The sequence below is a fragment of the Kogia breviceps genome, chromosome 10, assembly GCF_026419965.1.
Source record: "Kogia breviceps isolate mKogBre1 chromosome 10, mKogBre1 haplotype 1, whole genome shotgun sequence".
NCBI lineage: Eukaryota > Metazoa > Chordata > Mammalia > Artiodactyla > Physeteridae > Kogia > Kogia breviceps.
Genome location: NC_081319.1, coordinates 18,427,080 through 18,571,258, shown reverse-complemented (window position 1 = coordinate 18,571,258; position 144,179 = coordinate 18,427,080). Strand labels below are relative to the sequence as shown.

General features: G+C 45.3%; 1 protein-coding gene across 1 annotated transcript; it reads right to left on the bottom strand.

Annotated features, from left to right (window-relative positions):
• Positions 1-47,531: 47,531 nt before the first annotated feature.
• Positions 47,532-120,655, bottom strand: RYBP (RING1 and YY1 binding protein). The gene is made up of 5 exons (XM_059077930.2): positions 120,483-120,655; positions 119,613-119,738; positions 48,769-48,945; positions 48,576-48,674; positions 47,532-48,129 (listed from the first exon to the last, which is right to left on the bottom strand). Exons 1-5 carry the CDS (start codon positions 120,512-120,514, stop codon positions 47,877-47,879), a joined length of 687 nt encoding a protein of 228 aa, XP_058933913.1. The 5' UTR covers positions 120,515-120,655; the 3' UTR covers positions 47,532-47,876.
• Between the last annotated feature and the right edge of the window lie 23,524 nt (positions 120,656-144,179).

Sequence of the window (144,179 nt, the reverse complement as noted above, 5' to 3'; positions counted from 1 at the left end):
GTTATAAACCAATGTTACCTCAATAAAAGATAAATTAAAAAAAAAAACCCACCCCTAGGCCCTCAAGGGACAGACTGCTTCAGAACTGCGCTGATGGGACCAGGACATCACTAGGTCATCAAGCTCCCGCAGGGGATTTTGATTTGCAGGTAGGTTGGAGAACCAGGACGCTGACCTCTCTCTTCTACAGAAGACCTGCACTTTGACCCAAACTTACCCAGGGACTTGCGTTATTCGATAGCTGGCTTGTGTGTCTCTTTGTCTCATCGAAGCAAAACAAAGTTCTGGCAAGGAAGCACCACGAAGAATCCCTCACGGGTCCCTGCAAGCCAAGTGCTGACTCTCCTTTCCACACTCAGTCAAGACGCTGGGCCGGGAGGTCGGTGGACACACAGGGGGTCATTTGTCTCTGTCTCTCTCCTCCTCCCCTCGGCCCTTCCTGCTCAGCAGCGGCCGTCCCTCGGATCCCCCAGGAGCTGGCCTCTGCCCTGTCCACATGGCGCTCTCGGTGGGGACTCCTCAAAGCGCATCCAGAGGGCCTGCCCTGCCCTCCAGGCAGCCTGCCCCTGACACGGGTGAGGCAGAGGGCCCACCCCCACCCCCCTGGGCTGGCGTGAGCACAGCCAGCCTGCCCCTGTCCGGCCACTCCCAGCCCCTGAAGCCGCCCCAGGGCCTCCTCTGCTGTCAGCCCATCCTCGGAGGAGGCCTGCAGGGAAGAGAAATGTGCGGACTGCTGCAGAAAACGCTCTCCCAAGTGGCCCTGGAAGCATCTCTCACTCCACAGGTCTTCTCCCCGTGAAATCCTGCCCCTGCACCATCAAGGTGGAGGTGGCATCCGTCTCCCTGACTTTTGTTTCTGTCTCCACCAATAAGTACATCGGCAGTGACTCAGAGGCTAGATCATAAAGGTGATTCAGCTTCCTCCTGGTTCTCCGTCTTGGGACCCTTGTTCTGAGCGCCAGTCGCCCCTCGATGAGGAAGCAGGGGGCCCTCGAGAGGCCACGTGCAGCTGTTCTGGCTGGCCGTCCCGGCCCAGGCCTCAGCTGACAGCCGGACCGACCGTAGACGTGTGGATGAAAGAACCTCAGGAGAATGCCAGCCCCGGCCGCCACTGACTGGATAGCAGGAGAGACCCGCGGGAGGACTGCTGCGCCGACCTCACCGGCCCCGGAGCCATGAGAGGCAATAACGGTGAGACGACCGTTGAGACTTCCCTGGCGGTCCAGTGGTTAGGACTCCGTGCTTCCACCACATGGGCCACAGGTTCGATCCCTGGTCAGGGAACTAAGATTCCACATGCTGTGCCGTGCATCCAAAAAAGAGAGAGAGAGAGAGAGAGAGAGAGAGAGAGAGGTGACTGTTGTTTCACACTATGCAGTTTAGGTAGCCTTTTACAGCAACAGAAAACTGAGACACTGGTGCCGAAAGCAGGCTCAAGGCCTTGCGGTAGGGAATTCTGGGGTCGCCAGGACCCAGAGGCTGGTCTAGAAGAGAGGATGTGAGCTCTGGGTGGGCTGACCCCTCGGCCCAGCAAACCCTCCTCTTCTTCACGGGCGGGGGGACAGCGGAAGGTGAGCCTCTGAAGTGTGGAGCCAGCGGGGGCCCTGATTGTCTGGATCGAAGGGTGCCACTGTCCCCAGGCATCCAGCCCGAAAGTGGCCCAGGGGTGGCCATCCAGACCGTGGGTCTGGAGCTGAATTCTCAGTCCTGCCCCCTGCGTGGAGGAAGCAGAGGGCAGGGCAGACTAACTGGGCTCTGCGGCGGGATCAGGGGGATTGCCCGAAGCCATGTTTGACTTGGCTCCCCCCTGCGCTTTTTGAAGAGAAGGAAGGTGCTGCCAACATTTAAAAATTGGAAGACTTCAAATAAAAACCTGTAGACGTATAAATATGTATTTTCCCCCTGATCCTAGAAACAAGCATGCCAAGATTTTCCTCTAGAAAATCAGGCACGCTGGCCCCTACGGGTCCACATTTGTTTGTGGCAACAACTAGCTAGAGCTGAGGATTCGACAGGGGTTTCCTCTCCACTGTGCTCCAGACCCCACCACTCCCAGCTGCCGTACGCTCACCAGGCTTCGCTCATTAACCTTCCCGTTCCCTGTAGACACTGAGCCTTAGAATCGCCAAGGCTCGTATGCTCAGCTGGCCACCCAGGCCCACCACCTACTAGCTGCGTGACCTTGGACAAGCTACTTACTTTTCTCTGCCTCTGTCTTCTAGCTTGCAAAACTATGACACGCCTGCCTTGAAGAACCGGGGTGAGAACTAAAATTGAAATGCATGGGAAAGACTTATCCCAGCATCGGACATATAGTAAGAACTTTATAAATAACTGCTATTCTGATCACTATAGTTATTGCTGTTATTTGAGGCCTTGGACCTAGTTCCCTGTCCACCATCTCCCCATGGCTCCCGCTCAGCCCCCACAAATAGTCCCCAACACCGCCCTCTGCAATTGCATCCGCTGGGCCTAGGAGAGCCATGGGGACGGGAAGCAGCCGTGAGCTTCAGCCTTGCCTTCAGAAGTAAATATCAGTGTTGACCCAGCCTGGAGGTGCTGGATGCAGGAGCCCAGACAGCACGTCTGCCAGAAGCTACCAGGCACAGGGACCACCCCTCATCCCCAGCCCCAGCCTGCAGCGCTCCGTGTGGCTTACAGGAGATGAGGGCTGGGGAGAACTCAGCTGGCAACATGTGCCCTCACCCGGGGTCAACCCCACCAGGCCTGGGGGCTCTGACTGCAGGGGAGCAAGAGTTGATGCTGGGGTGCAGGACTCTGACTTCGACATCGATCACCCCCAAGTAGGCAGTGGACGAGCAAAGGCTGCTTCCCTCGAGAGGGGCAAGTCCAGGAGGAGGGAGGCAACCGGCTTCTGCAACTGAAGCTGAGTGATCAGCTTTCCTTCAGCTGCCACGATCTGGTTATTTTAGGCAAAAGCTAGCAAACCAAAAACCATGGGCTTTGGATCAGACTGCCGACTGAAACCAGAGCCCCGCCCTGGCTACTTAAAGCTGTGGAGTGTGGGCAGGGAGGATTATTGTCATACCCGGGACTTTAAGAGGCTCAGGGACTAAGGTCCAGCTGTGTTCTCCTGGCTTCCCATCATTGGCTTGACCTCAGTACGTTTCCCGAGGAGCAGGCCATCTGGGGGTACGGTAGTTACAAGGGCGGGTGGCCTTGGCGTCACTCAGGGCTGGGTTTGCATCCCGGCTCTGCTGTGCAGCCGCGTGATCTCGGGCAAGGTTGTTAACTTCTCTGGCGGTCAGTTTACGCATCTGTCAAATGGTGAGAGTGGAACCTACTGCATGGAGCTCTTCTGAGGATGAACGAGATACTCTCCTCTCCCACAGCAGAGGGATGAGTATATCTGGCCTGGAGGTGAGTGCTGTGCTACCGACTGGGCAGGGCTTCCTGCCTGGCACCTCCTAAGTCGCTGGCCAGCCTGTGGACCATCAGCCCCGTGCTCACATTGATTTGATCTGCGGCTGCCTTCTCCCCATCATAGCGGCTGCATCACATATGTACAAGGGAATATGAGGCAGCAGTTGGAAAAGGAACAAGACCTTCCTCCATGACCTGCTGTGGAAAGATGGAGCAGCCGCCCTCCGGATGGGCCGGTGGACAACCGGGATGGTTGAGGGGTAGGGTTTTCTCGGCTCATCTATTCCTCCCCTGTTTGTGGGCAGGCACTGCAGGTCGATGCCCAGACGCCCATACCCTCGGCTGGGCACGGAGACCCTGACGGCTGCAACCCCCTACGCGAAGCCACCGCCGCCCCCTGCCCCCCGGCCTTCTCGCTCCCCGCCCCAACTCCAGCTACAGCATCCAAGACAAATAACCATGGACACGCGAAGTCCCTGCCGGGGGGGGGAAAAACTCCCTCTCCACTCCATTCGCTACCGAGCCAGGTGAGCGCTCCAAGTCGACAGAGTTATCAGCTCTGAGCTAACAGTGAGAGATGGACGGAGAGGTGAGTGGGGACAGCCCGCAAACACATCTATCTCCCAGCTCCGAGATTCCATCTGGGCTTGCCCCCAGCAAAAGATGACGTCTCTGCGGAAGTGTCCATAGGCCCTTGTGGTGGAGTCAGTTTTCTTCCCCTTGGCCTTTGCTGAGCACCTGACGGAGGGAGGGGGAGAAGCCCTGGCAGCGGACCCCTGGCTACAGCCCTGATCATCTTCCTCCCCAAGGAAGCTTTCCTTTGATCCTGTCCAAGAGGCCGCTGGAGGACCAGGGGGATAAAAAGAGTCTGAAAAATGCAGTTCTTTTGTGAAAACATTGGCTGTCTGGGGGGCTGAATGGGAAACAGTCAACTTCAATCCAATGGGAAATTCTTCTTTCCCCAGGCTTTCTATCTGATGAGTTTGCTCAGCCGATCTTGAGGCCCCAGCAGCCCTCTAGGGATTGAAACTGCTTGTGCAGGGGCTGCGGCTCCTGCTGGGAAAAGGCTCCCAAGCTGATAAAACTGCAAGGCTCTCAGTTCATGATCTGTGGCCTCGGACAGGCCAGGTGGTGCCCAAAGACAGCACGGCCGTGAGGGCTGTTGACCCCTGGAGCTGTCTCTCTGAGTTGAGGGGAAGCCAGCGCCAAGGGCTCCCCCGTCTCTGGTGGGTTCCCAGGATGAGCTGCTAAGTGACTTCACAGCTCGAAGCCTGGACAGCCCCATCCATCAGATGGGAGGGGGGACACCTGCTCTGGCCAAGTGGGTGTCCACCTAAAGATAACTGTTCACGTGTTGTGGTGTGTAGTGTTCGGGGAGGCTGGACACCTGGAAGTAGCGCACTGGATCAAACATGAAACAGGCTGACAGACGGTCAAAGCCCTCACAGTTTTCACTCCTGGGTCAGGCAACTTCTACTGGGTAACATTACCCGGCAGTTTCAGCTGCACAAAAACAAAGCATTTATTTTTCAGCTCACTTACCTGCAGTTCAGCAGGGGCTGGGCTGCTCCGGGCCACGTCTCCCATCTCCTTGTTCTGGTAGCTCCCTGGGGAATGTCCCTCTTCTGGTGATGGCAGACGGACAAGAGGGAGGATAGGAAGCATCTGAGGCCTCTGAAGGCTTAGGGCACCATCACCCCTGCCCTCGCTCCACTGGGCAAAGAGAGGCCTGTGGCCAAGCCGGGCGTCAACAGGACGGGGAGGCATCCTCCTGTCACAAAGTTCAGAGTAAGGGAGGAGTGAACACATGCTGAACAGGGATCTGGTCTATACAAATCTGCCTGTCACGTGTGTGTGTCAGCCTATGCTCACACTTCTGCACAAAGAGGTGCACACGAGAGCATTTGCTGCAACACAGGTTGTGTTAGTGACGCCTAGAGAAACAAAAGTATCCATCAACAAGGAGTGATTAAATAAACTATACCACATGGATATGGCGGAATACTATGCAGCAGTTCAAAAGGAATGGGGCCTAACTCCATGAAGAGATAGGGCAAGATGACTTAAGACATGGTAAGTGAGAAAAGCAAGTCACAGAAAAACATATTTACTATGATCCCTTTGGGGGAAAAACACCCCACCTATGTGTCTGTGTGCGTGTGTCTGTGTGTGTGTCTGTAACTGTGTGTGTCTGTGTGCATGTCTCTGTGTGTGTCCGCGTGTGTCTGTGTGTGTGTCTTGTGTGTCTATGTGTGTGTTTCTGTGTATGTGATCTGTGTGCATCTGTGTGCATGTGTCTGTGTGCATGTCTCTGTGTGTGTCCGCGTGTGTCTGTGTGTGTGTCTTGTGTGTCTATGTGTGTGTTTCTGTGTATGTGATCTGTGTGTGTCTGTGTGCATGTGTCTGTGTGTCTATGTGTGCATGTGTCTCTGTGTGTGTCTGTGTCTGTGTGTGTATGTGTCTGTGTGTGTATGTCTGTGTCTGTGTTTTGTGTGTCTGTGTGTGTTTCTGTGTGTGTGGTCTGTGTGCATGTGTCTGTGTATCTGTGTGTGCATGTGTCTGTGTGTGTCCGTGTATGTCTGTGTGTGTGTCTATGTGTGTTTCTGTGGTCTGTGTGCGTCTGTGTGCATGTGTCTGTGTGTGTCTGCGTGTGTCTGTGTGTGTGTCTTGTGTGTCTATGTGTGTGTTTCTGTGTATGTGGTCTGTGTGCGTCTGTGTGCATGTGTCTGTGTGTGTATGTGTCTGTGTGTGTTTCTGTGTGTGTCTGTGTGTATCTGTGCATGCATGTATGTGTTGCCCAGGAAGGCCATGGGCAATTTTACCTGTGGGGAAAACCTTCTGAATTACTTTAATCTTTTACACAGGGAATGTGTTCATATATTATATACAAAGTTCTTTTTTTTCTATTAGAATACCAGAAGAAAAAATTAGAAAATACCACTGTTAGGGGCTTACGACCTCCTTAGGTGCAAATGTTTTAGAACCTCGGGTATGCGAGGACCCTGCCAACACAGAGCCACCCACTCTGCCCGGCCACACACACTTCTGTCCCACAAAGTCCCTCTGGAAGACAAACTGACATGAGAGATCAGGAAAGAAAACTAAAAGTGGCTTTTTTATTATGAGCTGGGCTGGTGCCCAGGCAGGCAGAGCCCTTGGCCGGGAAGCCGAACTGGAGCATAGGCGCGGGCCCACGACCTCCATAGGCTTCTCTGCGGAGCCTCAGCCTCACGTCCTGCTGTCTGCTGGGCGGATAAGACCCGGATGTCAGAGATGCTCCTGGGAAACGGAAAACAGAGAGGCTAGGGTAGGCACGTGGGCCCCAGGGGGGCAGGCCAGCCTCTGCTTGGCTATCCAGCCCCGTGAGGAGGGAACCAGAGCAGAGGAGAACAGACTCTTGTCTTTATAACCATGCCAGTTTCTTGCAAATCTCAAGACCTGCACTGTCCACTCAGACAGCTGCTAACCCCATGAGGCCACTTACATTTAAATTAAATTAACTAAACGACCCCGCTGCCCAGCTACACTCAACCCGCCTCACGTGCTCAGTAGCCACGTGTGGCCCGTGGGTACCGTACTGGGCGCCCCAGATGGAGAGCACTGCCATCGATGTGGAGAGTTCTAGCGGGCGGTGCCGCTTCAGGCTCTCACAGTAACTCCCAGTGGAGGGACCGCGGTGTCCGGCCGAGGCTGCCCTCGGTACGGGAGCGCGCGGGCGGGAGCCACAGACCTGACTCTTCCGCTGTGAACGTGGTTCACACTTAATTTCAAAATGTGTGTGGTGTTCAGTATCCCGGGAGGCCTCTGAAGGATGTCAACAGTTCAGCCATCCTTCACGGGCGCCGGGGACACTGGCCTCACCCTGGCTGCTTTGTCCCGGCCCCATTCTCCTCCAGGGGCCGCCCTGGTCTGCAGCAAAGACACAGCCACCTGTCTCCCCTTGGTTGCCCCTTGCAAGGAGGGCGGAAACCTGTCGGTACAAGAAGGCGAAATCAGGCTTCTGCCCTCACCATTCCACAGAGCTGCTCTGTGAGACTCTCCTGTGATGCCCTGAAGGCCAGGTTGCTGTTCTAAGCCTCTTGGCCCTCGCCTGATGTTCAGCACTTCAACCCACTGCTGGCTGAGTGTCTCAACCTCCCGTGCCTCCAGCCAGACAGCACCCCCTGTGACCCCACCCCGCAGGTTCTGCCCCAGGCCCTTTCCCTCGTGATGTCAGCTGATGGCCCATGGGCGGAATCTGGCTCACAGACATGCGTTATTTGGCCCATGCAGCACTTTTGCAAAGCTTGAATAAACTATCTCAAAACAACAATCAATTTCACATGAAAATCCAGATTTCCGGCTTCCAGCAACAAACCAGAAGCTCTTACAAGCCCAGACCTGTCTTCCCACCTGGCAGTGAGCCAGTGGACGCCGAGAGAGGCTCCAACTTCTTCCAGCAGGGATACGGGCACTTGCGTTTGCTACAGGCCCCAGAACTCCCTCATGGGACCCGCCTGGTTCCTGGGGGCCTCTGTCCTCACTGTTCTCTCTTTGTTCTCACAGTCCGATCGCTCGGGGCTCCACCCTCCTGGGGTTCCCAGGATTCTTCCTTGCCGGCCTTTCCACTACACCCCGTCCTCACTTCTGTCACTGACCTAGACCTCACTCGGACACCCCAGCAGCACCTCCACCTTGTCCCACAGCAACACAGCATCTTCCTCTCCTTCCACGGCCAGCTCCTCCCGCTGCGTCTCCAGGGATGGGAGGCTCCCCGCATGGACCAGAACACTAGGAGCCATCCTCTCTCTCCCCACCCCCCACCAGATTCCACAGCCCTCACCTCTGTCCTCACCTGGAATAGCTCAATAGTTTCCTACCTGGGCCCCCTGATAATCACAGCCAACAGCCATTCATTCATCACTTGGCAAGTATTTATTGAGCACCTACTGTGTGCCAGGCACTCTCCCAGGGGGCAGTGACCAAAACAGACAAAGATCCCTGTCCTCACGTGCTCACATACTGGTGGACAGAGACGCAGAAAACAAGGTGAATGAGGAAAAAAAAGACATCGGTGTGTTTCGTGGTGACGGGTGCTATGGAGAAGAATGAAACGGGGTCGGACAGTAGAGAAGGGGACTGCCATTTTATGTGCTTTTTGGTTTTTTGTGGTTGTTTTTGGCCGTGTGGCCCATGAGATCTTCGTTCCCCGACCAGGGATCAAAGCTGAGCCCCCTGCAGTGGAAGCGCGGAGCCCTAACCACTGGACCGCCAGGGAAGCCCCAGGGGCTGTCCTTTTCAATAGGTGCTGAGGAGAGCCCACCAAAAGAAGGTGACATTTGAGCCATGGCCTGAAAGAGATGAAGAAGTGAACCACGTGGACGTCGGCAGGCAAAGCACTTCGGGCACAGGGAACAGCAGAAGCCGAGAAGCAGCCCGGGATGTGCTGGCTCGTTCTAGGAAGAGCAAGGAGCTCCTGTGATTGCAGTAGGTACACTGGGCCTGGCGGGCATCTCATGACATGCGTCGGGGAGGAATGTAATGACGAGGGAGTCGCAGATCACGTAGCACCGTGCAGGCCATTGAAAGGACTTGTTTATGCTGACGGAAATGGGCTGTTCCCAGAAAGTCCGGGGCAGAGGTGAAAGATCTGACTCAGGTTTTAGCAGGATTTCTCTGGCTGTTTTGTTGAGAAGAGACTGAAGGGACCAGGATGGGGAGGAGGGAGAAGGAATGACTTTCTGCATCCAAAGGAAGTAGCACCAGATGGATCTGCAGACATGTTAGGTGGGTGATGTGAGAGGAATAGAGCATATGGCGGCTTCAAGGCAGCCCGACTTCCTTAATGAAGGTTCAAGGCTTCCGAGGCACAGGTCTCAAGAAAGACAGAGCCGGGAGGAGGCTGTTCTGCCATCATCATCTAATCTCAGAGGCCACATCGGCCATCTCTATCTCATTCTACTCTTCAGAATCAAGTTGCTAATGCCAGCTCATATTTGAGGGAAAGAGAATCAGACTTCATCTCTTGAAGGGAGCATCAGAGAATTTTCAGGCATGTTTTAAAACCATTTTAGCGCTTTCCTGGTGGCGCCGTGGTTAAGAATCCGCCTGCCAATGCAGGGGACACAGGTTCGAGCCCTGGTCCGGGAAGATCCCACATGCCATGGAGCAACTAGGCCCGTGGAGCCACAACTACTGAGCCTGCGCTCTGGAGCCCGCGAGCCACAACTACTGAAGGCCGTGGGCTTAGAGCCCGTGCTCCGCAACAAGAGGAGCCACCGCAATGAGAAGCCCGCGCACCGCAACGCAGGGTAGCCCCCGCCCGCCGCAACTAGAGGAAGCCCGCTCGCAGCGGCGGAGACCCAACGCAGCCAAAAAAAAAGAAGAAAGTTAATAAAACCACTCTAACAACTTCTGTCGCTCAATTTCCGCATCTGTAAAGTGGAGAAGATGATGATGATACTAGTCAACCTCAAAGAGCTACGGCAAAGATGAAATGAGATATTTCAGGTGAAGCATTTATACAAGGTCCCATACATAGCAAGTACTTTTTTTAAAAAAAAAACACATGGCTAATCATTTCATTCAGATCAAAACCAAGTAACTTTCAAGCCAACAACCGGCCTTCTCCTAGATTTTTCAGGCACCCACCTAGGTTTTGGTTAAGATGTTCTGAGTTCTTTGCAGGTGACTGTCAGCCCTGGAAGGACCCTGGCACCTGCCTGGGCCGGGGAGCTGGGCCCTCCAGGTCCTGCTGTACACCTGGCAGATCGAGGTTAATTCACTTCTGGCTTGTTAGTGAATTCAGCTGCCGAGCCTAGGTGCCAGGCTTCCAGCCAAGCTCCCCCGCTCTCCCTCAAGGAACCGTGTCAGAAAGGGAAAAATAATTAGTCATTAAAACAAGTGCTTCAGGAACATGACAAACGTCAAGACCCAGTCTCCCAGCTGGGTGACATACTGACATTTAAAACAGTTCCACAGCCCCCTCTCGACACACGATGCATCACCCACCTGGCTTCCCAAGTCATAGCGGGTGGCCCAGAGAAACCTCAGGCCGCCCTGCTGGCTGCAGACTCCACGTGCCCTGGGGTTCCGTACATAACTCACCCTTTGTCATCTACCTGACAGAAGTGGCGTCACACACAGGGTGCCCATGCTAACAAGGCCAAAGTCGTGGACCTGTCTCCCACCCACCCAGCTGCTTATCTAATCATACACCCACCAACCCACCCACCCATTTCTCCATCTATTCACCCATCCATCCAACTATACACCAACCTACCCATCCATCCATCCACCCATCCATCCACTCAGCCACCTATACGCCCACCCATCCATCCAGGTACTCACCCACCCGCCCATCTCGTCATCTATTCACCCAACCACCAACCTACCCAACCAGCCATTCTACCATCCAATCACCCATCCATTCACCTACAGCCCAACCCACTCCAGCCATCTACCAGCCAAGCCATTTATTCACCCAGCCAGGCAAGAGACACTTAATGAGCGCCGACTGGCTATTCATGTATTCATTAATATATCCAGCAAGCATTTATTAGTAGCTACCATCAATTCATTCATTCAACCAACACGTCTAGAGAACTTAACTCTCTCATTGATTTATTCCAGCAATGAGCACCTACTCTTTATGCATTCACTGAAGAGTGATCAGGCAACAACCATTTATTCATTCACTCAGCAAACCTTTAAGTCACCATTATTCAGTCAGTCAGCCAGCTAGCAAGCATTAATTGAGCACTTACTAATGCCAGACCCTGTTCCAGGCACTTGCGATGCTGTGAGGTAGGACAAAGTCCATGCCTTTAAGCAATAAACATTCTAAGCCAGCGGACAGACCCATCAAAAGATAGCTATTCTACAAGGCTGCCAGTACATTGATAAAGACACACACAGAGTGTGGGAAGGCTCCAAGAAGGTGTACAAAATCCAGTGCGGAACCTTTAGGGGAGGCTTCCAGGGGAGTCAGGTGAGCTGCGACTTACCTGCGGGCTTGAAATTCAGACCACCTTAAATCCCAGCTGTTCGCTAACTCTGTGACTTGGGGTTCTGACTTCCCATCTGAGTGTCAGTTTTCTTATCACAGAACTGAGTTAGTGACAGTGGACAGAACGTAAATAGTAACGGTGCCCACCACATAGCACTGGGAAGAGGGAGGCCTATATGGTTATTGATCAGGAAGCAGTCATTCTTACTACCTACACTTAACACGTGGGCAGCAGTTAGCCACTGCTGACTGGTGGAAGTGGGATGGAGGCGAGGCAGCAGGACCCAGATCCAGACCAGAAAGCCTCATCGACGGCGGGGCCAGGGCACTGGGTACTAACAGTGATGTAGGGTTGCTACAAGAGGTGATGAGAACAGAGAAGGAAGGGAAGGAGCGACTGGGGAAAATATGGGCCACAGCATTTAGGGCAGTGGTTCTCCAAGTCTGCTTCCTGGAGCACAGTGCCTGCATCTTGTGGGAATGAACTAGAAATGCGAATTCTTGATTCCAACCCCACACCAGAGCTTCGATGACAAACTCTGGGGCAGGGACCAGCATCCAGGTCCTGGATTCACAAACCCTCCAGGTGACTGTGATGCACTCAAGTTTGGGAGTCTTGAGACTGGTCTAGTGGACTGGGAGTTATGCCGGGAGGGGGAGGGGTGGAGGTGGGGGGAGTCCAGCAAGGTTTCCATGGGAGAACGTCTGTCCACAGGTTTACGCTCATTACCAAACAACAGAACACCTTTAGTTGCAAGCTGTATACAGGAGAACAAGGGGTAGAAAGTGCAGATAACAGAAAAAAAACGAAAACAAAAAAGCAAAACATCTTTCCTGCTGGCAAAGCAATTCCCTGCCTGCTCCCAGGTGAAAGGAAGGGGTCAGAGGGTCCACGTCTGGGGAAGCTCTTGCCTGGGGGTCCCCCTACTCCTGAAGGCAAGGGGCGGCTTCCGGCTCGGACCCGAGGGCACCAGGCTATGGACCTGCCCGCTGCAGGGGCTCTGCCTCCCCCGTGCCCTCACGCTCTCCTGTCACACGCGGGGATGTCACAGGAAACAATGTGCTTTTGCTAGCACCCTGGCTGCGTTGGCGGCGGCCTGGCGTCAGGCGTCACAATGACTCTCATTTCCTAGGAAACAGGGAGTCGCACTTGTACCTTTGCTGGGAGCCTCCGCATTTGGAGCTGTCACGTGACTCGGGGAGCTATTTTTAGCCTCCCCCAGCCCTGTGTTGTAGGAAGAATGATTTGATGAAAATACTAAACTCATTAAAAGCCTGGGGGTTGGGGATGGGAGGAGGGGCTGCCGGAGCAGAGAAACTGCAACCTCCAAGCTTCTGGTCCAGGCTGAGCAGCACAGGGGGAAGGACACCTGGGCGCTGGCATTTCCTTGGCATCTGTGCCCTGGGAAGGTGGGTGGGGGGAGGGACGATTAACTCTAGTACCTGGTACTGCTGCTATGAACTGTGGACCAAGCACCGGGCTCAACACTTTACCTGCATCATACTATTTCTACCTCACAATACTCCTAGAAAATAAGAGCTAACAACATCCCATTTTGCCGACGAGGAAACTGAGGTTCAGAGGGGTTAAAGAAGTTACTCAGGGTCATTAACTAGGAAGCTGGGAATTCAGGATTCGAACGCAGGCCACCCGCCCCTAGAGCTTGCCCTGTACTCATCCTCCCACAGAGAAGCCCATCGGTTCAAAGCAGGGGTACAGAGCCAATGACCTTATGGGTGTGTGACCCAAGTGGTCACACAGGTCCTGCACTTAGAAGGGCCATGCATTCAGTTTAATGCTGTGCTGCTGCCATCTTGAAATCCTCCATCGTTTTGTAACCAGGGGCCCCATATCTTCAGTTTGCAAATTATGGAGTCCAGCAAATTATGTAACCAGTCCCGCTGGAGAAGTCTCCTGCCCTCTTTGCAAATTCCTCTGAGCTGCATGCTAGACTAGTTCATCACTTGGTTTTTCCTCCTGTTCAGAATATAGCAAGACTTGCTTTTAATTGCATTTGTGGAGAAGATCCATATTGTAGAGTCACCCCTCAGACATGGGTTCAAGCCCAAACTCTGCCACTTATTAGCTGTGTGCTCCCCCAGGAAACTGCTTCTCCTTTCTGAGCCTCAGTTTCCTCATGTATAAAACAAAGACAATAATAGTCCCTACTTCATTTCATTGCTGCATGGATAAAATATGATTTTTTTTTTTTTTTTTTTTTTTTGCGGTACATGGGCCTCTCACCACTGCAGCCTCTCCCATTGCGGAGCACAGGCTCTGGACCCTAAAATATGATTTTTTGTGGTAAGCATTCAGCATGTTGCCGAGCACGTAGTAGAGACTCAGTCAAGGCTAGTTTTTGTGAGTAAAACAGCAAGCATTGGGGCTTCCCTGGTGGTACAGTGGTTAAGAATCCATCTGCCAGGGCTTCCCTGGTGGCGCAGTGGTTGAGAATCCGCCTGCCGATGCAGGGGACACGGTTTCGTGCCCCGGTCCGGGAAGATCCCACATGCTGCGGAGCAACTAAGCCCGTGAGCCATGGCCGCTGGGCCTGCGCGTCCGGAGCCTGTGCTCCGCAACGGGAGAGGCCACAACAGTGAGAGGCCCGCATACCGCAAAAAAAAAAAAAAAGAATCCATCTGCCAAGCCAAGGCAGGGGACACGGGTTCCATCCCTGGTCTGGGAAGATCCCACATGCCGCGGAGCAACTAAGCCCATGCACCACAACTACTGAGCCTGCGCTCTAGAGCCCACGAGCCATGACTACTGAGCTTGTGCACCACAACTACTGAAGCCTGCATACCTAGAGCTCGTGCTCCACAACAAGGGAAGCCACCGCAATGAGAAGCCTGCGCACCGCAAAAGAGTGTAGCCCCCGCTCACCACAACTAGAGAAAGCCAGCACGCAGCAACAAAGACCCAACGTAGCCAAAAACTAAATAAAATTAATTAAAAAAAAAAAAAAACTATTCTATTAGGGCTTCCCTGGTGGCGCACTGGCTTAGAATCCGCCTGCCATTGCACGGGACATGGGTTTAAGCCCTGGTCCGGGAAGATCCCACATGCCGCAGAGCGTCTAAGCTGCCCGTGTGTCACAACTACTGAGCCTGTGCTCTAGAGCCCGCGAGCCACAACTACTGAGCCCATGTGCCACAACTACTGAAGCCTGTGTGCCTAGAGACTGTGCTCCACAACAAGAGAAGCCACCGCAATGAGAAGCCTGCGCACCGCAACAAAGAGTAGCCCCCACTCGCCACCGCAACTAGAGAAAGCCCACGCGCAGCAACAAAGACCCAACGCAGCCAAAAATAAAATAAATTTTTTTAAAAGGCCCAATGCCTTCTTTAAAAAGAAAAACTGATATTTAAAAAAAACAAAACAAAACTACTCTATTAATTAAAAAAAAAAAAAGACAGCAAGCATCTTTGTAGCTCCATCTCCACTGCACCAGCAGGAACCCTCCTACCCTTCCCTGTTTGCCCTGGGCGTGGTGAGTTTTCCAAGGTGAGTTTCACACAGTCTTATGAATCTGCTGCCTCCAGAATTTGCCACGGACACCCTCTCCTCTGCAGCTCCTCCTCCATCAACCTTCATTGCTTAGAGTCTCGGGAGGGGGTCTTCAATCATGTCCCCATTGCCAAGATGGCCAATAGCATATGTACCTCTCTGGATCCTCAAAGGCTCAAATCCTCCAAGAATACACCCCTAGAAGCCTCGGTTCCAGGCTGCAGTGGGGGACACTCTTCAGCCCACTGCATCATTTACCAAACGCATGCAGATCTAGTGCCATGCTCACGTTAGCCCTGTGGGGTAGAGGTGAAGAACCGGCCCCGTTTTACAGATGCAGAAGGATGAGCCTATAGAAGAAAATAACTTGTCCAAGGTCACGACCAGAAGGTAGCTCAGCCAGCATTAGAATCCAAGCCTGACATCAGGTGCAGTGCCAAGGTCAGGCGCCACCCTGTGCTAAGCAGACAGCTTGTCTCCTCACCCCCCAGAGAAGGGTCACCTCAGTTTCTGCTTGTAGCCCCTTCCTCCAAAGGGCCCAGAGCCACATGTGGGGCTGCAGGGAGGGGCTGGGGAGCGCAAACAACAGGCCAGTGGTTCGTGCCCAACCTCCAGACACCCGTGCAGGAAACCTCCCTGTTCCTTTAGCCAAAGATGTTTTAAATGCTCTCGTCCAAACCGGCTCCTCCCAGACCTGTCCACCAATTTCCCAGCCGGCCCCAAAACTGCCGAGTCTCCGGTGGGATGGCCTGGCTCAGAGGCTATGGTGAGAAAACGCCGGAGAAGATGCCAGCAGGAGGAAGGCGCGCTCAGACAGACACCCGTCGTTCTGTGGGGACATTCAGAGTGTAAGGGAGGGCGGAAGACCAGACGGTGACCAGGTAGAGAATCATGTGTTGCCGGGAGCCCTAGGAGCCCAAAGTGCACCCGTAAGTGCTTCACCTACAGCCCTGCTCTGACACCCCAAGGCTTCCCAGGCAAACACCTGGGCTCCCTGTCCACCGGAGCCCCTGGCCCCTGGAGTGAGCCTGGCCGTGCAGAGTTTATGCCGTTAACGTCCCCACGAGCAGCCTCAAGCAAAACAGTCGGGAGGTGGGGATCGACTACCCAGCTTTCTCACACCTCAGGAGGGACAATTCTCCCCGGGGACCCAATGGCACTGAGTCCCAGTGGCCCACAGCGGTGATCTGTTCATTAACGTACCCTGTCGAGGCCGCTTCCCTTCCCTGTCTCGTTTCTCCACACCCCTGCCTGAGTTTTCTGGGGTCCTCCCCAACCTTTGCGTCAGAGTCTGCTTCGGAAAGGACCCAGCCTAAGACAGAAAACATTCGTTCATTCATTCGTGTATGTCACAGGTCCTCCTTGCATTTCTGCCCGTGTATGGCCATAAACAGTGATTTCGAGGAGCCCCTCTGCGGGCCCCGCCTCTTACACTAGTTCCGTTTCAGGTGCCTGGGAGGCAATGGATACGAATAAAAGTAGACAACTTTACGGAGGGTGTCGCGTGTGCCGGCGGCGGCCCTGAGCAAAGACCTCCACGTGCACCGTCTCCTTCCCTACCCACAGTGAAGCATCCATTCTCAGACTCTTTCTTCAGACAGGGAACTGAACCCTCGGGGAGGTGAAGTGTTTTCCCAAGGGGACACGACAAGTAAGTGGCACCAGCGAGGTCTATGGGAATCCTGAGCCTGTGGAAGCTTCAACTGGCCACCAAGCTACACTCTTAGAAGCCAGACACCATGCTGTGAGGAAGACCAAGCAGCCCCGTGGAGAGAGTCACGTGAGAAACCAAGGTCCCTGGCTCACAGCCCTGGCTGAACTCCCAGCCAGCATCCACTTGCTGGGTACACGAATGAGTCACCTTAACTCCAGTGTCAGTCAAGCCGCTCCAGCATTTGTCACATGGAACTGAGAAAAGCTCTCCCCACCGAGCCCTGCCCAAACTGCAGATTTGTGAGAAAAACGTAGGGTAGTTGTTGCTTTAAGCCCCTCAGCTTGGGAGTGCTTTGTTTGCTGCAGTAGATAACTGACTCAGAGAGGTAAAGGGACTTGCCCAAGGTCACAAAGCTGGTCAGTGGAATAAAACCTTGAACCAAAGTCCCCAGCATCCCGGAGCAATGCTTTTCCCTTTCGCAACCCTCGTGTAACACATGGGAAAAACAAGGTTCAGAGAAATTAAGTAACACACCCAAGGTCACGGAGTAATTTTAGGGGTTGAACTGTCTTCCCCAAAAGATACCTTGAAATCCTAAGCCCCAGTACTTCAGAATATGTACAACCTTAATTAGAAATAGGCTTTTTACAGAGGTGATTAAGCTGAGGTCATTAAGGTGAGCTCTAATTCAATATGACTGTTGTCCTTATAAAAACAGGACATTTGGACACAGAGAGACCACACAGAAAGAAGCCAATGCAAAGGCACTGGGAGAAGGGCATTTACAAGGCAAGGAATGCTCGAGGCTCCCGCAAGCTAGGGGAGAGGCATGGAACGGCTTCTCCCTCACAGCCCTCAGAAGAACCAACTCTGCTGATGCCTTGATTTTGGACTTCAAGCATCCAGAATTATGTGACAATAAATTTCACTTGTTTGAATCACCCAGCTTACGGTACTTTGTTACAGCAGCCCTAGGCAACTAATACAGCTAGTAAGTGGGAGTCTAACCCAGCTGTGCCTGAACTCCTAACAGTTATAAACTACTGCCTCTCCCCTGAAGCATTCTGGGAAGGTTTCTTGGAGGAAGTGACGTCTTAGTCCTGAGGGATGCATAGGAGTTGGCTAAGAGCTAGTGGGAGGGAAGAGTGTTCTCTATAGATGGGGTAGCTTGGGGGTGCCAGGAGACCTGTTCCAAGGACTGAAGAAGTTCTAGTGGCTGGAATAGGCTGCATGTGACAAGGACACAGGCTGGAGCAGTGCCCAGGGGCGGGATGAGGATGGCCTTTGTGAATCCGGCAGGCAGGCCATTTGGATGTCATCCCGAGGGCAGTGGGGAGCCCTCTGCCTTTTTCTGCTGCCTTGTCACCGCAGCAGGATTCCTCTAAGAGCATTTCACACTGTGGCCTGGCCCTCCTCCTTGGAACCTGGAAGGGAGGGAAATGGTGGGTTTGCACTTAGCAGGGGAGGAACTGTCTTTGCAAAGCCCCCTCCTCTTGGAATTAAGGGCTTCTGTTGCTGCCTTCCACCCTGCAGGCCCTTCAAAAAGTCTCATCACTGCCAAGCGTGAATCCAAATAAAGGCCTCCACAGAGCTGCTGTGGCGAAGGGGGGCCAACGTTGCTGGAAGGCCATCAGAGGGTCCCTTAAAGAAATCTCTCCTACAGGGCAGCCCCATCTCAGGAGGCACTGGGTGGGATCCTAGGCCCTTATGGCTAATGGGAAAGTTTATAGATTACGACACAACCCTCACCCCCTGCAAAGCTGGGGCCTGTAAAGAGTTGCTGTTAAGATTCCTGTTGTCCTGACCAAGGCTCACGTGAGGCGGACATTTGCGTGCCAGAAGCCTTTCTCCTACCACCTCCCGCACACCCAGAAGACAGCTTCTCTGTGTCTCCCAGTCTTTGCCTACATTCCTTTCATATCCAAATTCCTCAGCCAAACCAGAGTTTCTGAAGTGTCCCTTGGGCTGCCATGTCCCCCTTCCCAGTCTCCCGAAGGCCTTCTGTTCACCCACCCCAGGTCAGCAAATCTTGTCAGCGAACATCCTACAGGGTAACTAGGAGATGGAGGAGAAGCTGGGGGTGGGGTGGGTGGGAGGGAGGGGTCACTGGGATAAAGAAGCACCCAGCCCCTCTGCAAAGACCCCTAGCTCTCTCTTCTAAGAAAAGCTTGAGTTGTCTTTAAACCGGGAGACTGTCCAAGTGGAGGCTGTCGGGAGAGCCTAGACGGCTGGGTGGTGGTCCTGGCGGGAACCTGGCTGAACGGTGCTCCCACGTGGGCCCGCTGGCCACATCCCCTGAGGGACACAGGGGCTGCCTCCCACACCTACACCCAGACAGGGGGCAAGGCTCCGCGGAGATCAAGGGCGTGCAAAACAGGGACTTGGGAGCAGAGAGAAGGAAGGGGGTGGGGAGACGTTTTAACTGAGACCTCTGTTTATGTATGTTTGTTTTGTCTCTGCTGCCAGGGAAGGGCCAGAAGGAAGGAGGGCTGTTTGTGCTGGTTCACAGTGGCTCCAGCAGGGAGCCAGGCCCTTCGGGGTGACTGCAGGGCTTGGAGCCAGCCTCTGGCTGCGGTGAAATCTAGAAGAGGAGGCTGGGCTCCCCTGAGGGAAGAGAGGGGAACACTGCCTAGGAAGGGGAGGGAATGTGAAAGTGCTCTGGGCACCCCCAGGGTGGTGGGCGGGGCTGGAGTGAGCAGATGAGGGCCTCTCCGTGGGATCCCTAAGGACACTGATCCCCCAGACCTGATACCAACAAATGCCAGACCCGAGTGTGGCTTAGAAGGAACAGCCCTGGGAGACTTCAAAGGATGGGCTGGACTTGGCGATGAGGCGGCCCTCCCTATCGTGCAGACAAACCCTGCAGGAAAGACGCTGGGAAGGCTCCATGGGGACCGAGACAGACGAGATGCCTCCTGTCCCACCAGCACCACGCAGCCTGGGGCTTGGAGTCGGGGTTAGGTTATCTTACAGAACATGCAGACATGAGGGCGGCTCCTGCAAACCTGAATTCAAGGGAGGAGGAGGGAAGGAAGGAAGGAAGGAAGGAAAGAAGGAAGGAAGGGGGTGCGGGGAGCAAGAAGAAGCCAACAGGCAGACAAAAAGAGACAGACTGAAGGAGGGGCGAGAGGAGGCTTTAACTGACAGACCCCCTGGCAATGAGATAGAGGGTCTCCAGAGGGAGAGAGACCCCGGAAAGGAGGGGAAGAGATGGTGCAGGGGAGAGAGGAGGAGGGCTGAGTGTGGAGGAGGAAAGAGAGAAGGTGGGGAGAGCTGAGAGGCAGGGAAAGGAGACGTGGATGGCAGGGCAGCTGAGTAAGGACAGTCCCAGGCCCCAGAGCTCCCGGGCAAGCACTCCACAGTCCCCTCACCGTGCCTGGGGCAGGGCTGGCGGCTGGGCCTGAGGACTCACCCCCCGGACGCCCCCAGCGCCAGGACTGGTTTACACGGTGGGAGTGGAGACTGAAACCCCAGTCCACGCTCGGGTCCCCCCGGGGGCTGCACTTTCCAATCCGCACAGAGCCAGCCACTGGCCCAGGCCCGGGCCACGGAACCCAGGCCGAGACAACCAAAGACTTTTTCGGATTCACAGAAAAGTCATCCTGAAGTCAAAGAGCAGCCCGATTTTGCATCCTATCAGCCCGAACATAGGCATACACACTGTACTGCAAGGTCAGCTGGGGAATGTCACCTCGATCCCAGGGGGTCATGTGCCCACCTACTACTTGGAGGTTCAGTTTCTAAAAAAGGAAGAACAAATATTGAAGGACATCCGCAGAGAGCGAAGCCCCGGGGAGTGGGAGCCGGAAAGGGGTGCCAGGAAGAAAGGGAGGCGGGGAGGAGAGACCAGAATGAAAGGCTGTGGGGCAAGGCCTGGGGTGCGCATGTGGCTTTCAGTACAGGGGGAGGCGTCCCCCGGGGCTTAGGAGTCAGACATTCCTGGCTCTGCTGCTCACCACTGTGGCTTGGGGCCAATTACTCCAGCTCATAGAAACTCAGTGTCTTCTTCTGTGCAATGGGCACAGCAAAAGCACGGCCTTCCTGGGGTTACTTTGCGAGTAAAATGTTGACAGCCCATTCAGCGGCGCCGGGCACACAGGAAGCCCTCGGCGACTGGAACTGATGACGGTGCCCGCTGTGTGGTGTGTGGAGCCAGGCTGAGAAGGACCATGGGAAGAATCTTCTAGGAGCCCCTTTGGCCTGGGCCGCCGGTTGGCCTGCTTGGAAAACGCGAGTCCCAAGCCAGCAGGGACCTAATCCCTTTCCCTGTTTTCTTAATTTCATCCCCACCCAGACCCTAGAAGGTAGTATCTGAGTCTCCGAAAACCAACTACTGTGCCCAGTGCGGTCACAAGCCAGTAAGTGGGCGAGCCCAGGTGCTACAAGGGGTCCAGGGCCGCCCTGCCAGGAGCAGGCTCCACTACAGCAGGAACTACAGCCTCAGCGCTCCTCCCCTCAGGCTGAGAAATCCTGGCTGACGCCCCAGCTGGACCGGAGCCAGCGTTTGCCCAGTAATGAGCACGGCTGCCTGGCTCCAGGGAAAGCCTGGGGCCAGCAAAGGCATTCAGGGGAGCGGGACACCACCCTCCCGGGCTTCTCCCTGTCATATCCCTCTCCTCCAGGGGAGCTGGGAGGGGGCGGCGCTGCAGCAGGAGAAGCTGCATTCTGCCCCGATGCTCATGCCACGAGTGGGTCTCCTAAGGGCATCGCCGGGCAGCAGAATCCACGAGAGCAGAAAGTGAGGGGCAGGGCGCAGAGGGGGCCTGAGTGTCCTCCGGAGAGAGGGGCGCATGCCTCTGTGTGTGTGTGTGTGTGTGTGTGTGTGTGTGTGTGTGTGTGTAGGGGAGGTGAGGGGTACTATGTCAAGGACAGGATCTGAAAATGGGAGAGGGGTGGGCGTTGATCTGGGCAGATCAGGCGGGAGGTGAGGACGGAGGAGGGAGTAGCGAACAAGAGGTGGGGAGGGGCACGAGGAAAAGGAGGGCGCCAGGCATTTCAGGGGCGTCTCCTGCTCCCACTGTTCTCCGCCTCCTTCCTCTGGGAAGAGCACCGGGGTGACCCCTGCTCTGAGAAAAACCCCCAAGAGCATACAGGTGGTGTGGGTAGAAACACGTCCTAGGGTCTCCTGCCCCTTCCCGGTGGCCTTCAGCATCTCTGGCTGACAAGTGGGTTCCACTGGGGTCCAAAGTCAGCTTATTTGCCCCTCCCCCCCCTCCCCCTTCCTGACAAATCAGGAACAAAGGCTGATTTGGGACCATTATTTCTGGACACTGTTGAAGGGGGTTAAGCCATGCTTTGGGTTCGATTTAGGATTTCTCTCCAATTTGCTAGTGATTCATCTGGTTCTGTAAGAAGCCGGCCTGCGCCTTGGTGTGGACAAGGTTAAGGGACGGACTGACCGACGGTGGCCGGGACGGACCTGGCCTCAGACTGTCGGAGCCTGCAACAAACTACAACGGACTGGGCTGCCCGAAACGGGGCTGACGGATGGAGCCTGACTGGCCGAGGGACGGGTTGGCCAGCACACTGACTCACGGACTTCGTGACTGACGGATTCCTAACAACGGGCCTGGGGGTGGGTAGTTGACTGGTTGTTTGCCTGATTCAGACTGAACGGATAATCGGGAACTTACCGGGACTTGCTTTTTTGACGGCCTGAGCCCTGTGGCTGACTAATTCAGCGTGGCTGCTGGCCGATTCAGACTAACTAGGTAACTGGGTGACTAGGACCCCCTACCCAGCAGCCTAGACGGGCGATCTTGCCGGAAGGGCTCTGGCTGGGGGAGGGGCTGTCTCTTTCGGACTGACTAGACGCCTGGATGTCTGCCTGCGACCCCGGGGCCTCGGCTGGCGCTCCTGCTTGCACCCCCCTGACTCTTATGAGACCGACCGACTGGCTGGCTGGTGTCTCCCGGTGGCTGGAACTGGCCTGGCCATGGACGATGGCTGCCGGTGACTCACTGTTCAATGGACGGAAACTGCCCAACTGACGGGGCTGGCTGAGGGGACTGACTCCCTGCCTCAGTCACTGAAAACTGACCGTCCAGCCGCCTCGACGGCCGTGGGCTGCCCAAGACGGACCGCACAGACGGATGCCCGCCTGCCTGGACGGCTGTACAGCTGAGTCTGGCCGTGAGACAGCGTCCTACCAGCTGCCTGACGGGAACGTGCTCGCCGGCCGACGGACTTCGATGGGCTGTTGGAAGACAGAGGATGAGGTGACGCAGGTGATCGGCGGGCTGCTGGAGGTGGCCTGAGCGGCCCGGCCTCGACTGACTGACTGGCTGACAGATGGAGACTGACTGGTTGGCAGGAGGCCCGCTGACCACGGCTGTGGCCCACGTGTCTGCCCGGGCAGCCCTGACTGTATAGAAAGCAGTGACTGGGCTTCCCTGGTGGCGCAGCGGTTTGGAGTCCGCCTGCCGATGCAGGGGACGCGGGTTCGTGCCCCGGTCCGGGAAGATCCCACGTGCCGCGGAGCGGCTGGGCCCGTGAGCCGTGGCCGCTGAGCCTGCGCAGGCGGAGAGGCCCGCGTACCGCAAAAACAAAAACACAAAAAACCCAAAGCAGAAAGCAGTGACTGGCTGGCCGACTGAGACTGGCTGGGCCGACAGCGGTGACTGGGTGTAGCCGAGTCCGTCTGTGACTCACTGCCCGCCGGGTGGACGCTGGCCAGGCGCCCGGCTGAGCACAGCTCTAAGTGGAGTCGTGAGGGGCCCTGCCTCACTGTGCGGCCCTGGCTGTGCGTCGGAGGCTGTGACACACAGACCGCCTGCAGACACAGTCCCTACTTGTCCCAGAACTGTCAGGGGCCCTACAGGGAGCCGGCCCAGCCCAGGGGACCCGGCAGCTTCTGTGGAACAGCAGGAGGAGGAGGCAGGAGCCGCCAGAGGGAGAAGAGAACAGGCCCTGCCCAGGGCCGGGCCCAGGTGGAAAGTTCTCCGCGTTACTTACCCTCCTCACAGGGGCTGGGCCACAGGCACACGTGCTCTGAGCTGTGTTTCTGGCTCGAGTCTTACAGCTCCTTTATTGGGGGCAGGGGAACTGGGGGGAACCTGTAAAAATGTTGAGCCAATAACCCACACAGAGGACGCCAATTATAGGAGCTCACTGCGGGGAGGGGAAGGAGGAAAGCCAGGTGGGCACCCGGGCTGCTGGTTATAGGGCTTGGATGGGGGCCAAACCCAGCCCTAGAAAACGCAGGCCTCGTAGCCCAGGGCTGGGGAAAGCTTAGCAAAGAGCCTCTGTTACTGCTGCTGCCATTTTACAGCTGAGGAAACAGAGGCCCACAGGGCCCGGGGCCAGGGAAACGGTGAACCCCAGGCCCCTCTCCGTCTCCCGCAAGGCACTGGATGGCAGGTTTTCAGGGGCAAAGTTCATGACCTTGGCCAAGGCACTCTACCTTCCTGAGCCTCAGCTTCCTCATCTGTTAGACAGGTTATTTCTAGTCAGAGGCCGTTTGGTAGACCCGAGCTCGGGCTCACAGAGGCCTCTGCTACTTACTGAATATGTGGTTTCCTCACCCACCAAGGGAATAATATCAATCATGGCTCTTACTCCATACGCTTGTCATGAGAGAAAAGAAAAAACAGAATCCAGATGAAGACTGCAGCTCAGGGCCCGGCACCCAGTAAACAACCGAGAAATGTGCGCTTTCAGGATTATGCACGTTCCTATCACAGAAGAGGTGCTGGGATGAGTGAAGATCTTTGAAGGGAAGCCGGGAAGCTCAGCCCCAAAGCGCTGGGAGCAGCCCCGCAGCCTGGCGACAGACCCTTGACTGAGGCCAGCCAGGCCCTCGCTGGCGGCCCCGAGATGCCCCCTGGGCCCCCAAAGAATCCAACAGACTCTCTGTGGACACCACTTGCTGCTGACACTGCAGCCACTGGGCCCGGCCCCCGAGGGACAGGGAGGTTAAAAACAGGAGGAAATTCTCAGGGGTTCCCCTGGGAAGAGCCAAGGGCCCGGGGGTTTTGAGTAGCCGTGGTAGGGCAGGGGCTTCTTCCAGAAAGGCCCAGGGTCTCAGGTCCTCCAGGGCCAGGAGAAAAGGCCAGGCTCGCCTCGGAGCCAGGGCAGACCGAGGGGTGGGACTTCGCCAGGAGGCTGAGCGCCGGGGTGTGACCTCAGAAACATCCACTCCGCCCCCCCCCCCCCCCCCCCCCCGCATGCTGCTGCCCTGTTCTCAAAGTGCTGCCCACGCGGCCTCATTGGATCTTCAGAGCCACCTGTAGCTGCGCATTCCAACAAACCAGGATGAAACGGCCTCAAGGTCACAGCCAAGGAACTGAAGTTCCCCTCCTGACTCTTTCCTTCCTCATTCATTTCTTCCTGAGGCTTAAGACCTCAGACTCGGGAGCTGGGCAGACCTGCATGTGAATTCGGCAGCTTAGCCAGTTACTAGACCTGTGACCTTGGGCCAGCGACTTCTCCCCTGAGTCTCAATTTTCCCATCTTAAAATGGGGGTGCCTATAGCAACAATCTCACCGAGTCATGGAGAGGACTGGACAAAATGCTCCATCAATGCTTTACAAATCTAAGGCTGAGGGAGCTGAGAGTCTGTCCCTTCTCCCCCACGCCAGCTTCCTCGTCTGCAAAATGGGCTTAACCTCACCCTGCAGGTCACTGCGATGAGTGAGCGGTCACTTAGCACAGTGGCTACCACCTTGCACAGCTCCAGAAGGTGCTATTCGCAGCCTACTTGATCAGCCGCGGCCTCTGCGGCTCTTCACAGCGACCCTGACGGCACGCTACAAAGGCTGTTCGTCTTCCCCTTAGAGGGGAAAGCAAAGAAGGAAATAAGCCTTTAAATACCAAGGGCGTGCTAAGGGCTAACTTAAGGAGGGTGAAAATGCCTCCACTTAACGGAGGAGGGAATGAGGAAGGACTAGAGGGGTCACAGACATGTAGGGCTAACCCAAGGCACAGGCTATGCCAGCTGGGGGGTGGGGGGGGGGCTCCGGCAGAGGGAAAGCCCCGTGAAAGGCCTGGAGGCCGGAGAGAGCAGGACATCTGGGTCCACCCGGACCAGCTAGTGGATCCGGAGCTGGAGTCCCAGGGGGACGGGGCAGGAAAAGAGGCCCTAGGTCTGTGGCTGGGGAGGGATACGGGTAGAGTAAAGGACCTCACTCCTGGTCCCCAGGTACACCAGGGGAGGGATCTTTTCGACAGTAGCCGGGTCAACAGGCAATCTCTGAGCAGCTCTCCTGCCTGGGGAGGGGCTGCTGGGTTCCCCGCACCCCCAGTTCTACGGCCCCTCAGGCAGGGGCTATCACTGTTCCATTTGGCCAAAGAAGAAAGGAGCTACTTCTTAGATTCATTTCCTCCGGATGCTGTTAGAAATTGCCACAAACGTGATAGCTTAAAACAACACAAATGTATTCTCTTACAGTTCTGGAGGTCTGAGGTCGAAAGAAAATCAAGGTGTCAGCAGGACGGAGCTCCTTCTGAAATCTTCAGTGGAGAAATGGGTTCTTTGTCTCTTCTCGTTTCTAGAGGCCAGCTACCTTGCCCAGTTTGTGGCCCTTCCTTTGCTCCCGGGAACCTCTTGCTTCCCTTTTCACGCTGCCTTCTATCCCTCCAATCTCCTGCCTCCCTCTTAACGACGGCCCTCCTGATTAACACTGGACTCACCTGGGGAATCTCCCATCTCAAAATCATTAAGTTAATCACATTTGAAAGTCTCCCGTGACCTCAGGGCCTCCGCACTTGTTTTTCTTTCATTGCTTGGCGTGCTTTTCCCCCAGATAGTCGTTTGGCTCATTCCTGCACCCCCTTCAAGTGCTCAAATGAAATGCCACACCCACATCCTGGTACTCCTTATTCCTCTACCCTGCCTTACTTTTCTCCATTCCACTCATCACCAACGGGTGTATTAGAAATTCACGTATTTGTTTCTTGTCTCCTCCAACAAGAACGTAAACTGCACAAAGAATGGGATTTTGTCTGCCCTGTTCACTGCTCTATCCTCAACACCTACAATAACAAATAAACAAAGGGGGCACCTGAAGTTCAGAGGTAAAGTGACTTGCCCAAGATCACACAGCTACTAAGGGGCATAGCTAGGGATCTGAACCTAGGTGGGTCTGGCTCCCATACCTTCCCGGTTTGGCTCAAGGATAGCTCTCAGCCTCTTAAAATTCACTTACGTAGACGCCAGGCCATCAGGCCCTGCCCTCTGCCTTCTCCTGGTTGATGACGGGGTAATTGTGGGCTGCTGGGTGATTCAACCTAGGAAATAACCAGAGGAATAAAAGTAGTTTCTGTTGGCCCAGGGCATTAGATTTCACAACAGACTGAGGGTGCCGTGAGATCAAGGAGCATGCCTGTTTCACGCGGCACAGTGCAATCAGCGCCAGACAATGCCCGCAACATTGCTGCTGCTCCAGCCGTCTTTGTTGTGGAATGAATGGCTCTCACTTGATTGCATAGAGAAGACGTGCTCTATATCTAAGTACCTACGTGTCCATGTACCTATCTATCATCTATCTATCTATCGCTCTAATCATCCGTCATCTCTCTCTCTCTCTCTCTCTCTCTCTGGGTTTGGGGACCACCCATTTTTCTGCCCTGACGTCCTGGCCACATTCCTTGTCTCTCTGCATATCCTTCTCGCCTCTGCCTCTCTGAGTTTCACGACAGGGTCCCCCCCAGCAGTACCCCAGGAGGAGCCCCGCCCTCCCCTGAAGGACCTGCTCTCCAATGTCAGTGCCCATGGTAATGACCCCCAACAACAAGGGGAAACATGGTGGAAAAGGCCCCACAGGAGCCTCCCTGTCTCTCCTGAACCGTTCCCCCAGATCGGCCAGAAGGAGAGGGTAAAGGGGCTCTCCGAGACTCTCCCAAACACTTTTCTCTCTCACCTCCCCCTTCCCCGGCCAGGATTTTCAAGAAAAACAGACCCTTACCTTTCTCCGTCATTTCTTTCCAACCAAGCTACCAGAAAGAGAAGTCTAGAAATCTCCCATGATGAGATAGGGGGGGAAAAGGCACGGGAAGGTATAAACAAGGATTATGTAATTAAACCCCATCTGCAGCCCAGAGGGGCAGCGTAGTGGCACCTGTGGCTACAAAGATATCTCCCCAAAGGGGGAAGAGAATGCAGGAGCTGGCCATGGCAGGTGAGTGACACCACGCTGAGGAAAAGGGAGAAAAACATGCAGAAGGAATGTCGTCCCCACTGAAGAAGAGGCTCGAATCTATGGCACCGCCAGGTTCATGCAATTCCATACTCAAGCATTTCTATCAGCCACTGAAGCACCACGAGGACCAGCAGGTGGTTAACGCTACTGACCACATGCTTTCAAGCCTTTGCTTTACACATTCAACCACCCTGGTTCCATGCGGCAAGACAGCAGCCGCTGGTGTGTGGCCACCGTGTGTCCAGCTCCAACCACGAGTCCAGGCTCTGTGCTCAGCCCTTTCTCTCCATTAATACTCAGCTATTTCACAAATGTTTCTTTGAGGTAAGATGTGCCCATTCTACAGATGAGACAACTAAGGCTCGGGGAGGTTAAGTCACTTACTCAGAGCCACAGTGCTCTTCTCGTTTCCACGCTGGTCCCCCTGCAACAAGAATCAGCAAACCACTGCCTGCAGGCCAGGCCAGCTGTTGCCTGTTTTTTTAAATAAGTTGATTATTTATTTATTTATTTTTGGCTGTGTTGGGTCTTCATTGCTGCGCGCGGGCGTTCTCTAGTTGCGGCGAGTGGGGGCTACTCTTGATTGCAGTGTGCGGGCTTCTCATTGCAGTGGCTTCTCTTGCTGCAGAGCACAGGCTCTAGGCGAATGGGCTTCAGTTGTTGTGGCTCGCAGGCTCAGTAGTTGTGGCTCACGGGCTCCAGAGCGCAGCCTCAGCAGCTGTGGCGCACGGGCTTAGTTGACCCGCGGCACGTGGGATCTTCCCGGACCAGGGCTCGAACCCGTGTCCCCTGCATTGGCAGGCAGATTCTTAACCACTGCACCACCAGAGAAGCCCTGCTGCCCCGTTTCTATCAAGTTTTATTGGAACACAGCCACACCTGGTTGCTTACAAGTTGCTTCTGGCTGCTTTTGTGCTATACGACAGCAGAGCTGATAAGTCACGACAGAGATTTGATGACCCCCAAAATCCAAAATATTTACTCTCTGGAGTAAATAACCATTCTCTTTACAGAGAAAGGTTACCACCCCCTGCCCTTTTATCTATTCTCTGCCCATTCCCCAGAGGGATCCTTCAGAAAGCTCACTCATCACGACACAACCTGTTTAAAATCTTTTGAATAAAATCTGAATTTCCTCCCACAGGCCACAGGCCCAGCAGGATTTGGCTCCTACTAACCTCCTCCCCTCTCACCCCCACAGGTTACATTCCAACCTACTGGACAGTTTTCCGTTTATCTAATGTGCCGGGCTCTTGCTAATCTCAGGACATTTGCACGTGCTGTGCCCTTGTCTGGAATGCTCTTTCCCAGCGTTAAGTCTTAGTTGAAATTCCATTTCCTCTGAAAGGCCGCCCCTCTAGTTACGCTCCGTCCCCACACTCAGTCTGTTTCCTGGCTAGCAGTGATAAAAGTTCGTCATCGTTTTATCTCCAGGTTCCCTTTTACTCTCTTTTGTGCCGGCTGCCAGCCCCGCGAGAGCTGCACTGTCTCTGTGTGGTTCGGTGTTCTCTCTCCACTGCCTGGCACCTAGTAGGTGATCTACGAATGTTTTCTGAGTGACAGCAGCACAGACATGTTAGCGTCCAGGCCTGTGGGACTCCCGAGCCACGTTCCTCACTCAGATGCTCCCATCCTTTCTTCCTTCCCACAAGCATTCAGAAAGCCATATTCGCAAACGTCTGCAGAGGGACTAGGCGACTCCAGAGAGGTGAATGAGCAGATCCGTGCCCTCAGTGAAGTCCCCGGGGACTAAATCCTCCCCCAGCCCAACTCCCTTCCTCCTCCTTCAGAACGGCTGGCCAGGGAAGAGGGGCCCCAAGACCGTCACCCCTGAGAGGCTCTGGGACACAGCTGGGCTTCCCTGGAGAAGGTGACACTGCAGGACTGCAGCGGGTGCTCAACAGGGTCCAGACCCCAGGTGTCACAGGTGGAACAGTGGCCACCAAAAAGAGAGAGGTCCCAGTCCTAACCCCCCGGAACCTTGGGGGAAACGGTGTCTGCAGACGTAAGGAAGGATCTCAAGATGGGATCACCCCAGATTACCAGGGTAGGTCCTAAATCCCACGGCAAGTATCCTTTTCAGAGACAGCAGAGAGGAAAACGCACACACAGAGGAGAAGGCCACGTGAAGACAGAGGCCCAGATGGCAGTGCCGCAGCCACATGCCCCAGATCGGCTGGAGCCGCCAGAAGCTGAAAGAGGTGAGGCAGGAGCCGCCCCTGAACCTTCAAAGGGAGTGTGGCCCTGCCTACAGCTGGATTTCAGATATCCAGCCCCCAGAACTGTGAGAAAATACATTTCGGTAGCTGTAAGCCAGCCAGGTTGCGGTTAATTGGTCAAGACAGCCACAGGAAACTAACACGCCTGGGAGAGGCAGGCTCACTTGTTGCTTCAGCCCACAAAGCATCACAGAGTATTTTGCTAGAAGGGACATGGGGTCTGAGTCATCCGGCATTGCCTGACTCCAGGCACCAGTCTCCACCTGACCGCCGTTTCCACCTCCACACACACGCTGCCCCTCTGCAAACTGACCTAAGATCGTCCTACTCAAATGGATTTCCAGAGAGAGCTTGAGCTCTGAGTGGCCATGTATTCTCTCTACCCTGTTATTCCCTGATTCAGCCAGCAAAACGTTCATGAAGCGCTGACTATGTCTTGGGCGGTCTTCGAGGCTCTGGAGACACAGTACGGACGAAGCGGACGGGCACCGCTCTCCTGTCGAACTGGCTTTCTCCTGTGGGAGGGGCCGGTGGGGATCATTACCCAAATAAATACAAAGCTGCTAAAATCAAAAACCTTCACTGGGGCTTCCCTGGTGGCGCAGTGGTTGGGAGTCCGCCTGCCGATGCAGGGGACACGGGTTCGTGCCCTGGTCCGGGAGGATCCCACATGCCGCGGAGCAACTGGGCCCGTGAGCCATGGCTGCTGGGCCTGCGCGTCCAGAGCCTGTGCTCCGCAGCGGGAGAGGCCACAACAGTGAGAGGCCCGCGTACCGCAAAAAAAAAAAAACCTTCACTGGCGTGTGCCCTAAAATTGTCAGTGACCCCTGCGTGGGGACGTGCTGACAAAGCCCCACACCTTCCCTCTCGGGGAAGGAGCTGAGGGTGGGGAGCAGGGCGGTGATGGAGAACAGGGTCCGGATTCTGGGTGTGCGCCTCCTGGCTCTAGAAGAGCCGTGAGAGCCTCTATCTTCCCTCCACCGAAGCAGGACTTCCCTGGCTCCCTAGTTCCCCGTCTCTAAGAGCCTGTGGTTCTGGAGCGGGAGAGGCCTCCCCCCAGGCACAGAGCCAGGGCCGGTCTGTGGGGCTGGGACAGCAGAATTTCCAAGACGCTGAGCCCTCTGGGCCAGGAGGACGGACCTGGAGGACGGGCGAGAGGAAGGTTCTCGGAGAGAGGGTGCAGCTGCCAGAGCTCAGAGCCCATGCCAACCCCATCCTGCCACAGGCGACAGGAAGGGCTGTCGTGTGACTTGCGGGATCTGCGGACAAACAAACCGTGAGGCTGGACGCTGGCCCAGGGAGGACAGGAAGCCTACTTCTGGATCCTCTGGTTTTAATAACATCGACCATTCACTGAGTACCCACAACTTGCCCAACCTAGACAACCTGTTTTACATAGATTAGCGGCGCAACGATCATCAAACTGAGCGTTACTATTCCCATTTTACAGATGAGGAGGCTGAGGCTCAGCAAGGCCACACAGCTCTCAGGGGCAAGGCTAGGATCTGAACCCAAGGCTGGTCTGGGCCATCTCACTCTACCACATTCAGCTCTGGTTCTGAACCAGTAAGGTGTTTGCAGTTGCAAGGGACAATGGTCCAATTCAAAATGGCTTAAGCCCGCTTCCATTCCCCAGAAGAATTTATTGTAGAGTTTAGGGCTTTCAGGCACAGCTGGATCCAGATGCTCAAACAATGTTCTTGCAATTCTGTCTCATCCTTTGGCCTTCTTTTCCTCGGTGTTAGCTTCACCTTACAGTACCAGAGGTATGAAGATGACCACCCAAGCCGTCAGTCTTCTACTCTGCTTCACGGAATCTCTGGAAACATGACACTCTGTTCTAATAGTTCTAGCACAAGTCCTGAGCATCAGTTTCATTGACCCAGCTTGGGTCACATGACCAGGCCAGAACCAATCATTTGTTAAGGGGATGCAGTATTCCCACTGGCCAGAAATGGATCAGGTGTCCACCCCTGATGTTGGCAGGTGAGGACAGTATCCCTACCCCCAAATCACAGACACTCAGAATGAGGCAAGTGACTCACCAAAGGGAAGTCAAGAACCACTTACTAGCAGAATGGATTCTTGGCAAGTAGAACCAACAGACACCCACCATAGCCTCTCTGTTTCCTTCTTCAGTCTTTGGTAAATTTCCTTTGGGAAATAAATCTCCAGCCTTATCTTCATAGAAAGAAGAGGCAAAGCCATTGCCCACTGCAGCAAGGCAAGATGGCCTTGGTGTCAGTGGCCTTTGAATGGCAGATGGGATTGGTAGAAGAAGTGCCTTGTCCATCTCCCCACACTGATGGCGTGTGTGGCCATTTGACTGTCTTTGGTCAGCACAGTGTAAGTGCGTGTGTGCGGGTAGAGGTTTTAAATGTGTTTGCTTCATTTCACTTGGTCTTCTGTGCTTCTGCCATTTACCATGAGACATCCTCTGGGTAACCACTTATTCCAGAACAAAGAAACACCTGGAACATACCTGATCGTAGACCCAAAGCCTAAAGCAGAGCTACCCCCGAAGGCCACAGACCCAAGAGCAAAACCCATGTGTGGCTATTGCTGTAAGCTCCTAAGATTTGAAGGGAGTTGTTCATCATGCAGCATTATCATAGCAAAATCTGAGCATCACACTTTGAAAGTTTAGGAGGTTTTATGTTGAGGGAGACCACTATTCTTTGAAGTCAACTGTTTTTCAGGGCCTTAGTACTCTGAGCTGTAGCCAGTCTGTATTCTGCCAAGATGCCCTGGGAACCCAGAAAGGCACAGCCACCAGATTTTAACACAACATCATATTTCAAGTGGCACAAAGGCCAGGAAGAGTTTCCGCATCTTTTTTGGAGCCCTGCAGCTGCCCTACTCTCCCTTCAGAGTCTCTGCATGACCTTGGACAAGTCATTTGCCCTCTCTTAGCCTTAACCGTCTAATCTGTAAAAGGGAATAAGACTAATCCTTAGCTTTGCAGGGGAGCTGATCAAGAGGATATATATAAAACACAGTTCCTGGTGCACTGAAATAGCTCAATAAATGTTAGCTTTCTATTTACTTTATTTTACAATTACAACAGGAGTAAAGATGCGTTTGAGTGTTGAGTCTGCTCCTCTGAGCCTTGGGAAGATCATGCAATAAGCATGTCTGTGCCCCTAACAAGAAGCCCCCTGTGCCTGAACCTGGCAGAAGAAGAATCTAGAACATGACAAGGCAGGTTTTTCTCTTTTTGTTTTAGTTCCTTGAAATCACACAATCTATTTATTTTGATCATTCATCACACAAATAAAAATAAAACAAATACTCGAGAACAGCGACAGCATTTGCTGCAACTCTGATTCATGAGAAAGAACCACGGCAGGAGGAGTCACAATTCCTTTAAGTGGGAAAACACTGAACTCCCACGCTTCCTTTCCATCGGACACTTCCCGTGAGGTGGGATTTTCATGCCAACTGACAGACCAGCCTTGGTCCAGCCCTCTTCAGGCTCTGCCTTTGGGGGCCTCCTGTCCCCAGCCCTGCAGTGTGAGCCTTGGGATGAAGGTGGTGAAGCGGTGGTCGCTGAGCAGGGGCTGGTTCAGGGCTTGCCGGGTGCCAGGCGCCGTATTACACGCTCGGTGGGCAGGCTCGCTTTCTTCTCGCCACATCCTGCCGGGCTGCTGCACAGTTTATCCCAGATGAGGAAACTGAGACTCAGAGATTTTAAGTCATGTGCCCACATCCCACAGAAAGCCAGCGGCAGTTCCAGGACTTGAACTCAGCCCTGATTCCGAAGCGTAGGCCCCAAATCCCTATTTTAGGCTGCACTGCCTGGTCCTGGGTGTATGGTCCTGGTCCTCTTTGGGGAGGGATGTATCCAACGCTGCAGCTCCTCCAAGCCCCTGGCTGGCCGCATCCAGGAAGGGCATCCTCCAAGCTACAGCCTTGTGCCCTCACAGCAAAATCCCCACCCTGGGCTTCTGGGGCAGTCGGCCTTCTCCACTGCAAAGAGCCCTGGAATAAGGGGCTGCATACCTGCTTCCCATTCTCAGAACGACCTCTTCCCGGCTGTGTCGCTCAGGCACTCACTAATCTCCCCGAGCCTCAGTTTCCCCATCTGTAAAAGTTTCCCCATCACACACTTGGCTCAGTGGTTTCCAAACTGTTTCAGGCAAGGACAGCACGAGTGAACGAGCACGCAGACCCCCCCACATGAAAAACCGATGAAAGAGCAGCTGTTGCAGACAATAGAGGCCTGGGTCTTGGCGCCCCTCAGTCTCCAGGCGAGCTGTCTGAGCTTGACTTTCCCAGCTCAGCTCTGTGGCCCCATGAAGCTCTGCCATTCTGTCTTTCTCAGATCCTGACACAGCCCCCCCCCCCCCAAGAAAGATTTTTCTTACCAGATGTGTTCATCAAGACAGTTTTGCAAGTGACACAAACAATTCAAACCAAGCTGAGCAAAAAGAGAAACGTAGGGGGCAGGGTCCCTAGAACTCCTCTTTGGCTTTCTTAAATTTGGCCTGCTCTTGCTTAAAGGCTTCTTGGCTTTCCACAGTCCCAGGGAAATTATGAGTGCCTTCCTTTAGCCTGTAATTCCCTGAGCGACCTGGTCCCTGGTTTTCACTCCAACAACCTCATTTTGAGGCTTCCTCTCCCTCCTCCGGGCCTTTGCACATGCTGTGCCCACCAAGAACTTCCCCAGGTTCTTCCCTCATTCTCACCATGCAGGCTTCAGCTCAAATATCACCTCTTCAGAGAGGCCTTTCCTGTCCACTCCAACTGAGGTAGCCCCTAAGCCCTCCCATCACCTTGCCTGGCTGCATTTCCTTATCACAGTCTGGAAGGACCTTATTATCTATGTGCTCCCATGCTTGTTGTCTAGCTTCCCATTAGAATGTCCACGGGATAAGGCTCTGCATTGTTTACTGCGGTATCCCTGACACCCAGCACTGTTCTTGCCGTGGACAAACACTCCATAAATAGCTGTGGAATGAACGAGCACACGGTTGACAATAACTTCATGCTTTACCGAGTCTAGACTCCCCTGCCTGAAATGTAACATCTCACCACCAACCAGGCCCTCTTGCTTCTCTCAGAGGGAAGCCCCACCCCCACCCCACGCCGCCGGCTCTGCAAGCCAGTCCCTCCAGGGCTCCTCCCTCCCACGCCCACCCATCCATCCCCACGTCCTGCCAACTCTACCCCTCACCTCTCAAAGCCGACCGCCTCTCCCTGTCTCTACCACCACCCTCCAGGCCCAGCTCCCGTCTCTCTCCTTGGGGCGCCTGCTGCAGCTTGCCAGGACCTCTCCTGGAATCTCTTCTTGCCCCAGTCCAACCTGTTCCCCTCAGCACAACCTTGATTCTGTCAACCTCTGCTGGAAAACTACTAATAGCATCACCCGGGACACGAGGAGGAAGCTCAGCTGCCTTCCCGCAGGGCCACAGGCTCCACAGGCCTGCCCTGTGAGCCCACCTGTGCCTTCCTGCCCGGTTCTTTCTGCTCCAGCCCCAGGTTCCCTGGGACCCACAGCTGAGCAGAGCACTCACCAGTGCTGCTTCACACACTTCTCCTGGGGCTACTGGATCAAGTCCGCCCTCCTCGAAGCTCATCGGGGCAGGTACCTTACCTGGCTTTCCAGGCTCAGCCCAGCCCCATTTCTGGCCTTAGGGCTGCTTAATAAATATCGGTAAATGCATGGATGAATCAATGCGGTTGAGTACGTACTATGTGTCAGACATGAAGCGAAACATGTAAATATGTTATTTCATGTTCTCAGCAATTTTTTTTGGTCAGGCCACATGGCTTGTGGGATCTTAGCTCCCCGACCAGGGATCGAACCCAGGCCCTGGCTGTGAAAGCGCCAAGTCCTAACCGGTGGACTGCCAGGGAATTCCCTCAGCCATCTTTCAAAGTAAGCACCGTTACATTTGATTAAACACATGAATGAATGAATGAATGAACGAATGAACTTCTAAATGAGGGCAGGGGCACAAAACCCAAAAGCGTACAGAAGCCAGGAGGGAATGTACTTGGTGAGAGGCACCCAGTAAGAGGCACCAGTGGAGAGACAGGGCCACGGCAAAAGAAGCACCATGGCATCCTTAGGAGTTGAACTGTGTCCGCTCAAAATTCATGTGTTAAATTGTACCCCCAGGACCTCAGAATGTGACCTTATTAGGAGACAGAGTCCTTGCAGATGATGAAGTTAAAATGAAGTTGTTAGGGTGGTCCTAACCCAGTATGACTGGTGTCTTTATGAAAAGGGGAAATTTGGACACAGAGGGACTGAAACGCATTGAGGGAAGATGATACCAAGAGACACTGGGAGAAGATGGCCACCTGCAAGGCAAGGAGACAGGCCGGGAACAGGCCTTTCCCTCACAGACCTTGGAGGAAACACTGTCAGTACCTTGACCTTGGTTCGGCAACCCCGAGGAACTGTGAGATTTCTGTTGTTAATCCACCCGGTCTGGGGTACTTTATTACGGCAGCCCTAGCAAGCTAATACAGCGAGAATGGCATCCACAGGCAACAACACTTTTCAACTCCTGGAGGCCAAACAAGACTTGTCCGGAGGCAGCACTCTGCACGGGAGGGCACAGGGGGCAACTCCTACAGCCTGTTGGGTCCCCAGAGCACACTGTCCCCAGGGAATCGGCTCCGGGGTGGGGGGTGGGGGTGGGGAAAATGAGGTCAAATGGATCAAATGGGAGTTCAATTATGGCTTGGAGACAAGTCCGCGAGGTCACAGATTAAATGAGCGCAGACACTGGCACCGGGGCCCGCAGGCTCCAGGAGCTGTGCAGACGCTCCCACAGAGGGCCAGGCCGGGCCCAACACGTTTGTCAAGGACAGGAGAAAATCCGAATTAAAGGGAAGAGATAGACTGGATCAGAGATATGCCTCTCGACCAGTACCCCCAGCATACGGTAATCAATACACTATAAAGCACATCGGAACTTCTGTTTACAAGTATCTGTTAATTATTAAAATTGAACCTATTTTTTCTCCCCTCCATTTAGTTGAGAAATCTCACGTTACACAGAAAGGTTAATTACAAACCGACTTCCAAGAACCCTTTGTTGGAAGCTTCTGTTTCATTTTCTCCAAGATGAATCCTTGAACTCCACATTTGGGAATGCAGACGCAGGCCAGCTTACTGAAATCGTTTCCTCATTCTAGCAGCCCCCAGCTGTAGCCAACCTCTCGGAGGGCCTGATGCAGCTGGGATTAACCAGAAACCACTTCAAACCCCGCCCCCTCCCCACACACCAAACAGTCTAAAATGTGGTTTCGTTGCTTTTTGCATTGAGACTGAAGACCACCATGTTATCCTGGTTGCAAAAGGAAGAGGGTCTCCAGTTCTGGGACCACAGTGAGAGACATACAATATCCCAGTGGCTACGTCAATTAGGTCTGTTTGCTCCTGGCCTTGGGCAAGGTAAGTGGCCTGTTGCTTGGCGGGTAATGCATACCACATGGCATTCCTCAGCCTCGAGGAAGCCGGAGAGGCCTCATTTTCCTAGCGAGAATTGGAGCGGGCAGTAGGGAGCAGGCCCCCAGCGCCAGGGCTCAGCCCTTCCCCACCATTAGCTGCGCCAGTGAGCTTCCCTGCTCACCACGACCCCTTTGCAGCCTTCCCAAATTCACTTCTCTCCAGCCGTGCCTGGAAATCTCCTTGTAGCAGGTGGGGGCGTCCCAGCCACCGCCTAGACCCTCTGCCTGGCCAGTATTGAGCCTCATCAGGTTGAGGAAGCTGTCATCTTCTCCTAGTTGGTTGAGTGTTTTCATCATGAAGGTAAAAGTTAGTTTTAAAAAGAGACCTTGAGGCTTTCGCATGAAGATGGAGCACTGTACACACACACATCATTTTGTTCCCTCTTGGCGTACCATCTAAACTAGAGTCGAGGTTTTGGTCAGCGTTTGGGGGCGGGGGGTGTTTTTTGTTTGTTTGGCTGGTTTTTTGTTTTGTTTCAGCAAAAAAACAAAAACAAAAATCCGAAAAACAAAACAAACAAAGTCTGGGAGAATGAAGAGGAGACAACAATAAGAAAAGATTTTAAGCTGGGGAATAGATGGGTAGGTGGCCACTGCCTTAAGAAAGCCAAATCTTAAGCCAAGTTGCAAAAACCACCAGTCAACCAAATCTTTCCAAAGGTCAGGAATTTGTTCCTCATGTAATTCTAGAAGTCGAGGTGAAGGGTAGGGCTGACTGAATAAGGAGAACTGGTTAAAGCTTTATAAAGAAGTGGATGGTTTCCCAGATGGGCTCGCTGGGCCCACCTCTCACTCCTGGAGGCAGGGTGCCCGCTCCTCCCCGACTCCACCCTAGAATGAAGGTTTATTCCCCCAAGAAGGTGAAGCAGACGATACATGGCTTTACCTGATGAGGACTGAGGCCCCAGACTGTTCCCGGTCAGTCTTTACTTCCACACAGGAATTCGGAAGGGTCTGCGACTCCTGAGGTGGGCAGACCTAACGACATTTACATTCAGCGTTTCCCAAAAAACAGCGCCAACCCATCCCTCAACAGATAACAAGCTCTGCTCTAGGCTTGGAGTCTCAGCCTTTCAGCCCGCCCCCTCTTCAATAGGAGACACCTGAGGAAAGCCTTTAACAGGGCGTAAAACAAGGACCTTAACAACAGAGACGACTTCTGGGAAAAAAAAGCTTTCAATCGTCATTGATTTTCTAAGAGAGATGAGAGAATATACTACAGGCATGAAATAAGAAGAGGATGTGACAAAAAGAAAATATACAGAGAAAAGCAACAACAACAAAAGGCTCTTGGAAATCAGAAACATGACAGAAGAAATGAGCTTAATAGAAGAACTGGAAGTCAAAGATGAGGTGTACTAGTTTCTGGGAGCTGCTGTAATAAAGTGCCACAAACTGGGTGGCTTAAAGCAACATAAACATATTGTCTCACAGTTCTGGAGGCTGGAAGTCCAAAATAAAGACGTTGGCGAGGGTTGGGTCTTTCTGAGGACTGTCAAGGGAGAGTCTGTGTCTTGCCTTTCTCCTCGCCTCTGCTGGTTTGCTGGCAACCTTTGGCATTTCTTGGCTTGTAAAAGCATCACTCCAATCTCTGCCTTCATTTCCACGTGGCATTCTCCCTATGTGCATGTCTGTCTCTATGTCCAAATTTCCCCTTTTATAAAGACACCTGTCATATTGGATTATGGCATATCCTACTGACCTCATTTTAACCCAATCCTCTGCAAAGACCCTATTTCCAGATAAGGCCACATTCACAGACACGGGGGTTAGGACATCCACATCTTTTGTGTGGACATAATTCAACCCATAGCATGAGGATGTTTCTAAGAAAAACAAAAACATAAAAACACAAAAGAGAAATCACAAAATTTTTCTCACCTCTTGTTATCCTTACTGTGTAGCTTCCAACCTTAAGGTGACCTCATAGGCTGAGATGACCGAGGTGCAGCTATCACATTCAAGTTCCAAGCTGAAAGCTTGAGGAATCAGGCAAAGCTCAAGGATGTTTGCCTCCCTTTCATCATTCAAGGACATTAAGGGTCTGTACTGCCTAACTGGGAGATGTTATTCTTCTTTTTTTTTTTTTTTTCTTGCGGTACGCGGGCCTCTCACCGTTGTGGCCTCTCCCGTCGCGGAGCACAGGCTCCGGATGCACAGGCCCAGCGGCCATGGCTCACGGGCCCAGCCTCTCCGCAGCATGTGGGATCCTCCCGGACCGGGGCACGAACCCACGTCCCCCGCATCGGCAGGCGGACGCTCAACCACTGCGCCACCAGGGAAGCCCGGATGTTATTGTTCTTATATTCACTTATGGTACTTCTGATCAGACAGGCCTGGGCTCAGGCTGGCTGTGTCCTTTGTGACACTGAGTGAGGGTTGTCAAGATGTAAGGACAGTTCTGTTTGTGTACGGTCCACAGCAGTGGTTTAGTGGGAGGCCAGAATCAGACTGTCATTTCCAGGGTGGGCTGACATCTGACAAATAAAGAGAAAAGCAGCTAAGCCATCTAAACAAAACTCAGGAAATAAAATGTTAAGTCTTTCAACATGACGGCGGGAGGCTGGCCACCATCCCGGCTCCTCCCACAGGGCCTGCTGCTTCTTGGGATGCAAGCTCCCGGCAGGACTGGTGGCCCTGGAGTGGAAGAGCCTGTTCTCCAGGAGAATTGTAAGGCGAAGCCAGAACCTTCCTTGTGGGGAGGAGTTGGGAAGGGGGGGAGGGTATCGGCTAGCCGCTGTCCTGGAACTGTGTCCTTTACCACGAAACAGCAGCAGAGTCAACGCTGGGCTTTGTGAGGGGGGATGACTTCATAGCGGGAGAGACCGGCTAAGAACAGAGGGAAGTTACGGGCCGGCTTTCACGTGGTTGAGTGCCAGGCTTTTTAGAGGCACTCAGGCAGGCGGCTGTGTGAGAGAAGGCCAACTGCCAGAGACTAGAAAACGCCCGTAGCAAGGCCTTGGAGCCCACGCCTCGTCATATATATTTACCGCCTTCTCCATGGCTAGGCTCTGTGCGGTTGGGAGCAGGAGAATAGCAGCCTTCCTCAAACTTTTCAGCAGAAGCACCCGTCAAGGCAGCAGAGTATACGGAGAATGTGAAATTTCCTTGAGGTCCTGCGTTTTACTGTGAAAATTCACGCTGAAGTAGTATGTCACCGCCCCACCCCCCTCACCCCCGGCTTCCGGCTTCCGGAATTGGTCTTGTGAATTTCACGCCTCCTGCGTGCCAGGCGGCCTGCCCCCGCCCCTCACTCCCCTCCAGCAGCACCAGCGTTTCCCAAGCGGCGGTGCCCGGGAGGCGGGGGGGGGGGGGGCGGGGCGCGAGGCGGGGGGCCCGGCTCAGGGGGAGCGGAGCCCACGCGGGGCCCGCCAGCCCAGCACACCTCCCTCCGGTGGCAGCCGACTCTCTTAAGCAAAATCTTCAGATGTCTGGGTCGCCGGGCGGTGGGGATTTTCGCAGGCACTGAAGTGGATGGTCCCCGTCGAGAGGCTGCCAGCATCTCACCTGCTGTCAGGAAGAAAGGCTTCTGGTGTCCAGGGAGTCAAGAACGACTCACTTAAGCAGGAGTGTGACTAAGATGAGAGAGGATTCAAGAGCACGGCTGACAGCCGGAGCAGACTGTTACATCCTCCCTGGTTAAGTGACGGTGGACAAACCCACAGGGAGGGGAGCCGGCACCCCGCCAAGGCCACGATGCTGGCACACAGATGTTCCAGGAGGATTTCCCCATCTGCAATTACAGCGCCAGAACCTTCCCTCTTCTGTGGTGGGAGTTCCGGTTTACAGCTCTCAATGGTCCTATCTCTGCAACTAATTGGTACCTGAAGGTGAGACAAGCGATCCCCTTGCAAAGCCACTGTGGTTCCAAATGTGGCCTCCATGGTGGTAAGTGGCAGACAGAGAGAAAGACAGACAGACAGATAGCTAAAGGAAATTTTTAAAAACAAGATAAGACAATCACAAACCAAAACAAACCCTTCTCATTCATTCCTGGTGTTAACATCAGTGAAGCGTTAGAATGAACGTTCTCGGGAAAAGTTTTGCTCTCCATTATTAGAAACATGGCAAAATACAAGCAACGACTGGGCCACTGGCCCATGGCCCCTTGGAGCAGAGAACAGGGTTGGAGAAGTTTACTTCAGAGGTGAGGAAAACGAGCCTGAGGAAGCTGACTTGCCCAAGGTCACCCAGTCAGGTGGAGGTGGGAGTCTCACCCACTTCTGGCTCCAAAGGTGTATCCTGTTGTTTCCAGGAATCGCACCCGTTTGGTGTTCTGCCCTGTCATCTGAGAGTCCCCGAGTTGGCAGAACCGGTGTGACAGCCTGGGCAGGTCCCGGTCCAGCCTACATGGTGGGGGCCGCTGGCCTGGCACTCAAAGCGACAGTGCTCAACATCGGCCTCCTCCTCTGGTCCCGTTGTGAACAGTGTTAAGAGTTGGTGTCGAGTATTTTGTTCTCTTCTTTCCTGACTCCTTCAAGCCTCTGAGCTGCCTTCTGCTTGGAATCCATATGGCTCCAGCCAAGTGCTCCACAACTGAACAGTTGATTCAAAACTGCCTTGTATGGGCTTCCCTGGTGGCGCAGTGGTTGGGAGTCCGCCTGCCGATGCAGGGGACACGGGTTCGTGCCCCGGTCCGGGAGGATCCCACGTGCTGCGGAGCGGCTGGGCCCGTGAGCCGTGGCCGCTGAGCCTGCGCGTCCGGAGCCTGTGCTCCGCGGCGGGAGAGGCCACAACAGTGAGAGAGGCCCGGGTACCGTAAAAAAACAAACAAACAAACAAAAATCTGCCTTGTAGGGTTCCCCAGTTGCTGTGGGTAAGGATGCCTGGAGAGCTGTGTTGAGGTTTCAGAGGCTGAACTCAGCTGAAAAACAGTACTGTGATCAATCTGTGATGCCTGGCACAAGCTCGAGGTGGGCAGAACAGGGTGGGTGGTTCAAGTCCAAAGCACCTGCAGGAACGGGCCAACTTCAGCCCGTGCCCTTGTCTCCACACACACTCTGCCCTATTCGCTGTTTTACAGAACCACGGTGGATGTGTAACCGGGCACTGGATGCCTTACAGCTGACTTCCGCCCCAGCCTTGCGGTTTATGCCTGGAGAGAAGGCAGGTTGACCAGGCAGAACACAACAGCTGGATGCCTACTTTCACTCTAGGGTCTGCCCAGACCTGAGCCCCCTCCCTTCAATCTCTCCAGACATGGCCTACGATCTTTTCTAGAAAAATCAGAGCCTTCCCTGCAGTATTCAGTGGTTCATTTCCACTGCGCTTACAGAGCCCAGGCTGCCGGGATGAAGACTGTCCTTTCCTGACAAACGTCATTAAGGGGCAGCCAGATTAGAACCTGGCTTCTCTTGATCATTAACAAACAGGACCTTGATCAAGAGTTCTTAAGCCTAACACAATGGCTCTGAAGCTTTCCTTGCTATGATGTTAAAATTTCAGAGGAGCTCTTCAGAACTGCTGGGAGGTCAAGGATGAAACACATGCAGGGCCTCCCTGACAGCCCTCTTCTCCTCGCTGCCCTTGTTTCCACGTTACAGGACAAGGCAAGCAGAGCACGGCCTGGTCACTTCCCGGCTGAAAACATCATCCTACCCTTGACCAAGATTAATTCAGCAAGAGCTTCTTACCTCGACGGTGTCACACCCTGGCCACGATATTCCTCAGCAGGGGTCTGGACATGTGGTATCAAGGCTGGGGTTTAGCTAAAGAATGAGGGAAGCAGCCTCCACCTCCCTTCTCATCTTCACAACCGGAAGGAATCCACTCTTCCTAAAAGACATTCTTGCACTTTCACTGTAGGGTCCAGCACCTTGCTGTCCACCTCCATCGGGTGTGGGAAGCAGCCTCCGTTCGCCTCAAAACGTGGTGCCAGTGCCACTGGCAGCGGGGACCCTCAAAAAGGACTCCTCGGGTATCAAGGAAAGCTGACGGGTCGGGGTACAGCCCATCACTTTATCTGAGAGCCCTGGGAAACATCAGAGACCCTGCTTGCTCCCTGCTCTTCAATCCTTCCAGATCCTTTCCAAGACTCCCGAGGAGCCAGGAGCAAAGACAAAAAAGAATGAAGTTTGCTAAGTTTTCTTTTACCAGGACAAACCCATTTTCCAATTACAGTCCTGCACCATTTATACTCTCCTCCTCTCCGTGCTAGTTCAAGTGCAGACTCAGGCCAAAGACCAGTAATCACAGATGACTCTTATGAGTGCTGTTAAGTGACTTCCACGGTCTTTGGAAGTGACTGTCTCAGCAGCAGTCTCCCTAGCCCGGGGCAATAAGCCGGCTTTGTTTGTGGGGCTTTTAGGTTTGACACTGCATTTCCTTTACATCAGAGTCACAATTTACCTAGCTGCAGTTGGCCAGAAACGGGATGCCTTCTGAGGGTTTTCAGTCATGCACTGAATTAATCATCGTTACCCATCACCTCCACTTCCTTCCTTAAATCACTGCAACCTACCTCAAAGGATGCATTTACAGACACTAGCTCGCTTTCTTCCAAAGTTCGGCCATTCTTTGGTTCCATTATATTTTCTGCTGCAGCTCTGAGCCGTGCACTGAGACACCCAAATCAACTTCAGCATCTGATAAACTCAAGTTCTTGGCCTCCTGTTCTACGGGGAATATTACACAAGTGAAAAATCTGAGTACAAAAAGTTAACTGTTTTCCTACGGGCTAAAGTCTACACGGACAAAAATAAAGATTTCAATGTAAATTTTACTATTTTATTTGTGAAAAAACTACAAGCAGAATTCATAAATAGACATTTCTATTTAAAGCAGGAAAACGATAAAGTGGCTTCTAATAACATAGTCGTGCACATGCCAGTAACAGGAATATATTAACATCTTTTATTTGCTAGACAAAGAGCAGTGTCCAATATAAATTTCCCCCAAACATTTAAGACCTGTGAATTTCTGACCAGTTCACAAAACCACCGACACTTTAGCATGAAGAAAAAAAAAACAAACCTAACAGACTGTCAGCTCTAAAGACGTTACAGAGCAGGAACTTCCAAAAGCGTTATACAAGCTGTCTTTCTGGGCAAATGAAAAATATAGCTCGTATAATACATTAACAAAAATTCACAAGGTTAAGATTATGTTTTGACGTACTTAACAAGCATTCTCTATTTGTCTCCAACGAACAAAGCTAAGGAAATAATGTAACCATCTTTACACAGTAAATTAAGGTTACAGGTCATACACAAGAACAGAACTGCTTGCGCGTTAAAAACTGTTCAGCTCCATTGTCATACTCTACATGTTGGCTCTTAAACCATTTTCGGTTACATACAAGCAAAGGTTATTATATATTCAGCAATTAATAAATTTTCAATAATTTAAGATACGGTAGCTTAAAAAAGTAGACTGAGAATGGTCTTGATAAGGCAGGTGAAACATCTTAGTGGAATTAAACTCACAGAAGCTTCTGCCAATGTTTTGAACATCCAGATTGAAACTGTAAGATTTTGACTAAAATTTTTTGTGGGCGTCAAGATGTCTTTACCTTATGATTACTGTTATTTTTTGAACTGCATGACTCAAGCAGAGCAGGTCAGATAAGCTCTGTGCGCGTGCACGCACGAGGGTGAAGGATTGTGTGGTAGTAAAACAAAGGGAAACTTGCAAGCGTAACACTGTGCTTTTGTTTGTTTTGTTTTTATAACCTGCTTACTGTGCCGCTGAATACCAAGTATTTCTGGTCCTCTTTTAATATGTATCTTTATCATCTACACTAGTGTTTTGACACACTGCCTACTAATCGTAGGGCAAACTGCAAATGCAGAGAGTTACAGGAATTCCATTTCCAGAATACATGCCTGAGGGATGTCATCAATTTCCGAAATTAAAAGCCTAAAGTACCTACCGCCTCACTACCGGAACAGAATGCACAACAGCAGCTAAAGGATGGGCCCAAGAACTTCTGATTGCCGAGAGCAGCCCCACCCACCGTGCGCTGCAGTTTCTACCAAAATGGCCATTTCTTCCTCTCACCTGTTCTAAAGCAATCCTCCCTTCCTTCACCCCTCCCCGTTCTTTAATTTATTCTTTAATTTATCACGGAGGCAAAACTGAAAAACCAAGACATTGGCGATGAATCAATTAGCAGCCTCTGAGTAGCTGGTGAACCAGCTTTTCCCACTAATCTCGGGGTCCAATCACTTTACATGAAACTAATTTTGAAAAAGTACACAGTGTTTCTGAACAAAGTGCAAACCAACACTTACTGGTTCCAAAAGCAGTGCAACCCACATGAGTTTGGTGACGTTTAAATTTTTTTAAAAAGTTAATTAAAAAACTTAGCAATTCCTTACACCTCTGGAAAATAAATATGGCTGACTAATTCACCCTCCCTGAGACCCTTAATAAAAGGAATATTAAAACTTTAGAAGGAATGTCTTTGCAATACCCCACTAATATTAAAATGTGGATTTAAAATTCATAGTCAAATCACTATGTATTCTATATCCTGATGCTTATAGAAAGCATCTGATTTCCTTTGGTTCATTAATAAATACTTTAAAAATGTATTTAAAAAGGTAAGTATAGCTTGCATCCCAGATGCAAGTAGTATTTTAAAAAGAGGGGGAACATTGTCCATGCATTTGAGAATAGGACCACAGCAACAAATGGCACTGCTTTATCATCTATACCTTTGAGAACAGAATTTAAATGATGGTACATAAGTGACTAAGGAATAGTTTTAATGTAAATGTGAAAGGAGCCTTCCTGTTGGCTACTCAAATCAAGCTGTTAATTTTTCTGTTTACTTGTTGCCTCCACAGACAGAAGTTATTTCTATTCTTAAGCAAACCAGGTTTTTCACACCAAAATGTGGTGTTTCATTACTCATCTGCTGCCCTGCCGGAAGTACCGTCAAATAAAGGAAGGTGACATCAAGTTCCCACGCTTGAAATGACTCCCAAGTCTATGAACTCTGCGGATATGAATGTAATAAGAGTCAAAGAGAAGACAGACCCTAAATCTAAACAAAGCAAAACAGAACATCTTTAAAAGGAGGAAGGGTGGATTCATATTAGAGGTCTTATTTTTTTCTCCCCCTTCTTTGGTTTGTTTTTGCAAGACAGTTTTAAAAAGAGAGTGAAAAGAATCTTTTTTAAACGAGAGTTTACTCAAGCTATCTTTATGCTGAGGAAGAAAAGGATCACAGGCCCGCAGGAAGTAGGAGCTTTCCCTGCAACTCTGGCTGCCACCACTTCAACCATGTATTCACCACTGCGTTCCTTCCCACAGCAGGGAATTGAGACGAGTCTCCCAACACTGAAAAGCTCCATGTGGGGACTGGATGTACTCGTTGATAACCTTTGTTCAGTAAAACAACAAGACTAGATTTTAAGAAAGAAAAAGAATTCTCACAACTGAATGGGTAGGGTTAAGGGAAACGAGGGGAAGTGAGGCAAACAAAGTTCCATTGAACAAAACGCCACATGCAAAGTGGAGACAGGGATTTGCTTCTTGTATGGACCAAAAATACAGGTTACACACTTTGAATCCTAAAACTAAGAGACAATTTATCAATTTACCTCAGACATGAGTAGAGGTCTGGAAAATGGATGGAATTCGAGTTACAGAATACCATATTTTCATGAATGCTTATGTAAGAACAGCAATGTTAACATGTAACCGTAATTTACACGAATACTTGGCATTCTGGAGCTAGTTTCGTTACTTTTGACTGATCAAAGCCCTCCCAACTAAACCACTTGTGATTTGTCAGTTATTCCATCGCAAATGCAGGCTATCTGGAGCAGTCTTTAATTTGAGATCACATTGTTTAAAAAATATATATTTTTCTATCGTCCAGTACTCTTTAGACAGATGAGAGAGTCAAGTTCCCACGTGGGTTGGAACATACTTCACGTAAGACTGATTTTAACTTAATTTCAGCACTTTCATAGAAGGGACTGTCCCAGATCTGTAACTGTTCAATGTTGTATTCACTTCACAGTGTATCAAGCACCAGCGTTGCCATGGATTGGTTTCAAATAACCCTTTATATATAATTTTATATTTATATATATATAGTTATATCAAAACTGATAGTACATAGTATAACTGGAAGAAAGAACTAAACTTAAAAGGATATGCTGAAAGGATGGAGTCTGTGAACACAATAAATAAAAGCTCCCTCCCCATCCCACCCCACTCCCCCCCAACAAAACAAAAACAAAAACCAGTTGTAATGTACATGGAAAATTGTGCACAGCAGATTTTTTTTTATATAAAAAGTAGATTCAGGAGCACATCCAATTATAAATGATTGTTAGGAAAATCATATAAAACAATGGAATACATAAAAGTGTCAAGAGTAATCGTCAGGGTGCGAAATTCCTTGGGGGCCAGATGCCCATGGCAAGCAGAAATTATCCTGGCAGCATCACTAAGAGGTCGATGTCCACAGAAGATTCTCCAGGGGTGCAAGCGGCATGGGCAGGTGGAGGATGTGAATTTCATACCCTGATTCATAGTTTTCACAACTCCATATGTGCAATTTCAGAAAGATTCATCATTTACTGCAGACATGTCGCCCTTTGGCGTGGAGGAACGGGAGGAACCCTTGTCTGTGCTCTCCGACCCCGAGCTGCTCTGGTTCTGCTGTTCTGACCCTGCACTGGAGGTCACTGTGGATGAGGAGGTCGAGGAGGAGCGAGTCTTTTCCTTAAAGTCTGTAATAATGACGGTGACGTTGCCCACAGTTACTGCCAACTGCTGTGCAGTGCTCCTGTCCACATTTTTCAGCCGGGGCCTGAAAGCAACACCACAGGGGAAGAACCCGTGAAATCGGCTACGGATGCAAAGGACTTCTGGCCCAACATCACCCCGCCACACACACAGACTGCATGTGTCGCTGTGGCAATGAATCTAAAACACCAGCACGGATAACAGCGCTTACTACCAAATCTGCCGTCTAAGCATAGCAAGAAACGAAACCGCCATCCGTTAGCCAAGCTTCGGACCACTGCAAAATTATGATCAATTTATCTTTCTCCTGTTTTGGACTCAGTGATATAAAAGCAGCTCATATCTATGTGCATGTATTTTGCAAGTTAACAGTCCCCCCCGCCACCAGCTCTTCACCCCACCTCTTCTAAGCCTACAAACCCACAGGCACAAAACCACCCCTGACTCTTGATTATGAGCAGGTGAATGAATGAGGGCAGCGACGTGGTATTTCACTCTAGTTTCAAATACCTTGAGGTGTGATTCGTTTCACTGGTCTTTGTTGTAGCATTTGCAGACTGTATACTGTTCGCTTCGCTAGGAGGATCTTTCAGAATATCAGACTTTGGTCTAAATGGGGAGACAGAAAAAGAGGCATTTAAAAGACATCTCTGATTCACCTGCAAAATAATATAGTACTGTACTGAGTTACCCAAGGACTTACTTTGTTTTCTTGTTGGTATTTTTCTTGGTAACACTAGGACTAATCTCTTTATCTTTCTCGGGTTTCTCTTTGTCTTGCTTTTCAACCTTCTCCTTCTTCTCCTTTTTAGGGGGCGGCGGAGTGGCATACTGTTGGGCCACTTGCTGGGCCACCAGCTGAGAATTGATCCGAGGTTTTCTAAAACAGTCAAGAAAAGATGCCTCATTATTTGCTTTTTAACTGTTTCTTTAATTGTAAAATTTTGGTCTCATAATTTTACGTATTTTATTACTGGTATCCGGCAACTCAAAGTAAATTATATGGTGTTTATTATTTCCAGATAGTATGGTTAAGTCCATAAACCTTTTCCTCTTTCAAATCCACTCTCCGTACGATCTGCCTTTAATGACATAAACACACGCGCTCACACAAACATACGCATCCCTGTGCAGTCAAGACTTTCAGCCAACAAAACATGACGCTGCTTCTGAGAGTGCTGAGAACACAACTTCTTTTGAGCTGTCAAGATTATACTGACTGGCAGCTTTCAAATACTCCTGCTGCAGAGGGTTAGGTTAATCTCATTTTATTAAATGGACACTAGTAATCCCTTGAAAAGAGAATGAAATTAGAAGTGTGACATTCACTCCTCAATCTAATTATTCCGACTTGGTCTGCTCCCCTGCTGCTCTGTGACTGGCACAGACAACACGAATCGAGCAATAAAAGGTAACTGCGGTTCATACGAGCTTCCAAGGGGGTGAAGACAAAGTCACTATAACAAAATCTTAGACAAGTGATACATTCATTGGGCCATCAACCATTATGTCTGCACCAGTCTCCAACTGACACTGGCTCTTAGCACTATTGTTTACAAATTCTAAATGGTGCCAAACGCTTCTCACAACGCATGACCATTCGAACTCAAATGGTAAAGGGAGAAAAGAAAACCTAGGCACTATTTCTATACAATATTAATTTTCAAAGACATTAGCATCTAGATCAACATTTACAATATAATAAATTCTCCAATTACAAGGTAGAAAACACATATCTAAGCGGGTCATTAATGAGGTGAAGCAACCACTTGCCATGATGTAATGATCCCCTTCAGACCCTACATCCCCCTCTGTTCCCAACGATGGAGGCACTGGCCAGAGAAAAATAACTGGACAGACAAGGTCGGCCTCATCAATGAGAGAAGAGAGCCAGTGGTGGAAGAACGGAAATGGAAAAAAATTAAAAAAAAAAAAAGCCTACGAAAAACAAAAGCTTCTTTCTTAAATAATTCCACCATTTTTTGTTGTTGTTGTTTCAAGAAAACAAACAAAAAGAGTTGCTAGGTACAGGACACGCTGGCTCCTAAGTTAAGCACAGTTACTGAAGCACCTCTTGGGAGGAGGTGTGATGTGGCGAAGAAGAAATACAGGACTAGGAGGGGACAGACACCTACTCCTTGACTTCATCAAGGCCAGCCTGCTAGGGGAAGTCACTGGGTTTGTTCTGAGTGTCTCAGTGCTGGTTCCACAATAGTGTGGCTTTGCAGAAAACACACCAACAAAGGAGCAATCCCAGAGCAAGTTTCCTATCGGTCTCCAGCAAACACAGGCCTTGGTTAGGCCTTGGTTACGGCGGCATAGGATGAAGCCCACAACGGGTACGGTCACCTCAGGCTGGACCACAAGCGGCCTCACAGGCCACTAAGCAAGGGATTCAAAGATGTGAAGTGCCCCGAGACAAAGGGAGGAAAGTACTTAATACTCTAAACCCCCGCCCCTCAAGTGAAAGGTGAAAGGTAACATTCTTTTTTCTCAGGTTCTAACAAAGGCAGCAGCAGCCATTCTAACACATTCTACTCTTTCAAAGAGGAAGTGTATCTGTTAATACTTACAGAGAAGATAATCACCACTACAAACTATTTCACAAGTACTCACAGGGGACACAAACAGACCAGCTGTCTACAGGGATTACCAAGCGGTTTAAATCAGAGTTTAAACAAACTGTCATATACTAACCAATACTCAGGTGTCAAAATGAAATAACTCAGCCAAGTGAAAACGAACTAACTAACTAAATAAAACTTTATGAAAAACTACACCTTGAGACTTTCAGTTAAGCCAGTATGTGTACTTCACTGCATGGAAGTCTGACAAGGGAGGACACCTGGACACCAGTCCAAGATCTCCTGCAACAGCGAGAAGAATCAGTGGCACGTGGCACACCAGGCGCTTGCCCAGAGAAACCACCCCAGCCCCATCACCAGGCCCGCCCGAGTTCAGGGGGCCTGTCTCACTCCAGCACGTCCCACAGAGTTCTATGGTGCCAGTCGGCACGCGCCCCGTAACTGCCAACCAGATGTACGCTCCCAAATGGCATGACCGGGTCTAATCATCCTTCTCACGATGGCGTTCAGCACAGCACCAGGTACCCAATAAAGTTACCTACTGGATGAATAAAGAACAAACGAAAACTTCAGAGAAAGACCAAGTAGGATAAGGACTGAGAAAAGGGCCCAAGCTTTGGTGATCAAGAAGTCAGCTGCTGACTTTCAGGAGAGCAAGCCACACGCCATCAGGGCTACAAAGAGCAAGGAACTACAGGATGTCAGAGGAATAATGCAGGGGCGGCCAACAGGACCCCGTTGAGAACTGTGGTGCTGAGGTAACGGACAGCCCTGCCACTGCAGAAAGGGGTCAGCAGGGTTTGAGGAGATTTCCTTGGGAACGGGAGGCTTAAATCATGTTGTACACTGAAGAGGGAGAAGAGAAAGACTGAAGGCAGGCAGAAGAGAGGGGTTAGCCATGGGGCAAAGGAGAGAAAAAGAATACAATCAAGAAAAGCGCTGGGATTGGGACTGACATGTATACACTGATGTGTAAAAAACTGATGACTAATAAGAACCTGCTGTATAAAAAAATAAATACTTTTTTTTTTTTTTTAAAGCAAAGCACTTGGAAAGGAACAGAGACACTTACTTTTTTCTGAGATGGGAGGGATGACAGGTACTGGGGGCTTATTGGCAGAACATGGCAGGGAGAGATCAGAGGAGAGATCCTGAAACGATGGACATGAGAAGTGGCGCCTGGGTTGGTGAGCAGCTGGCGCCAGCAGCAGAGCAGAGAGCTAGGGAAGGGCGGAGAGGAAAGGAAGCCACCCTCGTCTCACCAACAGCCCCTAATGGCAGGTGCTTGATGCACGATGCACCTACCAGCAGCTCTCAACCACCCGGACGCCGTGCTGACCCAAGATGGATTACCCCTTCACAGACGGCTCGCTGAGGCCATGGGCACAGCATGGGCAACAGGCCAGGTGCCTGTCTCGTACTCCTCCCGCGGACGACCACTCTCTAACATTCCAGCTGGGCAAGCAAACCCTCAGAATTCTTCAGTGCATGCACCACAATCCAGTATCTGTAGGACAGTGTACACACACACACACACACACACACACACACACACACACACACACACACGGTAACATAAGCTGCAACTCCTCAAATGCAGCACGTGTGCACAACTGCATGGATGTCCTCGCTTGTTCCTAAGAAAATGATGTCTGACTGGAATAGTGAAATAAGTGTTCCTCCTCTCTTAATGGGCAACCAAACTGAAACTTCACAAATGAAAAGGACCCAAGGCTCACTGTGATCAGATTATTACCAAGAAATATGGGATGTCTGCTAAAAGCACCTGTGTTGTTTCACAAGTACCTCTGTGTTCTCAACGTCCTCAAATAACAACCTAGTAATTCTTCCATCATCACTTGCTCCTTCGCCACAAAAAACCCTCACCAACAGGTGGGAATTCATTATTTTAATTATTAGAGTGGTTTTTTTCAAACTAGTTTCCCCAACAAATCCCATAGTCCTTCTCAGATCAGGGAACGGGGTGAGGTGGGGAAATGCACGTAATTCATTTTGAAATGGTGCAGTGCTGCTGAACACAATGCATACCTTTGGAGAAGGTGAAGAAATGAGAAGGGTCATCGGTGGGAGACCCTCCAAAGGTGCCACCCTGCCAGAACTGCTGTGGCAGCTCCTGCCATCCGTCCCCTACTTATTCCCAGGCCGGCGCACTCGGATGGCATGAGGATGGGAATGTGCCACCTCCACGGAGAGGCACGCACGCTGCACCCCAGCCAGCTGCGCTCTCCAGGTTAGATGCTGTGAACCGCCGTGATACAGCAGGCCAGGACCACCTCACAGCCATCACAGGAGAGGCACACTGCGAAGCCAGAGTCAGCACAGCATCCTCCAGAGCAGAACTGATTGTCTCTGTTTTACCAGTTAAGGAGACTGAAAACAGAAAGATCAAGAACCTTGTCTAAGGTTCACAGTAAGTGGCTAAACTGGGATTTTTTAACCCAGATCCACCTGAACTTTTCAAAGACTCCTCTTATTTATTTATTTAATTTTTGGCTGCGTTGGGTCTTCAATGCTGCACGCGGGCGTTCTCTAGTTGTGGCGAGCAGGGGCTACTCTGTTGCGGTGCGCGGGCGTTGGCTTCTCTTGTTGCGGAGCATGGGCTCTAGGCGTGCGGGCTTCAGTAGTTGTGGCACACGTGCTCAGTAGTTGTGGCTCACGGGCTCTAGAGCACAGGCTCCGTAGTTGTGGTGCACGGGCTTAGTTGCTCCTTGGCGTGTGGGATCTTCCCGGACCAGGGATCAAACCCGTGACCCCTGCGCTGGCAAGTGGATTCTTCACCACTGCGCCACCAGGGAAGTCCCCAAAGACTCCTCTTATGAAAGAACTTCAAATTAGTCTCCCCACCAGGTGTGTGTGTCAGGGGGCGGGGAGGGGGCACAGGGTACTAGGGATGGAAGATCCAGGTCAACTCAGGCTACGTTTTCAACAGATACCTGCCCAAGAATTCCAGCACTCTCGTTAGCCCCACCATCCTCACTGGGCTAAGCAGAGGACTACTTGCTTGTCCTTAAGGGGAGAGAAAAGGGCACAGGGAGAGGAGATGGCAAAGTATGTTTTCCAGTGTCCTTGAACATTTCCTGAAAGGAATGAACCGTTATCAGGATATTTAACACTGCTGATCAGTGAGAAATAGTTACTTCCCACAGATTTACACTGCTCAGTGCAGTCTTTTAAGTGTCATACAACACACTGTATATAGCTCGCTTAATGGCAGAATTTCCAGCATATTGCAGGATGTCAATTCTTTAAGATGGAGCTGAGAGTCTGGGGTTCTCCAAAATTACCTAAGTTTCCCAACTAACAAATCTTAAACAAGCAATTAACAGCTTTCCCAATACAGGGGAAAACATTAGATCGAAGAACATGGCTTATTGGCTTTTGGTGACTACACCTCAAAGCCTGTTAACCACCACCAACAAAAACAAACAAACAAACCAAAAGCCCTATTTGACCAGAAATATTATACAGTATATAACATGGGGCCTGGTTTCCTTTATAAGTATGTTTGCCAACAGAAGTTTTTTCCTATCTTCTTCAAAACTGTATTTTTTTAATAAAATATTTTTAGGCTTCTGAAAACTGTTTCATATCTTTATTGTTGCTTTTCCAATAGAGTTTACAAAGGAAAATCTGCTGTGACATTTCAGTAATAGATATCATCAGGAAATCTTGTCTATTTATTTGCATTTGAACAGCTAATATTTCAGAGAAGAGCTGATTCCATAAAGTGAAGCAAATCTTTTATCTAGGGACATCCTTAATTTTTGAAAAAGAAAAATTTCAGAGTTTGAGCACACATGAACACAAATGAGAGCAAAAAACAAGCTACCTTCCTGGATTGCTTTGGGGGAACATGGGCAAACCATATGTTTCCATCATACAACACTTTCCTTCTCCACTGTGTGCTCAGGGGAACCTGAGACCTGTGATCATTTCTCATGCGCTTTTCTGTATCTCAGCTCCCACAATGAGAAACAGGACAAAGCCATCTTCTGGTAGTTCAGGCAACAAAGAGCAATAACAAATCTTTTTTTTTTTCTTCCTTGATTATGTTCAGCTCTTCCTAAACTAACACTTGTGTGTTTTGTCCACTTATGAAACTCTATTTTCAGTTAAAATACCCTAATGGCTCTGAAATCAGACGATCAACTTTATCCATTAAAAAAGAAAAAAAAAAGTACACCTGCAACTTACAAAACATCTTTGCCAAGTTAACTGACACTGCCCTTGAGTTCTCCTGCCATCGCCTTTACCTCCCCCACCAAGCCCTTCCTTGCCTTGGCAATCTGTTGGTTGAAAAATTAGCAATTTCCAGGACTGAACTACTCTGAAAATGCCTGTCCATTTAGCTCACTCTACCAGGAGCCCACAAGTCTTTATGAGAGATCACATAATGGCTCTGTAATTAAAAGGAGACTTCTCCAACATGACCCATTTCCCCGTCCCTCCACTCAAAAGGTTATTCTACACGTGCGCATCGGACTAACTAGGATGCATCTTACCTCCCCACCAATGATTGAACTTCTGTATAACTGAGGCCCCATACACGCGCGCATACACACACACACACACACACCAGCTGGAAACACAGCAGAGTACTTTGCACAGCCATTACCGACTAAAATATTTGGAAAACGAAATAGTAGCTACAACCTCAGGGAAGCGGGTGGGCCAAATGTGTAAAATGCGTTATAAACTGCACAACTTTTTTTTCTTTGCAGAAGTACCTGTTAAAGCCATAATGAGGGTAAATAAACCTGATCTTTGTCTGCATACAACATGTATTCCAAGTTAAAAGAAGCTGCGAATCCATTTTCACTCTGGCTAATGCCTGTATTTAGCTCCAAGGCCGTGTAAGCGTTAAGATTCAGGGTCTGTCCCAGCAACACTGCCAACCACACACTACTGGCTCCTGGCTTCGGTGAGCGCAACAGAAAAGAGTAGAGAACGATTCACTCTCTGTTCGTTTTACCCACCCGCTGCTGACCCATTGTATGTTACATACCAGAGATAAAGCAGAGGAGAAATGCTGTGAACAGAACACAGAAGTCAGGATTCTGGCTCCAACATCAATGACCATGAGATCTTAAAGGATGATACAAGACTTCTTTTAAACTCTAGACATGCACAGGTAGAATAGATTTGAAGTAATTAGGCTACTTTAGGGCTCTTTCCCCTCCACCTATACTTATATTTTAACGACTACTGCCTCACTTTATCCTCAACAATTCTAAAAGGTATGTTACACAACCACCGGTATTCTCAGTTTAAAAAGAGAGAGAGGATTTACAACTACACCAGAGACAATTAGTCTGGTGGTCTTGCAGGTGTACCATGCTAGGCCGAGAGTTTTGTAGCAAAGGATTTTAATCTCATGAAAATTTCTGTACCTTTTCATATGTGATTCACTGTTACAGTACAGTTATTACTAAGAATCACCCAGGTGAGTCAATCCAGCCCAATGAAGAATAAAAGATGAGGAAATATGGCAGATAATCTAGTTTCGTAAATAAGTTCCCAGGGAGTTTCTAGGTAAGCACTTTCTTTGCCGCTATTTTAAAGGGCTGATTATCTTAAGAGACCAACGGACAAATATTCATCTGTTCAGTTATGGGATGAAACCACACAAGAGCTCCAGTCAAATTCTTCCCTGACGCAGGAAACCTAAGACCTTGTACCAGCTGTCAGTCCCAGTGACTAGGATGCTCTTTCAGCTTGCTGACTTAGGCTCAGCTCAACATGACTCAGGCCTAGCTGGCTTTGCTTTGGAGAGATGAATACTCATGGCCTTCCTTCCCCAGAGCCGCTGCTGCCACAGAGTCCGGCCACGCTACACCAGGGTAATATGAAACTTCTATGACCTTGTGACCTTCACTGCTACAATCATACACTCTGTGGCATTATTAAATTCTCTCTGCTCCCCAAATAGTATCTCTTCTTACTAAATAGTTATTTGGCCTCTCGTGTAAACACCTGTTTCCATGAAATTTCTCAAATCTTCTAGATTGAGCCACTGGGTGGCCCGAGGGGGTCTGAGTTCATCTTCTAGGTTACTCTTTCCCACCAATATATATACATCCTTGAGTCACGAGAACCACTCTGCCTTGTACCAGAAAACTAAAATTTCCCCCTTAATTCGGACTCCAACTATCAAATTAAAAAAAAAAAAGTCAAGCCATCCCCTTTATTCCACTTACCTCTCCAACCTCACCTTCACAGGTAATAGGGAGAGTACGGACTTTGGAGTTAGGACAGCCTTTGGACTTTATCCAGACTCTGCTATTGAGCTTGGGTAAATTACTCAAAATGGAAATGGGGCCACACCTAATATAACAGGGCTGAAATCAAGATTAAAGGAGGTAAAGTTCTCTTGGCTCATCATAGTACACGTACGTACACAGAACATGCAGATATTCCACAAAATAATTCCTCTTAAAAGTAATATCTACATTTCAAAGCACTAACTTTTCCAGCTGTAGATGCATCTACTATACTTCCACAGACACAGGGAGGCCAATGGAAATACTTACAAAGGAAAGAAGCTGGTAAGCTCTGCCCTACGGAAATGGTTCTAGAGACAGAAATCCCTCCCGTAGCTTAGTGTCCTAAGTTCATCATGCTGTCTGGTAGCAGCGGCAGCACTAAGGACCCTCACTGACTTCGCTGTCAGCTTTTCTGCATTACTTCAAACAGAATTTTGGTTTTGCATCTATTCCTTTTAAAAGAGAATGCCTTTAGGGCAGGCTACCGGACGTCAATTTTACAATACTATATATGGTATTGCACAAACTCACCAGATACAACTTGGTTAGAACAACTGGCTCCAAGAGAACTAACACAGGCATCCTTAACAGCAGAACCTGAAATGTTCTACTACAGATTCAAAGTTATCGTTGAATTCAAATGTCTCTTATGCTCTGAAAACAGTTACTTAAAAAGTACTTGAGCACCAGTAACTGTCGGCCCTGTAACTTTTCTGCAACTCTGGAACATATGTTCAGAAAAGTAAAAGGAGCTACAAGTGGTTGAGGCTCTTGAAAACAAAACCCTTATTTTATAAACGAAGCTGGCAGCAATGGAGAGAGAGCCTAGTCCAGGATGGTTCTCAAAGTGTGGTCCAGAGACTCCTGGGGGTATTCAAGACCCTTTGAGGAGGGTCTACAAGGCGAAAACTATTTCTATAATAATTACCTCCACAGTAATACTTGCCTTTTCGTTTTCCAAAGACTAAATGACACGTGACATCACTGCTCTGAGAGCTAATGAAATGTATGTTTGTATATTCCTGTGTTCTAAACATTGCTCAGTTTTAATTTCTGATGTGGAAAGTATCTACAGGTGTAGCCAACATGAGCAAAAGCTACTTGGGGTCCATAATAATTTTAAACGGTGCAAGAGATCCTCTGACCAAAAAGCTTGAGAGCTGCTACCCTAGGACCATGACAAATATTTTACTGTGCCAGTCTGCTGCTTCATCACAGGTAAAGAAAGAAGAGGTTTTCTTCAGAAGACAACTTTGAAAACAACTCAAACTTAAATTCTTGCTCAGCAAAACTGCAAAACAACAAACAAAAAACAACAAAAAAACCCCACCACCATGAAAAGCAGCATCACCTCCAAATGCAGCTTAAGAAAACATTTCAAAGATAAAGAAAAAATTTTAAACTTCCTAAATACAAGCAGAACTTTCAAGAACAAGGCCTTAAAGTATTTCAACCACAGACTATATACATCTGGCTTCCTTCCATTTCCTCTCCCCTGTGGTACCTAAAACAACAGAATTTCATTGTGGTCATTCAAATATTTAAAGTAAATGTCCCATAATAAAATATGCCCTTTAGATCTCTCACAGCAATTCTCCAAAAGTAAATCCACTGAAAAAGAATGGACTAGTTGACATCATGTGAAGAAAAATGTTTCCTAAATTGTTTTCAAAACAGACCTTCTTTGAAGATGGCTAACTGCATTTCTTTCTGATACCTGCCATTCCAAATTGTCAAAACAAATTTTATTCTACAGTAAAAGACTTCGGTGTTAAGACTGGAAAGGTGTTTTGCTGGCTGACGATTTCCTCTGAGCAGTGTTAGGATCGCTGCCACGCTTGAGGCAGTGTGAGAATTACAGTAGCTGCGGTATTGTGACTACAGACGTGGTGGAGACACACCTCCCCTCGCCCGCCCGCCTCCTTGAGGAGGAAAGTCCATGCAGGTGACCAAATCCCAACTCTGTGGGCCAGCACCCCTACTTCCAAAAGCCCATCTGAGTAAAGAAGCAGAGAGAGATGTAACATTCCTCGTGCTGTCTCTTGTCCTGGTTTCACCTCCGGCATTCGGGCTTATGTTTCCAAATTCATCAAACAGACTTTCCTGGTGTCTACTTTATGCCAAGGCAGGCGCTCTGCACTCTGAGTACGGGTGTATGCTTCTTTTCCAAGAAGCTGATAAAATATGACGCTTTAGATTTCAACGGCCAAGATCTCTGTTGAGGGTCCTTTGTGTTTTCTGGGCTGCTCCCTGTCACACAAGTTGGATCATAGGACTGAGCAGGCTGAGGTGGCTCAGCGCTCTCCTCTGCTTTCTGTATTTATTTTAGAACCTAACTCCATGACCTTGGATGAATTACATACTCCCTCCAGACTGCGGTTTCCTCATTGATAAAAGAGATCAGAAGAGAGTAAGTAAGCAATCTCTACGGCTCCTTCAGCTCAGATACTTGTATTCAATATTTAATAAAAACAACTAAATAGAGTTATTTGTTCTTAACATACAGGCAAGCTTGCATTAAGTACATTCTACAAACTATACTGCTGGTTTAGTGACTTTGATATGACCTCTCCCAGTCTCCCCAGAAGATATACAAAAGTACCTTATAAATCATGCAAATAATTTTAAGGATCACAAGACACTACAAATCTCTTCACAAACCATGTATCTTCAGATGCAAATAAACTTGATGATGTATCGAGTCTTTCTCCAAGAAACTATACTAAACCAATCCAATCTGCTCTGAAAATTACTTTATAGCTGTCAGAAATCCCATTTAAAATGCGCGTAACCATTTTGAAATTACAGTTCATGTCACAAAAGTGGACACCTACAAAGCACACAGGAGAATTTGTAATTCTTCAGAGGGAAAAAACCGCCCCCCAAAACACTATTTAGATAATTTAAAGAAATCCAAGATCTAACAAACCAGTTGCCCTCTTCAGGTCTTGGTTTTCTCACCTGTAAAATTAGAGGGTTGGATGGACTAAATTAAGGTAATCTTAAGGATTCCCTCAAACCTAATCCTTAAAACAAAACATATGTGCTAGAAAATAAGTGTTCTAACGAACAGGCTAGTTCACAGTCAAATTATAATGGGTTTCCTAAATCGCTGGTAGTCAAAACTTTCTAAAAGCCTATCATCACTTTGGAAGGATGTCTACTGCATGGTCTCTCAACCACAGCACTGGTGACATGTTAGACCTCGTAATTCTCTGCTGTGGGGCTGTGCTTAATGCAGTGTGGGATGATTCGCAGCATCCCTGGCCTCTACCTACCAGATGCCAGTGGTGCCCCCATCCCCAAGTTCTGACAGACACTGCCAAATACTCCCTGGGTGGCAAAATCAGTCCCAGGTGAGAAACACTGGTCTATAGAAGAATATAATATAAAGGAGTAGAAACATTTACAAACATGGGAAGGCAGCCCAGCAAAAACTAGTACTTGACCCATCAGAATTTTATCCAAATATATCTACTAAAAACATATATAATATATTCATCATTCTAACTGGTTGGGGTTATAAGAGGGTAGGATCCGGAAAGAAGAATCCTGAGAGCTTTTAATATGCTGATACTGTGCTGTTTGTTTTTAAATGAAGTTGTATGATCACTCTTCTCAAACATTTTGCAAGTTTTATTAAAGTTGTACACTGCATAGCAGAATGGAGATATACCCATCATAAGATAGATCACTTACAATGATTAAACATGATGTCTTTGGTATTTCTACATAGCTAAGCACCACACATTTGGTCAGGAACATATCATTCCCTCAAGATCTTACGTAACATTATTTTGATACGCAGAGCCTTTTCTAGGGGAAATACCCAAGGTAAAATGTAAAGCAGCTTCTGTGTATATACCACCGTAAGACCAGTCTGTCCAATCACCAAACAGACGCTTGAGGGAAGACTATCTCATGGTCTCTACACAACTATGGCTCTGACAATGTGTAAGTTATACTTTGTCAGGTGACTCTGACAATGTCATCTTATACTTTGGGCATTTCAGGTTAATCAGTCTTTATTTGAAGCAAGGGAAGGAAAATTTTAGGGTATTTTATTTCCTTCAAATGGTTGAAAAATTAGATGTGAATGAAGGTGATGACTGAAACCACCAGTAGCTACTGGCTAGCGACAGGAGCACCGGCTTGGAGAATTCCCTCAACTCAGTATACATGACTGTTGTGCTGGGACAGGGGGACAGTGTGGCACAGCTTGAAGATGGGAATTCATGTACCAATTTAAACAATACAGTAAATCTTTGAATTAAATGTTGGTCATATTTGCTACTCATGGATGAAACGTTTCTCAGAATTCCAGAAAATAATTAGAATTTTTTGGATAGGAATAGAAACTTAAATAAATATGAGAATATTTTGAGGTAAGCCATGGATACAGTTGTCCCTCAGTATCCGAGGGGGACTGGTTCCAGGACCTCCGGGGATATCAAAACCAATGGCTGTATTTGCCTATCTGCTGACCCCTTAGCTTCTGAAATGTCAGTCCTCATACTTCATCTGCTAAACTCTTACCTACTTTAAGACCCAGCTCATATGCCACTGCTTTCCCAATTTCTCCTGGCAAATAATAGTTAGTGGTAAGATTTTCAGGGTTCCCAAACCACCATGACATACCTCTACCACTTAATGTTCTACATTGTAATATTACCCTATTTATCTGTCTCTTTCCACAAGACTATATACATCTCTGAGGCAGTCCCCACCTTTTACATTTTATCCTATACTCTCCAAACTTGCTTCAAAATAATTACTTGTTTCCCTGACAGTATGCTCTACACAATGTGGTACAGACAGCTGATGCTGTATCAGCACGTAACATAAGGCTGTATTCTAATACTGAACAGTTTCTCTGGGCCTCAGAACTGGGGGACTTTGTATAACTCTTCTTTTATACTGCCAAGACCAAGCAAAAAGCCTCACACATGAGAGGGTCTCAATGAATATAATAACTATCTATCCCAGAGATAGAAAAGCTCCCAGTTTGTAAGAGGTGAAGAAGAAAATTAACAGATGATGAAATGCTTCCTATGAGGCGGCACTGTGTTGAGTGTTTACATGTATCACCTCATAATTCTCAAGTTTTTGATGTTTTTGGTGGAATCAAACTCAAAGGTCCAAGAGCAAATAGGCTAGAGCAGTTCACCCTAAGTTTATGCTCCTTCCACTAAGCCACATGGCCCAACCCTAAGAACCTTGAGAAGAAAGGGAATCCAACTGGAGCCAGTGAAAGTGCGGAAAACCAAGGAAAACACTAAAAAGAGAGCCGGAGAAAGTTTTCATGAAGTAGTCAGTAATACTGAAAACTGCAGCAAATGAAAACCTGAAAACAGGTCTCTGAATCTGCCAGTCAAGGCGGTGCCCTTCCAAACGAAGTGCTTCTCTTCCATTCCTTCACTAGATCACACACGTGCCCCTTAACCCTTCCACCTTTCCTCTTACCTCAAGTATCTCAACTACTTCAACATATCCCACCTATACTCACAACCATATAGGTATGAAAAAAGCAGACTATGACATTTCTGTACTGCAGTGCCTGTATTTTTAAATATCTAGGGCTAGGGAATTGGGACAAAATTCTTAGGAAGTCAAGTCTAGGTCCTTCAGGAATGCTCTTGGTCTTCTGTTTCTCTATCAAAGTAAAAAAGATCTATGGGTAGTAACAACTGACTTCACAGAGCATGACATAATTAATAAGTCTGCTTACTTAACCTTAGAGAAACCACATTATCACCAGAGTAAGTACTGTGGAATCAAGTGGGATTCTCACACTACCAGCAAGCTTTCCAGTTACACAGATTTATCTAAATCCTTAAGCGTATAAAAAGGGATACTTAAACTGGGACGATGGTATACTGCATACACACACTCATCTGCATCATTCTGGTACAGGCACTTTTTTTCAAGTTGGTATTCCACTCTGAAGCATCTCCCTTTGGCATCAAAGTAAGCGAATCTGCATGCCTTGTAATAAGTTTCCAACAAGGTAAGGCCTGTGTGTGCCAAAAATGACTCTGAAATGTCTTCATCTGAAAGGGACTTCTTTCTTCTTAAACTACATGCTGCAAGTGCACTGTCATCAAAGATCTGCTGAACATCTGATTCACTAATTTGCAGAAGTACAATGGAGATTTTGCAAGGTTTTTTTTTTTAAGTCTAAAACAAAATTCTAAATGTTTCATCTTAAGCTAGAGTTGCAAAATGGCACAGCGTTCCCACACACCCCTCACTCAGCTGCTCCTAATGTTAACATCTTATATAAACAAAGGATAATTATCAAAACCAGAAAAGTTAACACTGATACAATACTCTCAACTAAACCGGACGCTTTTTTGGATTCGCACTAGTTTCCCCGCGAAAGACCTGTCTCCGTCAGCATCCCATCTAGGCATCCACATTGCAGTTTGTTTTTCCTCATGTTTAGTCTCCTCCAATCTGACAGCTCCTCAGGTTCTTTGTCTTTGACGGCCTGGACACTTCTGATGAGTACTAGTCAGTTGTTTTGGAGAAATGTTCCTCAATTTGGGTTTATTTCATGACCAGAATGAGGTTATACATTCTGACAATACCAAAGCAAAGACGTGCATTCTCCTGACTGCATCACAGTAAGGGGTTCCGGATGTTTCCATGTCTTATCCCCGACGTTAACCATGACAGGGTGACTAAGGAGTTACCTTGAGACTCTATATACCACTAGGCCATTTCTTCTCAAACTCTCACCCACTAACTCAAAGGTGGGCTGTGCAAATGTTGCTATTGTTTTGTTTTGGCCCCGTGGTGATTTGGTCTTCCACATTAACTGGAATTCTTCTTTAAGTAAGAGCCGTCTCCTCAAATTCATTCATTTATTCAATTATTTTTATCACTATGAATTCATGGCTATTTATCTTACCCTATGGGTTAAAACCTAATTCTACCGTTATTTATTTTGTTGCTTAAATTGTTCCAGCTTTGGCCATTAGGAGCTCTTCCTTCAGGCTGAGTTCTTTCGACAAGCCCCCACCCTTCTTTGATCCCAAAAGGTCTAGAAATTTTTAGGATCCAATGTTCCTTGGACTATTTTACATTCCTAAGCCCTATCCTCAAAGGAAACCCTTACAGTCCAGCTAGAGAAGGAACAAACCAAACAGTCATTCGAAGTGATCAATCATTACATATTATCACAATCAGCATTATATTCCACATAGCATAACCACTAACAAAAGCTGGGTGATAGGTTAAGCAAGTGAGAGCTCTGGATATCATAAGGAGTACATTTTCTCAGAATGTAATCACTTATCTAATGCCTCTATTAACAGGAAACGTTTGTGTTCTAAAGACATACTTCATCATCAAACATTTTGTGGCAAGAGGTGAAAATTCCAGGTGGAATAAGATTCCAGTTAGTTAGACAAGTGTCCTCTAAAAACACACAATGTACTTTTCTGGCATTCTGCAGAGGGAAAGGGAAAAGATTTCAGACTCTGGAATAAGGAATAAGGGTACGAGAGCTAAGGCTGAGTGCATGTTCCAAAGAGTAAACAGCCTGTGGTGGAGGGAAGTGACGACGACATTGTTCCTTTTGACTTTACTGCGCCCTCTCCACGGCTCCAAAAGCACTAAAGAAGAGTGGGACCTCCCAAATTACTCCCTGCTTGCTTACAGGTGCCGGATCACCTGCCATCCAAACACCCCAAAAAGCGTAGGGTTGGGGGGTGGGGAGCTAGAAATAGCAACCGCTGCTGAGGTCTGCTGACTTGGACCATCTTTGCCTGGGACAAATCTTCAGGAGATACAATTTACACAACAAAACACACGTGGTTTTAAGGGTACAGTTTGTTTTGACAAATATATAGAGCAGTGTAGTCACCACCCGCAACCAAAGTTCTTTAGCGTCCTTTTCCAAACAAGCCTCACTCCCAGCTCTAAGAGACCACGGATTTGTTTTCCCTCTCTGTGGACTGAATGAGCCTTTCCTCGAGTTTCACAGAAATGGAATTATACGGTACATATTCGTTGTTTCGTAAGGCTACTTTCAGTGAGCAAAGTATTTTCTGACATTCATCCCTGTTGCTGTGTGTTTTGTTTACCTAGGCTCCTACTGATGGACATTTGGGCTGTTTGCAGTTTTCAGCTCTCAAGAATAAAACTGCCATGAACATTCACGTACGAGTCTTAGTGTGGACCTGTTTTCATTTCTCTTGGCTAAAAAAACCTATGGCAAGTATATATTTAACTTTACAAGAAACTTCCAAACTCTTTTCCAAAAGTGACTGTACCGGGCTTCCCTGGTGGTGCAGTGGTTGAGAGTCCGCCTGCCGATGCAGGGGACGTGGGTTCGTGCCCCGGTCCGGGAAGATCCCACATGCCGCGGAGCGGCTGGGCCCGTGAGCCGTGGTCACTGAGCCTGCGCGTCCGGAGCCTGTGCTCCGCAACGGGAGAGGCCACAACAGTGAGAGGCCCGCGTACCGCAAAAAACAAACAAACAAACAAACAAAGTGACTGTACCGTTTTACACTTCCTCCAGCAAAGTATGGGCATTCCAACTGCGCCATATCCTCAACAGCACTAGCTACTGTCAGTCTCTTTGAGTCCCTCTAGTGCATGTACAGTAGCATCTCAATGTGACTTTAACTTGCAATTCCCCAATGACTAAAGGTGTTGAGCCAACTTTTTGTCCAGGATGCACTTTTACACAAATGCAGTTGATGGTTTCCCAGAAACAGTAAGCTTTTATAGTATTTGTGAAGATCGAGAAACTTGCCAATACGGTAACTGTTGAAGCTGGGTGATGGGCAGAGACCAATGTCTCTACTTTTGTGTTTAAATTGTGTCCACTGAAGAAAAGTTACAAATAAACCAGAAGCCTGCTGGGTTGCCTGCCCAGAGAACATCTAATTGAGGTACAATAATTACTGAGGTACAGTAATTCTCCATAATCTTATTGAGAATATCTTACTGAGGTACCTCAGTTAAGACCTCAATTGAGGTCTTAACTGAGGTACAAGGATTCAGAAAGGAGAGTGGAAGTAAAGACAACTACTTGTCTAAGTCAGGTACAGAGTAATGGAATAAAAGCATTTTGACTCTGAGCTAAACAGCTTTTCAAGAACCTACTATCAACTAATTCTTAAAAATTACCCAGCTGATCCAGATGAATAAGAGTGTATGTACGATGTAAAGGTCTGTACAAATCAATGCATTCGAAATGGACACGTGGCAAGACCAGAAAGGTGAGCTGGAGGGATACCTGCCACCTTGGATGACACAATGGAAATCTGAAGGGGTTCAGCGAACTGAAATAATGGGTTTGATATCAGACAATAGGATGCCACGGGAAAGCAATATTTACGGAGGTAATCTGCTTGCTGTATTTCTTTATCTGAATGTAACTGGTCTAGTGAAAAGAGTCATAGATGTTAAGAAAATGGAATTTTACTGCTGGTTCTTTTACCAATTTGCAGAATGATTTATAAGAACCGCAGCCTTTAGCCTCAGTTTTCCCAACCGTTAAAAGAGAGAAAATATTGGGTTGGCCAAAAAGTGCCTTCGGTTTTTAAGTAAAAACATGAGACACATTTTTCATTTTCACCAAGAACTTTATTGAATGTACTCACCCTTTTGTTCCACTACCTTCTATCATTTTTCAGACAACTTCATAATTCCACCTTCCCAAAACTTATTATCTTTTTCAGCAAAGAACTGTTCCAAGGTGCCTTTTACAGTCTTCCAGGGAACTGAAATTTTTTACATTGAGAGGTAAAGACTGAAATCAATGGAAATCTGAAGGTGCAATGTCTGGTGAATACAGCAGATGAATCAGAACCTCCCAGCCAAGCTGTAACAGTTTTTGCCTGGTCATCAAAGAAACGTGCGGTCTTGTGTTATCCTGATGGAAGATTATGCGTTTTCTGTTGACTAATTCTGGATGCTTTTCACCCAGTGCCACTTGCAGTTGGTCTGACTGGGAGCAGTACTTGTTACAATTAATCTTTGGTTTTCTGGAAGGAGCTCGTAAGAGAGGACTGCCTTCCAATCCCACCATATACACACCACCACCTTCTTTGGCTGACGACCGGCCCTTGGCGTGGTTGGTGGTGGTTCATTCCGCTTGCCCCACGATCTTTCCCATTCCACATTATTGTACAGCAACCACTTTTCATCGCCCATCACAATTTGTTTTAAAAATGGAACATTTTTGTTACGTTTCAGTTGATTTCAGAGAATCACACGTGGAAATATGGTCAAGAAGGTGTTTTTCGCTTAACTTATGTGGTACCCAAACATCAAAGCGATTCACACAGCCAAGCTGCTGCAAATGATTTTCAATATTTGATTTGGATATTTTGAGTATGTCGGCTATCTCCCACGTGGTATAATGTTGATTGTTCTCAATGAATGTCTCGATTTGATCGCTATCAACTTCAGCTGGTCTACCTGACTGTGGAGCATCGTCCAGCGAGAAATCTCCAGCACGAAACTTCCCAAACCTCTTTTGACACGTTCGATCAGTCACAGCACCTCCTCCATACACTGCACAAATCTTTTTGTGCGTTTCAGTTGCGTTTTTACCTCTCTTGAAATAATAAAGCATAATATGCTGAAAAGGTTGCTTTTCTTCCATCTTCAATATTAAAATGGCTACACAAAAATTCACCAATTTTGATGGTTTTTTTAAATGCATGCTGATATGACAGCTGTCACAATTCAATCTAACAAAATTGTTTCGAACAAAGTTAAAGACAACTAAGCACTACTAGAGCCACCTTACAGAAAAAACCAAATGAACCTTTTGGCCAACCAATACCTGTCCTACTTTCTTCCCAGTACAGGCGAGATAAAATACTGGAACCAGCAAAACATACACTTGGAGGGGGCAAGTATAGCAGAGCTATTTTGGTTTTCACATTCACACACACACACTTTTGTATGCATAGTCATAAAGCAAACGCAAGTTTTTAAAACTTTGGTTTTAGTAAAAACAGAAGAATGCTTCCCCAAGTTTCATACCAATATATGCCTCAGAGAGGTGATACTACATTAAAAAAAATCATTCAATAAGAAAAAAAGACAAGCCTTAATTGCCACACTACATTTACTGAGCACCACCAGTCATGAGCGAATTTGCCAAATAGTTCTTTTTTTAAAGGTTTTTAAAAACTGTATTCCTAATTCCTTGTATTATTAAAGACTACATGGAAAACAATTTAACCGTCTTCGGGTAACTTTAGGCTGCTATTAAACTAAAATTCCCTGGAGAAGTGCAGAGCTGCTCTAGCCCTGTATAGCCCATACAGCTGTTTTCATGGTGTCGATCAATGATCGTGTCCTACACTCACGCCATCTCTGTTACCTAGCAGCTGTCCACTGTTCCTCCTGTTAAGATAAGAGCCATCCACACCCATACCCAGACCTCATTCTGGGAAACTGGAATGCACTTAAAATAACATGCTAGAATTGAGAACACAATTCTTTCAGAAGCAGATTACAATGTATTCAATTTCTGACCACTAATTCAGGGTCTTGCCCAAGTGTCTTTTGAAGGAACTTGTTCTCTTACATGAGTTACTACTGCATCAAATCCATCAATCATAAAAAATACATTTAAAACTTCCTCCCATACCTAACAGTTCTTAACAAATAAGCCACAGCCACGCAATCTCAATATGCACGCACGTGCCAAACTTCAGCAAGACACAAACTCATCAGTAGTCATACTCATTTTATAAGTAGAAAATATTAACTCCTGGGAACCCCAAACATAGTAAATCAAGACCAAGACCCTTCCCTTCAAACAGGAGCTAGGAAAGAATACTCTTGATTGGCAGGCATATGGGTGCAGACATCAGGACTAACCATTAAAATCTTCATCAGAGTAGAGGTGTTTCCTACCCAACAAATGACTCCCAAAGAGCTAGCAAATTCAATTCAGAATTTTCAGAAAAGCACAAAACTCTAAATAATACTACCAATTTGTCTTCTTTATTGTACTTTTAACAGAATTAGCTTCATTCAACCTTCTCAACTACTGAAGAACATGAGGAACAGCTTGCTGACCGTGTTTTGGCAAAACTAAACGTAAGTCTCCCACAGAGTTAAGAAAAATATGAAAATGTTTAAAACAGAAGTGATAAGGAGAGCAAGAGGGTCAGTCGCGGGGGGAGGCACAGCATACAGCGATACCTCCACTCAATTTTTGAGTTGTGAAAACTTAGTTACCCACAGTTCAAGATCCACAGGCTGCAGTGACTAGACCGGACAAGGGGGCTGAGAGCCACACTCTTCCTAAAGTTCCTGAAAACCCCATCTCTTGGTCAACAGGATCTTGCCCGAAGCCCCAGCACTGCCTGTGCACAGCGAGCCGCCAAGAGAGGAAATCAATGGTGCTTAGAAAAAACCAGAAGCCTGTCTCTCACTCCTGTTCCTTATCAGGGAGGATGGGGTTCAAGCGCGTACCTTAAGGGTCTAGTAAATGCAAAACTGGCCCCATACTAGATGTTACAAGAAAATAAAGGTGAAAAAGACAGGGAGACCATAACGAGATACAGCAGGATAAATACCCCAAAGGTACAAAGTGTATCAGAATTTTGTTCAAAGGGGAAAATACATCCAGTTGGTATGATGAAAAATATGCTTAAGGGGGAGGAGGTTTCAAGTGAAATGTAGGATTTTCAAGCTTTTGAAGACCTAGCTTGGACTTGAAGTCATAATGTGACCTAGAGCAGTTGCTAAGTAGTGTTTGGTGAGGTATAAATAAGGTGTTTCTTGAAGAAATAAATTTGAGAACTATACATCCTAGTATCCCCTTTAAAGTTCACAACAGACGGTAAACACTGAAGACCAAAAAACTACACAATCTGCGTAGCATTGTTTTTACCCAATGATCCCACATTGCTTTGATCACAGAACCTTCTCTGGTTTTGCTATTTTCCCTATTTATTACATTCATTGTATTTCTAACTTTCATACGGTGTCCTTTTCATGTTCCACCTGTCTCACCATCGAACTAAATTAAAGTACAAGGATTGGTGCTCTTTTTTCTTTTTTCTTTGAGGAGCGGGATGGGGGTAGTATTTTCTGTTATCCTAAAGGAAGATGTGGTTCACTGTTTTCCTTTTTTCTAGTAATAAAAGTTAATTCCCCAAAGTGCTATGTGTCTGTGATAAAAGTCTGAGTTAGCAACCAACAGGGTAATGAGTTTATGCATTTCACACATTACAGTTCTCAGGGTAATCTTATTGTGGTTGCATGATCATAACTGCCATCCAAGAATGCAGACAGAGACTGGAGAACACCTGCAGAGGCTGCTGGAGTACACTGCCTACTCTCTCTCCTTTGCTTAGTTTCAAAGTAATTGTTTTTTAATAATAATGAAAAATTTCCTCTATTTTACAGATGAGCAATAGGCTTAGGGAAAGCTAGTAATCGTCTCAAGAATCTGGGTTTAATTTGCCTCTCCACACAGGGCTAAGTGCCTAACCAAGACTCCTAAAACAAAACTTTTCCCAGTTTTTAGCAGAAGGGTCAATGCATAAACTAAAACTCTTACACATCTACTCCAAGCCCCAACTGATGTCATGTTTTCTTAATCTTACCAGATGTCAAAGGGAAATTTTTACACCTCTACTTTCCAACGCCAACTGAGATGTCAACAATATTAATATGTGCCACCATGTCAGAAAGGTTAAAATATGGGAATGTGACAGAGCAGGCAAAACAGGGTGCGAGGTGATTTACTCCTCTGGACCACTCTATGCCTGTCCACAGTCGCTGCTACCACTGCAGTAAAAAGACATCGTGCTTAACAATAAAACTGGATTTAAAAAACTGTATCAATTTTTAAATACTCTTAATATTCTCGTTTTGAAGTCTGCTTTGATTTCTTCCCCTCTACTCCCACTTAATCCAAAATATGTAACTTTCGTTAATACTTATCCCCTAAAAGCTTCAGACCACATGTCTATCTAGTGCCTTAAAAAAATAAAAACTCTCCAACTGATCCAAGAGAAGTGCTCTCCTTAAAAGGTCCTGGGGCCCAAGAAGAAAAAGGAAGCAAAACATGGGTTAATAGAGGGAATCATGAGACATCTATATTAATAAAATTTTCCCAGAAAAATACCAGCTTGTATCCCTGGGACATATTTAGTCACTGTGCTAAGTGCTGAGGAAACAGAGATAAAGAACACTACGTGTATCGCAAACAGATTCTTCAGTAGTTCTTAACCTGGGTGAGTACATGGGTCCCTCTTGGAAACTTCTGCGAATATGCTAACTATTAACCTACTCAAAAAAAGCACAAACAAATAAACGTCAGCGTGCAATTTCAGATTTGTAGATCCCACAGTTACAACTGGTCGGGCAAATACCAGTCTGTATAAAAACAAACAAGAACAACAGGGATGACTGGCTAAGATTCCATCTGGGACGTTCAGAATCTCAGGGTGTTACTGTTGAAGCTGTCTGACTTTTCCTTTGTCAACTATGAAAACTGCAAATGCCGAATTTAAGTTGAATCAGTCCTTGAACAGCATCCAAAAACTTAGCTAATTGGAAATGACTGAACATGGCCACACACAAATGCCATCCTACCTTTTTTCTATAGATACAGTCACCGACGTTATTCGCAGTACGGTGCGGACAGAACACCCACATCCAAGAATCATTCCATCTTTCCCTCTCCACCCTGGTCCCATCATTACCATTTATTAGAGAAGAATTAACACAGAGTTTAAGTTTAAACTTGCTTATCTATTCTTAAATTGAGTTTTTGCTTGTGTATTAATTTCCATAACTAATAAATTGTAAGCATTTTGAGACCCAAGAATAGTTTTTATTCTTTTTTGAAATATAAGCCTCTTTAAAATATTATCTTGAAGATTAAGGAAAATCACCAGTGTCTAGTATTACAGGATGTTGTGTTTTTCTCCTGTGACACCTTGGACAACAGCCTTGAATTCAAAATCTGCACTTTAAAGTCCTCTCAAAATAGAAATGTTTTGGAATATGTTTCAACATGAGGGACTAAGACTTTATACAAAGATTTATTCAATCTCCTTCATAACTGAATCCACTGGGCCCAGTTTGAAAATGTACTTGTGATACCTCAAACAGATCCCTGACTGAACTGATCGGCGCAGACTAAAACGGGGTAGCTGGGATGAGGCAAGTTCCACAGGCTTGTGTAGAAAAGCCATCCATATAAAAATCCATATACGTATATACATACATATATACACGTGTGTGTGTAACGAAATAATCCCAGTTCACGGATGGCAAAGGCAGCTTCCAAAAGCAGAAACGTAGCCTCTCTTGGAGGCCTCCAAATGAAATCTCAACCTGCCTGGGAGAGTGAAGAGTCTACCTTTTCCCACCAGTCAGCCTTCCTTCCTGATAAAAACAGCATCCCAGTGTTACCTTGTCTCAATCTCATCTCAGACACACCATACCCCTCCTTCAGACAGACACATACACATGCCCACCCACGCCCCTTGAGCAATCCCCCAAATCCACCCCACACAAGTTCCACACCCCCCAAAAGCACATGGTCTTCAAACACACACACCATGACACCAACGAAATAGACACAAATACACCACCCAAATAAACCAGTGCTCCTAATTCCACCCAAAAGATACATACTCCTGTACCTTCCTTCTGTCACTTCACTTGATGACATGCATGTAACAAACAGAATATGACTTAAGTGATCTGAGCTGAGAAAAAAAAAGGGAGTGCAGCTTCCTCCTCACTCTCTCTTGGACCACTGCGAGAAGCCAGAAGTCATGTGTTGAGGATGCTTACAAAGCCTTAAGGAGAGGTTCATGTGGTGAGCAGCTAAGACCTCCTGCCTTGCCTGCCAACAGCCAGCAAGGAACTGAGGTTTTCAGCCAAGTCATGTAAAGACTAGTTATCTTGAAAAGCAGATCCTCTGGCCCCAGTCAAGCCTTCAGATGACTGCAGCCCCATCCAACACCTTGATACAACCTCAGTAGCCAGAACACCCAGCTAAGCCACCCTCAGATTCCTAACCCTTTTAAAAGGTGTGTGAATTTGGATAAAGGTGGTGACAAGGTACAAAATTCCAGTTATAAAATTAAATAAGTACTGAGTATGTAATATACAACATGATGCCTACAGTTAATACTGCTGCTGTATTTTGAAATTTGAAAGGTGCTAAGAGAGTAAATCTTAAAGTTCCCATCATAAGGAAAAAATGTTTTTTCTCCTTTTTTTTGAGTATCTGAGGCAATGGATGCTAACAAAACTTACTGTGGTTATCATTTCATAATATATATAAGTCAAGGGATGCTATACACCTTAAACTTATATACAGTACTATATATATGTGTGTGTGCGTGTGTGTATACTCATATGTCAATTATATATCAATAAAACTGAAAGAAAAAGGTGTGAGATAACATTTGTTTTAAGTTGCTACTTTGGGGATAATTTGTTACACAGCAATAGCTGACACACAGACGCATGCTTCCCACATTTCTCAAACAGACAACAGTTTAAAAGTAAAGGAAAATGCCTACAAAAGAGGATGCATGGTCCATGTTAAAACACATTGATTTTCTACAAAACCTTTACGGTTATACATTCTGATCAGATCTACTCTAGAGGGAATAATGGTTAATTCAAGGAAGCCAGAAGTGAATCTTAATTAATGTAAGTAACTCAGCTCTGACCTCCTAGTCAACTCTTCAGATACTGGGTTAAATATTATCAATAATATTTATTGCATCCTTTTAGGTCAGGGGTCAAACTTTTTCTGTAAGAGGCCAAACATTAACTATTTTAGGTTTTACAGGCCAAGAGGCAAAATCAAGAAGATTATGCAGACACTTAAACAACCACCATTTAAAAACATAAAACCATCCTGAGCTCCCAGGCTCAGAATACAGATGGTGGGCCAGTTTGCCGATTACAAGTCTATAGACTACAAAAAGAGCATAGGTTTCTCACATTAAAGCAAATCCAAAGCTTTCAGTGTCTGTATGTCAAAGGACTTCCCCATAGATTGCATATTATGCAAGTCTTACTAAAAAAGCAACAGAAACTAGAATAGCTGCTTTTTCATAAGAGAACAAGACTTGCCATTCCAAAGTTAAAACAACATCAACACCAGAGCTCTAAGAACAAAGACACACACATTCCTGTCAAACTGGAAAAAATGTAAATTTGTTTCAATCAGGATATTAGGGGCAAGAGAACGATGGTGGTAATGTTCCCAGAAAATAAATTTATCATTAAACAAGTAAGGGCTTTGAGTAGTAAAAATGACATACTAGTTAACCAATACAATAAGGAATCATACAATTCACCTTCAACTATTGCCATTATCACATCCTCTGGTTTTAAAATTCCTCAAGTGACAGGCTTCCTAATTTATTTATTTTTAAAAGAGAGTGCAGTTCTGCAAACTCAACTTATCAGGGCCACTGGATGCCTAAAATGAGGTTAATCCTATTAAATTAGCCCTTGTAACAATATAATAGTCAGGAGACTCCCAAGTCTAGTCCTTATACTCTGCGACTAGCTGTTCAAACCTTTCCCAGTCATTTGCATTCTCTGAGATTCAGATTTCTATATGATGGAGCTCAAGTTTATTACATCTGAATTCTCTGAATGACAAAAGACCATGATTCTAATATATATTTAAAACAAATATGAGAAAGCCTAAAATAATTTAATTCTGTCTACTTAACTGCTATTAGGCAGTAAGCAGGTGTTCTTACAGTTAAAAAATAAAGGCAGAACAATGAAAAAAAATTAAGGGCTGGAAGATACACCATTTGCTTATGTTCTTGTATTATGAACATTCTCTAAGAAGCCAGTGAAATGTTTTCTAAAGAGAATGCCAATTTCATTGTTTAATTTACCTTAAGACAGTGTTTTGTCTCTGTCTCTAAAATTATAGACGCATTAATCTTCTCAGTAGAAATCTTTTCCCCCCAGTAAAGGTTTCCTGTTCATTGTCCTCTCTTAAGTGGAAATATCACTGACAGTGCTTGCCATCAGTCTGGTGAGCCAATCAATGACCCTGAAAACCCCTATAGGAAAAATAACAGGATCAAGCTCCATCTGCCACAAATGGGTAGCCAGGTACTCACTGGGAAATTATACATGAAGTCTTGCACTCACTTGGTTAATGCAGTTTTCCTGCTTGGTGGCTGAGAGCATTTAAGGAAGACCTCATTATCCTATCTTTGACATCTAGTGACAGGTAAGGATCCAGTTTGAATCCAAGTATGCTACGTACTGAGATATTGTTTAAAGTCTTCAATATTTCAGACATACTTAGCATAAAGCTGCGAATGTATTTAGAGTCCATACTGAAGTAAAATTATTTAAAAACTGAAAAATATTAAGTACATTAGGGAAATCCAATGCTTTAAGAAAACACACATTTTCTCAAAAATCTAATCATTATTCTACCTCCACCGTATACCACAAAGGAGGCAGTAGATTACAAATTTTCTTAATCACAGATTAAATATTTATATATTTAAAACATCAATACTAATGAAAACCAGAGCAGAAAATTAGGACAAGGAAAAAGAATAAACGGCATTGACAATGTCACTCTAGTTACTCGAAATTCAAATTTTGGCTGAGTTTCCCATGGCTCCCTGGTACTTTTAAAAACCAATGGGCAAGAGTCTCCACTTAGGGCCACTAGATCCTTAAGGGAGAGAATTTAGGGACAAATGGACTGTTTAGTCTCTCTAATCTTTTGTTTTCAGTAATTTTGGGGGGGTGGGGAGCAATTTTGGGGAGAAGCTGAACAAAATGAGCTGGAGGAGGAATTTTCTGATGAGGGCCTGGATACCAGCAACCAGATACAGAGGTAAGCCCTAAGGCATGACAACAATTATGGCACTTAAACGAGGCCAAGGACCCCCTTGTCAGGTGAACAAGCGGAGGCAACTGCAGGCAGTCTCTTTTTCTGTTCTTTAGAGAGCCCACCTCACCACATGTACAGGTACTAAATTGACCCCCTAAAGTTCTACATGATAGGCGATGGAGGGTGATTTTTGCCTGGAAACTTTTCAGAAGAGCTGCCTACCAAGATCACAGAAAGGTCTTCGTTTTACTGCCATGAATACTGTGGCTTTGCTAATGCTTTCCAGTGAGCTTAAGCCTTAGGCTTCCTGCAAGGCTGGTCATTAGCAAAAAAAAAAAAAAAAAAACAGTGGTGAATCACCATGCATTTTATTCCCTGGACAATTAAAAACAGGAATTAATGGGGGATGGGGAGCCATCTATGACTGCCTTTTTTCCCTTGGTTTATGTATTACAATGCGTTTTCTTTTAAGCTGTGAGGTAAGTCCAGACAAAAAAGAGTAGTAGGTAACCGTGTTCTCTTGGTTCTTCCCTGTGAGAAAATACTTAGCTCAATTTCTTCCGTTTTACGGATGACAAAAATGAAATGCAGATACCTAGCGGTCTGCCAAAGGCTTTACTGTTATTTAGTGGCTTCTGACTCTTGGGTACAGTGGTCTTGATCCTTTTATCCCATAACATTGCCTTCCTTATAAAATTCATGTAAATATTCTGAAAGTAATATTCATAGATATGTGAAAACATACTCCTAAATATTAGACATGTATCCTAAGACTCATCTGCTATTAATAAGCAGGTGATTTAATGAACAACTGGTTTGCTTGCCGAGTTTAAACTTAAAAAGGTATGAATTACCCCCATTTCCTTAAAAAAAAAAAAAAAAAAAAAGGTGCCCAGAAAAGTCGTAACTACTAAACTTATGTCCATAAATTTTGCTACCGTTGAGTAACAATTTCTCTAAAAATAACCACTCTTTATAAACCACTATTTCTCCACAGTGACTCTTTAGCGTCCATCCTGCAAAGCCCATGGAGGACAGATACCCAGCACAATTTCTCTCCCTTCTAAACCCAGAGGAAACATAGCAGAGCCCAAATGGGGCTCCAGAATCCTCAAAACAACACTCCTGAAGCCTTTAAGATAAAACCTGTATGCTGCGCAGTATCTCCTGCCTCAGAAGTCTCTGAGTTCCTATCAACTCTCCTATTTATTTGGTTCTATAGACATATACAAGCTAAAGGAATTTGTGTCATTACCCTGCATTTTATTCATTCATTCAACACACACTGTTATCTCAAGCACTGTGCTAGGTGCTAGAAATACCCCATGGTGAGTAAAAACAGGCTGAGCCCCGCTCTTAAAGAGCTAGGTCTAAATAGTGAGTCAAACTAGCAAATAATCACACACATACACAGGAAATTACAACTAAGGAAAGCATTCCGAAAGACAGGAACATGAAGGGCACCGTCAAAGAAAGTGGCTCTGGGGGGGAGGTGAGGGAGTTAACCAGAATCGGGTGCAGGGAGGAGTCAAGGACAGACAGTCTCAGGTAGGCAAAGTATGGAAAATGGCCCTGTGGTTGGAAGGAAAACAGTATGGTAATACGAAGACCAAGGTGGCAGATTTGCAGAGACTGGGCACCAGAAGATGAGGCCAGAAGGGCAGGCAGGGAGCCAGATCAACACTATTATTTAGGGAGCATGTACTCAGCTACTGTAAACCCTCTGTACTGTCTACTATAGTGCTATTTAACCAGAAAGGTAAAATTCACTAGCTGAATGAAAAGTTAAATTCAACAACAGGAAGATGCTGAAATATTAAGAAACACAAAAGTTGCTAAAGAAATGAACAGCTTAGTAGACCCTACCAGATTCATATCACTGATTGTCAACTATGTTTACCCCTAGATCAGTGACTCTCAGAACTGACTGCACATTAGAATCAACACGGGAGGCTTTAAAGAAGAACGAGGCTCTGGTCCCACCAACAGAGACCATGATTTAATGGGTCCGAGATGGGGCCCACCTATGCAAAGGTGTTGTGCTCCCCAGGAGACTAACGTGACGTCTGCACGGAGAACCACCTTTCTTAGGGATACTCTCCTAACAAGCCTCTCAGAAATAGCCTTGTGTTTCTCATAGCCCTTCCTTAACTGCTAGACACTGCCCCTGATTCCTCCTCGACTTAACCCAGCTGATGGGGTCCCCAGACATACCTGAGGAGCTAAGTCCTGGGAACCACACTCATTCTTTCCACACCCTTTCAAACAAGCAAGTTGGTTTAAAAATGAGGTGGGGATGGAGTGAGGTGTTACGCTGGAATGATAAAAACCACCCTGAAAGTAAATTCAGTCTTGAATACCCTGGTCAAAACTGTTGTCCTGTGGGAAAGGAGTAAAATCCCTAAGGTGGCAGACAAAACAAGAAGGGTGACTTCGGTCCAAGAGAAGCTTCCCCCCAACCCCCAACCCCAGCAAAAAAAAAAAAAAAGGAAAAAGAGCAGGGAAAGGGAAACCACTGGATTCGCGTCTGCTTATAATCTCAGGCAAAAAGGTCTGAGAAACCAACAGAGAATATTAGACAGCAGGATGCCAAGAACAGGAGGAGGAGGGCATTCAAACCTGCTCCTGAAGCTGCAAGCATCGAACAGTCTTAGGAACTCAAATACAAGTCAATGTAGGTCAACTCTTAAGCTATTAAAATTGCCAGAGTTTAAGCAGAGAGACTTTGGCTATAGCTTATGTTTGTTATATAAGAAAATTGCTAGTCGATGTTATCTGTAATAATAGGATTCTACCCCCGAATTCTACTTATATACAAAGATAATGTTTATAATAATTCAAAATTAAATGCAACTTATGAGTAATTTCACATTTCACTGGCAACTTTGGATTTTCTGTGCATTATCTCCTGAGTATGAGGTTGATGTACAAAGCATAAAGATTTTAAATAGGCAGTTTTACGAAGGAAAAAAAATCAGAATTTGTTTGCTGAAAATTATCTCAAAAGGTGCAATGCAATTTTCACCCTCTATTTTAAAAGTGAAGCCATTTTAAGAACAATTACAGGTGACACAATGAGAAAAATTAGCTCTCTCCAAGAACTTTCCATTCTAAGATGAACCTGAGCCAACTGTAAACGACACCATCCTGGCACCATTATTTGAAGTCATTTTCCATTAAAAGAGTCTCACATCAATGGCAGAAGTGCCTTTCATTGTCTAGCCCACTTAATGCCCCCAATTTCTCCCCAGTTTCACTGACCAGAATATACAGAGCTGATGTGAGTGAGAGAGGATTACTGGGATTCTTAATGCCTTTACTTTCGTTAGCTACAGGCTGAACCCTGGGCACTGTGCCTGAACTAACATGGAACTGTCAGCCTAACATCAAGTGTCTTGAGGAGAGTCCTGAAGGAATTCATGAAATAAAAAACAATGTCTGCTCAGCGAAATGCCTCTCACCTCCAAACTTCTAAGTTTCAAACATACATGAAATGTTTATTCTTTAAATCCAGGACCAAGAATATTTCAGTCTACCTTTTGATGACATAATAAAAAACACTTTTCATTCAGATTTTTATTTCCTTCCCGGAAATTACACTTTGAAAAAAAGAGATGACTTAAAAATGCCATCCAATAGAAGTCCTTCTTTTAACGATGGCTGCATTCTTGGAAATGTGTCCTATTTCATCATCACCACCACTAAGGCAACAGTATGTCTTTGTGTTTAAAACGTTAACTTAATGTAAATCTTTGGACTGGCAGAAACAAGTCAAAATTATTTTATAATACATCAGGCATCTTTTACAAATACAATGCTTTTCGTGTGGTACTTAAAAATTGTTTCTATAAACTCAGCAATTTCACATTCCTAAAATCATATTCTCTACCTTTACTATTTCAGCCAATTGGTGTAGCTTAAAACACACAAAAAACACTAAATTTTTTTCTTCCTAAAACCTTTTTTTTTTTTTTTTAAAAAAAAAGAAATGAGCCTGTTCACACTAGACTAAGCTCAATGTCAAACAAATGAAAGAAAGTTCCCTTTTGGACATCATGGTCTAGACCTATAAATCAAAATATTCAAAACATACACAGTAAAAAACCCAAAATATCTTATCAAGCTAAACAGTGCATTCAGTAGACTGGTGAATAAATAGGCAAAGGAGTACTAGCAGCATGCTGCAATCAATCATTATGACTCTCTATAGAATAGCCGCACCTCCTGATATTATAGGAATCTACTTGATTCAAATCTCTGGGGTTACTGAGGGGAGGAAGCTGAGAAGCTGACATGAGGCATTTCAGAAAGAAATGCAATTAGAAAGGAGGCTTGCAGGCAGGAATAGAAAGCTTAAATGAAGTGGATTGCTGTGTATAAACCTGTAAGATCTATATAAGGCAAAGAAGTGTGAAGACATCAGAGGGGAAAACATCATCTGTCCAAAGAAGGGGCTTTGGCATATAAAACAACAGCAACAGTGGACACAGCCAAATATTTGAATGATAAAAATTTTACTTTCATTTCTTCTTTGGGTGGTTAATGTAGTTAAGTTACTCAAGTGTCAAGTTAGTTACCGGACAGGGCTCTTCATTTTACTTTCAAACATATGGAGTAACTGTTATTTTTCTCCCCCAATTCAAAATTTTTACAATACAGTACCATCATTCATTCACCAAATGATCTCTTTAAAACAGGTAGTATGCATTTCCAAAGTGGTTAAAGATCCTTCCTCGCAGTAAGGCTAATGTTCAGTATAACAGAACGAACATATAAAGGTCTGACTTATTTAAATAATAATTAGTAAACAATTTGAACAAAAACAAGTAATGTTTCCTAAGAAATCAAAACGAGCTTCACCAAGCTGCCAGCACCAGCTTGGGTGGTGGTTCTCCACCAAATCTGTAAAGGCAACGCCTCAAGAGGCCCACACTTTAAGGGCAGTATTTCACCCCGCCCCAGCTTCCACGCCACCCGCACTTTTCTCTGCTGTGTAACGCCTTTCTCTGCAACTTGAGTTAGTACATCATACTAACACCGCGTACATTCTGGACGGGTTATGTCTATCCTCATCTCTAAAATGGAAGTAATACTAGGTGTCTCCAGGGCTGCTGTAAAGATAAAAGTACATGCCTTGTACCAGACCTGGCATATCATGGTCCCTCAATAAATGGTTATTATTCCACCTCTCACTGTGGATCAAAGTACAGCTCACCTGAGCTACTTCTACTACAAACCTCCGGGCCTCTAGTATTGTCCTTTCTTTAGTTTACCACAAGAGTGTCAAAGTTCATTCTTTCTCTGTCACTGATTTACACCACTCCCTTCCTCAAAGTATCAGCATGAGTGCACTGGGAGCCGGATCTGAAGTTCTTACCTTCACAATCCATTGCCAGCACTGACACTTCTAGACATTCTCCAGAGGATCCTTTTGTCTGGAACACTCTTCTGCACCCCAATCCAACCCACACTGTCATTCTTGTTCATTATATCCCCAAGCCTCACTTGTTTCCTTGACTCAACAAGTATTTACTGAACATCCACTGTATGCAAGACCTTATTATATATTAACCTCTTTGAATGACAGAAGAGGTGAGACCTAGAAACCTCTCAACAATTCAAACTTAGAATCCATTCGGTTTCACTAACACTTCACGTTTCTATTTTGCTGCTTTCTCACTTTCAAGACACTTGCTCATACATCCTCCTCAAGCAATTCTCTCAAAACAACAATTTCACAAATGAGAAAACTGCAAGGCCCAAGAATGGTAGTGACCTTTTAAGACCTTCCATATAGTGACAATGTAGGCAATTTCATTTTAGGTTTTCTGGGTATGTACCTCCTTTGAAGTGCTGTTCTATTTATTTATTTTTTAAAGACATTGCTGGCTTGTTCTATGCCACTAATTACATATCTGTATTTGATGTATACAGTCTTTACATCACTTATGCTGTTTTTTAATGTCTTTACGCTCCTGTCAGGCAGTAACAGCATTTATGGGCTCAGGTGGTTTGAGTGCGGTGTTAACGAAGCCAAGATTGCATTTCTATCTCCACAACGACCAAGGTGTTCTGCTGTTTGGTACCCACATACAGTGCTGCTGTTACTGCTGCAAAACCATGCTATAAATGCCTATCATTACACTGAGCAAGAGAGTGTCAACGGATCATTCCATAGTCAACCTACACACAGCAGGTGCCGACAAGTCTAGCAGTCCTTCTGGGGACGGGTAGGGACAGGGTTGGTGAGATGATTCTGTAAAATACGATCTTTCAAATGTGAAAGATGATGGTTATCAGGCCAGGTACTGGCGTACAAAAGAGGGAAAACCAACTTTGTCCTGGGAGATGAGTTCAACGGAAGCTGACTAGGGAGTCTTCAAGCAGTGAACCAGTGAACAAAGGGAATATTCTGAGGAGGGGGACATATATGCAAGGGGAGAGGCAACAAGTGTGGGGAACGTCAAATAATCTGGGCAGCCAAAGCACATGATCACCGGTAACAGAAGAGACTGTAGGTGTTCACTAAGTGTTTGGGTTGCTGTAAAACTAAAAGCACACGCCAGGTGGTGAAGTCTCAAGTACAAAGAACATCTCTGCTGTGGGTTTTGTTTTGCATTTGTAAATTCACATCAGAATTGATTATACCACATCACAGTGTCCACAGCCTTTTTCAACCTGAACCACAGAACACCAAAAAGTCATTTCATTGATTATTTTCTCAAGTCTCCCAAGGATATAAATAGGAATACACACACACACACACACACACACACACACGTATGATTCTGAACGCATAGGAGAGAAGATAATTCACTATCTCCAATGGAAGCCTTAGAGCAGTAGAGATTAATTCTCTTCAGAACCATTTAAGGAAGTCTGTCGGGTTTAAGAACTCGGTGCAGGCATCCTAACACTGAATACAGAATGTATAGAAACTCAACCTGAGGCTTCTGCTCTTATCTGAAAGTTAGCAGACAGTAAGATATTTCCTTTGGTGTTATAGTTTTTTCTCAGAGGTGAAAGGGGGAAGGCAGCAAGATATGCTAGTTTCCACAGTCTGTAAAGTATTTGCAAATAATTTAATTGCTAAGCATATCAGATGATGTTTTTATTTAGAACAAAACTGGGTAAAAAAAAATTACAACCCATGAAATTTGAGGATTTGGAGCTGGAAAGCACTACAGAGATCTATTAAATAGAAGCCTTTTATCTTATAGGTTAGAAAACAAAAGCCAGGGAAAGTTTAGAGTCACACCCCGTGCTCAGGGAGAGGCTGCATGGAGGTCAGGCCTTTGCAGGCACTCTCCATTTGCGTTCACTACCAGTTCTCTTTACAGCTGACATACACCCGGAGTGACAATTAGCAATTGAAACGACAATGGGGAAGCAGCATTACTTTATAATGCTTCCCAAATTCAGCGTTTATATTCACTTGAAACACACATTGTAATAACTAAGCGTGTCCGGTTGCATTTCAATGTCAACTTTTTAAAGTCTGAAAATACTTTTAGATTTGTTTACTTATTGGTGACACTGTTGTTCTCATCAGTGAAAAACTGACTACTATCAGGAGAAATATGCTAAGACCATCTAACCTATAGATATCTAATTTTGTAGTAATTTTTGAAAATTAAAAAAATACAAATTCCATCTTTAAGGCTTCTACAAGAAAGTATTTTACAAAATTCAATTTTCATAACATCTCATGTCTCATTTATACCTTCAGAATGAGGAAAGTTTGAATTTACTTGGCTTAAGCCAACGTCATTTATTTTCACAGTGCCATGGTTTTTTTTTTTTTTTTTTTTTGGTCAGTAACTTCTATTTTATTTTATTTATTTATTTTTTAACACCTTTATTGGAGCGTAATTGCTTTAACAAGGTGCCGTGGGTTTTAAAAGTGGTTATTACTTAACTTCTGACAAGATCTACTTAGAAACTTTAAAGTATATTCTAAACTATATAGACACCTCAGAACTCAAACTTAAGCATAATTTATATATAAGAGAAAGGAGCAATCAATCAAATTTAGCCCACATGACAAATTCTAGACCAACGAATAGCAAAAATTATGATGATTCAGCCAATTCGTAAATCTGTGATGAGAAGCCACCTCAGTATTTACCTCTAGAACCTACTGTAAAAAGGGGGTCTTCCACAGCCCATGAAATCATTTCACAGGTAACCAGGATGACATACGCACCTTGGTAGCTTTAAAGGCCAAAATCCGCAGGGAGGCGACAGTGAGGATGGGTCACTCTTGCCACTCAAGAGATTCAGAAGGGTCCCCATCGACCCTTATGCTGCTATACTAATGGTGCAAATAAAGGACGACAAATATCTAACATTTTTTCTATATTGCAGCAAATGGGATTCCATTATTTGTTAGCACATTCACTTTCTTTATGCATGTTCATGCTTAAGTGCAATAGAGCAGCCTAGACCAGTGCAAGTTCCTGGTCAAATCAAAATTCCTTCCCCAAAAACCCTCCCTGGCATTTGTCTGACACTGACAAACAAGTGTACCAGAGAATATTCTTCAAAAACAGAAAAATGAAACTCATCATCAGCCCTAAATGCTGTGAAGAAAACCTTATATCATATAGTGAAAACACAGCCAGTCAGAGTAACATCATCACTTTGGGGAAGAGAATTAAAGAGAGGATGTTAAGTCCAGTCATCTTGTTAACTCTCCACATTTCCTCAACCGTCTGCAAAACATGCACCCTGGTTTGTAGTTGAGGGAAGGCATCCAAGCCAGGTTGGTGGGCCCTCAGTTTACTAGACTAGGTTGGTAAGGGTGAGACAGGGCTGGGACCTGGGACCCTTTGCTGCAGTGCTGCAATGCTTGCACCTGGACACACCTCTCCTCCAGCAAAAAAAAAAATACAAAGAAACTATATGGGACTAAAAACAACTGCATGCCTGGCAGTTGGGGCAAATTCTGGACAAAAGATACAAAGAGACCAAAAAACCCAACTGCCACTTTTGAAGAGCCTGCAACAAAAGCAGGGCATCAGGAGCAAAGGCAGGGTACTGCACACATGCCCCCTGCACACACCACCACCTAGGGGTGGGCAAAACACCTAAGCCACCCCTCTGGCGGGACCCCTGGACACACCCCTACCCTCACCCCATATAAGGAACAAGCTCACACCCACCCACCCCCAGGAGGGAACAAGCAAGGGAACCTGCTGTTTGTTCCCACTCCCCCCTGCTGCAGCAGGGGCCACAATAAAGTCTTGCCTGAATTTCTTGTCTGGCCTCTGATCAATTTCTATTGATTAAGGAGGACAAAAACCCTGGTAGGTAAACAAGGGGACAGGATCAGATTGCCTGTATGGCTAACTGCTGCTTGGCTAACTGCAGCCTAACCAAAAGTTTGTGGTTAACTTAGCAGGACCCATCACCATAGAAGGCTTGAGAACTATTACGTACGTGAAATACATTTCTGGCAAACTACAAGAGAGTAGATGTTTAAAAGATTATAGCATTCTTATTAAAACACTTTCCTGTATTTTCACTTCTGTGCTACCAACTATGCTGGGAAAAACTGCACCAAGTTATTGTTTGCACAAGCAGGTGCTCCGTGTCTACAAGACGAACCTCCACAGCATGGTATACAACGCAAGACAAAGTAGAGGACTTCCAAAAAGGCACAGCCAATTCTGATGGGAATGATTCCGCACAAGAGCTTAACAAGTTACTCTGCCAGCACTCCGGACGCCAGGCACATTCTCCCTCATCGAATTCTCTCATTTAAGAGGCACTCAGTGAAGCAACAACTAAACTCCTACTAACTTTTCCCCCATCTTATCACCAACTCTTGGTGTGTCATTTTACTTCTTAGCAAGAAAAATTCTAACTTTTACTGGCAAAAACATGCATATGAGATAGGAAGTGTACACAGTTCATACTAATGTGTCCTATCTGAAAGGTGATCTCAGTCCCCTCTAGTTTCCGATCTTCATTATCAGAGTCTCTTACATAGCTCGCTGTTCATCCATGATGACACACTGCCCCAAAGCTAGGACTGTTCTGCACAGGGAAAATTCATAAAAGATGGTTGATGCAAAGCAGTGGAAAAAGTACTCAAAGAACCTCAACTTGTACCCATCCTGAAGTCCACCCGAGAAGTTCACTTTCAATTAAGTGTTATCATTCTGCTGCCCTCTGCATATGAAGATGATGAGTGGCTAAGAAAATTCAACTTGAATGCCATGATTAGGTGTACAGTTTGCATTCCTTCCTTTATCAAGTTTCCTCTTTTTTTTTAAACAAAATTTACTCAAGATCTACCTTGCACTTCAGTAAGTTATTACTAGTGAGCCAATGTCAAACTAAGACAAAAGTGAGATATGCAGAGAGGAGAAAGGATGATAAAAACTTGACACTCTCAAGCCAGAATTACACTGTTGTGTGATTGATCTCCAGATAGCAATTTTTAAAAAGCTTGCTGCATCAATAAAATATTCATTAAAAAGTTACAAAAGGAGAAACTAAAAAGCCATTTTATTTCTTCTGCTGAGTTCTAAACAGAATGAAGAAAAAGAGCTCAAACATAGACACCTGTTCCCCACTACCCTGAATTTCTAATAATCTCATGCCATTTGGTGTTAGTTTTAATATATATTGTGTATCTCAATCAAGCTTAATTACTTGTTGTTCAAGAAACTGTCTTGAACAGGCCTAGGGTAGAGTTATTTACTGCTTTTTCACTATAAAGTAAAATGATGAAAACCTAACTTTTCACACAAGATTTATAATACATTCAGAAGGTTCTGGGGCAAAAATATAGATAGACATAAGCTGTTGTTTCATTGTTGGGTAAAAAAAAGCTAAAAACCAAGTCAGGAACCCAGTATCATTTTAGAAACACACTAACAAAGGTCACAATATATCATTTTTCACTAGTAAGACTGCCTTCTTAAAAAATATTTTTCTATAAGAGGATGAAAATGATAAATTTAAAACTTCTGCTCTTCAAAAGGCATCAATAAGAAAATGAAAAGGCACATATATCTGATAAAGGACACACATTCAGAACACAGAAAAAACTCTTACAATTCTAAAAACACAGACAATGCAATTTTTGAAATGGGGCAAAAATATGTGAATAGACATTTGACCAAAGAAGACACACAAACAGCTAGTAAGCACAAGAAAACATGCTCTTCGTTAGTGATTTCAGAATCGCAAATTAAAACCACAATGACGTTCCACAACACATTCACTAAAAAGTCTATAATAAAAAATACAATACAACCGAGTGCTGGTGAGGATACGGAGAAAATGGAAACCCTGTATGTTGTTGGTGGGAATATATAAAACGGTATAACCCCTTCGGAAAGCCCTGTGACAGTTTCTTTGGAGTTAAATATACAATTACAAGTCAGCAATTCACCCCTAGGTTATCTACTCAAGAGAAACAACATAAAAATAATAATAATAATAACCACACAAACATTTACAGCAGCATTATTCATAACAACCACAATTGGTAACGATCCTAAATCCATTAACTGGTGAATACAGAAAACGAAATACTACAGAGCAATAATGAAACAAGGTGGACAAACCTCAAAAACATTATACTAATTAAAAGAAACCAGACACAAAAGACTATACAGTGAATGATTCCACTGCCATAACATTTATACAGAGACAAAAAACGTATCAATGGTTGCCTGGAGTAAGGACTCACTGAAAACAGGCCCAAGGGAAGTTTCTGAAGTGCTGCGTTCTAAAACTGGACTTTAGTGATGGCTGTAGAGTTGTATAAGTTCACTAAAACTCACTGAATTGTTTGATGGGTGAACTGTATAGTAAATAATGCAATAAAGCTGTTAACTTTAACCCAATCCTACAAATTTTTAAAATACAGAAGCTAATTTTCAAAATATTCTCACTCCTTATTCTTTACCAATTAGACAATAGACTGTTTTCAAATATAAATTGTACTAGAATTAAAGGAAACTCAAGATAGTAGCAGTTTCCCATTTAAGACACGCTGTTTAGAAAACTCTAACATAGCATACATATTCCAGTTTTATCTGTAGTGTAAAAGAGAAAGAAAAAAAGCATTGCCCAGTAATTGTACTCTTGGGTGTTTATCCTAGAGAAACAAAAACTTATGTTCAAACTGTGGTATATTCATAGCATGGAATACCACTTAGCAATAAAAGGGAATGAACTATTGATGCACACAACCTGAATGGATCTCAAAGGAATTATGATGATTGAAAAAAAAATACAAATTCAAAAAATTACATATGTATGACTCCATTTATATAACATTTTTGAAAAGACAAAATTACAGAGCTGGAGAACAGATCAGTTGTTGCCAGAGAGGCTGGGGGTGCCGGAGGTAATTGTGGCTGTAGAAGAGTAGCTGAGGGGCTCTTGTGATGGCAATTCTGTACCTTGACTTTGATGGTGGTCACACAAACCACGTGTGACAACATTACAAAGAAGCGAATATGCATGCTTTCACACCCACCACCATATGGGTCTGAGTAACAACTACAGAAATCTAAATAAAGTCTGTGGGTTGTATCAGTGTCAATTTTCTGGAAGTGGTATTAGTCATGCAAGATGTTACCACTGGGAAAAACAGGGTAAAAAGGATATATCAGATTTCTCTGTAGTATTTCTTAAAACTTCCTGTGAACCTATAAGAATTTCAAGATAAAGGTTTTGTTTTTTTTTTTTTAAATCAAGACACTATATTTGCATTACTTCTTCTGTGGAATACCAGTAAATCACATATTCTGAAGCTGCATTTTGTTTAAGTCTTGCGATGTATGATTCTTTTTTATGGGGCATAAACCTCCTCATCAGAAGAAAAGTTGTGATCAAAATCAATCATTAACTTTAGACTCCTAAACACCAGAGAGAAAAAAAGGTACGAAAGAAATTCAGCACTTAAAACTTCTACACCAAGCAACATAAAACAACCTCTGGAAGTAGAGTTAAAATTTTCACCAAAGGGCTTCCCTGGTGGCGCAGTGGTTGAGAGTTCTCCCTGCCGATGCAGGGGACACAGGTTCGTGCCCCGGTCCGGGAAGATCCCACATGCCGCAGAGCGGCTAGGCCCGTGAGCCATGGCCGCTGAGCCTGCGCGTCTGGAGCCTGTGCTCCGCAACGGGAGAGGCCAGAGGCCACGACAGTGAGAGGCCTGAATACCACACACACACACACACAAAAAAAATTCACCAAAAACAAGAACAATCTTATCAATCAGAAAGGTATTTTCTACAGTGTGGTATAAGCCATGTCTTTAAAAAAACTGTAAGACACATAAACAGGCACAACTTTTGTTATGAATTCCAGGTTTACCAAGCAAGTTCAAATCACTAACCTGGGTTCCTTAGCACTCTGACATGTGACAAAGTGTATGTGATATGGATATCTGAGCATTCTGGTTAGCGGAAAGAACTATCACCATAAACTGCCATTCTGCTTCTACCTGTCTTCTGTGTGCCTAATTTCATCTTCCTTCACCTACTATCCCTCACTGAAAGCCTATGAAGCTCAGCTCCTGGAATCTGGTGACCTACTGATGGCACCATCAAGTCCTCAAATGCAACGGACAGCTGCCAGGAAAAAGAGGGTTGGGTAGAGGTGGGAAAGCCTTCCTGCCCATTTCAAAGAAAGATGCAGCTGTAAAGTAGCCATTTGAAAAACCGTCGTAACATTACCTGACAGTTATAACAATAGAAAGAAAAGCAAAATGGGCACATACTGTAGTCCTTTTGCACCCTGAACTAAACAGATAACTAAAGACAAAAGGATACAAAACATGGGAAGAGATGCTAAAGGAACTAAAAGAAAGGAATGTCAAAGTTCAAAGTCAGGGAAGTATGTTCAGAAGATTAAACTCTCTCAACGTTCCAACACAGTTAACAAATACAGAAGGATTTCAAATAGCTAACAAACACATGAAAAGATGTTTAACCTTCTTGATAAGGGAAATGTCAATTAAAACAATGAAAAGCCCTTTCCCATCCTATACATTCCATTCTCCCTTCTCAAACTTAAACCCGATAACCCCAAGTATTGGTATTACAGGCACACCTTGGAGATATTCTGGATTCAGTCCACCGCAATAAAGTGAGTCATGGGAACTTTTCGGTTTCCCAGTGCATATAAAAATTATGTTTACACTATACTGTATTGTTAACGTCTTTAAAAAAAATACCTTAATTAGAAAATATTGCTAAAAAATGCTAACTATCATCTAGGTCTTCAGCGCGTTGTAAGCTTTTTGCAATAGTGACATCAAAGATCACTGATCACAGATCACCAACATCATTATATAATAATGAAAGTCTGAAATATTACAAGAATTACCAAAATGTGACACAGAAACACAAAGTGAGCAAATGCTTTTGGAAATATAATGCCGACAGACGTGCTTGACACAGGACTGCCGCAACATTCCATGTGTAAAATGCACCACCCGTGAAGCACAAAGGAAAACTGGAATTCTGCTGCTGGCAAGAAGAGTCTGGAGGACAATTTAATAGACAGTCAGCCCTCTATCTGTAGGTTCTACATCCATGGATTCAACCAACTGCTGACCAAAACTATTAGAAAAAAAGGAAAAAATTTCTAGAAACTTCCAAGACCCGAAACTTTAATTTGTAGCATGACAGCAACTACGTACATATCATTTATTGTATTAGGTATTAAGTAACCTAGAGATGATCTGAAGTACATAGGAGGATGTTAGAAAGTACACGAGAGGATGTGCGTAGGTTATATGCAAATACCATGCCATTTTATTTAAGAAACATGAGTATCCTCAGAGTTTAGTATCTGCAGGGGGTCCTAGAAACAATCCCGTGGTAATACCCAGGGAAGACAGTGATTCTTAATATTGAAGAAGCTCGTATCTTATGATCCATCAATTCCACTTAAAAATCTCTAATCTAAAGAAACTCACATACTTATCACAAGAAAAATTTTCAAAGATGCTTCCAACAGTGCTATCTGTAATAAAGAAAAGGAAAAGAAATCTAAGAATAGACAAGCTGTATTTTACCCAATAAAATACTACACAACAGTTAACATGTGCAAGTCAGATCTAGTATCAACATGGATGTATCTCAAACAATGCTGAGTGAAAAAAACAAGATATAAGACAGGTACTGTACACCATTTAGGTTGATTTTCCAAACAAAGAAAAAAGGTTTACAGTGGTAATGAATTCATACAAACGCGTACTAAAAACAGGAAAACATGCACATTAATGACATACATCTGCTTCAGTAACAGTGGTGTACTCACCATTTAAACCCCAACTAATGTGCACTAAGCATTTTAATTAAAATTGCCCAAAGCAAATGTAGGAAAAAATGCTAACATTTATTAATGACAGGTGGAGAGTACGAAGGTACTTTTTACTACTCTTTTGTACTTTTCTGTTAGCTTGCAGGGTTATGTTTTTTCTTAAGTTTTGAAAGAGGTTAGCATATTAGTCAAGGAAAAAAGAAGATAAAAATTCTCTGTATCAGGAATGAAAGAAGAGACATCACTACAACTCTTATTCACTACAACTCTTTTTTTTTTTTTTTTTTTTTTTGCGGTTCGCGGGCCTCTCACTGTTGTGGCCTCTCCCGTTGCGGAGCACAGGCTCCGGACCCGCAGGCTCAGCGGCCATGGCTCACGGGCCCAGCCGCTCCGCGGCGTGTGGGATCTTCCCGGACCGGGGCACGAACCCGTGTCCCCTGCATCGGCAGGCGGACTCTCAACCACTGCGCCACCAGGGAAGCCCTACTACAACTCTTATGAACATTAAATGCATACGGGAAAATTACAAGCAAAATTTACGCTTAATGTTAACTGCTTAGATGAACTATGTGTCAAGGAACTTTTCTAACCAAAGCTCACTCAAGAAGAAAGAGAACATAAATAGACCTATATCTACTAAATAAACTGATTTGTACTTAAAAACCTTCAGCAATTAAAATAACAAAACCAGAAGAACCTCCCCCTCCCCAGCCAAGAAGACTTCATCAGTGAATTTCTACCGAAAATTTAAGAAAGAATTCTACACAACCTCCTCCAGAAAAAAAAAAAAGAGGAGCACTTTTCAATTCAGTGTTAGTAGAATACCAAAGGCCAGCATTACTAGAATACCAAAACTAGGCAAGGACAACACAAGAAAACTACAGACCAATCTCTCTCACGAGTATGGATCCAAAACCCGTTAACAAATTCCCGGTAAACTGAATCCAGCAATACATAAAAATAATAAAATATGATGACCAAGTGGGACTTATACCATGAATGCAAAATTGATTCACTATTTGAAAAATCAAAATAATTCACCACATCAACAGATTAAAAACAAAACAAAACAAAACTGTATCTCGAGAATTTCCTGGCTGTCCAGTGTTAGGACTCCTCTCTTTCACTGCAGAGGGCCTGTGCTGGATCCACTGGTCCAGGAACTAAGATCCCACAAGCTGAGAGGCGTGGCCAAAACAACAACAACACAACTGCATCTCAATAAATGCAGTAAAAAAGCATTAATAAAATTCAACATCCATTCATCATAATAATTTTCAAAAAGGCAGCAAACTATGGGTTCTATTCAACATTGCCCATGGAATAAGGGGGAAAAATAAATACATAAAAAGGAAACAGACTTAAAAGGACAAAATAAAACTGTCTTTATTCAGAGTCTGCATGACTGTGTATGCAGAAAATCCCAAGGAACATACCAAAAAAATTCTAAAAAAAAAAAAGTGAATATAAAAACCAATTTTATTTCTACGTATTAGCAATGAACAATTGGAAATCTAGAGATGAAAAAGTACCATTTACAACAGCATCAAAATACCTGCAATACTCAGAGATATATCTAATAAAATATGTGCAAGATCTGTACGCTGCAATCTGCAAAACACTGACAAGAGAATCAAAGACAACTAAATAGGGGATATACACCACATTCGTGGATTGGAAGACTCAGGATTTTTAAGAACTCAATTCTCCTCAAAATGATGTACAGTTGAGCTATCCCAATAAAGTAGCCACTAGTGACAAGACTATTTACACTTCAATTTAATTAAAATCAAATGAAATTTAAAATTCATTTCCGGACTTCCCTGGTGGCGCAGTGGTTAAGAAACCACCTGCCAATGCAGATCCTGGACCAGGAAGATCCCACATGCTGGGGTGCAACTAAGCCCATGCGCCACAACTACTGAAGCCCGCGCACCTAAGAGCCCGTGGTCCGCAACAAGAGAAGCCACCGTGATGAGAAGCCCGCGCACTGCAATGAAGAGTAGCCCCCGCTCGCCACAACTAGGGAAATCCCGCGCACAGCAATGAAGAGCCAACGCAGCCAAAAATTAAATTAATTTTTTTAAAAAAGTCATTTCCTCAGTCTCAATATCCACATTTCAAGTCAACAGGCACATGCTGTTAGTGACTACCATGGATTCGACAGTGTAAATACAAAGTATGACTATCATTACACAAAGTTCTATTGCTGTTGGGCAGTGCTGACCTCTAGATTCAATGCAATCCCGTTAAAGTCCCAGAAAGTTTCATAGAAATCGACAAGCTGATTCTAAAATTTAGACAACAAAACAATGGACCTAGTAAAGTCAAAACAATTTTGAAAAAGTAGAGCTGTCCCTTGGTGTCTACAGGGGAGTGGTCCCAGAAACCCCCACGGATACCAACATCTACAGATGTTCAAGTCCCCTGCATAAAGGGAGTAGTGTTTGCATATAACCTATGACATGGTCTCAGATACTTTAAATCATCTCTAGATTACTTATAGTATCTAATACAAAGTAAATGCTACTCAAATAGCTGCTGGCAAGGAGCAAACTCCAAGTTTTGCTTTTTTGAAACTGTCTGGAATCGTGGTTTCTTAAAAAAATATTTTTTCAACCCATGCTTGGTTCTCTATGGATGTGGACCCTAAGGACACGGAAGGCCAACTGTACCAAGTTGAAGGTTACCTGATTTCACGATTTACGCTGACTACTTGAAGTAGACAGTATGGTATTGGCAAAAGGACAGACACATAGAATCCATGGAAAAACAGAGTGCAGAAATATATCCACACATCTGATTTTTAACAAAGACACCGATGTAAATCGACAGAGAAGAGTCTTTCAACAAATGGTGCAGAAAAAATTGGGATGTCCATATGCAAAACTAAGAGACTCAATCTATACCATGCTCCATATGTAAGAATTAACTCAAAATGGATCATACACCTAATTGTAAAACTTCTAACGTATTATAAAGCTGCCAATAAAACAAAAGAAAATCTTTATGATCCCAGTTTAAGCAAAGATTCTTTGGATAAAACATAAAAAGCATAAGCCATAAAAGAAAAAAACTGATATACTGGGTTTCATAAAAATTAAAAATGTCTGCTCTTTGAAAGACATTATTTCTTCCCCTGTAACTGAGAAATAATTCACATACATCACTGTGTAAGTTTAAGGTGTACAGCATGATGGTTTAATTTACATATATTGTGAAATGAATACCACAATAGGTTTAGTTCACATCCACCATATAGATACAATAAAAAGATGAGAACTCTTAAGATCTACCCTCTTAACTTTCCTATTGAATGGAGTCCCCCTTTATCCACGGTTTCAATTTCCACAGTCTCAGTCACCCGTGGCCTGAAAATATGACATGGAAGATTCCAGAAATAAACAATTTATAAGTTTAAATTGTGGGCCCTTCTGAGCAATGTGATGAAATCTCGTGCTGTCCACTCCATCCCACCCAGCATGTTAATCTCCCCTTTGTCCAGTATATCTCACCCGTGAGTCACTTAGTAGCTGTCCTGGTTGTCTGACCGAATATCACAGTATTCTAGTGCTTACGTTCAAGTTAAGTCTTATTTTATTTACTTAGTAACAACCCCACAGCACAAGAGTAGTGATGCTGGCAATCTGAATGTGTCCAAGAGAAGCCATAAAGTGCTTCCTTTAAGTAAACAAGTGAAAGTTCTTGACTTAATAAGAAAAAAAAATTGTCTGCTGAGGATGCTAAGATCTAGGGTAAGAATGCATCTTCTATCCATCAGAGTGTGAAAAAGGGTGGTGGGGGGAGAATCTATGCTAGTTTTGCTGTCACACCTCAAACTACACAAGTTATGACCACCATGCATGCTAAGACAAGATGAAAAAGGCATTAGCTCAGACAAGATGAAAAAGGCATTAAATATATACAATAAGGTATTCTAAGTGAGTGTGTGAGAGACACCACATTCAGGTACTTTCATTATAGTATATTGTTATAATTGTTCTATTTTATTATTGTTGTTGTTAATCTCTTACTGTGCCTAATCTATAAATTAAACTTTATCATGGGTATGTATGTATAGAAAAAAAACCATGGTGTATATATAGGGTTCAGCACTATCCACAGTTTTAGGAATCCCTTGGGGGTCTTGGAAAGTATCTCCCATAGATAAGGGGGGGACTACCGTGTATCATGCAGCAGTGATAACTAAAGTCATAATGTTGTACACTACATCCCTAGTGCTTATTTATCTTATAATTGGAAGTTCGTACATTTTAACCATCTCATTCCAATTCTCCCTCCCTGCTGAAGGACACTATTAGGAAAATATAAACCCACAGACTAGGAAAAAACATTTGCAAGACACATATCTGATAAAGAACTGTTATCCAAGCTACATGAAAAACTCTAAAAGCTAAATAACAAAGAAACAAAACATTTTAAAATGGGCAAAAAGACCCCTAAACTCATTTCACAAAGATATATGGGTGAGTTACATAAGCAAATGAAAAGAGGCTTATCATTATTCATTAGGGAAATGAAAATAAAAACTACAATGTGGTACCACTACAACCTACTATACAAAACAGCAACTGGCAATACCAGTTGTACTGAGAAGGATAAGGATGCACAGAAATGGAATTCCTACACTGCTGACATGAATGCCAAGTGGTACTTTTAGGATGAGGAAATATTCTTTTCCTTGTTTGTAATTAAAAGACCAAGTTCAGAACTAATACATGAAAAGGTCTGATACTACTATATACAAATACCTCAATAAACCAGATTTTTAAAAATTTCTCAAATATTTTCTTAAGTATTTTCTCTAAAATATTTTATCATTTCAGTTTTCCATTCAAAAACTCTTTTCATCATGTCCTTCTAGATGGCCTTCTGAGAGTCTCATGTAACCAGCTTCATCAAACCTCAACTCTGCAAGCCAAGATGACTGGCTGTTCCACATCCCTAGACAGTATGTTTCTAATGCATAGAAATGTGCAACCAATCAAAAGACATGTAAAGCATTCTACCTCTGTCAAAGTATTCCAGCTGCTCCACAATTATCTATAGAGAAAGTCATCAAGACGAATAATCAATATGAAAGGATTCTAAAAACAAAGGACATCTTATAAAGGGAAAGGAAGTGCTATGGATGTGATACAGATGGCAACTTAAAAAAACACCAATCACTCTTACATACATACTTCCCACTGGGGGAAATTAGATGGGTTGAAGAACGGAAACATATGTCAAGAGAAAGAAAGTTCACGCCCCGAACCCCCTCATTTCAAATAAGAAGTCTACCTGTCAAGCACACCAAACCACAGACTTCCAAAGACAACATAAATGTTGGAAGTCGAAGATCGTAATAACTGTTTATGGACTATAACATGAATCAATCACCAGCAGACCTGCACTAACAAGAAATGTTAAAGGAAGTCCTTCAGGCAGAAGGAAAATATTACCACATGGGAATCTGGATCTACAGAAAGGAATGAACAGCACCAAAAATATATGTTGGGAAAATATAAAAGACTTTTCGTTATATTTTAAAATCTCTTTAAAAGGTAACTTGACAAATTAAAGCAGAAGTTAATTGTGGGAGACTACAACATATGCAGAAGTAAATCTATGACAATAATAGTGTAAAGGCTAGGTGCAGGAAAAGGGCTACTACAATAAGGTTCTTATACTATATATAAAGAAGTGTAATATGACTTAAAGGTAAACTAAGTTACAAGATGTATATACACTAAAGCAACAACAACCGAGGAGTAATAGCTGAAAAGGTAAGAAAGGACATACGTGAAATTAAAAAAAAAACCAAACAAGCAAACAAACAAAAAAACCTCAAGCCAAAAGAAGAGGGGGAATGAAGAATCAAGAACAGGTGGGAAGGGACTTCCCTGGTGACACAGTGGTTAAGAACCCGCCTGCCAATGCAGGGAGTGTCAATCCCTGGTCTGGGAGGATCCCACGTGCTGCAGAGCAACTAAGCCCATGTACCACAACTACTGAGCCTGCACTCTAGAGCCTGCGAACCACAACTACTGAGCCTGTGTGCTGCAAGTACTCAAGCCCGCACCTAGAGCCCGTGCTCTGCAACGAGAAGCCACTGCAATGAAAAGCCTATGCACCAGGGAAAAGTAGCCCCCACTCAGTGCAACTACAGAAAGCCCGTGTGCAGCAACGAAGACCCAACACAGCCAAAAATAAATAATAAAATTTAAAAAATAGGTGGGGAAAAAAATAGTAAGACAGTAGATTTAAAACAAATAATATCAATAATCACATTAAATGTAAATGGCCTTAACACCACAATTTAAAAGGCAACGTTGTGATATCTGATCAGAAAAACTAAACCCAACTACATACTACCTGTAAGAAACCCATGTCAAATAAAGATACAAATATGGGAAAGGGTATGCCACGCTAACCCTAGTCAAAAGAAAACTGGAGTTACTATATTAATATATGACAAAGTAGGTAACAGAGCAATAAATTACCATGGATAAATAAGGTCATTTCACAATGACAAAGAGCTCAATTTGTCAAAAAGACATTATTCTAAATGTTTAGACACCCTAGTAACAAAATTGAGATAATTAAACCAGAAGTCATAGAGAAGGAAAGCTGGAAAATACTCACACACATAATTCTAAATAATGCATCAGTCAAAAAGAAATTAAAGGGAAAAAAAGTATTTTGGATTGATTGAAAAGGCAAACACATTATCAAGTTTTATGGGTTGTAACTAAAATAGTACTTGAGAGGGAAATTTATAGCATCAAATGCCTATATTTAAAAAAGAAGGCTCTCAAATCAATGACCTCAGTTTATACCTTAAAAAACTAGAAAGGTATAATAATAGTAAGACTAAACAGAAATCAACGAAATACAAAAGAGAAACAAAGAAAAATCAGTGAAATCAAAACCTCATTGAGATCAATAAAATCCTGGTAAGCCCAACTAGACACATCAGGAAAAAGGGAGAACACACAAACTACCAGTAAGGAATAAAAGAGGTGACATCTCTACAGATGCTACAGATATTAAAAGGATGATATGGGAATATTATAAGCCACTTTATTTCAGTGAAATGGACAAAGTTCTACGTTCCTTGAAAGGCACAAACTGTCAGAGCTTGTGAAAGAAGAAAGAAGTAATCTCAATATTCCTATACCTTTTAAAGAAATAAAATTCGTAGTTAAAAACTACCCATAAAGAAGACTCCAGGCCCAGATGGCTTCACTGGTGAATTCTACCAAACATTTAAAGAAGAAGTAACACGAATTCCATACAAACTCTTTCAAAGAATTAAAGAGAAGGAACATTTCCCAACTCATTCTATGAGACTCACGTTAGCCTGAATGTAAAACCAAACAAATATAAGGTAAGAAAACTACAAACCAATGTCCTTCATGAACACAGATGCAAATATCCTTAACAAAATAATCCAACATGGGCTTCCCTGGTGGCGCAGTGGTTGAGAATCCACCTGCCGATGCAGGGGACGCGGGTTCGTGCCCCGGTCCGGGAAGATCCCACGTGCCGCGGAGCGGCTGGGCCCGTGAGCCATGGCCGCTAGGCCTGTGCGTCCGGAGCCTGTGCTCCGCAACGGGAGAGGCCACAGCAGTGAGAGGCCCGCATACCGCAAAAAAAAAAAAAAAATCCAACATGGATTATTGCCCTTGAGAATACATCATGACAAAATGAGATTATCCCAGAAATACAAGGTTGGTTTAAAATTCCAAAAATCAACCAATGTAATTCAGTACTACACATGAAAACCTGTATAACTGTTTTAAAAAATCCAGGGGGAAACTATATTTGACAAAGTCCAACATTTATTCCCCAATAAAAACTCTCAGCAAACAGAACAGAAACTTCCTCAACCTACCAAAAGAAAACCCAACTAATACCATACCTAATGGTAAAAGACTGAATGCTTTACTTCCTTAAAAATCAAGAACAATGCAAGGATTTTCACTCTTACAACTTCTACTCAACATTGTACTGGACCATTGACCAGTGCAATAGGGAAGTTAGAAAAAACAAACAAACAAAAAAATCAAGACATCCAAATAGGAAAAGTAAAACCTCTTAATTCACAGGTAAGATCATCGATGAAAAAAACTACAGAACCTGAAAAAAAACAAAACAAAAACCCTGTATTTTTATAAACTAGATACAAACAACCAGAAATTGAAAATTTTGAAGTACTAACATTCACACAGCATCAAAAATGTGATAAATTTGACAAAAAATATGCAAGACTTGCACACTGAAAACCACAAAACACTGTTGAGAGAACATTTAAGTAAATGGATAGCTACACCATGTTCAAGGATTGGAATATGGAATCTAATGTTAAGATGTCCATTTTTTCCCCAAGTTTATCTATAGATTCAACGAATCCAAACAACAATCCCAGCAAGTTTTTTTGTACAAATTGACAAGCTGATTCTAAAATTTATATGATAATGCAAAGGACCTAGAATAACGAAAATTACTTTGAAAGTAAAGTTAAAAGTCTTATCAGTCTGCCTCTGTATCCAAGGGCTTCACATCCACAGATGCAACCAAGCAAAAATATTTTGGGGAAAAAAATTCCAAAAAAGCAAAACGTGAATTTACCATATATCGTCAACTATTTACATAGCATTTACATTGTGTTAAATAGTAAAACTACTATAGAAATGATTTAAAGTACACAAGAGGATGTACATAGGTTACATGCAAATGTGCCATATTATATAGGGGACTTGCGCTTCTATGGATTTTGGTATCAAAAGGGGGTCCTACAACCATTCCCCATGGATAGTGAGGATCTACTGTAAGCCCTGATTCCAAGACATTATAAAGCTATACTAATTAAGACAGTAGTAATCAAAGACAAATATATCAATGGAACAAAAAATAGAGTGACAAACATACAGTCTACTGATTTTCATCAAAGATGCCAACGCAATTCAATGAGGAAAGAATCATCTTTTCAATAAATGGTGCTGGAACAACTGGATAGCCATATATGCAAAACAAAAAAACCCCAACTTACTTCACCCTTACAAAATTTGTATACAAATGTTAACCCCAAATAGACTAAAGACCTAAATGTAGGCATTATAACTAAAAAAATTCTAGAAGATGATCTGAGAAAACCTTAGTGATGTTTGGAAAAATTTCTTAAATGACACAAAAAATTATAAAAGAAAAAAGAAATTAAAATTCATCAAAATTAGTATATCTGTTCTTCAATACACTTTCGAAACATATATCTGAATCTAGAAGAACTTTCACAATTCATAAGTCAAGCAACCATATTTTAAAATGGAGGAAAGATATAAAAAAGATAATAAAAAGAAAATATACAGATGGCAACTAAGCACATGAAAACACGCTCAACATCATTAGTTATTAGGGAAACACAAAGTAAAACCGCAATGAGATACCATCAGAAGCCCTCTTAACATTAAAAAGACTGACCACATCAAGGCTGGCAAGATGTGGAGCAACTAGAACTCTCATACACTGCTTTGGAAAGTTAAAATAATATAACCACTTTGAAAAAAAAGTCCGGCAGTTTATTAAACACACCCACCGATTCTACTCTGAGGTATGTACTCCAGAGAAGTGAAAGTATACATCTACACCAAGACTTGTTCAGGAAAGTACAAAGCAGATTTTTGTTTGTAAGAGCCAGAAAATGGAAACTGAAAGGTCCATCAACAGATGAAAGGATAAACAAATAGCAGAAAAGGCATGCAATGGAATACTACTCAGCAATCAGAAGTAATAAACATGGATGAATCTCAAAATAAGCATGCTGATTGAAAGAAAACAGACCCAAAGAAGTGCATACTGTATGATTACATTTGTGTAAAATTCAAGAAAATGCAAGCTAATCTACAGTGACAGAAAGCAGATTAGTGGTTGCCTGGAGACAAAAAGGAGCGAAAGCAATTATGAAGGGGCAAGAGGAAATTTTTAGGAGTGATAGATATGATCATTATCTTCTTTGTGGTGGTTTCCCAGTTTACTCTTTAAATGTGACATTTTTTATATGCCGATTATACCTTAATAAAACCGAGAAAGAAACGCAGATGACAAGATGTGCTTTTTTTTCCTGACTGCAGTATAATACTTCTTGGTTCCTCTTAAATAATACAAAGGATTAAGTAACACAGAGTTAATCCAGAAATTATACATGAGTGTACAAAATTTATACAGGTTTTACTGTTTATCATCTTTTAAAATCAGGAGATTAAAAAACCTAGCTGTTTAGTATTATTTGACAACACATTCTAGAAATGCTACAAATACATCCTCTTGTAGAGCAGCGTGATCTTCTCGCTAGCTTCAAAGTCTTTTCAAAATACCCTATCTTCATTCCTAGCAAATTTAACTGGCAATAGAGCCTGACATTTTAGCTGTAAATTTAGCATCAATACCATCATTACCATTACACACACACACACACACACACACACACACACACACAGAGAACACGCCCTATAAATTATAACATGCATCTCTTCAGGAACAATCTGCACTGCCAGAGTTTCACCAGCGCATAAAGTGGTTTTCCTGATGACTGGGAGAGGTCATAAATCTAGACTGTTTACAACTTCGTGTCATGTATTTGGGGTCGCTATGCTATTTCTCACATTCCCTACAGTAGAGTAATCCTACTCTTCTTATCTTCACACCAGTATCTGATCCAAACAATTTCATGTCCAGCACAAGAAAAGATATGAAGGGAACGAAACACAGCCAGACTGAATTTACTGAACCGTCAGTTATCGCTCTTCCCTGCTTCACGTCACCTAAAACTTCTCATAGGGCTGGACACGGAGAGCTGTGACTTCTTTCCCTACTTTTCAATCCATGAGACTTGAAAAGCCAGAGGTAAGCAAAGAAAAGTACATATCAATTTCCACTTGCCAGAAAGCCTCATGTGGTCTAATTCCAGGGTCTGCTGTTTGGTGTTTTGTTTGGGGATTTTTCTTGGCGGGGGGGTGGGGGATGATAAAAAGGTTGAAGCTAAAATGAATTTGGGAGTTAGATGAGGAAATTCTAAATCATATAAGACAACTGAAAACTGGCTCTAATGCTCTGCATTCATCGCTCTTCCTTTGCTTCATCTCATAAAGCAGAAGCAGGGGAGGTCATGATTCTAAATACAGCCAATGGAAAGAATTAAAAATGTGTTCATTCACAGGTAATAAAATATATTCCACAAATATTTGCTAAACTGAAAGTCAAACTGTATCCTCAAGAACAGAACTAAAGAAAAAGTCTGATTTATCTGCACACTACAAATATTCTGACCCTAAAGAACAATCAGTAAGTCCAAAAGCCTATTCTTTAAAGGAAAATATAAAGAACACAAGAAGACCACATACTATACCTTACTTTCTACAATCCAGATAGGTTTACTCAATTACATAAAGGTAAAAGAGTTTTAAAATGAAATTCACAGTAGCAGACACCACCATAAAGTCAAAGTTAGGAGTTAGCACATCTGTCCTATCGAAACTCTCATTCATTAGCATGAGGGTTAGAAAAGTTAAAATGACACAAAAATATCCAAAATATATATGTCATTATGTCAGACTTTGAAAGGTTTTCCACTTCACCATACTGCCTATTACTAAGGAGCTCGAGAATAAAAACTATTGTAAATTTGAATTTTACTTTATAGACATTTGAACAAGAGTTACAAACAAAAATTTCTAAAGCAGTATTTCATACAAAACTATAGAGCCTGGATAAAGGAAAGGGGAATAGGAAAAGATAATCAGGACCTGTTTACTTGACAAAATCACTGAACTGGAAATAAAACAAACTTCCAGGAAAACAAAACTAAAAAGGACATTTTAAAGATTCTATTGGTCACTGAGAAAAACAAAGCAATATCCTTATACCAATTTTCTGTGAGCATGTTACGAACAAAATTAATTCTGAAAATACACCTCTCAAAACCACAAGAGGATCACAATGACTCGTCAAGTTACCATAAGCTGATTAAGTATTAGGATTAACTCTAATACTAAGTTTAGCAAAAGTTTCCCAATCTACTGATCAGCCTGGTTGCTGTGTACTAAATTTATTCACTTTTGTAAAGACATTTCTTGCTTGTAAATATTCTTTAAAACTAGGCATTGATTTTACAGAAGTTTCTACATTAACATCTATTTAGAAACCTTAGTCTCTATTTTCACCGATAATTTGTTTATTCTCAAAATTCACACTCCAGTTATTAAGTGCTTATTAATAGCTAAGAGTTTTACTTAAAACACAACAAATTCACTTTTTTACCAGAACATCCCAATTCATCAGGAAAAATATCTTCTCACATGAAATTCATTATTAGATCAAAGATTTCTGAAAATACTAACAATTCAGAGGCTTTGTTTATCAAACAGTACCAGCTGAAAGGGAAAGATCTGGGACTTCACTCCTGAAAAATAATAGGTAAAATTCCAACATGTCTAAATTATTAAACAATTCAAAAAACTCTCTAGCCCACCTCTTGAACATCCTTTTGCTAAGAGAATTACAATCATTCTGAGTCCTATGTAGCTGCAACATTTCTAAGAAAAATAAAGACTTCACGATCTTGTCAATTTTAATCCACCTTTTCCTCCTTAAGCCATACTCTTGAGTCTTGTAGACCCTCTAGTCACTGTTTTACAAACCTTTAAAGATAGCTCTGTTTCTAAAACCTTAAGCCAGCAAGCAGAATGGAATTTAAGAGGAGGTCATTCTTTAGGAGTTCTCCTGAGAAGGATCACCTTTTTAAAAGATACTGCTTCAGAACAATTCTATTTTGCAATCAATTGTTGTCTCAGCTGTGAGCAGAAAAGCAGGTATCAACTTGAAAGGGAGATAATCAAGGGACCTATATCTAAACAGTAACAACAGAACAGTAACAACAGACTATGCAAAAATGTAAAATTAGAAACTAAAGAGAGGAAGTAAATTAGGGTTAGCAGTATTTCCAGGTCATTTACCAAGGTGTTTCTTTTTTTTTTTAATGGACATACTCATTTGCAGAGAGGGTTAGCCAATATACAGCATAATTATTTTAAAAACGAAACAGGATTCTTAAAAGAGAGATTAGGAGAATGGATTACACTCTAAAGGGTACCATGAAGAATACAACAGCAGCAGCACAGAAGACCCTGCCTCTGAAGACATAACAGTATGTCACTGTGCCTGCCCATGAGGGCTTCAAATGTAAACTTGGGGCAACAAACGCAAACAAGAAGTTTCAGCACAAAAATGATGCTATGCTATGCTAGAGATGCATACAAAGTGCTTCGATGATCACAGAAAAAAAGAATCAAGAAAGGGTTCCAAAAAGAGCTGACATGAGCTACATCTAGAAGCAGAAGGTGGCATTTCCCAGGCAACAGTAAGAGGTAAAAATATAGTTCCCTGTGCTATACAGTAGGACCTTGTTGTTCATCCATTCTACAGTCTTTCTTTTAATTAAACGATATAATAAAGACCAAGTAAGCATACCCGTAGGGCTTACACCTGTCTGTACTTAAAAAAAAAAAAAATTCATCTTCCACACCAGGTGTTCTGTCTCCAAGCCCTTATCTTAAAGATCCTTAATAGGAGATTAAATGAATCCAGTGTTTTGGTCAGTCTGCTATGAGCTTAATTTATTTGGGAAAATCAGGGACAAGGATTTATCAACCCATAACTGAAGAATTTAAAAATAAAAAGATTAACTATAACTTAAATAGGAAACTATTTAGTTACACATAAAGCTGACAATGCCAAAAAGTTTTAACAAATAAAGTTTTCCTATTTGACATTCTGAAATGTGTATCTACTGATATACCTTGGAGGTGGAGGGTAAGACATTACAAATACATGATTTTCTATATATTTTAAGACAAGTTATTTGGCATCATGATATTCAAGAGTCATTATATTAAAAGCTAACAAAACTGACATAAATCACAGTATTTCAAAACTGGAGGAAACATAGACATCATCTAGTTCTGTGAATTTCAGGGAATTTCAAGTGTTAACTGCAACCCACAGGTTTACATTCCAACCTAGCATACAAATCTGTACATATATATTTTACAATACATTATTTTTAAAATATATATAATTGTAGTAGCGGATGTCGTGTATAGTGAAACTTTTAAGAAATCCTAGGCATTAAGACTGCCCCTGCCAAAAGAGTAGAAATCTTTGAAACATGATTACATCAAACTTCATCTCCAAAGTCAATCAGGATAGCTACATTCCACAAACCTCACAACTCTTCAATAAAGAAAAAAAAAAGACCAAAGCAGAATTTCACGTTGTAACAATCACCAAGATCAGAAATGAGGAGTCTTTCGTAGGAGTTCTGATGGGTTCTTTGTGTAAGATTTACAGCCCTTAACTATATAAGGGTAAAGGCTATATAGACAGGAAGAGCGGCACTGTCAGGCAAATCATGCTGAGCCAAAGTAAAACGATCCGAAAAGGCAGAGAGAAAACCAAGGGGCAAAGAACATTCCACCTACCTCCCCCTGTCATCACTCGGTCCTGAGCACCAAAACATAACTTCCCTTCTTATAAATACGCTTCAACGATGCACACCAAAAGTACTTGTGTCAAGATGACTTGATAGTTTACTGTCACACATTCTGTCTCAGGGTACCCAGCAACAAAGTGGATGTCCTGTGACTTCCTCAATTTTCTTAATTGAAGAAGAAACCAGAAAAAAGGTCAGCAATGCATACACTGAAAGGAGAATCTACATATTAGAACACAAAGAATGAATGAATACCTGATGATATATGCTGCACCTGACTCTGCCCAAGAGACGACTGCCTTCCACTGCACCACCGCACTGGGAGAGTCAATCATTCACAAACTGCCTCTCACCACTGACTTTTAACGGTGGCATGCAATGTTCTTTCAAAGAATTGTTTAATTTTCTGCGTAAGTCAAGCAATGAACAGCACTTCAGACGAATAGCACTTCAAATAATCTGATTTTAAGGCAGTCAGCATATATAGCATATTCTTAGCCTATTTTTATGGGTATATTTAACCAAGAAACAGAATGATAAACACTCAACTTTATAAAGGGAAACATCACAACAAGCAAAATACATCACCTAATCTACACAAGTTTGTATTAACTTTTTACATCACACGTGACCTGATTAGGCTAATAATAATTACGGAATAACTCTGAATCAAAAGAATACAGTTAAAACACTTTGGTACCATATTAATTTGTCCATTTAATTATAGTCATTTTTCTATTTCTTCTATTCTACTAACTGGGTGGAAATCGAATAAGTTACTTCACTTTTCTGAGCCTCAGCTTCTTCAACTGTGAAAAGCTAGAATAACAACTACCTCTCAGGATTGCTCTGAGTACTGCACTGGGAAAACAGACAAAAAACTGGTATGCAAAATGTAAAGTACTATGCAAATACACTGTATTTGAGGATATCATCTTACGACTTACAGTCTAAATGTTCAAGTGCCTCATCCAATATTTTGCACATAAGTGCTCAAATATTTGTCCATTCATTCAGTCATAACTTTAAAGTTAGGGCCCCAAACTTTAATTCTGGGAAACAAAGGTTATCTCATATACTCCTTACATATTTATTCACTAGTAATATTATTAAGAAATCAGTTGTGCCTTTAGAATCATTAGTTATTCAATCAATACACAATCTATTGGAATAATAACATTACCATCAGTTATATATTGTTTACAGTATGTATTCTGTGCCAGGTCCTGTGCCAGCTATGCTATATACATTCACTCATTTAATCCTTAGAATACTCCGACAGAGAAGTTATTATCCATAACTGAAAAACTAAAGCACAAGTTAAAGTAACATACCCAAGGTTACAAGGTTAGCAAATGACAGAGCTGGTGTTACTCAAACTGAGGTTTGACAACCAAAGCCCTTTCAACTACTACTGCTACTACTCTCCAATATGGGAGCCATGAGGTACCTGTGGCTATTGAGCATTTGCAGTGTGGCTAGTCTGAACTGACTCATGCTGCAACTGTGAAACGCACACCGTATTTTGAACACCTAATATGAAAAACGAATATAAAATATCTCACTGCAATTTAATATTGATTACAAGTTGAAATGACAGTGATTAGGATATAATGGATTAAATAAAATATATTCTAAAAAATAACTTCACCTGCTTTTTGCTTTCTTACTGTCGCTAGTAGAAAGTTTAAAATTACATGTGGCTTATAATGCATATACTTCTCCTGGGCAACACTGATTTAGAATATTATACAGGATTTGTAAAACAAAGAGCACAAAACATTTTTCTTAAATAATTTAATATTTTTTTCATTAATATTTATTGGACTATAGTTGCTTTACAATGTTTTGTTAGTTCCTGCTGTACAGCAAAGTTAATCAGCTATATATATACACATATATCCCCCTCACCTTTTTTGGATTTCTTTCCCATTTAGGTCACCACAGGGCACTGAGTAGAGATCTCTGTGCTATACAGTAGGTTCTAATTAGTTATCTATTTTATACATAGTCGTGTATATATGTCAATCCCAATCTCCCAATTCATCCCACCCCCATTTCCCCCTTGGTATCCATACATTTGTTCTCTATATCACTGTCTCTATTTCTGCTTTGCAAACAAGTTCATCTGCATTATTTTTCTGGATTCCACATAAAAGCGATATTATACAAGAGCACAAAACAATTTTAAATTTACAAACACAACATATTTTAGAGTATACAGATATGTTCCAATATTAACATCTGTTTTAATACTAAGTTAGTGTAAACAATATAAACAAAACTTTAAATTCCCTTAATGTAAAATTTGATTTTGCTTACTTAAATTTCAATATTCTAGAACTAGATTTTTAAAAAATTTCCTATTGTGAAAATTGGTTTTTCCAACTGCAAAACCGATACCAACTCATCCACACTACAGAAATCAAAGAAAAGCACACATACAAAAAAAACCATTATCCCACCAAGCAGAATTAGTATTTTGATCAGTCATTACTTCTAGGTATGTATGTTAGGTGAAATGGTATGAAATATTATTTCAAGTGGGATTATATTATCATTTTGTAACTTGATTTCTTTCAATACATTAAGAGCATTTTCTTATATTACATATTATTTCTAAATGTGTTCTTAAACTTTTATTTGGAAATAATTATAGATTCACAGGAAGTGTCAAAAATAGTACAAGGTCCCAAATAACCCTTACCCAATTTCCCCCAAACTGCATCTTTTTGATTATAGTACAGTATCAAAATCAAGAAATTTACATTGGTATACTGTATGTAAACAGTTCTATGCCATCTTATCACACGTGTAGGTAGATGACACCATCACTACAATCAAGATTCAGATCTGTTCCATCACCACAAAGACCTCCCTCTTGCTACCCCTTTCCAGTCACATGCATCTCCCTCCTCTTCCCGCCATCCCTGACCCCTGACAACCACTAATCTGTTCTCTCTGTAATTTTGTCATTTCAAGAATGTTAATGGCATCCTACAATAGATGACCTCTAGAGACTGACTTTTTTCCCTCAGCATAAGGGCCCTTTGAGATGCATGCCAGTTGTATGCACTGATAGTTTCTTCCTTTTTAACTGCCGGGTAGCAGTCCACGGTATGGATGTACCATTCACATACTGAAGGACATTTTTGTTTCCAGTTTCAGGCTACTGCAAGGAAAGCTGCCATGGATACTTGTGAACAGATTTTGTGTGAACGTCAGTTTTCATTTACCTGGAATAAATGCCCAGGACCTGGAATAAATGCCCAGGAGTGAAATTCCTAGGTCATATGGTAAGTTTTATAAAAAAAACTGCCCCAACTATTTTCCAGAGTAGTTGTACCATTCTACATTCCCACCACCACTTGATAGAGATCTCAAACCATTTTTAAGAGGTGCAAAATATTTATGGCTATTCAATAGTTTCTAACAATTCCTTACTGATTCCTATGTAGGTAATTTCATTTTTTGTTAAAATAACGATGCAATTAATATACATACACAGAATTTTCACATGCAGATCACACAAATTCCTGTAAATTAAATTGTTGGGGAACAGGATACAAATATTTTAAAGGCATTTGCTACAAACTGCCGTGATGGCCTTTGGAAAATTTAAATCAACTTTACACACCACCCACCCAAGGGTCTGTGAAAATGCCCACTTCCCAGCCTCACTAAAAACTTTTTTTTAATCTTTAATTTTTTACTTGCAAAAAAATGTTACCTTGTTTTGTATTTATTCAAATAATGCGAAGGTTGTATACATTTCCCACACTCCTAACTTAATTTGCAGTTCTTTCATAAATTACCTGTTCATGTTCTTTGCCAACATTTTACTGGAATGTTGGTCCACTGATTTTAAGACCTGGTTCTGTCTCTCTAACTTAGGTTGCAAAGAAATAGGTTCTTAAAATAAACGACTGAAATTCAAGCCAAGTGTTAGTAATGCAAGATAACTGCTGATTTTAGGATGTAAAAAACAAAGTAGCTTAGTTGATATGGTCCCCCAATTTATCAATTCCTATACTTCACACAACATATTTATTAATTAAGGAATCACCTCTAATGCCAGCTCTGGATTAAAAACATGGTTCCTAGAACATTGATCACTTACTTCTCTTAAGCTCACTTCAAAATACCAAGACATAATTTTTCCATAACAGACATCAAAAACGATCTTCACCTTCATGAGGAAGCCTGGCTGGCTTCTCTTTAAAGGAGAATTTATGGCCATCTAAACCAGTCTTCAAAGTGTGCTCCCCACACCAGCAGCATCAACATCACCTTGGACTTGAACTTTTAAGAAATGCAAATTCTCAGGATACCCCAGACCTACTTAATCAAAAACTCATAGCCTACATATGAAATCTGATCTGTTGTTAGAAAACAGTCACCAGGTTTGTTTTCACCCTCTGAGTAACCACCATGCACTTTTGTGTTTTAAGACCCAATAAGCTGATGAAACTGGTATCCTATATCACCCTTTATTTCTTGTCCCTCCCAAATGCTATCAAAGTTTCCTCTTCAATTGTATTGCTTATGATCTGAAATTACAGAGAAAATGTTTTGAACAAGTTTTAAGATGTTTCTTTTACATCCCCCTTTCCTAGTTTCTTTTCCCAGCCAAATGATAATGTAAACAGATTTTCTAAATTGACAGAAAGGAAAGGAGAGGAGGAATAAAGATCTAATTGTATTTAAAAATAAAAATTTCACCTGTTTACCTTGTGATTTCAACTACAGATGGTCCCTGACTTACGATGGCTTTTTCAACTTTACAATGGGGCAAAAGTGATACACATTCAGTAGAAACCACACTTCAAATTTTGAATTTTGATCTTTCCCTGGGCTAGAGATATGTGGTACAGTAGTTTCTGGTGATGCTGGGCAAAGGCGGGGGCCGCAGCTCCCAGTCAGCAACGTGATCAGCAGGGTAAACAACCGATATACTTACAATCATGCTGTACCCAGACAACTAATCTGTTTTTCACTTTCAGTACAGTATCAATACATTATATGAAATATTCAGCACTTTGTTAAAAATAGGCTTTGCGGGCTTCCCTGGTGGCGCAGTGCTTGAGTCCGCCTGCCAATGCAGGGGATACGGGTTCGAGCCCTGGTCTGGGAAGATACTACATGCTGCGGAGCAGCTGCGCCTGTGCGCCACAACTACTGAGCCTGCGCTCTAGACTCCGGGAGCCAAAACTACTGAAGCCCGTGTGCCTGGGGCCTGTGCTCTGCAGCGGTGGAGGCCAGCACAATGAGAAGCCTGCACACCGCAACCAGAGAAAGCCTGAGCGCAGCAACGAAGACCCAATGCAGCCAAAAATAAATTTTAAAAATTAAAAAAAAAAAGAAAAGAAAACTTTGTGTTAGGTGATTTTGCCCAACTACAGGGTACTGTGTTCTCAGCACGTTTAAGGTAGGCTAGGCTAAGCTGTGATGTTCGGCAAGTTAGGTGTACGTATTAAATGCATTTGACAACTTACGAGGGGTTATCTGGATGCAACCCCATTTAAAGTCAAGAAAAATCTGTACTTATGATTTCTGAGTAACACGGGAGTTTATCTACAATGCCTTTACTGAGAATTCATCTTTGGCACCAGTCTGTGTCAATCACTACACATAAGTGAAAAAATAGCCACATAAATGAATGAGTCAAGACTTAACAGCAGTAATTAATCCAAATAACAGTAATGTATACCACGCACAAGGTACAACAATCAAGTTATGGGTATGTTAACACAACAGAACTCAACACAATGAACAGCGTAGCAAAACATGTCCAAAACACCCAAAATGTTCCATAACCTTTTTTTTTTTTTTTTTGCAGTACGCGGACCTCTCACTGTTGTGGCCTCTCCCGTTGCGGAGCAGAGGCTCTGGACGCACAGGGCCAGCGGCCATGGCTCACGGGCCCAGCCGCTCCGCGGCATGTGGGATCTTCCCGGACCGGGGCACGAACCCGCGTCCCCTGCATCGGCAGGCGGGCTCTCAACCACTGCGCCACCAGGGAAGCCCCCAGTAGCCATTTTTAAACTCCCTTTAGGTGCCAGCTTAAAAGTGCACCCACCTAGTTCCTTATCACACCTCAAAACTGGTTTTCCACAACGTGACCGATCCTCTGCTTTATTAGCACACTTTTCGACATGACTTTTGGCAGCTTAAATCATCAAATGGGCAACAAAAAAGGAAAAAGAGTCATCACAGTTATTGTTATTTAGTTAAGTGTGCTAAAGCTTTGAAGCCCAAAACCACTCCAGGAAGTACTTTAAATGCATGGCCCAAGGTCTCCAAGGTTGTAAACTCTGTGTTTAATTTCTAGAACATGTTTAGAAAACAAAATCAGAAACATGAGAATACTTCTTCTTAAGGACATGCTTTAAAAAGACAAATTTCCCGCAATCCAATAACTTTGCAGACAACACGCAAGCCCTGAAGTGCAAGAATATGTATCAGAACTCTTAATGGGAACAGTTTTAAAGGCGACTCCAAACTTCCAGTCTTCATCTATTCTACATACATTGAGTGAACCCCCAAGTGCCTGGCACTGTAAAAGACATAGAAAAAGATATGAAAAGAAAGATCGTGACCTCAAAAAAAAAGGTGAAAACATAACAAACGTAATCAAACAAATATACAGTTCAAATGTTATGAAGAGGTATACATGATGGTAGAGCGTTGGAAAAGGCTTCCAGAGACATGTAGAAAGACAAATAAGAGTCAGCCAGGGCTTCCCTGGTGGCGCAGTGGTTGAGAGTCCGCCTGCCGTTGCAGGGGACACGGGTTCGTGCCCCGGTCCGGGAAGATCCCACACGCCGCGGAGCGGCTGGGCCCATGAGCCATGGCCGCTGAGCCTGCGTGTCCGGAGCCTGTGCTCCGCAAAGGGAGAGGCTGCGGCAGTGACAGGCCCGTGTACCGGGGGGGGGGGGGAAGAAGAAGAGTCAGCCAGGCTACAAGGAAGGAGGAGCATTTTAGAAGAAATACAGAGGAAAAGAACGTGTGAAGGTATGGAAATGAGACATCATGGTCCATGTTAGAAAAACACCAAGCAGTTCGGTATGAAACACCCACATGCTGTGTGTGGAGGGCAGATTGGGGTGGTGGCAGGCTGCTTCAGGAAATTCTAAAGAAACGGTAGAGGACCAAATCAGAAGCCCCTTGTGATGTTCAGGATTTGAACTTTACCCTAAAAGCAATGAGAACCAGGAGATAATTTAAGCTGTCCAAATGGAGAGGCCCAAGAACCAGTCGGATCTGTTTGTCACGTGTATGTGTACATGGGGGTGGTGACAGGTGGTTAATAAATAGTATCTGGGAATTACCAGCCTGTGAACAGAAGTGGAAAGGTACGGGTGACATCTAAGGAGAGTGAACAGTTAAAAAGGAGGTAGGAGGAGGCAAAGAACTAACTAACTTGTAACAACCTGTACAACAAACCCTACATCCAAGAACAAAAAAGGCCTAGTTCAAACCTCAGATTCAGTGAGGCCTTCCCCAACAAACCCCATATACTGTCTCTACCTCCTGTAAAAAGCACTTAGGGTCTCTACCAGGCACCCATTCACTTCATGCCTACCATGGCATTCACACCACTGGCTATCTTTTTGTGGTCGTATCTTTTCAACAAGTTTGTTAGGTTCCTTGTTTCTTCAACCAGTGCCTTGAAATATAAATGACCAATGAACAATATTACTCATGAGAGCCAAAAGTTTACTCCATTTGCATACTCCAGAAAATTCCACACACCAGGTTTTATTCCTTTTACCTAATGATGTGTGGATTTTAATGCTGCTGCTGGGAGGAGATGGCTGTGTTCAACTGTGTAGGTAAATGAACAGGAGGTGCAGAGAGATCCCATCTCTCGAATGTGTTAGGGGTCTGTATGTAGAGTTGAGCTCTAAGATATTCTTAGAATAAAACAGCAGTGGTTGACTACACAAGAACCACAGACAACATGGATATCCACAAGCATAACGATGAGTGAAAAGCGCCAGACCCAGAAGTGTACACACTTTATGACTCCACTTAAATAAAGTTCAAAACCAAGCAGAACTCATCTCCAGTGTCAGAAGTTTGGATAGGGGTCGGGTAGGGGGAAGTGAATGCAGAGTGAACAAGGGGCGTCTGGGTCCTGGTAATGTTCTGTTTCTTAATCTGGGTACTGGTTACACAGGTATGCTCACTTTGTTCAAGTTCATCAAGCCTTACAATTATGATCTGTGCACTTCTCTGTATGTATGCTACAGTTCAAAAAGTTTACTTAAAAATAAACAGGCAAAAAGAAAAGAAAAAACAGAAGGAGAGATAGTGAGTGTAAAGGAAGATGTCACAAAGAGAAAAGGCCCTGGCGATGGGACAAGAGGGCAAATGAGAACCACAATGACTGTAGAATGTTTTACTTCAAGCTGTAAAGGAGACTTTGGGAGACCCACTATTCCCTAAAGTACTAAGGAACGGAATTAGTGCTGATAGGTATTTTCGTAAACTACAGTCACTTGGAATTTCTTCAGCATCTACGGAAGCACACAATAAATACATGATGCATGAAAAAATAATACATACTGAATCCATTCAAAACCTCCCATCCTAGTAACAGCTGACCCTTGAACAACATGGGTTTGAAGTGCGCAGGTCCATGTATACACTAATTTTTTTCAGTAAACACATACTACAGTACTATACAGTCCGTGGTTCGTTGAATCCACAGATGCAGAACTGCAGATATGGAGATCAGCTATGGGACTTGAGCAGCCGGGGAAATCCATGGCAGGTCCTGGAACGAATGCCCCTCAGATACCAAAGGACAAGTGTTACACGGATCTTCAACTATGCACAGAGGGGTAGGTATCAGCGCCCCTCACATTCCAGTTGTTCAAGGGTCAACTGCAACAGGATATACTGGCACGGTAGCTGGCCAGACTTTAGTTGAGTAGCCTATGCAGAAAGGCTCGAACTCTATAAACTGTCCCCCACCAAATGAGCTAACTGGCACAGGTAAACCTCCAGATATAACTATCCCCTTGCTCCAAAAGAAAGCAGCTTTAGTGTTTCCTAAAAAGGCAAATGTATATCTCGACACTGTCTACAAAGCAGTCGCTCTGCCCAGTACTCACTACTCTGTAGTTCCCTTTTCTGCTCTAATTTCTTCGGAGCACTGGTCTCTAGCTGAAATGATCTTATTCTTCTGTTCACTTGTTTATTTTCTTGTCCTCGCCGTAGTACTTTAAGCTCCATGGGAACAAAGATCTCATCTGTCTGTACACCACTGTACACCCAGAGCCCAGATGTCTGTGTGCTCAATAAAAACTTGTCAACTACCCAGGTAATTTACTTTAAGGTCACCAAGTATACATAAGATCAAGTCAGTACTAATAAATCAGTTAAGTCCAGTGTAATAGCAAACACAAAATAAATTATCACTCCGCTTCTGGTAAGAGTGATCTCTAAACCTGTACCCGCTTTTGTATCAGCTTCGAGGCCGAAAGGTTTGACAAGGTTTGATAATTTGGAGGATCGGTAATTTTTCTATGTATTTTTATGGAGAAATTTTACAAAAGACAAACACTACAATAAAGCCAATGTGGCCTAAGGAGCAGAACCACTGTGGCGTGTGACCCAGAACCGCGGGGAAGGGCCTGGCTCCTCTCTAGGTCAGGCACCCCTCTGCTTTCTGGGAGGCTTCCTATCCGAAAAGTACCACAGGATGATGCTCTTCTGAAGCTTCCAGCAAAGATCAAAACTTTCACGTTTCACTAAATATGTGTGTTTTCCCCTAAAACTTCTAAAGTACTTCATGACTAGTCAAGAGACTTTCAACTGTCAAGGTATCTCAATTTAAGACGAGAAAAAGTCCAAAGTTACAACTGCAAAGAATCAGGGAGTTCCTGGACAAGGAAAATATTTTACACACAAACAACTGAGTACTACCAACTTCCCATTCAATATCCTTAGTACCAGAGTTTTTTTTTTTTTTTAAAAGCCACACAATCCTATTACACATCTAAAGCAAATTCCTCACTTTTACTTGTCTGTAAAAACTCTAAATACAGTACATTTTTCAGGGGAATAGTATTCAGTGCAGCACTATTATCAAAGAACCACTAATCAAGAAGAAGTGCAGCAATATTTTAGTAATTTTAATTTTACAATAGAGATCATTGCATTCAGAGAAATAACAAAACCAAAAGAAAAATATATTTCATTTATCACCATGTCTAGGAAGTTACTCTGCCCAATACTAAATAAAAAACTTCAACTTAGCAGAACAACGGTTAGGTAAATTTGTGAGTTTGTGGTTTTGTTGGTTTTCTTCCTTTTAAAAGCTGATATCTTCTTTCATGAGACAGGCAAAGTGGGCTGGGAAATACTACTTCGGCTATCACCTAGGGAAGGGGTAGTGTTTCTTTCCCACTCACCACCACCTTCTGTAGACACTCCTTTATTTACTACCTTGAAAGGCTCAGAGTACATCAGCATGGTGGGGAGGCGAACTTTTCAGCTGCAGGTGCCTCCTCCATGCTCTAGTGTTAAAGACTTCATAAAAGTTTATCACAGAACAGGCATGAGGAAGCCATTCAATGTGATAGGAATGTACTAAAACTGGTTTGTGGTGATGGCTGTACAACTTTTTAAAATTACCAAAAATCACTGAATTGTACACTTATACAGTTGGTGCATCACATGTCTCGATAAAACTAATAAAAAAAACAACCAGCAGGGTAGAGAGCAGAACAGTATAGGTGGAAAAAGGAGTGTATGTAAGAACTAAACAGACCGAAAACAAAACTGGTAATACATCCAAAATAAAGCTCTCCACTGCCCCCTGAACCTCCAAGTAGCCTATTAAGTATTGCCTCCTTCTTCCCTTAACATGTTCCTTTCGAGCTTCTGACCCTCTGCTCTAAGCTGCTACAAAAAGAAGAAAAGACCTTGTGAATCACTTTCATGACTCCACCCGCAGAATTAAATTTATCTAGTACACATGGCAATAATAGTGAAAGATGGCAGGTAATTCAGTAGAAATCAATTCTTCTTATCCAGAAGAATTGAGGGGAGGGGGAATTCTTCTAATTGATGCCCAAGCCAGACTGCTCAGACCTCCCATAGCACTTTATTTATACCTCTCTTAGAGCCTTTATAACTTGGATTATGGCCGTTCCTACACATGTCTTACCAACCTTTTAACACCCTCCCCCCATCCCCAATGTCTTCAGCAGACTCTTTCACATCCTAGTAATTTAATAAATGTTCTTTGGATGAGTGGCAATATTTTCCTAATGAAACTGAGGAATATCAATTCTTTTCTCAAAGAATAACTACAGTTCTATGTCCTACTGGAGTACCGCTAATTCAAAGCTGACTTCCTTGCTTGATCGGTAGACAGATGATGGCAACGACAGTGACAAGAATGACGAACAAACTCCAGAATTACCACTGGCTACCCAACCAGCGAGGCTGTTATAATACAAAACATCAGCTCAGAGCAATAAAACCCAATTTCTATGCCAGTTAACACGTTAGAAGTCCTTTTATTACTTAAAAATTATTCTAAAAATCACTAATTTTTGCCTATTACCCAGCATCCAAAACCCAACAAGTTTTCTACTGCCATCAATACCAAGTCTGATTAAAACTATACAAGGCAACAAACGTCAAATCTTTGTTGTATCAAGAAAATTACACACACAAAAAAAAAAGGCCCAGGGAAAAAAACAAAGCAGTAGTACCTAGTGTCACAGAAAAATTAACCAACAGTTAATACACTGGACAACACAGGAGGAAAACCTGTGAAATTCACCCTTCCACATGAAACCCATCCACAGCATAAAAAAGCCAAATGTTATTTGCTTTTTTATCAATGACTTCTAGAACAAAATCTTTTATAAAGACTTCCAGATCTAACACACGAAAATATTGACAATAACCATGATGAAATTAAGTTATGTAAAAGTATCATGAGTTGGTAAGAATTTAAATCCTCAGATCTCTAAAATCTGTGTTCAAATCCTACACCACAGACCTAAAAAAGTCACAGACAGAGAGTAGGTGAGTATCCTGATCCTGAAACATTTTCATTATTAGTAATTTAATATATTTGTTAAAAAAAACAATTCCAATGTTGTCATCTGTGACTCTGAAAAAATTTTAAACAACTATATTGTTTTTAAAATCAAAACCTTCCACATGCTTCCAAAGAGCTGATGAGTCAAGATTATTTTTATACGTGTAGAAACTGAAATGCACTTTATTATGAGGTAATTATTCCCAGCAATACATTGGATGTAAACTTTTGAATCTGCTTTAAGTTTCTCTTCACCAGTAAAGTTCTCAAGTGCTTAGGAGTTTCCTAGTCATTTACTTTAACATCATCTACGGTAACACTCAAAGCAAAACCACAATAAAGAGGTTTGGCCTCTGAGGGATTCTACATGTAAAAAAACATTACTCAAATAAAATACAATCACTATTGCTTTAAATAACAAATACATTTCTAAACTTTCATGGCATTTGATGGAATTCCCTGTTTTAGATAGCAAAACAAAATCTACTAAGCTCCCAATGAGTGTTTCTTATTTTAACTAAATCTGCTCTATGATAATACAAAATATTGATATGAATTTACTTTAAAAAGTACCTATGGGGGGGGAAAAGTACCTATGGGGAAATATTTTTACTTCTGGAATATTTTTATTCAAAAGTCTCAGTATTTAGAGTTAGTGGAATTCACAGAACTGTTTCACCAGTAATTGGACAAAGTTGCCCAATATCCTATTTATTCCCAGGTATAAATAAAGCAATGAAACCCTAACAGGACACATTCATTTAGCCAAAGAACAATAACCAGTTAGAACTGTGCAGTGCTAATACACGGTCATGTTGGAATGCCACCAATTTAAAAACAAGTACCTGATGAAGTGAGACTTTTGGCAATCAACTTTAAAGATCCCCAAGGAACTCACTCATTCTGTCTGTCTGTCTGTCTGTTTCTCTCTCTCTCTCTCTCTCTCACACACACACACACACACACACACACGCACACACACACACCCCAATGTCTGCCCAGTAAATGACATAAAGAATAGTTTTTAACTTCAAACTCTAATCACTGAAACAAATTCCAGTTACAAGTTAAAAGATGACCGGAAGACTACAAAATCAGCTTCCACATTTCATTCAAATATATCTAAATGTTAAATCTGGAGTAGTTCAACTCGTTTTGATACCACACAGTTTAACCACCTTCACTAAAATGAGGAATTCCTTCAACATTCTTTTCATTTTAATAAAGCTTTAAACAGAAACTTCAGTATAATCACACTATTCATTCTACATTTTGCAAAAATCGTCCTCCATCACCATTTCTCATAAGCTAATCAGAAACATACACACACACACACACACACACACACACAATGACAGTTCAGTCTTGCAAAAAATGCACTTTCTTTATCAAACCCCAGCATTTATCTTCAAGCGCAAGGAAAACAAAAAAAAAAAGACATTTGCAGTTCAAGACAGGAAAAGCACAACCACCGCGTTACTGTACAACCACCACCAAATTTCTCAGGGAAGAGAAGAATAACTCAGGACAGGCAAATTAAAAACATTATGCACATGGCAAAAATAAAAGGTCCAATGTCCTGCAATCCATAGCAAAGCTTCCTCTCTTTTGGAGCCAATACCAATAAGCCAATGGATACAAGTGTCAAATAAATCCAGCGTCTGTTTGAAACAAGACGAAACCTGGAAAAATTCCCTCCCATAAATCAGTGAACATGAGGCTTTGCACCCAACATGAAATATACACAACCCAAACCGACATCATCCCCCCCCCCACCCCGCACGTACAAAAAAAGCCGTAATCAACAAGTTGGAAAGAAGGCAGAAAGTAGACCTCACAACCCTATACCCCCACCTTAAAAAAAAAAAAAAAAAGTCCTATAACAAAAGGTAACACAGATCTTCAAGTACCTGGTGGAGGTGCCTTTCCTCACATCGCAGATGCTGCATTTAAAGGCTTCGGCGCTGTTTCTGAAGGTGCAGACGCTACAATCCCAAAAGCCTTCGTCTGCGGCAGGTTTTGCTTGTCTTTTTGGCCTTCAGAGGAGTGAGGAGTGGGGGAAAGGGGAGGGAAGAGTCAAGGAGCAGGAAAAAGGGGGAGAGACAGCAAAACACAGGCACTGGTGAGCCGTCGTAATTTCGCAGGAATCCGGCGCTGGAAACTTCGCCCTGCCGACCACCCACCCACCCTTTTCGGGGCCTAGAAGAGGAACCGGGGGAGGGAACGGGGCGCCCCCACCGGCACCATGCAGCCTCCGGGGCCGGGCCGTGCTGCCTCGCACAGTAGGCGGCGGCGGCGCCCCGGGAAGGGCCGCGGCGGGCGCAGGAAGCGGGCGGACTTGTGGACTTGAGTGGGGCTGGGGGGGCCGGGAGGGGAACCGCGGGCCGGATCTGGAGGGGGCGCGCAGGGACAGCCCGAGGCCGGCGGCGGGGAGTGGGCCGGCTCCTTCCCTCTCCCCTCCCAAGCTCGTGTCCTCCCTCCCTCCCCACCTGGTTAAATCTCCCTTTGTCTGGGAGGAGTGGCGGCGGCGGCGGCTGAGATGGGCGGCTGAGAAGGAGCCGCCATGGCTGCGGCGCGCACGGCCGCCGGCCCCGAGCGGGAGCGACACCGCCTCCCGCCGCCGCCGCCACCGCCCGCCGCCACCGCCTCCCCCCGCCCCCGGATCTCCATCTTAGCAGCGCCTCCCCCCGCCCCGGGTGGCTCCGGGGCCTAGTCGTCGCCGGCCCCCGCCCGCCCCCAGCCCTCCCTCCCCTTCCGCCCCCTCGGCTCGGAGCAGGTACCTGGTCGGGCTCTTCTTGTCGCCCATGGTCATGGATGGGCTGTACCCCCGCCCCCCCCAAAGCCGAAACCGGCGCTGCTCGGAGGAGAAACGCCGTCCGGGGAATCGTCGCGGACCGGCCCCCCTCCCTCCCCCGCGCCCGCCCTCAGCCGCTGGGGCTCGAGCTCCGGCCGCCGCCGACGCCGCCGCTGCCAGTCTCCGGACGAGACTAGTCCCCACCAGCGCCGCCTCCGCCGAGTGACTGACGAGGGGCGGGGCCGGGCGCCGCGCGTCACGCGCCGGGCAGCCAATGGGAAGGCGGCGGCCGGCTCCGCGAGGGCGGGGGCGGGGCGCGGGGGGGGCGGGGCGGGGCGGGGCGGACGTGGGCCGGGCCGTCGGTGTGCGTGCCCGGGAGTGTGTGCGCGCTGGGGGCGCGCGTGCCTGCTGGTGGCCCCGCGGCCCGGCGCGGTGGAGCGTGCGAGGCCGGCGGGGCGCACGTGGCCGCGCCCGGGCGCCGCGTCTGGGCTTCGGGCCTCGCGCGGCCGCCCCGTGGGACTGTCGCCGGGCCCCGGGCCCCGGGCCCCGAAGCCGCCTCGGGGAAGTAGTTGGGCGCAGTTTGCGCGCGCCGCTGGGGCTTGCAACAGCCGCGACGCTTGCAACGCCTCGAGGCTTGCGGTGCCCCGGGAGCCGGCAGGGCCTCTTTTGGCCTGGGTTCCCCCGCGCCCTTCTGCTCTTCTGCCACGCGGAGCTTTGTATCTGCCTCTCGTGAAGTCCCTGTTTCCAGCCGATACACCGCCCCGAAGCCCCTTCCGTGGCCCCTGACGCCGGAGGGAACTGTGCGGAAAGGGTGTGGCACAACTGAATGTCCCCCAAGGCCCGACACTCAGCTCCTCCTTGAACCCCCCGAGAGCCTAAATAGGGCGTTTCCCTAGGGAAGCTGCTGTTCAGATCCCAGCAGCCACATGCCAACAGTTTAAGCCTTATGTCTCAGCGCCTTCATCTCCAAAATGAGGCTAATAATCATCCTCCTTAGGTTCTTTGGAAAATTCAGAGACATAATGCACGAAAAGCAGGCAGGTCAGTGCCTGGCACTTAGGAAGGACCAACACAAGGTAGCGGGTTGAGAACTATTGTAACTGGGCCTGGGTTGTGCACCGTTTCCTCTGCTTTAGAAGCTTCTTAGAGGCGAGGAACAAGTAGTTCCCTTTACTTTCTGGCCTGCTCCAAGGACGCTTGCCAAATTGACTTGAACGTGACTCAGGCCCCTCTGGCCTTAGGCAATGGGGAATCGTGGTAGGGGGAAAACCACAGATGATAAGAAAAAAGGCTTGGCTGGGCTGAAGCCCTGGGTGGGGTAAGGGACAGGCTCAAGGGATAATGCTAGAAGTTGGGGGGTAGGGATAGGGGTGTGGAGAGAAGATAAGATGGGCCCTCAGCTTCCAATGAGACAGTCCCTCCTCCCCCCAGTTTATATGCAAACACAAAGTGGGTTGCTGTCAAGACTGCCCCATAAAAGGGAAGCATTCCAGGGCAGGAGACCTGGGAAGCTCACTTCCCTGAGACAGAGTGCCCAGGGAGCAAGAAGTCCTAGGATCAGTCCAGGGATCAGAAGGGAGAGAATTAAAGAGGGAGGGAATGTGTCAACGATAAGCTTGGTAAGCACACAGTGTCCTTTCTAGGCAGACACACCCTGGAGGGCCAGCACAGACGACACTGTTCAGCCAGGGCCAGCCACCTCCTGCTACCCTCCAGGGAAGAAAGGAGGAAGAGGAGGAGGAAGGCACGGGGCTGAGGGCCAAAGAGGCCAGAGGAAAGGCAAGGGGCATGCACACAAGCCATGGCACAGTGCCTGCAGCCTTGGCCTCTGATGTCTGCCTGGCATGCTCCCAGGATTCTGCCCCTAGCGTGAAGGTACTGCGAGAAAAGGGGCATTAAGAAATGCCGGCTGGAGGAGTGGCCCTGTGGGACGGAAACTGGGTAGCTGGGAGCCACAGGTAGTCGGAAGGAGACGGACTTTATTACTATTTACCAAGAGTAAAATGCACGAGTTGTTTTGCAGCTCCGTGAATTTTTATGTGTATCCACTGCACCTTTGCATGCATCATCTGGATCAAGATACAGAATCTTTTCATCTTTCTGGCAAGTTACTCCTCTCCCTGCAGATTACCTTTGCCTGAACATCGTACACATGGGTCACATGGTACGTACTGAAGTGTCCGGCTGGCACCTTTTGCTCAACAAAATATTTGTGATATTTATCCATACTGTTGCCTATCTCAGTAATTCATTTTTGTTTGCTTAAGGGTGTGAATTCCATTGCCAATACACAGTCATTTAGTAATCCATAGGAGACTGACTTTTTTCGTGTATTTGTGTGTTTCACCTGTTTTATCACTTCAAAAGAAAGAAAAAGTTTAAAAACTGGTTTGAAGAAAAAAGAAGTTCCAGAATAGAGAACTAGTTTCTAGGAACATATCAGACCCACACATCACCATGTGGTTGTAACTGTAGAGCTCTAAGTTCGTTCACGTGTTGGACGTAAATATCTACTGAAAGTCTCCTTCTAGTTACAGGAGCCAGACAAGACTACTTCATGCTGGAGAACAGCATGACTCTAGGCAGGGCATCAGACTATGATTCTAGAGCAGTGGTTTCAACCTGAGCTGGGTGGGGAACAAATCTTCCTCCGCAGCGTAACCTTGAACCAGTGTGGGGGTGAAGGGATGAGTGGGAGTTGACAGAGAGCTGCCTTGCTGCTCCTCTGTTTCCTATCTTGAACTTCCACATCGTATTTCATTGGAAGGAAGGGTTCTACTGCTTTAAAAACTATTAGAAGCCCATGGTTTTAGAACAGACGCTGGTTAGAAGCACTGCCCAAGAAATGTCTGCTGTAGATGATTCCATGGATACACAGGGAAGATTAAAAGACCACATTTGGACATTTTGCCTCCTTCCCTCTCATTGACTCCACTTCAGTCACACGGGCTCTTCCAGGAACAAGTCATGCTCCCACCACAGGGCCTTTGCACTTGCTCTTCCCTGTGCTTGGAATGCTCTTTTCCCAGATAACCACATTTTCAGCTGCCTTACCTCCTTCAGGTCTCTGCTCAAAAGTCACATTCTCCGTGAGGTTTTTCCTGGTCACCAAATCTAAAAGTATCATCCACCAGCTCCCTGTGTGTCCCTTAACTGCCTTTCTTTTTTCTCCTTTGCACTTATCACCGTCTGACATACCATGCCGTTTGCTTATCTTGTTTAGCAGATCTTTACTGAGTAGGATAGAAGCTCTGTAACGGCAAGGATTTTTTTTTTCTCTTTTTCTCCTCACCACACCCCCCAAACCCCTCCAAAACACACACACTGTGATATATAAATGCGTAGAACAGTGCCTGGTAAACATGCATTGAAGAGGATTTCTTTCATTTAACAGTAATTTATTGCACAGCAACTCCATGCCTTGCCCCATGCCAGGGATGGGAAGATCAGATAAGCAAGACAGACTTCATTCCTGATCTTCTGGAGTTTACATTCTACTTCAGCAGGCAGACTTCATCAGAGTAATTAATTATGATTGTGACAAATGCTACAAAGTACGGGAAGCAAGGCAAGATTGCCTAAGACAAGAGAAAGGAAGAGCATTCAGGGATGTGGGGCTTTGGAGGAGACAGAGGTGAACAGCTGTGCCAGGAGCCCTGTGAGAGAGGAGAGATGGGGCCAGAAAGGTAGCCCCTGGCTACGTCCTGTACGGCAGCAGCGTGGGCTGAGATGGGAGCGGGGGGGTCTTCATCCTGAGTGCCATGGAAACCACTGATGAGTTTACCAAGACTCTCTGTCTGCCTGGGACTCTCTTTGGTCTGCCTTCATGAATGAGGGACTGGGAAAGGCAGACCCCTTAGAGCAGGGAGGCAGGGGGAGGACCTCTAGATTAGCTTGGGAGTTGGACAGGGAAGGGCAGTTCGAAAAGAGCTTCCCCCACTTTCTTTTTTTTTTTTTTTTTTTAACATCTTTATTTGAGTATAACTGTTTTACAATAGTGTGTTAGTTTCTCTTTTACAACAAAGTGAATCAGTTATACATATACATATGTTCCCATAACTCTTCCCTCTTTTGTCACCCTCCCTCCCACCCTCCCTATCCCACCCCTCTAGGTGGTCACTAAGTACAGAGGTGAGCTCCCTGTGCTATGCTGTAGCTTCCCACTAGCTATCTAATTTACATTTGGTAGTGTGTATATGTCCCTGCCACTTTCTTATGCTCCAGAAAGAAGCAAAACCTACTGGTGCCTGTCAAAGGAAGGGTCTGGAATGTTATCAACTCAGCTTCCTCCTGCCTTTACATTTGCAACTGCTACTCCAGGCAGAAAACCTAAACACTAAGACTGGGACTCTGAACTTCAGCAACACCCAATAAGGGTATTACGCACACGTGAGGAAAAAAAAGCCTTTCTCCAGATACCTTAGGTCTTACTCCGCCCCACCCATGTTACACCTTCCTATGGTCTGAGTCCAAACTGTGGTTTGGGGTGAGGTTTTCACCAACCTGCAGTGAAATGAGAAAACTAAAGGGGAAATGTATGAATACTTTCCTACACTCAAGTAAATTACCAATTAGTTGGTTTTCAGCAAAGACTATTTTTTATTCTGAGATTATGTCCAAGTTTTTTCTTTTCTCGGAGGGTTGGGTAACTTAAATCCTCCTTTTTAAATGGAGTGTTGGCAACAGTAGACGGTACTTGCCTTGCTTAAAATGTCCTCAGTTGACCAAATCACAAGTGGACAATTCTCTGTTGGCTTCCTAACTCTCTCTCCTCATCAATTTTATTCTTGATGTTTTAAGTGAACCAAGATCTAAATAATTTTAATGAAACTTCTCAAGATGGTGTTATTGAGGGGAACAGTAAGGAAAAAAACAGTATCGCTTAGTGACTGAAAAAGTCACCCACGAAGGACGGAAGCTAGGAAGGTTAAGATTTTGATCGTAATTGCAAAGATTTAATGCCCTACTTTGCACTGAATGTTCCCTCAGTGGTTTAAGAGAGAACATTGTTTCTTGAAGCATCTAACTACCTGGAGTATCTTAGGAACTGGGGAAAACCTAGCTCATTTCACTGAAAAACTCAGGCCTGTGCTGATATCACTGGCGACATCTGTGGAGCTGTTACTGAAGACAGGATTAACTTCTAAAGAAGCAAGCCCCGGAGTCAGAAAGAGGTGGAGCTTCCCTGACCGTCTGTGTTTGAACCTTAACCAGATTTTGCAATGAGCCACACTGTCACCTGTGCACGTGCTCATCAGAGATAGGAAGTTTTATTGATCTGCTTCTTGCACAAGTAGGAAATATCACAAGTCACATTTGCCCTGGGTTATGCCTCACACCGTTTACAAAAATTAATTCAAAATAGATCAGAGGGCTTCCCTGGTGGTGCAGTGATTAAGAATCCACCAGCCAATGCAGGGGACACAGGTTCGAGCCCCAGTCCGGGAAGATCCCACATGCCGCAGTGCAACTAAGCCCATGCGCCACAACTACTGAGCCTGCGCTCTAGAGCCTGTGAGCCACAACTACTGAACCCACGTGCCCCAACTACTGAAGCCCGCACGCCTAGAGGCTGTGCTCCGAAACAGGAGAAGCCACCTCAATGAGAAGCCCGCAAGCTGCATCCAAGAGTAGCCCCCGCTTGCCGCAACTAGAGAAAGCACGAGCTCAGCAACGAAGACCCAATGCAGCCGTTAATAAATAAATAAATAAATAAATAAACAAAATAGATCAGAGACCTACATATAAAACCTAAAACTACAAAACTTCCAGAAGGAAATATAGAAGAAACTTTTGTGGCTTTGGATAGAGCAAGATTTCTTAGATATGATACCAAAAAAACCACATGACCCATAAAAGAAAAAGTTGGTAGCTTGGACTTCATCAAAATTAAAAACTTCTGCTCTTTGAAAGACACTTTAGAAAATGAAAAACAAGTCAAAGACTGGGAGAAAATATTTGCAGAACACATAGTTGATAAAGGAATTGTATCCAGGATACATGAAGAACTTTTAGGATACAATTAAAAAGCAAGCAACCTAATGAAACATGAGGAAAAGAGCTGAATGGACAGTTTGTCAACAAAGAGGTATGAATGGTTAATAAGCACATGAAGAGACACTCCACATCATTATTCATTAGGGAAATGCAAATTAAACCACAGTGAGATACCACTGCACATTCGAATGGCTTAAATCAAAAAATCCTGACATTCCCAAGTGCCGGGGAAGACGTGGAGCCGCCTTCAAACAACACCAGTGGGAGTAAAATATGGTATGATTCCTCTGCAACAACGGTTTGACAGTTTCTTACAAAGTTAAACATACACTTACCATATGAGCCAGCAATCCCACTTCTAGAAATTTACAAAGGGAAATAAAGACATATGTTCATGCAAAAACCTGTACTCAGATATTTATTCATCATCACCAAAATCTGGAGACAACCCAAATGTCTGTCATCTGGTGAATGGGAAACAGAGTGGTAGGTACCTCCACACCGTGGAATACCACGCAGCCAGGAAAAGGAGTAAACTGTTGACACATCTGTGCAGCCCAGGTGAATCTCAAATGCATTAAACGAAGTGAAAGAAGCCGCCTCCAAAGGTCCCACAGGGTGTGATTCAATTCCTGTGACATTCTGGAAAAGGCAAAACGACAGGGATGCAGAACAGATCAGTGGTTGCCAGGGGTCAGGGGTGGAAGGAGGATGTGACTGCAAAGGGAAAAGCAGCAGAAGGGAATTGGAGGAGTGATGGAAGCAGTGTACGTCTTGACTGTGCAGGTGGTGACAAAATGAAATTGTCAAAATTCACACCTAGTCACCCCAAAGAGCAAATTTCACTGTACATAAATTATGCCTCAATAAATCTGACTCTTGATCGCTCTGGATTGAAAAGGTCCTAAAGCCTCTACATTCCACATTGCCTGCTCCCTTCATAGTACTAACCACGGAGCTAGCATTTTGTAGTTCTGCTGGGCACCTGGCACTGTGGGTAGCCCTGTGCTTTCCTCGGTGTTCTTTTCAGTAATTCACCCAGTTACTCGGGCCATAATCCCTGGAGTCATCCGTGACTCCTCACTTTGCCTTATACCCTACCTCCCGTCCGTCAGCAGATCCTTTGTACTTAACCTTCAGTATATCCTGAACCTGACCACTCCTCATCCTCTCTGTTGCTTTCACTCCAGTCCCAGCTGGGATCACCTTCCAGCCTCCTAACTGGCTCCCTACTTCCCCTCTTGCTCCTGGTACCTGTTAGGCTAGGTTAGGTTAGGTTATGGTGACAGCTCCCCAAGCTTCATGATTTATCCTGACAAAGGTTGATTTCTTGCTGAAGTGAAGTGCCCACGGCAGGCCAGCTGCAGCTCTTCTCCGTCTCCTCCCCCTGCAACCCAGGCTTCACCTCCAATATTACTGGTTGCCGACACAGAGGAAAAAGGAATTCTGGAGGGTCTCGTACTGGCAACTGAGTGCTTGCCCTGGAAATGACACTCGTGGGCTTCTGCCCCCAGCTCACTGGTCAGCTGGCAACAGGAAGTGCAGCCCACCATGTGCCCGAGAGGTGCAGGAAATATTTGGCGATCAGCTGGGTGATTACCATGATTCCTTAGAGTCTCTTCTCCAAACAGCAACCAGAGGATCCTTCCAAGATGTAGATGACAAAGTCACTCCCCTTGCTGAAAATCCTCTAATGACTTCTCATGACACTTTGGTTAAAATCCAGAATCTTTTTTTTTTCCCTCTAACATTTTCCTTCTGTCTTTACATGTAATATTCTTTATTATGTCAATATAAAATGTATCAAGGATGGTGATCTTTTCTTCTTAATCAATTTTGAGATGACAAAGTAAATGTTCTGTTTTTATTCCGACCTCACAGTACATAAAAAATTAATAAATCATACATTTCCCTGAGAGATTCATGAGCTAAATGGAATTAAGAGCTAAACATTACATATAATGCTTAGAGGTTATAAAATCCAGAATCCTTCTTTATTTTCAGCTGCGCCATGTGGCTTGTGGGATCTTAGTTCCCTGACCAGGGATCAAACCTGTGCCCTCGGTAGTGAAAGTGCAGAGTCCTAACCACTGGGCCACCAGGGAACTCCCTAAAATCCAGAATCTTGACCCTAGTCTTTAAGGCCCGCTGACTTCACCCACTCCCAATTCAGCTCCAGGCACCCGGGCCTCTTGCAGTTTCCTGCCAAGTCCAGCCACCTCTTAGGGCCTTTCTACCTGTTCTTCCCCCAGATATTCCCATGGCTCCATGTCTCTCATGGTTCAGGTGGCTGCTAAATGCCCCCTCCTCAGAGAGGACCTCTCTGACTAAGCCATCTTACATGGTATCACCCCCAGTCAGTGCCATCTCCTCACCCTGCTTTATTTTTCTTTACATCCTTATCATGATCTGGCATCGCATGGTGCATTGTTTTTGCCTGACTCTTCCACTAGAATTTAATTTCTCTTAGGATGATGGCTTTGCTTCGTTTCATTCTGTATCCTTAGTGCCTAGAACGGTGTAGGAAATGTTCCTACACGTAGCAGGAGCTCAAAAATTATTGGTGGAATGAATGAAGCACTTTTACATCTCTGACCCCGTTGAAATTTCAAATGACCCAGCGAGGCAATAACTATTAGGACCCTATTTGATAGATGAAGAAACTGAGTCAGTGATGTGCCCAGAGCCAGGCACATGGTTTGAATTCAAACTCAGCATCTGACTCTCCGACTCCATCCCTTCATCTCGGCTTCTAGAGCACAACTTGCATTGAAAAAGACCCAGCCGGTTTTGGAGGGAGCCTGAGGAAGGTGGACAGACGTGGAAGTTCAAGTGGTCTTTTTATTTATTTATTTATTTTGTGGCCTCTCCCGTTGCAGAGCACAGGCTCCGGACGCGCAGGCTCAGCGGCCATGGCTCACGGGCCCAGCCGCTCCGCGGCATGTGGGATCTTCCCGGACCGGGGCACGAACCCGTGTCCCCTGCATCGGCAAGCGGATTCTCAACCACTGTGCCACCAGGGAAGCCCCAAGTGGTCTTTTTTGACAGAGCATCCTGGGGTCCTTTTAAAGACAAGGAGGTTTTCTGCCCCTTGCACACCTAGTTAATGGGCCCACGTTACTGTGCGTTCTTGCCAAAGCAGACAAGCCACATGTGCCAGAACCCAGGGACTGAATGATACACATCGGCGCTGCTGCAGTTTGGGCCTTGGCAATATGCAGAGTGGGAGCCTCCCTCGGATGGGTGTGATTTCCTTCATTGATGCAACAATATCTGCTGATGCCTTGGGCCCAGAAACTGCTTCCCCAGCAGCTTGCTCTTGATGCTTGAATTTCCACCCTTAGAATCACAGTCATAGAATTTTGAGGATGCAAAGGAGAATCAAGACAGTCCATCTGGTTCTGTCTTTTCAGGTCAGAGGCAAAAACCCGGGGACGTGGAGAGTGTGGAGGGTTTCACCCACACTGCACCCTTGGTCCTCAGAGCTACCCTCACGTGAGTTACCAGCCTCCTCCTCAGGATGGAGATGCTTGCTGAGGGTCAGGCAGGCCACAGACCCATGAGCACGTTTTAAACTGGAGCTTCAAAACCTGCTTCTCTGAGAGCGAGTTGTCTCTACTAAACCACAAAAGAAATCCCCTGAACCCAAACACCCTGGGATTCATTAATCAAGAATTAGGTTAAGAAAGAGGCTCCCCCAAAGAACGGCTCATGGTGGGGTTTCTTTACACATTGTCGTGGACTGAATTGTGTCCCCTGCTCAAATTCATATGTTAAGCCCTAACCCCCAGTTCCTCAGAATGTGACTATTTGGAGAGAGGGTTTTTAAAGCAGTGACTAAGCGAAAATGAGCCCGTTAGTGTGGGAACTCATCCAGTCTGACCGGTGTCCTTTTAAGAAGAGGACGAGACGTTGGGGGTGCACTTGCACCGAGGAAAGATCATGTGAGGACACAGCAGGAGGTAGCTGTCTGCGAGCCAAGGACAGAGGCCTCAGGAGAAACCAAACCGGCAGACACCCTGATCTTGGACTTCCAGCCTCCAGCACTGTGAGACAATAAATTTCTGTTGTTTTAAGCCACCCTGTCTGTGGTGTTTTGTTAACAGCAGCCCAAGCAGACTAATAAAGTGTCGCGAGTTTGGAGGTAGCTAAAGAGAGGCCACCGCGGGATCATGATATCCAGCATACATGGGGTGCTTACAGGTGAGGCGCTAAACAATTTAGGTTTGTTAACTCAGTGAATGCTAACAATAATCCTGTGAGATGGGTTCTATGACGATGCCTCTTTTATAAACAGGCAATGAAGATAAAAGTCACTTGCCCTGAGCTGCATATTCGGAAAGTGGCAGGGCTGGGATGTGAACCCAGGCAGCCTGAGTTATCATCACTCCCATCTTCCGGATGCGGAAACTGAGACTCAGAAACCTGTCCAACTTCCCACAGCCAGGGCATGGCAGAACCAGAATTCCAAGTTCTCTGTACTTTATCACAGACTGGATCCCTGGAACTCAAGAATCCTGAAAGTCATCCACTGGAGGGAGAGTAGGGACCCACCTGGAAGGGACAGGGCAAAAACGTTTGGTCTCACCAAATGCATCTGCAAAGGAGAGGCGTCTCATACAGAAGTTTGGGCCACATGAAGGGTGAGGGGAGATGATAAAATTGAGCCAGAATCTGGGCAGGCGAGGAGGAGGGGATGTACAAACGCCAGGGCTTTAAGGAGCACTGTCTCTCACCTCCCCTTCAAGTCCTCGCCTCCCCGTGGCTACTGCCCACAGACAGAGCTGTGGAAACTGGCCCCAGGTCACACCCCCAGGAAGGCAGCTGGCAGGATTCATTCAGTTCTCCCTGGCTCCAACGTCTACTCTCGTCTTACTTTTAGCTTTAGATTTGACAGCTGTTTATGAGGCACCTACCATGTGCCAGCTTCCAGGTGCTGACAACCCCTGGGAGGGGGAGGCCACGGCGAGCCTGGGCCGCTGGAACGCACGGGCTGGGAGAAATGGGCCATAAGCAGATAATGACAGCAGGGTGGGGAGGGCAGCAGTGGCCAGGTGATTGTAAAGGTCCCTCTGTGTTCTTCTGTCTCCTGGCATTTTCTTCTTTCCCAAGCAGTTAATTCTCTGTCTGAAGGAAGCAACATGACACAGTACAAGCAAATAAGGCCTGTCAGTCTCTGCCTCTCACGTTCCCTAATTCGAAACTCTCCACGTTCCCACAGGGGAGCTTAGGGGAAGTAAGGAATAAGCAAATATTCGGAAGAAGAAAGCAGATGGAAGTGCTTTTGTGAGACAAGAAAACTTCCCAGGTGCTGAGGGAGGGAGAGGTGGCAAGGAGGTAACGAGATGGAGAGGGCAAGGGCCAGAGAGCAGGGGTGTCCGTCCACAAACCCCCAGGAAGGTGGCAAGACCTCAGAGCAGGCAGAGGGCTGCCTACGCTGGCAGAGCAAAAGCCACCTTATGGAGATTCCAGGGACCCAGCATGGAGTGGGTATTGCCAAGATGACTCCTGGATTGGAAGGGGCCATGAACAGAAAACCAGGGATGTCTCTGTGGCAACCTGTGATGAACGGATGCCCTGAGACCAGGCAGACACGTCCCTCAGCACCCTGACACTTGGATACAGTGCTGGAGAGTCTAGAACTTGGGTACAATACCAGAGAAAGGGGAAGCACCAAATGGACCAAGACTGAGTTGGGATGGGGGTTCAAAATAAAAATCAAGGGGAGAGAGATGAAAATAAGGGAAGCTATTTCTGGCATGCCTGAAACTCACACCTGCTATGTTGTATGAGTGGCAAGCCAAGGTGCATAAGAATCTACTGGCCAACCGGGACTTTCCAGGGAGACAAGTCAGGGAGGACATCCCAGGTCCACGGAACTACACATGCAGTGACACTTGGCTCGTGGACCATAAAATTCAGTGGGCGAGAACTTAGAGCCCGTGTGGAGCAGTGGAAGTGAGAGTTCAGAGAGGTAAGCGCCATCTTGAACCATCTTAGAAACCATGTGGATTGGATGGATTTCATCTTGAAGACAAGGAGACTGTCGACACATTTTAACCAAGGAAGTTGCTGGATTGGTACTGCGTTTTAAAAATCTCGTTGGGAGCAATATAGATGGTGGTGGCTTGAGTCAAACTGAGAAAGGGGGCAGAAAACCAGTAAAATGGCAAAGAACTGAAAAGAACAAGGAGAGGGTAAATGGAAAGAAAACACGAGAGATTTTTCAATAGTGGAATCTCCTGGATGTAATTCATGATCGCAATTTTGGGGGTGAAGCAGAGTGAGGAGTCAAGGAGGATGTCCCGGCTTCGGACTTGGGTGAATGAGTCAATCATGGTGCTATTGACAGAGACAGTCATAGGAGGGGAGGCTGTTTGGAGGAGGAGATAATGAGTTGAGCTGTAGATATGATGAATTTGATGTGTCACTTAGGACGCTTTGGGCTGCAAATAACAACAATAAGACAAAACCCAAAACCCATACAAACAATGAGAAAATGTGTTATTTAACATAGCTGGAAGCCCCCTGTCCCAGTAAGACATACTTGGCTGGTCAGTAAGGACCCAGATTCCCTCCTTCTCTTGTTGAATTCAACCTATACCCCTCATGGTTGCTGGCGGTTGTCACCCCACTCCAGTATTACAGGGCACAACATCATCTAGAAGAAGAAAAGGAACCATTTTTCTTGTGTCTATTTAAGAGGGAGAATAACCCCTTATCGCTAGACATTCCCAGCAATCTCTCCTGGCAGAATCAGGTCATGCGCCTGCTCCTTAAGCAATCACGGACTTTGGTAAAATATCAGGAATGGAATGGTTGTTAGTGAGTCCACCATCACGACCTCTACAGGGTGACTGGGGCACGTGCAAATGGAGAAATCTCGGGAACAGCTGGAAACGTGGAGCACAGGACAGACTTGGGCTATATTTTGAAGCTATCATAGAGGGGCTATGAGAGGAAGGCTGTAGACGAACCTCTACAGGCATGGGGCAGACAGAAGAAACAGGCGCCAAACACAGAGCTCTGGGGAACACGCCTATTTAGGGTGCTACCTGGGGAAGATAAATGGCAGTGTGGTCGTTGAGAATTTGACTCTGGATTCCAACAAACCTAGATGGGAATTCCAGTCCAGCTACTTATCAGCTATGTGACCTGGGGTGAGGATTGCAATCTTCATCGCTCAGAGCCTTACTTTCCTTGTCTGTAAAGTGGAACCACTAAGTCCTACCTCCCAGGGTTGCTGTGAGGAGTTGACAAGAAAATGCACGCAGAGCCTGCATGACCTCAGCCCACGGCAGCTGCTGGTAGCCGTTGGTGGAAAAGAAAACAGCCTAGAGAGGTTCTGAGAGGGAGTGACAGGGAAAGCTGGAGTATAACCAGGATGGGATGGTGTCATTGAAGGCTCAGGGCGAGAGGATTTCAAGGAGGAAAGAATGGGCAATTATGTCATCTGCTGAAGAGAGGTCGGGTCAGAAGTGGACTGAAAAATGCCCTTTGGATTTAGCAATTAGAAGGTCACTGGTACCCTTGACAAGAGCACTTCGAATGGAGTGCTGGGGGTGGAAGCCAGGGAGCAGGGGGTCAGCAGTCAAGACCAGAATTCAAGTTGCCTGACTGCCAACATCAGCGCCCTTTCCGCTATGCCAGGAGCTGCTTCGTTCTGAAAATTCCCGTTGTTTTAAGTCTTGCCTCAAAAATACTCATTCAGAGAGCAGTAAACAGTAGGATTCCACAATCTGTGAATGATACGGCCCCTCTTCATCTTTTTTTATTCTTTTGTGGATCAAGCGAAGGTGGTTGTTTCCTTTCATTAGAAATATGTTGCATCCTTTTGGAGGGTTTGTGTTTACATTGCCATTTTATTGCTATATGGTTCTTTTTTATATAACATATTTTGCAACTGTAAAAGCAAACAAACAAATGCCAAACAACACATGTGCTTTGCATTAAATTCAAAAAGTTCAAACCCCTCTCACTCTGCACATTTTTGAGGCAAAGTGTGGGACTTGGAAAACCCTAGAAGAACCATGCAATTTGGCAAGTCCTCCGTTAATAAATGATAGCAGTTGCTTTTGAGACTGATTTGGTCATACGGATCATGCTTGTCGGGGCTGTCATTTAAAGCCTACTATTTTTCCCGTTGCAGAATGGCTCCAAGTAATCCAAACGAGGGCAGCGGCTAAGCACGGTCAATTTCATGACCTCCTTCCGGCTACCCACCTCCCCCTCCTGGCTATTTCAACTCCCCGGTGGATGATCCCTCATCCCTAGCAACAACTGCAGCTGCTACTGTTTCTTGACTCTAGCGAGGAAAATGGGCTCAGGGCCAAGTCTACTGTCCAGGGCTCCCCGTGGAAGATGCTAGAAGAACACTGCATACTCTCTCATCATCAGTGACCCAAGTTCGTCACCTCTGCTGAACATCTGGATTGCTACACAGTGAGTTCAAAGGTCCAGCATGTGGGTCTGCACCTGGCCTGGCTGTTTAAACGGAGCTGACCTCAAACCAAACACCGGGCCTCCGTGCTGTTTTTTATGCGGAGGATTGGGTGCCAGATATAAATATTAACTTCGGCATCTTCTCCCTACAGGCCTTTGCGACTAAAAAAATGCATTTAACCGTCTACTGTGCAGAAAAAGCCACCCAACTCTTCTCTGACTCCTGATCTCTTTTCCCAAGCAGGCTGCTCTCCTTTTTGACCACCGCTTTGTTCACTTGAATAATACAAGGCTCCTTTCCACCGTGGAGCCCACTGTAGCCTCTTGCATTTCACGTCATCAGGGGTGGGCATGCTGCAGAGGTGGCCTTTCCCATCCCATCTCCCAGTGGGACAGGCTGCGAGCCAGCACCATGCTATTAAGACCTCTCAGAATTCATTGCCAGGGCTGGGAGCACAGTCGGGGAAGAGCAGGGCAAAAGGGGGCCTTCAAGTGGAAGTCGGTTCTTAATTCTCAGCAGCTCTGAGACCGTCCTCCTCTTTGAAGTCAGCCGAGGAAGATAGATGTGCGTATATGAAGGGTGCGGCTGAGAGCAGCCGGGGGCAGAACAGGTGTAGCAGTTTAAGGAAAAGGGAGACCGCGCGATCCCTGGGAACAGGAACGGACCTAGTTTTCCTGTTTCTAGAAAAAAGGCCTGGAGAAAGAGCACGGTTTAATTTCTACCAACATTTCTTTTTTTTTTTTTTTTTTTTTTTTTTTTTTTTTTTTTTGCAGTATGCGGGCCTCACTGCTGTGGCCTCTCCCGTTGCGCCGGACGCGCAGGCTCAGCGGCCATGATGGCTCACGGGCCCAGCCGCTCCGCGGCACGTGGGATCCTCCCGGACCGGGGCACGAACCCGCGTCCCCTGCATCGGCAGGCGGACTCCCAACCACTGCGCCACCAGGGAAGCCCTACCAACATTTCTTAACATGTTGGTTGTAATTATCATTCAGTGGAATGAGTGCTGGAGGACAGGGGAGTGCACAAAATATTACAGGGTAAAGAGAAGAAAAGATTCTAACGTTCACTCGGATACTTAAGAGTCTGACAGGGAAACGAGTGTTTGAATGGGATCCTTCGGTCGTTCCTTCACTCAGCAGATATCTATGAGCCCTACTGTGTGCTAGCACCACCACACCGGGCACTAGGCAGAGGACAAGCAAGGTTGTTCTCATCATGGAGCCACCTCTTTCATGAAGCTACACTGCATGCCTATTGGGTGCCAGGCCCTGGGAGATGCCCTCCTGGAGATAACAGTCGGTTGAAACATATGAGACAGTCAGACGAGTCATTTTAAAAATGCGCCATGGGTACTATGATCGGGGAAGAACAGGGAGCTATGGGGTGATAAGAAGGGAACTCAGTCTAGTTCAATGGTTCTCAGCAGGGGTGGTGGGATGATTTTGTCCCGCAGAGACTATCTTGTAGTCTCTGGACATGTTTTCCTTGCCGCAGCTGTGGAGGAAGGGAGCTCCTGGCATGTAGCAGGCAGAGGCCAGGGCGCTGCGATGGCCAGGACGGCCCGACAGCAAAGAGCTGTCCAACCCTAAATGTTAACAGTGCCGAGGATGAGAGACTCTGGTTTAGTCCTAGGCTCGGGGGATGCTTTGGGGAAGAAGCGCAGTTTGATGTGAGAACCGGAGGATGCTAGGCGTTCAGAGTGCTGGGGAGTGGGGGTCTGGCACCTAATCAGAGGACACAGCAGAGGGAAAGAGGAGTCCCCGGGAGGTCGAGCTGAGGATGCAGGGAAGGTGGAGGGGAGACGGTAGGAGACGAAACGCAAAATCCAGTCTTTTCCCAGAGTGACTAGAGGGTCTTCTGTGCCATGTTTTAAAGTGTGGACTTTATTTGGAGGGCGTGATGGGCTGATACAGTCTCCCCACCCATCTACCTCTCACACACACATTTATCCGCTTGGAAAATTTCAAATCCAACAATCTGATTCAATGTGCTTTTAGAAAATCCACTCTAACAGCGATGCAGATGATTGGGAAGGGAAGAGATCCAAGGTGCACGAGAGGCTTTTGCGATACAGACGTCACGACAGAGGCCATGGCCGTGAGCACGAGGAAGCTGCCACAGACTCCTGGGAACAGAGACATTCCTTACACTTGGTGGTGATTAACCGGATGTCAGGAGAGAAGGAATCGCTGAGGATGACTCTGAGGTTTCCAGCTGAGGGCTAGAGTGAGTGGCGAAGTGTGTCGCACAGGACAAGTAATTTGTAGGGGATATAGTTCAGTTTAGAAATAATGGTGTCTATAGTCCTGAGGGGACGTCCAAGTGGGCACATTCTGTGCACAGAGAGATAGGGGGATCTGATGCTGAGGGAAGACCTGCAAGGGAGACACAGATGTGAGGATCACTCGGGCCCGTGGAGGCTTAGAAGTGGAGAAAAGCATTCAGGGAAAGCGCCTAGTGAGAGATGAGAAGGAAAAGGCAAAGGGCAGAGTGTCGGGGTTCATCCACGGTTGAAGGGCAGAAAGAGAAGGGGAAAGAGAGGGACCAGAGACGTCGAAAGAACAGTGACATCTGCCAAGGAAGGGACTCACTTTAAGAATAAGAGAGTGGTCAAGTTGTCCAATGGGTCAGGGGTTCAGCAAGATGTGAAATTAGATGAAGCTGTTGGACACGTCAATCAAGAGGTCATTGGTGACCTTTTCAAGAGCAGTTTCACTACAATGGTGAGTGTGGAATTTATTTAAAGACACTTGATTATCCAAATATAGAGGAAGAAAATGGGAATTGGATGTCTTTATATCTGGGCAGAATTTATATAGCAGTCATTTTCCAGACTTGGCAAACAGAAAAGGAGGGTATCAATTAAGCAGCAGAAAATCAGATTCACAATAGCCCAAATCATAAGAACAGTTATTGTATACTAAAATAGAAATTTGGAGGCAAGCATCCCCAGAGTCAGCCTGGCAGCTTAGCAATGTCATTAAGAAGCTGGCCTCTTTCTAGTTTTCTGCTCTGTCATCCTCATGCTTATAACCACGTGGTTACAAAATGGCAGCTGGAGCTCCAAGCATCACATCCTCACCTGACAGCACCTAAAGCAGGAAGGAAGACAGCAGGGGCCAAAATGAGGCTCACCCCACACTGCTCTCTCCTTTTATCGGGAGACTTTCCCTTATATCTCCCTGGAAAGTCAGTCACATGCTTTCTCCTAGACCGATTAAGATAAAGGCAAAGGGGACAGCCATAAATGGCTTACACCAATTATGATTCCTCTCCTGGGGCCAGGCACATGGCACACGGCTGCCTGAACAGAACTGGTGTTCTAGTCACAAGAAAGAAGGGGAACTGGCAGTTGGGGTGGTAACCAGCAGTGTCTGCCATAGGAAAGCATCCTTTTTCGTAGGGTGAGCATGGGCCATGGGGAAGCAAACCAGAGTGCTTACAGAAGGGGACAAGCCCCTAGAGAGCTCTGAAAAGAATGATTAAATTTCACAGTCGATATTCACAACAGAGATATGACATCCACCATCTATTTACCGACTTTGGACAGAAGGCTGATTGCTTTGCAGATCATATACTGAGTACCACCAAGACGTAGGTTATAATGATGATGCTGGCCATGAAGTATACCTACTGAGTGCTTGCTGTGTGCCAGACACTTTACATTCATTGTCCCAGTTAATCCTCGAAACATAAGTGAGATAGGTAGATGCTATTAATATTTCCATGCTACAGAGGAGAAAACTGGGCTATATAGCGGTTCAATAACTTGCCAGAGGTTCCTAGTAGCAGCTAACCAAGGGCTGCCTCATCCCGGCATCCACTGACTGCCTCCTTAGATGAAAAAGAAGCCACTGGGAAGTTTTGTTTTATCCCAGACAGAGAAGCAGTTGTGCATAAGAATGGAAGATTTGCTGCCACGAGCTCTGTCTCTCCACCAGTGCCCTGAGTTCCCAGTATTTCATTTTTCCACACAACTTGGCAACTAAAGCACGTCCAATGGACGGCCCATTCCTTTCAGCTCTGCGCCCTTGTTGACAAGCTCCCTGACCTAACATTGCGCTTCTGGGGCCTGGAGACTGAGACAGAGGGGCATGCTGATGGCTAAGTGCACGTCATGGTAACCAGAACTTCCTGGTGGTAGTAACGACGCGGGCAAGGTTTGGGGAAGTAGGATCAAATCCTGAAAGCGTTCACATGGAGTTCAGGGGGACCTCCAACAAAAGATGACAAAGATTGTCTCACGTGTTCAAGTTCTCATCCAGAATGTGGCTTCCCATCTCGAGACGTGAGAAGAACTGGCATTTATGGGTGCCATGTTCTCGGCCCTGTCCTCACTGTTTTACATGCATTGTCTCATGGAACCTCACAATGAAGTTATGGAGAAGAAACTTATTATCTCTGTTTTACGGATGAGGAAAATGAGGCCTCGAGTGTTTAAGCAGTTTGCTTAAGGTTATACAGCTAGTAAGTGGCAGAGATGAGATCTGAGCCCACCCAGATCTGTCCCTTCAGATTGATTGTTTTTTCACCACTATGCGTTACTACCAAGGTAATGCCTCGTTATAAATATCTTCAGGTATTGAACGAGCCTCGTGGAGGGGCAGGAGGAAGGGGATCTTGAAACTCATAATCTCTCTGTTTCTTTAAATCCTATCTCTGTTCCAAATATATTCCAGTGTGTATATTTCAGGATGAGCACACATGCCTAACTTAAATCATGGCAGCATGTTGGAAAGGCATCTTAACAGTATCTAGAAACAGAAGTAAAGAGGGCATAAATACTATGAAACCCTTTAGCTGTGCCTGTAGTGTCCTGGGGGTTGGGTGGAAGGGCTTTTAGATTCCTCCGAAAGAAAGAGCTCTAAGGCAAGCCAGCCTCTCTCGGAGTAAACACTGGCCTGCTCTAAGGCTGGGACCAGTTGTTTTGCTCACTGAGTTTTCAGTTTCTTTCCCCACCATTCCCAAGACTTGCTAAGATTACCCACTGTGGCTTGGATTAGGGTTGTGGGTGGAGAGACCAGCTGGGAAGTGTCAAGGAGATGACCCCGCCTTCCCACCAGCATGTGAAAACTCAGTTCTAGGCACCAATGTCAACTCCTCTCTCCCTGGAGAAAGAATTTGGATTCCTCTTACCGATACAGAGATTAGAGGTATTATTCAGAAATGGCATCATCACACATCATAATCCAAACCTAAAGCAGGGGGGATCTGAAACAATGTTAAATCCATTCAAGGCTGCCTCTGGACCACAGTGCACCCAAACGGTGCCCTAGCATGTGAATTAGAGTACGACACCTCTCCGTCTAAGCAACACAGCCAGCCTGGTGCCAGGGTACATGACTTGATGAGTGGAGAGCAGCCTGGATTTTAGCCCTCACTGTGCAAAGCACAATAAAAAATGACGGCCCTGGTCCAGGTCTTGTCTTGGATTCCCTGGAATGTTTTCCAGTGGTTAAAAGCAGAAAGCTGGGGGACACCTTCTCACCCAGCTTAAAGGGGAAGGAAGAGAATTCTGAGGACTCTTTTCTTGTTGTTGAATTACTTAAATCCTGCAGCTCAGCCTGGAAAGACTCAATTACGAAGAGTTGTAGGAAAACCTCAGAACCATGAAAGGTGCGAGGCCATGTTCAAAAAGCTTTCAAAACCTGTTGGCACAGAACAACTTGGTTTAGTTCACAAAACTGGCAGTGATTCAGCCAACACCTCTCCTCTTAGCTTCATCTCTCAGCCTCATGCACAACTCCTCCTGTCCCAGGAGGAAGGCAAAGGCAGTGTTTAAGAGGACAGGGCTATAGATTTAGGTTTAGAATTGACCATACTTCTTTGGAGCTATGTGACCTTGGGCAACTTACTGAACTTGTCTGAACTCCACTTTCCTTATAGGGTTATCATAGCAAATAAATGCGATAATGATGTATAAGGCACTTTGCATTACGTTAGGCTCTTGGAAAATGGACAACACATAATAGTTATTATTAACCTAAGCAGCGCTAGAAGAAAGAATGCAGGAGTGCTCAGCCCATCTGACCCTGCTTTTCTTGCCTAAACACCCAGATAGGTTAAGACCAGCATGGTAAGGACTATGAGAAGTACATATGACTGGAAGTTGGCATGAAAAACTTTTTTTTTTTTTTAACTTATTGAGCATCTTTATATAAGGCACTGAGCTAAGTATGGCGGTGAAGACAAAGATGAGAAAACCCCTCTACCCTTAAAAAGTCTGCAGATTGGTAAGAAAAGAAGTAGCAAAGAGGCATCTGCTATTACCAGTTCAGAAAAAATTCTGGAGGCATCATTTTCTCCCTGCCCTATCCACCACCTGGAGGAGCCAGGCCTTCATGTCTTGTGACCCTGACTCATCCTGGGTACAGCTGATTGGACCAGAACTAGACACGTGACCACACCAAGCCAATCAAATCCTCTCCGGGGAATTTTTAATTGAGTGGATCAGAATTCAGACTCAGGATGAAGTTCATCACGATGGTTATGGGTACAGAACTCACAGTGATGTAAACTCAAGGCTAACAGAATTCTCAGCCTCGCGCAGCACACCAACTAGTAAGCAGAGAATTCCACAGTAAAGCAGTGATGGGAGGCCAGGTGGCTCCAGAAAGAGACAGCGGCAGGAGCCCTTTTGGATTCTTAATGGCATTTCAGTGCCTTTGAGGCTCAGCTATCCTTTCTTCAATAGGGTTTCATGAGTCTTCTCTTCCGATAAACCCCTTTTCACCTGAGCAATCAACATGCCCTGGTTCCACAGAAGGGCTAAATGTGTGGGACCCACTGATTAGATGTAAAAAGCTGTCAAAGGTCATTCAGATATGATTCCTTTAATCAAAATAACTGCCTCTTGAAAGCCTGATTAGATTAACTATTTGGATTCAATCCAAACGACTGTTTGGCAATTGATCCCATTTGGACAGATCCAGGAAAACGGCAGTATCCTCCCCTCTTACTCAGAGCACCACAATGTTATGTGGTGGTAAGGACTATGGTCTGTTCTTCCTAATGGTCTGTTATGCAGACCATTAGGAAGAGTTCCTTGAAAAACGCACACTTCTGGGGAAATAAAACTCCTAAAGTTGTAGATAAAAGAAAAGTGCAGTTCAAGCTCTTTCAAGCTCTTTTAGGCCGGGCCTTGTGATTTCTAGAGGTGGGCAACTGCTTGCTTTCAGGGCTTGGGCGTGTAGGTATGTACTTATTTTCACGGCTGACTTAAGAGACAGTTTATGACAGCACCACCCAGCTGTGTAGAAGACAGGAACAGCTGGCCATCAGTCCGAATGCAGTGTCCATCCAAAACATCTTTTTAGAAAGCATAAACACAATTACTTGCATCCAAGCACACTCTCTAAATATTCTGGGCTTGCTGGTATGTTAGCAACATTATTTTGCCATGGCTAAAGCCTCTAAAATTTAATTCAGGGAAGTCTGTGAAAGGGATATTGCATTTGAGGAATATGTATATTGCCTGTACATCAATTGGCATCTTGGGACGGCTCTGGGGCACAGAGGTCAAAGCTTAGTGATGCATGGAGTTGTTGTCCTAATGGTTAAGTATTGATTAGTAGCAGCAGGCACTCAGTCTTTCTCCAGCCAGACACCAGGCTCCCAAAGAAGGAGTGTCTTTCCCAGAGAGCCTTGAAAAACAATGCATGGGACACTCAAGCCTGCAGTGCAGAGAGGCGCTGAGATAGTGAATGAGTGCTTCAGTGGGATAAGCGGAAAATGATAAATGGCATCGTGAAACATCTGCATAGCTATGATACCCGATAGGAAAGTACTCAAAACCAATACATATCATATCCATATAATTACATTAGTTTTCTATTGCTGCCCAAATTACCCCAAACTAAGTAACTGAAAATAACACAAATTTATTATCCCACCCCTCTGTAAATCCAAAGTCCCAGTTGGCTGGACTGGTTTCTCCATTCTGGGTTCCACAAGGCCAAAATGAAGGTGTCAGCAGGGCTGCACTCCCTCCTGGAGACGTTCTGGATAAACTGCTTCCAAGCTCATTCAGGTTTTTGGCTGAATTCAGTTCCTGACAGATGTAGGGCTGAGGAACCGCTTCCTTGCTGGCTGTCAGCTGGGAGCTGGTCTTTGCCCCTACAGGCTGCCCACATTCATTCTCATGCTGGTCACATTGTCCCCTCCAGCAATGGCGGGGTCCCTCTCACACTGCAAACCTCTCCAACTTCGACTTCTGCCAAATCTCTCCTACCTGCGGCCAGGGAAAGCTCTCTGCTTTTAAGGGTTCACGTGATTCGACTGGGCCCACTGGACCACCCAGGATAATTTCTCTATTTTAAAGTTTGTAACCTTAATTACATCTGCAATGGTCTTTTGCCATGTGTCCTAACATAGTCATAGGATTAGAATGTGGACATTTTGGGGGTCCTACTATTTGACCTACCACTATCTCTCTCTCTCTCTCTCTCTCTCTATATATATATATATATATATATATATATGTATATGTGTGTGTGTGTGTGTGTGTATTCTTTCATATCCTGAAAAGCAGAGTTACAGCTGGAGCAACACGGTGGGGTCTGCACTGCAATCTAACTGAGCAAAATCCATTGGATGGTGTATTAGTCACCTATTGCTGCATAACAAATTCCCCCCAAATTTAGCAGCTTAAAAGAACAAGACTTCATTATCCCACAAATCACATGCAGCTCAGCTGAGTGTCCCTCAGTCTCTCATGAGGTTGCAGTCAAGCTGTTTGCTGGAGCTACAGTTTCATATGAAGACCTGACGTGGGGGTTAAAGATCTACTTCCAAGTTTATTCACAAGTTGGCAGGCCTCAGAAGATTCACCTCCAAGTTCACCCAGATGGTTGCTGGCAGGCCTCTACTCCCCACCACATGGGTCTCTCCATAGGCTGTCTGAGTGTCTTCCCAACATGGCAGCTGATGATCTGAACGAGAGCCAGAGCCAGAGAGTGAGCTTACCAAGAGGGAGTGAGACAACCTGAAATGGAAGCTGCAATCTATTTTTTTAAAAAACCATCTCAACCATTTCTAAGGGTGCAGTTCAGTAGTGTCAAGTATATTCACATTGTTGTGCATCAGATCTCCAAAACTTTTGCATCTTGCAAAACTGACACTCTATCCTCATTGAACAGCTCCCCATCTCCTACTCCCGTCAGCCCCTGGCAGCCACCGTTCTACTTGAATTTGACTGCTCTAAGGACCTCATATATAAGTGGAACTAACAGTTATTTGGTTTTT

Excerpts from the sequence above, each read along its gene's own strand:
- RYBP (XM_059077930.2), bottom strand. The coding sequence starts at position 120,514 with ATGACCATGGGCGACAAGAAGAGCCCGACCAG. Across the intron at positions 48,946-119,612 it reads AGGAAAGGCACCTCCACCAG|AAAACCTCGGATCAATTCTC; the intron begins GTACTTGAAGAT and ends TGACTGTTTTAG. Across the intron at positions 48,675-48,768 it reads AATACCAACAAGAAAACAAA|ACCAAAGTCTGATATTCTGA; the intron begins GTAAGTCCTTGG and ends CTCCCCATTTAG.